Genomic DNA, 119,554 nt, shown 5'->3' on the forward strand with positions numbered 1-119,554 from the left:
GCCCAGTATGCTGCTGGAGATCAGTGGAGAAATAACTCCAGAAAGAGTGAAGGGATGAAGCCAAAGCAAAACAAATACACAGTTGTGGATGTGACTGGTGATAGAAGCAAGATCCGATGCTGTAAAGAGCAATATTGCATAGGAACCTGGAATGTTAGGTCCGTGAATCAAGGCAAACTGGAAGTGGTCAAACAGGAGATGGCAAGAGTGAACGTCGACATTCTAGGAATCAGTGAACTAAAATGGACTGGAATGGGTGAATTTAACTCAGATGACCATTATATCTACTACTGTGGGCAGGAATCCCTTAGAAGAAATGGAGTAGCCATCATGGTCAACAGAAGAGTCCGAAATGCAGTACTTGGATGCAATCTTAAAAACGACAGAATGATTTCTGTTTGTTTCCAAGGCAAACCATTCAATATTACAGCAATCCAAGCCTATGCTCCAACCAGTAATGCTGAAGAAGCCGAAGTTGAATGGTTCTATGAAGACTTACAAGACCTTTTAGAATTAGCAACCAAATGAGATGTCCTTTTCATTATAGGGGACTGAAATGCAAAAGTAGGAAGTCAAGAAACACCTGGAATAACAGGCAAATTTGGCCTTGGAGCACGGAATGAAGCAGGGCAAAGGCTAATAGAGTTTTGCCAAGAGAACACACTGGTCATAGCAAACACCCACTTCCAACAACACAAGAGAAGACTCTACACATGGACATCACCAGATGGTCAACACCGAAATCAGATTGATTATATTCTTTGCAGCCAAAGATGGAGAAGCACTATACAGTTAGCAAAAACAAGACCAGGAGCTGACTGTGGCTCAGATCATGAAGTCCTTATTGCCAAATTCAGACTGAAATTGAAGAAAGTAGGGAAAACCACTAGACCATTCAGATATGACCTAAATCAAATCCCTTATGATTATACAGTGGAAGTGAGGAATAGATTTAAGGGACTAGATCTGATAGATAGAGTGCCTGATGAACTCTGGATGGAGGTTTGTGACATTGTACAGGAGACAGGGACCAAGACCATCCCCATGGAAAAGAAATGCAAAAAAGCGAAATGGCTGTCTGAGGAGGTCTTACAAATAGCTGTGAAAAGAAGAGACGTGAAAAGCAAAGGAGAAAAGGAAAGATATAAGCATCTGAATGCAGAGTTCCAAAGAATAGCAAGGAGAGATAAGAAAGCCTTCCTCAGCGATCAATGAAAAGAAATAGAGGAAAACAACAGAATAGGAAAAACAAGAGATCTCTTCAAGAAAATTAGAGATATCAAGGGAACATTTCATGCAAAGATGGGCTCGATAAAGGACAGAAATGGTATGGACCTAACAGAAGTAGAAGATATTAAGAAGAGGTGGCAAGAATACACAGAAGAACTGTACAAAAAAGATCTTCACGACCAAGATAATCATGATGGCGTGATCACTCACCTGGAGCCAGACATCTTGGACTGTGAAGTCAAGTGGGCCTTAGAGAGCATCAACACAAACAAAGCTAGTGGAGGTGATGGAATTCCAACTGAGCTATTTCAAATCCTGAAAGACGATGCTGTGAAAGTGCTGCACTCAATATGCCAGCAAATGTGGAAAACTCAACAGTGGCCACAGGACTGGAAAAGGTCAGTCTTTATTCTAATCCCAAAGAAAGGGAATGCCAAAGAATGCTCAAACTACCGCACAATTGCACTCATCTCACACACTAGTAAAGTCATGCTCAAAATTCTCCAAGCCAGGCTTCAGAAATATGTGAACCATGAACTTCCAGATGTGCAAGCAGGTTTTAGAAAAGGCAGAGGCACCAGAGATCAAATTGCCAACATCCGCTGGATCATTGAAAAAGCAAGAGAGTTCCAGTAAACATCTATTTCTGCTTCATTGACTATGCCAAAGCCTTTGACTGTGTGGATCACAATAAACTGTGGAAAATTCTGAAAGAGATGGGAATACCAGACCACCTGACCTGCCTCTTGAGAAACCTGTATGCAGGTCAGGAAACAACAGTTATAACTGGACATGGAACAACAGACTGGTTCCAAATAGGAAAAGGAGTACATCCAGGTTGTATATTGTCACCCTGCTTATTTAACTTCTATGCAGAGTACATCATAAGGAACGCTGGGCTGGAAGAAGCACAAGCTGGAATCAAGATTGCCGGAAGAAATATCAATAACCTCAGATATGCAGAAGACACCACCCTTACGGCAGAAAGTGAAGAGGAACTAAAAAGCCTCTTGATGAAAGTGAAAGAGGAGAGTGAAAAAGTTGGCTTGGAACTCAACACTCAGAAAACAAAAATCATGGCATCTGGTCCCATCACTTCATGGGAAATAGATGAGGAAACAGTGGAAACAGTGTCAGACTTTATTTTTGGGGGCTCCAAAATCACTGTAGATGCTGATTGCAGCCATGAAATTAAAAGACACTTACTCCTTGGAAGGAAAGTTATGACCAACCTAGATAGCATGTTAAAAAGCAGAGACATTACTTTGCCAACCAAGGTCCGTCTAGTCAAGGCTATGGTTTTTCCTGTGGTCATGTATGGATGTGACAGTTGGACTGTGAAGAAAGCTTATCGCCGAAGAATGGATGCTTTTGAACTGTGGTGCTGGAGAAGACTCTTGAGAGTCCCTTGGACTGCAAGGAGATCCAACCAGTCCATTCTGGAGGAGATCAATCCTGGGTGTTCATTGGAAGGACTGATGCTAAAGCTGAAACTGCAATACTTTGGCCACCTCATGCGACAAGTTGACTCACTGGAAAAGACTCTGATGCTGGGAGGGATTGGGGGTGGGAGGAGATGGGGATGATAGAGAATGAGATGGCTGGATGGCATCACCGACTTGATGGACATGAGTTTGAGTGAACTCCAGGAGTTGATGATGGACAGGGAGACCTGGCGTTTTGTGATTTGTGGGGTCGCAGAGAGTCAGACACGACTGAGCGACTGAACTGAACTGTGTCTCTCCTACTCACCGAGTCAAACTTTACTGCTAGGTTCATCCTAATGGTATGCCCACATCACTCAGTTTTTTCTTATTGACTACATTGGTTCTGGCTTTCCTTCACTCCTATAATTCAGAAAGCTTTTAGCTGACTGCCTGTGAGAGAGCATATCATAAAGCCATGTCCAGTTGAGCTGGAAGAGACATAGTGATCATCTTGCTACTCAAAGTGTGGTCTGCAGATTAGCAACATTGCCTGCTAGAGGCTTTTTAGAAATGCAGGCTCTCAGGCCAGCCCTAGACCTACTAAACCAGAGTCCACATTAAATAAGATTCTCGGGTGATTCATATGCATATCAAAGTTTGAGAAGTGCTGATTTAAATCAACTACCTCATTTCACAATGAAGTCAAGTGACTTCTCTAAGGTCTCATGTCAAATTAGTAGCTGAATTGGATTGGATCTCCAGTCTTCTAATTACTAACACTGTACCACACTACCCTTAAATACTACTGATTCATTTTCATACTCAGTTCACCCAGTTTTCATTTCCATATAGGATGGTAGGCATAAAAATATTTCAGTATTTGGGTTACAAATTCACATCTGTTACCTACTGCTATGTATTATTTTGACAACATAGCTTCATTGTATTCTGCAGCTTTCTTATCTTTCATCCCTTGATGTAATTAATTCACCAGGACTTTCTCTGGTTCAAATAATGACATGAATAGAGGATCCTTCTCTTTAGGATCTTTTATTCACCTCTTCCTTTCTCTCCCCCTTTTAGGATTCCATCAGCTGAATTTGCAAACTAGTCTCTCTAACTGATAATATTTTATTTAAAATTCCTTTACCTATATTTATTTTTTATTTATATTTATCTTATTCCTGTACTTATATTTATTGTGTTTGACTCTTTGCAACCCCATGAACTGTAGCCTGCCACGCTCCTCTGTCCATGGAATTCTCCAGGCAAGAATACTGAAGTGTGTTGCCATTTCCTTCTCCAAGGGATCTTCCCCACCCAGGGATTGAACCTGGGTCTCCTGGACTGCAGGCAGATTCTTTACCTTCTGAGCCACCAGGAAAGTCCTAACATACCTATATTTATAAATAAAAATAATCTAAAGTTTTTGTTTGCATTTAGTTCTTGGTGAAGATCTGGAGATTAAAATTATGATTGCTTCATAAAATGAATTGGGAAGCTTGATCAATTATTTTAAAATCTGTGGATCTCCTAAATGAAGAATTTTGTGGGTCATACTCTGTGGTTCCTCTATATTTTGAACACTTTTTACAAGATCATCCTATTTGAAGGATCATAACTAACTAAAATAAAAAACAAAATAAATTTTTTTAGATGAAATATACCTCTGCGTTTACATCTTTCTGGTGTCTCTTGAGCAGACTGAGGATAGGATAGAAGAATGGAGAAGGGGAAATATGCCCTCAGATTTACCACTCCACTCCTCACTGTCTCCCACCCTGAAATATACGAGAAAATCTCATGTATCCACAATGCTGTTTATCTATCAATACCTCCACCCATGATGCTAAACATCCATTAGCATCCTTCCAACTTTTATCCTGTATCAAGCAGCTAAAGAAATGCAGCCTAAGAGTCCTAGGTTCCACCGCAGTACATTCTTAGTGTTCTTTTTTTTCCAATTCAGTGCCCTCTAAATAGAGAAGGAGCATTTGGACAGCTCACAGTCACACTCAGGCCATCTGACGAGGCGTATGTTAGCAGGCATGGGAGCATCTATGGGGCACTCTGAGGCCTTCCCTGATCTGGAAAGATGTGGTCATGATTCATGTTCCTACAGCAAATGACAAGAGGAAGAACAGAGCCTGCCACTTATTAGCAAGTGTCCCTGCTGTCCTTGTCCTCACAAGCTGTATTTCTCAGTTTAGAATCGCCTCGTAACCTCAGGACCAGCCTGCATTTAGAATGTCCTGGGTACCAAAAAAAACCCTATAATTTTATCGCTACCGCCCCTGCCCCTCAGTTTTCTTTGAGCAATCTTTGTGATTGGAAGAAGCTAGGGAATGTACAGGAAGCCTGAAGAATCTGAAAACTTAGTGCTCAAAGACAAATGTTTCCCTCTCTTGATTAATAGGTCAAGTAAGCAATTGCTTCTGTAATGTGGTTTGAAGACATTAATCAACAAAAGGTCTGCCTACCTCATACATTTTCCCCTCTCTGGCCTGAAATTCTGCTACTAATTTTGCTGATGGGAGGGAAATTAGTTTCCCTTTCTTGTTGCAGGGATGGAAAGAACACAGACAGTGCATCCAAATTCGAATCTCCCTCAGTTTGCCCAGGACTAACTTTGCTCTAAAATTTTCACAAATGTTCAGGTGTAGAGGGGTGTCCCAGGTGGGGATCGGGAGCTGTAGGGAGGAGGATGGTTGGAGAAGAGCAGAAGACACAGAGAGATAAACATTTCTAAACCAGAAGATACTCCTCCTAACTCAATATTTTTATAAAATCCAGGAAGAAAAAAGTTTCACAGTGCCTCTCAGCCTCCTCCAGCTCCAAGAATTTCCTCTCTTGACAAGGAATTTCCTCTCTTCCCACCCAGCAACTGAGTAGGAGAATACAGAGGTATAGAAAAAAAAAGAAAGAAAATTAGCAAGCAATGTTTCTGAGGTAACCTGTACATTTATTTATTTATTTCTGTATTATTTATGTATACATTAATTTTATGCAAGTAATTCCAGAACTGTAGGTTGTTTTTACTGTTTCCAGCATGTAGATCCATGGAGAAACCCTCCTATTATTCAAACACCAAAGCAGCGACAAAACAACTTGAGAATTACAATAGGATGTAAAATACAGGAACTTGACAAGGCAGTCCCAGGGGTATCTGCAGGCACAGTTGTCAGTTCATTCTTCATTCTGAATTGAAGCTACAGAGAGGCCCAGGACCCAGAAGACTCAACTCCTTAGAGAATATGTTTACTCATCCCTTCATTCATTCAACAAATACTAAGTAATCTGTAGTATACGTTAGAAATACTTACTAGGGGCTGGTCATGGCCATCCAGGTATTAAAACACTACTCTTTCCAGTCAAAAAACTGAAAATCACAATGTGATGTGGTGAGCAGTAGTGGTGGGCTTCCCAGTGGCTCAGTGGTAAAGAATCCACCCACCAGTGCAGGAGACCTGGGTTCTTTGATTCCTTTACAGGAAGATTTTCTGGAGGAGGAAATGGCAACCTGCGCCAGAAGGGGGCGACAGAGGATGAGATGGTTGCATAGCCTCCTGGACTAAATGGACATGAGTTTGAGCAAACTCTGAGATAGTGAAGGACAGGGAAGCCTGGTGTGCTGCAGTCCATGGGGTCGCAAAGAGTCAGACACAACTGAACAACTAAGTGCGCACACACACACACACGAACTGTAGTGGTAGAAATGACAGAGTCTTCAGATAGAGTAAAGAAATGGCATTCAACTTAGAGAAAATGGTGTGTGTTTGTGTGTGTGCACGCGTGTGTGTTGAGGAGTAACATGGCATGCATAGGGAACAAAAATAACTTTATCGTGAGGAGGACCCCATCAAATAAGCCCGGAGAAGCCAGCAAGGGTCGCTTATGAAGAACAGTGCATGCTGTATTAAGGAATGTGCACGTCATCCTGTAAATAAAAACTGGGGAACCACGGACAAAATTCAATCAAGGGCATGTTATAGTCAAACTTAATTATGAAGTCCAATTATCTGCCAGGTCTGGAAGATGAGTTGGAGGAGGTAAACAATGGCTGTAGGGAGAGCAGTTAGGAATCATTGCTGTGATTAGGAGAGAGGTGATAGGAGCCGAAAGTGGGGAAGTGGCTGGGGGATGGGACAGGAAGAGAACTCTATGGCAGGCAAAGCCAACCACATTTGAGGGAGATGGAATGAGAAGCGAAGAAAGGAAGATGTTCAGGACGGCCCTAAATTGTCCTACTTAAGTGACTAGTATAATAAATGGTGGGGCCACCAATCTAGCTAAATATCATAGGAGGAAGTTTGGTAAGAAAGATGATGACTTCAGCACAGTCATGTTAGGTTTGATGGGTCTAAGTCCTATCCCGGTATAGGCTTCCAGCAAGTCAATTCAACAGAAGGATCTGAAAGTCAGGTAAGAAGTCTGAGATTTAGGAATTATCAGCAGCAAGGTGATAGTGTAAACCATGAAAATGGATGCACTGACTCTGAGAACTATGCAAAATGAAAAGGGAGCTGAACTAGTGATGAAACCTTTAAGGAACACTGAAACAAAAAGGGCAAGAAGAGAGAGGAGTGTCCATCCACAGGAGATCTAGAGGAAACGCCATAAAGAACCAGAAGAGTGAGACTACATGAAAGCCCAAAAAGGGAAGAAATTCAAAAGCCTACATCAAATGCAGTAGAAATACAGCAAAACATAAGATCTTAAACATCTCATTGGGTATAGTAGTTAAGAAGCCACTGGTCATTTTCAGTTCAGTCACTCAGTCGTGTTCGACTCTTTGTGACCCCATGGACTGCAGCACACCAGGCTTCCCTGTACATCACCAACTCCCAGAGTTTACTCAAACTCATGTCCATTGAGTTGATGATGCCATCTAACCAACTCATCCTCTTTCGTCCCCTTCTCCTCCTGCCTTCAATCTTTCCCAGCATCAGGGTCTTTTCCAATGACTCAGTTCTTCGAATCAGGTGGCCAAAATGTTGGAGTTTCAGCTTCAGCATCAGTCCTTCCAATGAATATTAAGGACTGATTTCCTTTAGGATGGACTGGTTGGATTTCCTTGCTGTCCAAGAGACTCTCAAGAGTCTTCTCCAACACCACAGTTCAAAAGCATCAATTCTTCGGCACTCAGCTTTCTTTATAGTCCAACTCTCACATCCATACATGACTACTGGAAAAACCACAGCTTTAACTAGACAGACCTTTGTCAGCAAAGTAATGTCTCCGTTTTTTAATATGCTGTCTACGTTGGTCATAACTTTTCTTCCAAGGAGCAGGTGTCTTTTAATTTCATGGCAGCAGTCACCATCTGCAGTGATGTTGGAGCCCCCAAAAGTAAAGTCTCTCACTGTTTCCATTGTTTCCCCATCTATTTGCCATGAAGATGGAACCAGATGCCATGATCTTAGTTTTCTGAAAGCTGAGTTTTAAGTCAACCTTTTCACTCTCCTCTTTCATTTTCATCAAGAGGCTCTTTAGTTCTTCTTCACTTTCTGCCATAAGGGTGGTGTCATCTGCATATCTGAGGTTATTGATATTTCTCCCGGCAATCTTGATGCCAGCTTGTGCTTCCTCCAGCCCAGTGTTTCTCACAATGTACTCATGATGCAGGGTGACAATATACAGCCTTGACATACTCCTTTCCTGATTTGGAACCGATCTGTTGTTCCATGTCCAGTACTAACTGTTGCTTCTTGACCTGCATACAGATTTCTCAGGAGGCAGGTCCGGTGGCCTGGTATTCCCATCTCTTGAAAAATTTTCCACAGTTTGTTGTGATCCATACAGTCAAAGGCTTTAGCATAGTCAATAAAGCAGATGTTTTTCTGGAACTCTCTTGCTTTTTTGATAATCCAGTGGATGTTGGCAATTTAATCTCTGGTTCCTCTGCCTTTTCTAAATCCAGCTTGAACATCTGAAAGTTCACAGTTCACATACTGTTGAAGCCTGGCTTGGACATGACTTGGACTTTGCTAGTGTGTGAAATAAATGCAATTATGCGGTACTTTGAGCATTCTCTGGCATTGCCTTTCTTTGGAATTGGGATGAAAACTGACCTTTTCCAGTCCTGTGGCCACTGCTGAGTTTTCCAAATTTGCTGGCATATTGAGTGCAGCACTTTCATAGCATCATCTTTTAGGATTTGAAATAGTTCAATCATTTTAACTTGATCATTTTAGTGAAATGATGGAAGTTGAGAGATGTTTAAAAAAAAAAGGGAGGGGAGGGGACATGAAGAAGTAGAGATAAAATCCAGCCCACCCTAAAGAGTCTGCATGAGTAAGGAAGAAAAGAGGTTGTTGAGAGCAAGAAGATGTGGATTCAAGGGGAGCTTCTGATATCAGAAGTAACTTGAGCAAGTTGATAGAGAGAAGTAGAAGAGACAGGATGGAGGGTGATGAATGATGTGATGAAGTCCAAGAAAAGGCAGGAAGCAACAGGATCAAGAGCACAAGTGAAGGGATTAACCTTGAAATGTGAGGTGAGGGTCAGAAGAAGTGCAACTATTTTCCTGGGAGGTTGCAGCATGGAATATCGAAGGATGAGCAGCCTCTGTGAGTGGGGATTGCAGAGGAAGTTGAGATTTTGAGGAGAATCCAGGTGTCAGTTAAGACAAGAAAGTTGAGGACTTTTCTGAAACCTCTTTAGGGACATAGAAGAGTGTATATTAACAGCAGCTCAGCTCAGCTCAGCTCAGTCGCTCAGTCGTGTCCGACTCCCCGCGACCCCATGAATCACAGCACGCCAGGCCTCCCTGTCCAGCACCAACTCCCGGAGTTCACTCAAACTCATGTCCACAGAGTCGGTGATGCCATCCAGCCATCTCATTCTCTGTCGTCCCCTTCTCCTCCCGCCCCAACCTTTCCCAGCATCAGAGTCTTTTCCAGTGAGTCAACTCGTCGCATGAGGTGGCCAAAGTATTGCAGTTTCAGCTTTAGCATCAGTCCTTCCAATGAACAGCAGGAAGGGAGTTAAAACACACTCAGAGAATTCTCAGGTCCTTGGTAAGGGTAGAAAGTAGTCTGACTTAAATTTAGGGGACATGGCCACGAGTCTAAGAGTCCTCCATCTAATGAAGAAAGATTTCAATGTGACCATGACTTCTATTAACACATCCTATAAAACATTAACAGTATCATTACTAACGCAAGAAAACCTTCTCATGCCAGAGTAAATAAAAAATAAAGGCGTGAGCTTAGATCCTAGACAAGGTGGCTCTGAACAGGAATTTATGTTTCTGCTAAGCTGGTTTCTGCTCACTCACACTCTTTGTCTTTTTTCATTTACATTTCTGGGTTATTTTCCAATTATGGTCACTTATTTACCTGACAGATGATAGAAGGTCAGCTAAGGATGGAGTATGATTAGCATATAAACAAGATTTTAAAATAGCTGGAATAGAGAAGGACTTTAGAGCCTGCTAATCACTGGAGACTTGACCTCAAATGAAAGTGTACTTAGGCAATCCTCAGCCAGCCCTAAGAATGCCCTGCCTTGCCTCTGGTGACCTAGAGTGAATCACCATTCAAGTTAGCTATAAGCTGCCACTGTGTCTTTAATTTAGCTCTAGAATTCTAAAAAAAAAAAAAAATTTAGTCACAAATATACAGTACTTGAAGGAAAGGTTGAATGGTGTAAAACTGAAGACCTTAGACTCAGATGTGGGTATGAATGGCAGTTGTCAGGCCAAGCTTTATTTCCCTTAGCAAGTTACTAGAATGCTGAGTAAGAAAAGTCACGAATGAAGGGAAGTCATCTATGGGTCGAGTTCTTTATGTACATAACCAGAATATCCCCAACTCTATGAGTTTCCTGGCTCAGCTTCCCCCAGTATAACAGTCTGAGCTCATACCTAACCATACTAAGTTAGAGAAATCTAGTTATCTTTTTCAGAATTTCCCAGGTGGAGGCAAATGTTCTTCAGACTCCTGTTATCAGCTCATTTCTTAGCCTCTTTCACCATCCACTTCCCGAGATGCTGTCCTCTCTCCTTTTCCAGTGTTGAGTGGACATGGCCCCTTCTCCTTAGGCCTCCACACAGCACCGACAGAAAGCTTTTCCCGAAGATCTGTGTTCATGGAGGCAGTCACCAAACAGAAAGCAGACTGAAGTGGAATATCACACGTCAGGCCAGACAGCATCTCTTGCTAACCCTCCACGCATCTGGGATCTCAACTCCCCTTGTGAGCTTTCCCTCATCTTCTCTTTCCTCTGCATTCCAGGGCTGGGAAACAGACATGTTCTCTTACGTCATCACACAGGGTATTTCCAGATCCCCTTGGTGCTCTGCCTCACTCCCCTGTACATTGCCTTCAACAAACACAGAGGGCTCTTTATGTGAGCTTCTACCCTGGGTTCTACTCCCAAACAACATAAAGAATCATCAGAGCTTTGAAATAGCAATTTTTCTTGCACGAGCACCAGATCACACAACTGGTCTAAGATCACTGTTCCATAAGTAGAAAGGAAAGGAACAGAAAAACTATTCTCTCTCTGTCCTTGCAAATGCCTGGGTCCTGAAGTTCTGGGATTCTATTTTCCTGGGATACGTGTGTCACTTTAAATCCCCACAGCAGTGTTCTAAGATATGTATTATCATCCTCATTTCACAGATGAGGAAGTTTAAGCTGAGAGAATTGAAATGATTTGCCCAGGGTTACAAAGCTAGTAAGTAACAGAGTCACAATTACAACGCAGTGCCTGGACTGCTGCTTCCTCCAAATAGCTTGAGGCCACCATGCTGTGAGGAAGCCCAAGCAGCCACATGAAGAGAAGCATCAAGAAAGCAGCCATGTGAGTGAAGCCTTCAAAGTCTTTCCAGCCCATGTTGGATATCAGCTGACTACAGACAAGTGAATGACCCCAGCCAGTGTCACACTGGACAAAATTATCTGGCTAAAACCTATGCAAATTTCTTACCAAGCCTGTTTTTAAATCCAAAAAGTTAGAACCCTTCAGGAGGCTCCACTAAGCAAGGTAGGTCACCCAGAAACCAGACTGGGGACGAATTGGGAGATCGGGATTGACATATATACACTCCTATGTATAAAATAGATGACTAACGAGAACCTGCTGTATAGCACAGGAACTAACGCTGCTCAGTGCTCTGTGGTGATCTAAATGGGAAGGAGATCCAGAAAAACAAGGGATATATATACCTCATGCTGGGAAAGATTGAGGGCAGGAAGAAAAGGCGGGGACAAAGGATGAGATGGTTGGATGGCACCATCGACTCAACAGTCATGAGTTTGAGCAATCTATGGGAAACAGTGAAGGACAGGGAAGCCTGGCGTGCTGCAGTCCATGGGATCACAGAGTCAGACACGGCTGAGCGACTGAACAAAATAACTATATATAGATACACACACACACACGTATAGCTGATTCACTTTGCTATATAGCAGAAACTGACACAGCAGTGTAAAGCAGCTCTATTCCAAAATCAAAATAAGAAAAGAAAGAAACACGGCTTCCTTCTCACAAATTTCTCCTGAAGAGTCTGCCTGTGCAGTTGGCAAAGAATAACTTAGCCCTGTAGGACCAGAACACCCAAAGGTAGAGCAGATATTGCTGAGCACAGACCCAAATCAGTTTTTAGTTTCAGTAAAGAAATATAACTATATTTCTGTCTACCATTTCATTGCTGGTGTCTGTGTCTGTAAATGTGCAACCCTGGGCTTAGCGTCCTCCATGCAGACAAACCATTTCACTACTTACGTTCTATCTCTATAAATCTTATCTTCCCACCCCAGAGCCATTCTGGTATTTTGATCCTCCCTGTGCTCAAAGAACTAGTTTCTGGGCATTTGTAAAACACACATCCATGAAGCATCTCTTGTGTGCCAAGTGCTGTTCTAGGGCCAATGGATTCCATACAGAAAGGACAGACATGGGACTGCCTGCTCTGAAGGAATTTTGGCCAGGAAACCAGGCAAGAAATAAGAAAACAAATCAGTAAGATATAAAAATGAGGGCTTCATAGTAAGGATTATGAAGAAAAACCACATGAGATCCAGAGATGGAGCAGGACGAAGGGAGGTGGGGGGTGGTAGGGAGCAGTGTCTATTTTTAAAGACCACTCTGAAAAAGTGACTTTTGAGCAAAGACTTGAATGGATCAAGGGAGGGGACTGAATGCAGAAATGGAGGAAGACTGTTCCAGGAGGAACAGAAAGCACATGTAAAGGTCCTGAGGAAGAAAGAGGTTGGGGCTATTCAAGGTAGAGCAAAAAGGCACTGTGGCTGGAGGGGCGGGGGAGGGAGGCTGGGCAGGGCACCGGGGTCACGTGGTGGAGCCCTCACACCAAAGCGGAGAGAGTGGATGATCTTCTAGCAGGCTGTGGGAAGGTGCTGGGGAACTCTGAGCAGCACACTCTGGCCTGCTACGTGAGAAACAGACTCTAGAGGGGACCACATGGAAGCAGAGAGACGAGTTGAGAGACGACCACAACTGTCTGGAAGGCAGTAATAGTAGCTCGAACTTGAGTGGGAGGACGTGATAGGACATGGGATGTGATTTGAAGGTAGAGTGTCTCAATTACACACACATAATTATTATTCAGATCCAGTTCCTCAGCTCTGAGATTTGGAAGCATTTTCATTTTTTAAACTGATGATTAAAACTGCTGAGCTGGGTCCTCCATCAGTTCAGTTGCTCAGTCATGTCTGACTCTGTGAACCCACGGACTGCAGCATGCCAGGCTTCCCTGTCCATCAACAACTCCCAGAGTGTGCTCAAACTCATGTCCATTGAGTCAATGGTGCCACCCAACCATCTCATCCTCTGTCGTCCCCTTCTCCTCCCGCCTTCAATCTTCCCCAGAATCAGGGTCTTTTCCAATGAGTCAGTTCCTCACATCAGGTGGCCAAAGTATTGGAGTTTCAGCTTCAGCATCAGTCCTTCCAAAGAATATTAAGAACTGATTTCCTTTAGGATGAACTGGTTGGATCTCCTTGCTATCCAAGGGACTCTCAAGAGTCTTCTCCAACACCACAGTTCAAAAGCATCAATTATTCAGCGTTCAGCTTTTTTTATAGTCCAACTCTCACATCCATACATGACTACTGGGAAAACCATAGCTTTGACCAGACAGACCTTTGTCAGTAATGTCTCTGCTTTTGAATATGCTGTCTAGGTTGGTCATAGCTTTTCTTCCAAGGAGTAAGTGTCTTTTAATTTCAAGGCAGAAGTCACCATCTGCAGTGATTTTGGAGCCCAAAAACAAACTCTCTCACTGTTTCCACCATTTCCCCATCTATTTGCCATGAACTGATGGGACCAGATGTCATGATCTTAGTTTTCTGAATGTTGAGTTTTAAGCCAGCTTTTTCACTCTCCTCTTTCACTTTCATCAAGAGGCTCTTTAGTTCTTCTTCACTTTCTGCCATAGGGTGGTGTCCTCTGCATATCTGAGGTTATTCATATTTCTCCTGGCAATCTTGATTCCAGCTTGTGCTTCATCCAGCCCAGAATTTTGCATGATGTACTCTGCATATAAGTTAAATAAGCAGGGTGACAATATACAGCCTTGACGTACTCCTTTCCCGATCTGGAACCAGTCTGTTGTTCCATGTCCAGTTCTAATTGTTGCTTCTTGACCTGCATACAGATTTCTCAGGAGGCAGGTCAGGCGGTCTGGTATTCCCATCTCTTTAAGAATTTTCCACAGTTTGTTGTGATCCACATAGTCAAAGGCTTTAGCATAGTCATAAAGCAGAAGTAGATGTTTTTCTGGAACTCCCTTGTTTTTTTGATGATCCAACAGATGTTGGCAATTTGATCTCTGGTTCCTCTGCTTTTTCTAAATCCAGCTTGAACACCTGGAAGTTCATGGTTCACGTACTGTTGAAGCCTGGCTTGGAGAATTTTGAACATTACTTTGCTAGCGTGTGAGATGAGCACAATTGTGTGATAGTTTGAACTCCATCAGGGTACTCCATCAGTGCCGTGATGTAGGAGGGTTGTCACAGCTAATTGGACAGCTCTCAGGTGGGGAGATGAGTGGATTTAATAAAATTGGGTCCCAAAGGAAAGCTTCAGCATTGCCTGTTGGTTCTCTGTCTAGGCAGCCAGATCAAACAATAGTCACACAAATATCCACTGAGTTTGTCCTATTTGCCATCTTGAAGGAAATCTGAGTTTTGTGACATGTTCCTTGGAGAACAAAGTAATTACATTTTTTGAAGCCTGATCAATATTCCTTGGTAGGTAGAACTAGTTTCTGGGCAGAGAAGGATCAATTTGCATAAGGAACCCCAGGATCTTCTAAGAAGGAAGTAACCTGGACCCCTACATGTTTCCCTCAAGATTTATAATTAGGAGGAAAATTGGTAGCCCTCACCATGTTTCACTGGCAGGAGGAGATTCCAAAAGTCCCCAAAACAGGAAGGGCAAAGATGCCACGCTGGGGTCCCTGGCTCATCCCAGGAGCCTGAGGTTCATGGGGCTTGGCTAGTTCTGGGAGAACAGGGGCTGGGCACAAGTGAGTCCTCACACTGCAGTTCTAGGTCCCGGAACTTAGAGAGCTGTGACTTCAGAGCCCAAGCATGGGGTTCCTCAGTGAGATGGTAGTGATAAGAGTCTACACCTGTGAAGACATACCAGTACTATAAATGGTTGTTAACAGTGGCGCCACTCAGCAGTGAGAAAAACAAGCATCACAGGACCAATCAGACACCACCTCATCATCTCCCAGTGTTTGAAGGTATCTCTGGATCCCTTTGGACTGATGAGCCCCTGGTCTTCATGGACGGTGGGAGAGTAATGGGCCTTAAGATGAGTTCTTGCACGTCCTAAATATAAGGACAGATGAGGACCTAGTGATTAACTGAGGAAATCAAGAGAACCACATAATCAAGAATGGATACGTACATGGTATAGTGCGTGGTACACCATATATGTGGGAAGATAACTCCATATAAAGAGAGAATAGACTGCCTTACATCATAAAAATGTGGTACCAGCTACCTTTACTGGTCAAGAAATGGGTCATTTTATTTATCGTTTTGCTTATCTTTATATTTCCTACAATGAACATGCATCACGTTTTTTCCAAAAAAGAAAAAAAGTAAATTAAAGAAGAATATTCACATCCCTCACCAGATCTCTCACCCTGCCAGCAAGCGCCCCTGTGGGTGACCCCGGGAACCTACAACCACAGACAACTTCTGGGTGCTCTTGTAGCTCCTGTGATGGTCATAGGTGATGATTCCTAGGCCTGTGAGTGGCCAGGGCCTGCCAACCTCACAACGGGCATCCCAGCCGGCCTGACCTCTGAGTTGAAGTTTTTCCCCTGCCCAGGACAGGATAGTGGCGGGACCCACCTCCACGTCCTGTTATTGATCAGGACTCCCTCAACTGTTCAGGGGGCCCCATGAGGTGATCACTCAGGGATGTCAGGCGGGGATTCCCACACAAGTTCCCTGGCACCACACGTGTTCTTTAAAGAGAGAGTTTCACTTCAGGTACCAGGCATCACACCCACAGAGCAACAAATAGAACCTCTCCTGTGAATTTGCATGCCACAGCCTATCCTCCTGGGGTCACTTCACTGCCACAGACATTTATATATTACCTTCATGTGGTCAGAGCTCTGAGCTGCAGGCTGAGGGAGACAAAGATAAGAACCGTGACTCTGTGCTTCCAAAGAATCTCCAGCCCAGAGGGAGGCAGGAGACACAGAAGAGCCTCTGACCCAGGAAGAATGTCCTGTGAAAATAGAGACCCGCAGGTCAGCACGTGATTGACTTCCTCCCACAGCAGCCAAACCTATTTCTGGTGTCAGGTCCAGCTTCAACAGGTCTCAGATGCATCCCCTTGCACCCATTTCCATCACCTCTGCGATGGTTTTGCCCTGTCCAGCTCTCACCAAGACTCACACACCAGCCACAGACCATCTTTCAATGCAAATGCACTGCCAGGATTTTTCTAAAATCCCCTCTCTCCGTTAAAGTATTCAATAGCCTCCTATGACCTTCTGTATGAAGCCTTATCTCTTTAGCATTTTTCTTGCCTGGAGAATCCCAGGGACGGGGGAGCCTGGTGGGCTTCCATCTATGGGGTCACACAGAGTCGGACACGACTGAAGTGACTTAGCAGCAGCAGCAGCAGCAGCCTTTCCTAATATAACCTATCTTTCTTATCTTTTTCTCCCTGCCCTCTAGCCCCTAGCAACCCCCTACAGTCACCTCCCACCCTCTCCCCCACCCCAGCCCACACACACACATCCAGAACACTCCAACAAGACCAGACTTAGCAACATTCCTCAAATACAACACAGCCTAGAAGATCCTTTGCCTTGATCCCTGCTTGTCAAAAGTCTGTTTATTCTTCAAGGTGCAATTTAAATGTCTCCTTTTCTGCAGAATCTTCTTCAGACCTGAGTCAGAATTAATCCTACCTTGAACCATAATAGTAATTTGCTTATATCTTCTTAATTGCACATATCATATTATGCTTTGCCACTCTCCGCTTAACCTTGAGCTCCCAGAAAACAAACATTACATGTCATTCCCTTTGTATCCCCCACAATACAGGACCTAGCAGACACCAGACACTTGTTTGCTACTTACTGAATCAAGATGAAAATCATTCTTATACTTTTCAATACAAAAAAAAAAAAAAGTTAAGAAGTGTCATGGTTCAGGCATTGGTTTCACAGATCTCAGATGGTTTTCTTTCTGTTTAGTCACAGAGTTGTTTGGCTAAGTCTTTTGCAACCTCATGGACTGCAGCCTGCCAGGCTCCTCTGTCCATGGGATCTCCCAGGCAAGAATACTGGAGTGGGTTGGGATTTCCTTCTCCAGGGGATCTTCCCGACCCAGGGATCAAAACTGCGTCTCCTGCATTGCAGGCAGATTCTTTACCACCAAACCACCTGGGAAACCCACGTGTACACTTACACACACACTGCTGATTTCAGAGTTTCCCTAGAGAACCTCAACTAATACAGCAATCAACTCTGGACAGGCTGGAAAGCTAAGCAACTCTTGCTAGGACAGAAGGCCTGGCCCCAGTGGATATGGCATGTCGATTCGAGTATAATTTTTCATACAGCAACACTTTTTTCCAAGCCCTAATATTTCTTCCACATGGAGGGACAGCCACTAGTGTGACACTCCTGACCCTCGTTCCACCATGCCTCACTCACCTGGTTGGTGAGTTAAATGGAAAAACTACCTTCTTCGTTTTCTTCCCATTCCTCTCTGCCTTTTCATGCTCTAAGTCTTACCTGAAAACTTGTCCAGCTGCGACTATGGCAGAGTAGCTAAGTCTGCCCAACTCTGCGCTCAGTTGGGTCATTTAAGCTGCATCTTCCAACTTAGCCTCTCTCAGTAATAAAGAAAAATTTTTTTCTCCATTCTTACTGTTTTGTTTCCTGTTTAGAACCCTTAGCAGTGAAGAGGCCCCCGGGCAATACTCATATCTTGACTTAGCTTCTGAAGTGTCTACCCAAGGAACAGCCCACCCTGGGCCCTTGGATATCTCCTAAGGACCCTGGAGTGGCCTTGAGGTTGGGAGTCCAACCCCTCTTGGCACTTAAGAGGATCATTACACTTGCTTCTGCCTGTGGGAAGCTGTGAGAAGCAAATCAGAACATGTATGTGAAACTTTCTGTGAAGTCTATCCCAGTACTTAAATGCAAAGTAGAATTATTTCTGTAGCTGTAGTCATCCTGTTGATGTAAAATCCCAGGGGCCCACCATGCCAAGTTCCATTGTTTGCTGGCACCCTGAGGAGCTGTCTTACACGTGCTCTACCAACGTTTGGACCGCTGCCATGTGGCTCTGGTGAAGCACTTCCCATAGCATCCTCCACGATCCACCAGACATCAGCGCCCAATGGCAAGATATGGACGAGCACACTTCCCCTCCCCCTACATAGGGTAACCGGTTTCTCAGACTCCTGAAGCAGGATGCACCTGCCCAGGGTCTTGTGGCGTTTACAAGAACTCTGCATGTCTTCTTGCAGCCAGTTCCCTCTTCCCTAGGGTAGCCCTGTCCCAGGACTTGGACAGGTTTGCATGACAGAGGCTGGGTTCACTTCATCACTTCACTCCTTAGAAACCCAGTACCCTGTTACCAAACCAAGATGGCGGTGGTTGGTCCCAGCTTCCATGGGACAAGGAAACTTCCGGGAGGCTCCTGAGTCCCTGACTGGATCACTGGACCAATTTCCCAGAGATGCCCAGATATATCTGAATTCCAGGGGTGGATACAGTGCACCCTTTATGATAATTCGTGACTGGTGTGACCAGGCCTCAGGTCTCCCCACAGCAGTTATACAGGTGCCCTTGAGAGCACCCTCCTGATCTCATCCCTATTTCCTGGCCAACCCACCTTCAAACCCAGCCTCTGGGTTCCCTCCATTCCTTGCTGCTCCCTCCCCAATGCCCCTCCCTCCTCCTCCGTGTCTCCTTCACTTGTCCAAGCAGAAGGGGTGAGATAAGAAGGCTGAGACGTGGTGAAAGCACAAACAAGAATCGGCCTGGGGATATTTTCCCTCTGCTGCACAAGCAGATCATGTATTTTATATTTTGCCAGCCCTCAGAGAGAGAGTTGGAAGTTTTTACCCTGTGCTGCGTATGCTCACCTCCCTTGGGAAGCAGGCGACATTCCAGCACAGGGCGATCCCACACCCACGCTAAGTTCTGCAGCCTTAACTCCCAGGCGGTCTGGGATTTCTGTGGATGGGGCCAGAAGGGTGGAGAGCGTGCAACATGGATGGTGCACCTGCCCCTTTAAACTTGGTCAGAGAGAATGCTGCTTCCTAGACGGTAACAACAATACCATCTCAAGCTGAGCTGCTGGCTCCGCTTGGTGGAACATTCTTCCACACTAAACCTCATCGTGTCTGCCAGCCCTGAGCCAGCTGGTTTCCTTCTCTGCAGGTCATTCTCTAGGGAGGGTTGGTGGGCAGGGAGATTGGGCAGGAGAAGGGTGTTTAGAGCATGAAAAGGTTCAGGAAGGGTATTTTTTTCTCTTCCAAAACAGGACTGAGCCAGGAGAGCCAAGGGATTCCCCTTCGCAAGCCAGTGGTGTTGAGGACACAGGCAAGGGATGCTATAAATTTAGCACTGATTGTCCCGCATCTGGACCCTAAGAGGTCTCTGACGCCTTAACCTCAGCCCTGCTGCTGGAACACATGTGGCAAACGCTGTGATTGCAAGCTCCTAGGGAACACAGTTGGGGAGCAACTCACTCTGTGTGGGAGTGCAAGGGCTGAAACCAAGACACATATCTGGGGGACGCTGTCAAAGGATGACAAGAAGGCACCCAAGAACCTCCAAAGGGCCCCTAGGATGAGGGGCCTGTGCTGGTGTGAGGCTGGGATTTACATGTGTCCCCTAAATCCTTCCCACCTGTCTTCCTCACTTTGGCAAAAACAAAATATCAAGGAATAGAGAGGAATATTGGTCCACAGACTTGATTGTACAGGAAATGTCATGTGGATTTATGTACTTTGAACTTGACTCAGAGTCCTTTACCCTCCAGTCGAGTGGGAAATTCAACCCACTCATTCCTCATTCCCATATCTTAAGGCTATGTAAAGGACCCCAGGGATGTTTATGAGCTCAAAATATTGGTGAGGCGCCTCCAGCGCACACTGGTGACTGCACTGTACCTTCACGTGACCCCTTGAAAACGAACCTCCCTGTGACTTTCCTGCAGCTTTAGATGGGGACTGTGGGGGACTGCAAGCCATCCCCCTGGAGCCAGGGTCTTGCCCACCTAGGAGTGCCATCCCCTTCAAAACCTTGCCAGCCTCCCATGAGGGAGAGAAGCAGGGGTCCTCCCTCTTTGAGAGGCTCTCTGACCCCCCCATCCCTCCCTTAACAGAGAAAAGGAATCTCTCCCTCTCTCCTCTCTCACCTCTTTGCCCTTGAAGGTTCTAGTCTTCCCAGCTCCTCCCTCCAAAAAACCTGGATAGAATCTGCGTGAGGTGAAGGCAGTCACCTGAGGCTGCTAGCTGGCAGGGCAAATAATCCTCCAGATATAAGTTAAATGTTGGACAAGACAGTTGGGGATCCAGCTTCTGGGGAGCCTGTGCTCTATTTTATGTTGAAGACATAGAAACAGGCTTGAGAAGAGCAAGTAACCATGTGCAGAGCAGGAGTAAAAAGGATCCTTGCATGCAATGCCAGGGACCAGGAAGAAAATGTACCAAGGGGGGAGGAGGAAGAGGAAGAGTACTCTGGAGACTGAGAGGTCAGGGAAGTTTCTCCATGAGCGTGTCCTCCTGTGGGCTGAGGCCTGGAAGACAAGGAGTGCAGCACATGGAGAGTGATGGAAGAGCCTGCCAGGTGGGAAAACACCAAACACAAGACCCCAAGTTGGGTACAAGTTTGACTCTTAGGAATAACAAATAAAAAGCCAGTGGGACAGTTGAGCTGACTTCAGAGTTGGGGTTAGGGACTCAAATTCAGGGGAAGAAGGACTGTCAAGAGGAAAAGCTTTTGCAAAGGAGATAAGCAGGCTGGAGTCTAAGGAGGGAGGTGGTGATGAGGGAGCCTCCAAACAGGAAGAAGCATGACCATGGACTCTAGAAGCACTGATGATTGACCTTGAGCATTAAGCTTCCCTTTTCTGGGTTATAATTTTCTGGTGGCAGCATCAGGTTCTTGGGAAAATTCTATCAAATAGCTACAGCTTTCAATGAGCTGTTTTGGGGCAATCAAGTCCAGGCTGTGTTCTTGTTTTGGGGACTAGATCACAGGGAGCACTATAGATGTGGTTACAACAAGCCTAAGGTAATGAGCAGGGCAAACTGAAGTCAAACAGAGCTGGGAGAAGCCTGGATGACTTGAGGGATGTGTGGGGAACTCCTTGATGATTTTCAGAAATACTAGGGGAAGGGACAGAATTACTGAAACATGCAGGGTGGGGACTCAGACCATGACAGCTGATATTAACAGTGGTGATGGCTGATGGCCAGAAAATCTCTTAAAAGAGGAGAGCTGAACGGATGGATGAGATTTAGATCATACTTAGAAGAATTGATTTGGATCTCCAACACAAAATGCAAAACCTTCTCTCAAGAACTTCCTTGGTTAAATTATCTCAAAGCTGCGACAATTAAGTTTCTGGAAGCACTGACCAGAACAGCCATGCTCTTCCACTTGGCTATATTGCCTCTCCTTAGGCATCACCAGAAGGAGGGGCCTCACGTGGCCAAGCTTGCTTAGAAGACCTGACGAATCTCCCGATACAATGCCAAGAGTTAGATGGGAGAGCTAGGTGGGAGAACTCAGCTCACATAAAGGCCAGGAAAGGCCAGGCATAAGTAGGGGGATGAGCAGGATGACTTTCCAATAAGCCTGGTGCTGCTGCTTAGTAACTCAATTGTGTCCAACTCTTTGTGACCCCATGGACTATAGCCCACCAGGCTCCTCTGTCCCTGGGCATTCTCCAGGCAAGAATACTGGAGTGGGTAGTAATGCCCTCCTCCTAGGGATCTTTCCAAATCAGGGATCGAACCCAGTTCTCCCGCATTGCAGGCAGATTCTTTACCATCTGAGCCACCAGGGAACCCTTCCAATAAGTCTATTGTGATTTGATAAATTCATTCAATAGAATTGGGAGACATTGACAATTTCTGTCCTCATGGGGCTTATATTCTAGCTGGTGAAAACATAACAAATAATAAAAGCATAATAAATACGTCGGTCATATGGTATGGTGGAGAGAAAGAAATGATTTAGAAAGGAAATGTGGAAGAAGGGAAGGGAGATGGGGAGTACTGGGAAGAGGGCTTGTGGTGCTTTTAATACTGTGGTCAGAAGGCGGTGACATTAAATGGAACATGAAAGAGGTGAGGGAGGAGAAACTTTCAAGCAGAGCAAACAGCCAGTGCAAAGGACCTAACATGGGAGTGTGGCTGATGCCTTGCAGGAACAGCCAAGCCTGGCTGGGCCATGGAGAGGGAGTACAGAGTAGAGGGATGACCAGAGCCTGTCCTGTGGGGCCTTATAAGCCGCTGCTAGAACTCGGGACCCACCAACTGCAACAGAAACCGCGATAAGCTCCACGACAGAAGGGGCTACACATTTTCATCCCTGCCTCCCAACACCTGGCACATTACCTGCATCCAGCAAATACTTGTTGGATGAATCACTGCCTGTAAAACAAGCCCTTTATGATGTCCCAGTGGGTGGGCCAATACTGAGTCATCAACACAGCCCCCACTTCCTCCTACGCCTCCACGCCCCTCTCCAGGCCCGCAAGCACCCCTGATGCAATATCAGGCAGTATCACCACCACCCAAAGGTGCGGCCTCACCCACCCTGAAAGAAGACATCCTGCATCTCCAGAGACCACATTATCTGAAATTCTTAGAGGAAAGGGCTGGGAATGTAGGTTGCTGTGAGCAAATGAAACAAATCAGCCCCCAGTCAGCCTTTACCTCCAGGCCCTGCATCCCTGACTCTGCCTTTTATGGCAGCCACGCAGCCTGCCCCCTCCCCCTTCCTGCCCCCTCTCCCCCCTCCACCCCCAGAGTCCATTCACTGAGCACGGAAGATTTCCTCAGGAAGGAATTCCTGTGCACAGTCAATCAGAACACAAGGCACACTAGTCAGCAAGAGAGGTGGGTGAACTCGTTTTCTTTTCTGAGACAACGGTACCAGTCGGCATATCAGATTTTTTCCCAGAGCCTGAAGTGTCAGTCAACAACTGAACAAAAAATAAGGGGTGTCACAGCTCCTCCCCGGCTCCTCCCCTACCACACCACCTGAAAATCAGGGCCCCAAGGTCCTGTGAGAGACCAGGGGACGTCTCAGGCCAGCAGGCTCCTGTAGGACCTCTCCTCCAGAAGAGGAGAGTGACACCCCTGGGCTGCTCACCCCTGGGAACTAGATATAACTGAGCTGGGAAGCTTGTAATGAAGCTCTACAAACGCTCTGCAAAGGGCCCACCAGCACTGTCCTTTGACTCTCAGAGCAGTGGTAATCTCCTCCCTCCCCAGATGAACTCAAAGCCTCAGTCCCTTCTTCCTTCTCAGGCACCTGCCAGCCTCAGGAAACTAAGAAGGCCAGCACCTGCCAGCCCTGCAGGAAACCCCATCGTACCTGTGAACCCAGGATCAGGGAACAGACAATGTGAATGAATCTAAAGATGCTCTATTAACAGAAAGGTAACCTCTTCAGATTGGAGAAGGCAATGGCAACCCACTCCAGTACTCTTGCTTGGAAAATCCCATGGATGGAGGAGCCTGGTAGGCTGCAGTCCATGGGGTCGCTAAGAGTCAGACACGATTGAGTGACTTAACTTTGACTTTTCACTTTCATGCATTGGAGAAGGAAATGGCAACCCACTCCACTGTTCTTGCCTGGAGACTCCCAGGGATGGGGGAGCCTGGTGGGCTGCCATCTATGGGGTCGCACAGAGTCGGACATGACTTGAGTGACTTAGCAGCAGCAACCTCTTCAGATAGATGTTACTGAGAAGTCAAAGGGGTTACTATGCTTCTTAAAATATAGATCTATTTGGTTCAAACCCCCATTTTATATCCTACGGGGAAAAAGATCTCCTGCCTGCCTTGAGATTTCTGCAAATTGCAAGGGAACCTATACCCTTCTCTCACCTCTGGCTCCAATTTCCTGCCCTTACTGAATTCTCATTTTCTGCTCTCCATAATTCTGCACCTTTTCCTCCCAACCCTGTCCTCTCGCCCAAAAGCAATCATTTTTACAAGCATCAGATTTTAGCTGAATGTTTATTGATGGTTTGTAGGTCATGAGGAATGGGCTACATTCTCTCACCACACAGCAAATGACCTAACATCTGATACCAGCTGTCCCATTTCTTGAACATCCTCTAGGGATTTCTCACAGGCCATGCCTGAATGTGAATCGCCTTGGCTCCCTCTCTCCCTCGCTCCCCTAGGGATTCCCCCACTCCCGGCTCAGAGCACTGGCGTTCCCTCCCCTGCTTCACATCCAAAGCTAGTCTAGGTGTGTGCCATGGAAGCAAAACCACTGAACCCTTTTAGCAGGGCCAGCTTCAGAAGACACTTGCTTAAAATGGTGTTTTTGCTCTGTTTTGCCAATGAAATTATAATTCATTATAATTCATAAGGCATCAAAAGAAATTTCTTCCATTTCATTCTGCAAGCGCGCTCCATTATTTGTAGCATTTGTGGCCTGCTATTTTTTAGGCTAAGAGCTCACAGTTCCATTCATGGCTAAAGAAATAGACTTACTTACCTTGGATCTTGCACCCCTCCCCCTCCTTATTTCCACCCCTTCCCCCACCTAAACAGCATCAGCACTCTGTAAATTGTGTAAATAATGTTTTGACTTTACCAGTTGCCTTTGCCACCAAGTGGTCTAAATCAAAAGGCTTAACCTGGGGTCTAGGAACCCCTTAGGAAGCCAGGCAGAAGTTCAGAACATCCATGAATCCCTAAAACTATATGCAACTCTGCCTTTTTCTGAAGAGAGGGTTTATAACTTTAATAAGATATTCCCCCCAAAGGTTTTAGCCATTTATCAGGTAGCTAGAGAGCAGAGCTCTGTAGCAACAATGCAGCCCCAGGTGCTAAGGTAGCCTTAAACCAGGTCACTATTTAATTGGCAGTTTGGGAAAGAGAATAAACCATTATTTTTTTTTTAAAGTAACTTTTCCAAAATAGCTGCTACGAGAGTTGTAAAAAAAAATCAACAGGAGTTAAAAGCAGGGAAAATGAAAATACAAATTCTTATTTTTTACAGAGAATTTTTGTAAATGTGATTCAATAAGCTAGTGCCTAACAGCTAATGCCTTTTCAGAGACATTGATAAAGTGATTCTAAAATGCAGACACTTACTCCTGCATTTCACATTCTGAAGAGTCTGGTTTATAATCTTAAAATATTAACCATAAAAACAAAGATGAATCAGATACATAGATTTATTGTATTCACTGGAGAACAACTTAGCACAGATAAAACAACTGCAACAAATGAACCCAAAGTTAAGGATGGATGGAAGCCTAGAGCCAATTAAAGCAAAATGGGAAAGAGATTTAAGTCTGAAAATTGAAGATAAGGGTTGGCAATTATCCTACCATCTAACCAAACATACAACTGCTACGGTTCTGGATGACTTGATGTATTTTTAACTATCATATCAAGTGTTTGACTCTAGTTAGAAAAAAATGAAATTGACCGTAAAAAAAAAAAAAAAAAAAAATCATCTCTTCCCCCCATAATTCAGAAAGAGAAACATCATGTCTGCCCACATAGTGTCTCTACATGTAGACAGAGCTGTGCAGTGCCATTAAAATTATATCATAAATTATAGAGAAAGAATGCTCACCATCTCCTGATCTGTGTTTACCTCATATTAATTCTCAATTAAATGTGGAAATGTTTAGTTTTGCCTCATTTACATTGTTAATAGTCTTACACTAGATTACGAGGAAACAGATGAGAAAGATCTTTAGAATGTGGCAAATGGTTTAAAAGTCTTAGCTGAACTTGCCCTGTGGAAGACAATATAATACTTAAGCTCCAGGCAAGAGGGCCCCTGGCCTGGACTTAAGTGTTAGAAGGGCTCCTGTATCTCACAGTTCTTCCCAGGTAGCGCTAATGATAAAGAACCTTCCTGCCAGTGCAGGAGACGTAAGAGACATGGGTTCGATTCCTGGCTCGGGAAGGTCCCCTTGAGGAGGGCATGACAACCCACTCCAGTATCCGTGCCTGGAAAATCCTATGGACAGATAAGCCTGATGGGCTATGGTCCACAGGGTCACAAAGAGTTGGACACCACTGCAGCGACTTAGTATGCATGCACATATCTCACAGCAGACGTAAACACACCCACACAGATGATTATGTGAACAGCTCTGTCACTTGGCATCTGGTACTCAGAGTTGGTGCAGAGCGACCCACAATCCCAAAGATCCACTCTTGCTTCCAGCACCCCTCATGGCCCTAGAGAATACTTCACATCTTCTGCCCATGCCCTCAAAACAGGAGGCGGCTGGGTCTGGATGCCACGGATGTCTGTGGGTTTTGTCCTGCAGATATTGAACCACAGGGAGGATTCAAGCAACAGAAGCACTGAAGAGAAGAGACAAATTAGCTTGTCAAACTCTTCCTCTTGGCATAAACGCGATACTTCTTGCATACCAAATGATTGTTTCCTAGTAAGTGCCAGGTGTCTGTTTTCTTCTGTCTCTTTGTATTCTAATTTAAAGTTCCAGAAGTAATCACAAATGATCACAGTATTTGCAACAGATGCAGGTAGCAGCTGAGGAACATTATGCAATATTAAACAAACCGTATCACCCTTAAATTTGTGTATATGGTTGAAGCATGGTATCAGCATTTTTACTGGTAACTAGAAGAATACTGAATGCTAAACTGTAAATAGTTTTGTTTTCATACAAACACTTTAAAATATTTAATTAAAGTTCAAGAAAAATCATACTACATTTCAGGTTTATTTAAAATACAGTCAATACTTTTTCAAGGAAGATTGAGTAGACATATTTAGATATAGCTATTTCTTCCACTAAAACTCCTAGACATTATACATAAAAATAAAGATAAGAAGTCTCTGAAACAAAGAGAAGAAGGCAGACTGACAAGGGACTTCAGAACCCAAGGAATGGCAGAGTGATGAGTTCCTGGGTTTTCTTTTTGCCTCATGCATCCCAGACTTAAAGCTGAACAACCCAGCAGCCCAGAAATACTAACAGACAGATAAAACAAGCCCCAACGAAAGCCTTCTCTCTCTCGACAAAGAAATAGGACAACAGCAGACTAGCAGACAGAAACAACTATAGACAATACTTTTTAGACTATAACAACTCTACTCCAGCCAAACCCCATAAAAAACATGTGGCCCCATTCCCACCCATGCCAGCAAATTTCAAATGGGAGCCTAGACATCCCCGCGTGCATAAGATTGTAATTAGGTGCTTCAGCACCCTCAGTGGTATGAGGAAAGGTCATGTAGGGTGCCCAGATTTTCATCCTCACCACCAGTAATGAGCTCCCCCCAGGCCACGGTTCAGTGGAAAACACACTGACAGCTCAAACTTGCACCCCATGAAGTGATAACGAAGAGCCCCTGTCCCTCTATCCCCTCTCCGGTTCTGTCAGAGGCAGCCTACTGGAAAGTCAGGACTTTCACCAATGGCCAGTGGTAGCAAGGTCACTCTAACAGCAGAGTCAGTGGAGACCACATGGGGAACTGGAACTCTCACCTCCACCCCGAGCAACTCCCTTGGGGTCAGCTGTCAAGAGAAAACAAGTGAATAACTTGGATGTCTACTTCTATTTTGCAGTGATGGAGCAATGCCTCCCCTCTCCTGACAGAAAAAAATAAATGTGTGTGTGTGCTCAGTCACTCAATTGTGTCCCATTCTTTGTGACCCCATCGACTGTAGCCCGCCAGTCTCCTCTGTCCATGGGATTGTCCAGGCAAGAATACTGGAGTGGGTTGCCATTTCTTACTCCAGGGGATCTTCCCAACCCAGGGACTGAACCCTCCTCTCCTGCATTGGCAGGTGGATTCTTTACCACTGTGCCACCTGGGAAATCCACAACAAAATAAATAAATAAAAACAATTTCAATTAAAAATCATTTTTCATACCAACAACCAGAAAAATCTCAAACTGAATGGAAAAAGACAATTAATAGATGCCAACAGTGAGATAAAAAAGACATTAGAATAATCTGAAAAAGATTTTAGAGCAGCCATGTTAAAAGTGCTTCAATGAATAATCAAAAACATGCATGAAACAAAGAAAAACACATAGTCTCAGCAAAGAGGTAAAAAGTGTCAACAAAGAAATAAAATACATAAAGGAGAAACAAGTGGAAACTGTAGAACTAAAAAACAATAACCAAAATAAACACTCTGGATGGACTCAACAGTGAGCTGAAAGATAGAACAATAGACATGGCTCAATCTGAACAACAGGGAAAATAGATTGGAAAAAAAAGTAATGGTGGACTTCCCTTGGCAGAAGAATCCACCTACCAATACAGGGCACATGGGTTTGATCCCTGGTCTGGGAAGATTCCACATGCCTTGGAGCAACTAAGCCCATACACCACAACTATCGAAGCCCTAGAGCATCAGAGGTCACAGCAATGAAGCCTGCGTACCACAATGGAAAGTAGCCCCTGCTCACCATGACTAGAGAAAGCCAACAGTTCAGTTCAGTCGCTCAGTCGTGTCCGACTCTCCGCGACCCCATGAATCACAGCACGCCAGGCCTCCCTGTCCATCACCAACTCCTGGAGTTCACTCAAACTCATGTCCATCGAGTCGGTGATGCCATCCAGCCACCTCATTCTCTGTCGTCCCCGTCTCCTCCCGCCCCCAATCCCTCCCAGCATCAGAGTATTTTCCAGTGAGTCAACTCGTCACAAGAGGTGGCCAAAGTATTGGAGTTTCAGTTTTAGCATCAGTCCTTCCAATGAACACCCAGGATTGATCTCCTCTAGAATGGACTGGTTGGATCTCCTTGCAGTACAAGGGACTCTCAAGAGTCTTCTCCAGCACCACGGTTCAAAAGCATCAATTCTTCGGCGATCAGCTTTCTTCACAGTCCAACTCTCACATCCATACATGACCACGGGAAAAACCATTGCCTTGACTAGACGGACCTTTGTTGGCAAAGTAATGTCTCTGCTTTTTAATATGCTATCTAGGTTGGTCATAACTTTCCTTCCAAGGAGTAAGTGTCTTTTAATTTCATGGCTGCAATCAGCATCCGCAGTGCACAGCCACCAAAAGTAAAAAATAAAGTAAAAATAAATTAATTAAAAAAATTTTAATAAAAAATTAATGGTGACTCAGAGACTTGTGGGACCATAACAAGAGTTCTAATATTCACATCAAGGCAGTTGTAAAGGAGAAAGAAGGTGGAGCTGAAGAAATACTCAAAGAAATAACGGCTGAAAACCTCCCAAATTTGACAAGAGATATATACAGATTAAAGAAGCTTAGCAAACCCCAAACAGGTTATACACAAAGAAATCCATGCCCAGAAGTATCATAATCAGACTTCTGAAAATCAAGACAAAGAAAAAAAACTTGAAAAAGTCAGAGAAAGACACCTTACCTATAGGGGAAAAACAATTTGAATGACAGTCGATTTCTCATTAGAAACCAGAGAGGTCAGAAGGATTTTTTCTCAAGTAAAAATATTTTACAATATTTTTCAAGTGCTGAAAGAAAAGAGTTGTAAACCCAGAATCCTACCTAGCAAAAATCTTATCTAGGAATAAAGGAGAAATCAAGATATTCTCAAATGAAGGAAAACTAAGATGATTTGTCACCAGAAGACCTACCCTAAGAGACTAGCCAGAGGAAGTTTTCTAAACAGAAAAGGAAAAATAAAAGAAAAGAGGGGGAAAAATATGTAAGCAAAAATATAGGAACATACAGTAGGCTTTCGCTTCCTGAGTTTCTAAATTATTTTTGATGGTTGAAGCAAAAATGACAACACTGTCTGATATGATTCTAAGTATATGTAGAGGGAAATTTAAGACTATTATATAATAAATGGGGAAGTAATGGGATATAAGGGAGGTTAAGCTTCTATTATTTCACTCAAGCTGGTAAATTCATAATACCAATAGACTGTGATAAGATATATATATATATATGTAAATAAACTTTTATTATGTAATGTAATTCCCAGAACAACTATTTAAATAGCTATACAAAGAGATACACTCAAAAATACTATAAACCAAATGTAATTCTAAAGAATATTTAAGTAACCCACAGGAAGACAAGAAAAATAAAACGAAATGAAAAAAATGAGAAGAATAAGGGGAAAAGGAAATGGCATATTTCAGCCTCATCGATAATTACATTAAATGTGAAAGTGAAAGTCACTCAGCTGTGTTCAACTCTTCATGACCCCATGGACTATATTACAGTTCATGGAATTCTCCCAGGTCAGGATACTGGAGAGGGTAGCCTTTCCCTTCTCCAGAGGATCTTCCTAACCCAGGGATTGAACCCAGGTTTCCCACATTGCAGGTGATTCTTTACCAGCTGAGCCACAAAGAAGCCCATATTAAATGTATATGATCAAAATACATCGATTAAAAGACAGTATTGGGAAAGTGGGTTAAAAAACATGACCCAACGATAAACTGTCTATAAGAAATTCACTTTAAACATGACAGTAAAAGTAGGATAAATGTAAAAGGGTAGAAAGAGATATATAATGCAAACATTAATAAAAGGGAAGCAGGAATGACTATATTAATATTAGATAAAGTAGATTTCAAAGCAAGAAAATTACCAGACCCAGAGGGAGATGTTCTATAACAGGGGAAGGGTCAATCCACCAAGAAGACATAGCGATTCTAAATGTGTATGAACCAAACAATGGGGCTGCAAAATATGTGAAGACAAAACAGATAGAACTGAAAGAAGAAATAGACAAATCTACAATTACAGTTGGAGACTTCACACTGCCCTCAACAATTGTTAGAATAACCAGATGCAAAGTCATCAAAGATACAGAGGAATCCATCATCAACCAACAGTAATAATCAACATTTATAGGATATTCCACTTAACAACAGCAGAATACATGTTCCATTCAATTGCCCACAAAACATATCCCAGGGAACACCATAGCATGGGCCATAAAACATATCTCAACAAATGTAAACTAATTTAAATTATGCAGTATATGTTTTGGGAACTCAAACTGAAAATCAATAACAGAATGATAACAGGAATATCTCCAAACTCTTGGACATTTAAACAACACATTTCTAAATAATCCATGGTTAAAGAAGTCTGAAGGAAATTTTTTGAACATATCAGAATGGAAGAAAATAAAAATATAACATATCAAAATTTGTGAAACATGGGTAAAGCAGGATTGAGAGGTAAATTTATAACACTAAATGCATATGTTAGAAATGAGAAGTCTCAAGTAAATAATCCAAGCTCCCAAATAATCAAGAACCTAGAATATGAAAAGCAAACCCAAAGTAAAAAGAAATAGTAATGATACAAGCAGAAATCAATGAAACTGATAACATATAAAAATCAATGAAACAAAAAATAGAATCTTTGAAAAGACAAAATTGGCAATACTCTATCAAGATTGACAAAAAGGGGAAGAGAGAGAGAAAGAAGGACAGAGAGGACACGAATTACCAACATCAGGAATGAAACAGCGGGTATTGCTATAAACTCTGCAGATTTTAAGAGGAATACAAGTGAATACTACAGACAACCCTACAGACCTACATTTGACAAATGGATAATTAAAAATAAAAACAAAAACTTGAAAAATTTTGAAGTTCTCTTTGAAAAATTTTGAAATTTCACTTGCAAAATAAAAGCTACCACAATTCACCCAATATTAAATAGATCATTTAAATAACCACATAACTATTAAGGAAGTTGGATTTTTAACTTAAAAACTCCTAAAAGAGAAATCTCTAGGACCATATGGTTTCATTGGGGAATTCTATAAAATATTTAATGAAGAATTAACACCAATTCTATACAATCTCTTCCAGAAAATAGAAGAGGGAACTTTTTCCCACTCATTTTATGCAACTAGTATTACTTGATACCAAAACCAGACAAAAACAGTACCTAAAAAGAAAGCTACAGACCAATATGCCTTGTGAATTTAGACACAAAAATACTTAACAAAATATTAACAAGTAGAATTCACCAATATGAAAAAAGAATTATATACCATGACACAAGTGGAGTTTAGTACTTGAAAAGCAATTGTAATTCACTAGTCAACAAATCAAGTAAAGAAAATCACATGATTCTATTAACTGGTGCTGAAAAGCATTTTGACAAAATTCAGTATTCATTCATGAAACAAACTCTCAGAAAAATAGGAATAGAAGGAACTACCCCAATGTGATGAAAAGAATCTATAAAAACCTACAGCTAACATTATATTTAGTGGTGAAACTCTAAATGATCTTACCCTAAGATCTGAAACAAGGTAAGGATGTCTTCCCTCACCACTCTTACTCAACATAGGGCCAAAATTTTTAGCCAGTGCAATAATGCAAAGGAAATAAAAGGTATACAGATGAAAAAACATTAAAATATAAAACAAAATTTGTCCCTATTTCTAGATGACATGTATGTGAACCGAAAAACTCCAGATGTAAAAGCTGGGTTTAGAAAAGACAAAGAAACCAAAGATCAAATTACCAACACTTATTGGGTCATAGAGAAAGCAAGGGAATTCCAGAAAAAAATCTACTTATGCTTCATTGACTACACTAAAGCCTTTGACTGTGTGGATGACAATAAACTGGAAAATTCTTAAAGAGATGGGAATACCAGACCACCTTACCTGCCTCCTGTGAAATCTGTATGCTAGTCAAGAAGCAACCAGTTAGAACCAGACATGGAACAACAGACTGGTTCCAAACTGGAAAAGGAGTACGTCAAGGCTATATATTGTCACCCTGCTTATTTAACTTATATGGAGAGAGCATCATGACAAATGCCAAACTGGATGAATCACAAGCTGGAAACAAGACTGCTGGGAGAAACATCAATAACCTCAGATATGCAGATGACACCACCCTTAAGGCAGAAAGTGAAGAGGAATTAAAGAGCCTCTTGATGAAAGTGAAAGAGGAGAGTGAAAAAGCTGGCTTAAAACTCAGCATTCAAAAAACTAAGATCATGGCATCCCGTCCCATCACTTCATGACAAATAGATGGGGAAACAATGGAAACAGTGATAGATTTTATTTTCTTGGGCTCCAAAATCACTGCAGATGGTGACTGCAGCCATAAAATTAAAAGACGCTTGCTGCTTGGAAGGAAAGCTAAGACAAACTTACACAGTGTATTAAGAAGCAGACACATCACTTTGCCGACAAAAGTCTGTATAGTCAAAACTCCTAGAACAAATAAGTGAGTTTAGAAAGGTTACAGGATTTAAGATAAATATGCAAAAACCCATTGTTTTTATATAGACTAGCACTAAATGCATAGCCATCTTAATTAAAAATACAAAACTGTTTACAATCACACATAGAAAACAAATGGGTGCAAACCTAATGAAACATGTACAGGACTCGCATGCTGAAAACTACACAATGCTAATTAAGAAAATCAAAGAAGATCTAAATAAACAGATCATGTTTATGGATTAGGAGACTCAAACTAATAAAGATGTCAATTCTCCCCAAGTTGTTACACAGGTTTAACACAATTCCTGTCAGTATATGGGCAAAACTTTTTGCAGATATGAAGATTCTTCTAAAATTTATTTAGGAAGGTAAAAGAACTTGAATAGCTAAAGACACTTTTTTGGGGAGGTCTGGGAGTTGGTGATGGACAGGGAGGCCTGGCGTGCTGTGATTCTTAACCACTGGACCACCACAGAAGTCCCACTAAAACCATTTTGAAATAAAGGATTAAAGTAGAAGGAATCAATCTACTCTATTCCAAGACTTATGGTGTAGCTACATTTACTAAGACTATGACACCGGTGGAAAGAGGGACTCTCAGATCGATGGATAGGATAGAGAACCCAGATATAGGCCCACACAAATATGCCCAACTGATTTCTGACAAATATGCAAAAGCAATTCAACAGAGGAATTTTTCAATAAAGGATGCTGAAGTAATTGGTTTGTTATTGCTGTTGTTCAGTCACTCAGTTGTGTCCAACTCTTTGTGACCCCATGTACTGCAGCAAGCCAGACTTCCCTGTCCTTCACCATCTCATGCTCAAACTCATGTCCGTTGAGTCATTGATGCCATCCAACCATCTCCTCTGTCATCCCGTCTTCTCCTGCCTTCAGCCTTCCCCAGCATTGGGGTCTTTTCTAATGAGCTGGCTCTTTGCATCAGGTGCCCAAACTATTGGAGCTTCAGCTTCACTATCAGTCCTTCCAATGAATATTCAGGACTGGTTTCCTTTAGGATTGACTGGTTTGATCTCCCCACAGTCCAAGAGACTCTCAGGAGTCTTCTCCAACACCACAGCTCAAAAGCATCAATTCTTCACTGTTCAGCCTTCTTCATGGTCTCCATAGGCAAAAAAAAGAACTTTGACCTAAATTTTACACCTCAAATTTAACTCCAAATGGATCATAGACTTCAATGTAAAACACAAAACTATAAACTTTTAGAAAAATGGGAGAAAATCTTTAGAATCTAGTGCTAGGCAAAGAATTCTTAGACTTGACATCAAAAGCACCACTCAAAAAAGGAAAAAATGATAATTTCCAGGGATTAAGAAGTGAGCAGGAGAGAGAAATGTGTGGCTATAAAAGGGCAACATGAGGGATTCTTGTGGTGGCAGAAATGTTCTTGATCTTAGCTATCAATTTCAATACCCTGGTTGTGAAAAGTGCTCTAATTTTATGATAATATCACTGGAGAAACTGGGTAAAGGATATGTGGGGTCTCTGTATTATTTCTTATAACTATATGTGAATCCATAATTATCTGAAAATAAGAAATTTAAAAATTCTATTCATTTGCTACAATTTTTTCATTTTACTGTATAATTATAAATGTTTTAGAACATCTTTAGTAATACACATGAAAAATAATGTCAAATTTTCACTTTCTAATATTTCAGTTCAGTCTTTCAGTCATGTCTGATTCTTTACGACCTCATGAACTGCAGCACACCAGGCTTCCCTGTCCTTCATCAACTCCCAGAGCTTACTCAAACTCATGTCCATCAAGTTGGTGACGCCATCCAACCATCTCATCCTCTGTCATTGTCTTTTCCTCCTGTCTTCAATCTTTCCCAGCATCAGGGTCTTTTCTAATGACTCAGTTCTTCAAATCAGGTGGCCAAAGTATTGGAGTTTCAGCTTCAGCATCAGTCCTTCCAAAGAATATTCAGGACTGATTTCCTTTAGGATGGACTGGTTGGATCTCCTTGCAGTCCAAGGGACTCTCAAGAGTCTTCTCCAACTTTTGGTGCTCAGCTTTCTTTATAGTCCAACTCTCACATCCATACATGACTACTGGAAAAACCATAGCTTTGACTAGATGACCTTTGTCAGCAAAGTGATGTCTCTAACATTTACTTCCATTTATAACATTGATAAAAATATACTCAATGCCATTCTGATGATGTCATTCCCTTGTTTAAAAATATTTCCATGGCTTTCCAAAGGCCTATCATATAAAAACACTTTCAGTTCAGTTCAGTTCAGTCGCTCAGTCGTGTCCGACTCTCCGCGACCCCATGAATCACAGCACGCCAGGCCTCCCTGTCCATCACCAACTCCCGGAGTACACTCAAACTCATGTCCACAGAGTCGGTGATGCCATCCAGCCATCTCATTCTCCGTCGTCCCCTTCTCCTCCCGCCCCCAACCTTTCCCAGCATCAGAGTCTTTTCCAGTGAGTCAACTCGTCGCATGAGGTGGCCAAAGTATTGCAGTTTCAGCTTTAGCATCAGTCCCTCCAATGAACATCCAGGATCGATCTCCTTTAGAATGGACTGGTTGGATCTCCTTGCAGTATAAGGGACTCTCAAGAGTCTTCTCCAACACCACAGTTCAAAAGCATCGATTCTTCAGCGATCAGCTTTCTTCACAGTCCAACTCTCACATCCATACATGACCACGGGAAAAACCATTGCCTTGACTAGACGGACCTTGGTTGGCAAAGTAATGTCTCTGCTTTTTAATATACTATCAAGGTTGGTCATAACTTTCCTTCCAAGGAGCAAGCGTCTTTTAATTTCATGGCTGCAATCAGCATCTGCAGTGATTTTGGAGCCCCCCAAAATAAAGTCTGACACTGTTTCCACTGTTTTTCCATCTATTTCCCATGAAGTGATGGGACCAGATGCCATGATCTTTGTTTTCTGAATGTTGAGCTTCAAGCCAACCTTTTCACTCTCCTCTTTCACTTTCATCAAGAGGCTTTTGAGTTCCTCTTCACTTTCTGCCATAAGGGTAGTGTCATCTGCATATCTGAGGTTATTGATATTTCTCCCAGGTTGATAATTTAAAAAGACACATGTACCCCAGTGTTCACCGCGGCACTAGTACAATAGCCAGGACATGGAAGCAACCTAGATGTCTGTCGACAAAACAAATATTGTATATTAACGCACACATGTGGAATCTAGAAAAATGGTACAGGTGAACCTATTTGCAGGGCAGAATGGAGATGCAGATGTAGAGACTAGTCGAGCGGACATGGTTGGGGGGAAAGGGGGTGGGATAAACTGGGAAATTAGGACTGACATATATACACTACCATGTACAAAACAAATAGCTAGTGGGAACCAGTCATATAGCACAGGGAGTTCAGTTTGATACTCTGTGGTAACCTACAGGCATGAGATGGGGGAGTAGTGGAAGGGACTGTCTAAGAGGGAGGGGATATATGTACGTGCATTGTACAGCAGAAACTAACACAACATTGTAACGCCACTCTACCCCAATTTAAAAACTATGTTTGTGGAACAGCTGACTATCCAGCTCACGAGACTCCTGCTTTCTTGGGGCTTTTTGTCCTCCCTTTTTCTCATCCTTCCCCCCCACCCCCAAATAATTCATTCCTTATTCTCCTAAAGTCCCTCAGACTTTTGTTCACAGGACAGTGTGCATGCTTGCCGGAGAGTGCCTCAAGGTTGGGGATGGTACATTTTTCAGACACAATTTAGACACATGAGAGTTCAATGTTGATTGATAAACAAGGTGTTCAACCTACAGACTGAACAAATGAATGAATGAGCTTGGAATGCCTTGTAAGTTATACAACGTAGGTTACTTTATAACTTCACTCCAGGACCTTTTACCAAGAGAGAGAGAGAACAGAAAAATACACAAAACCCCTTAACTCAGGAGGAAGAGCCCCGTGTAGCAGCAGCACACACAGGGAAGAACGAATGCGTGGCTGGAATCATGAACATCACTGTACAGCTTTTATTAATAAGTTTGGGGTCAGGTCCTTTGAATTGCTCTTTAGGACCGATGGAAGAAGGGAGGGTGAGAAATCATTTCGTCATTTCCAGCTACTCAGAGAAGGATCCCAGTGTGAGTCCTATTTGTCACGAAGAGACACAAAGACACATTAAAGCATCAAACAGCACATTTCAGTTTTATGCACAGTCCCAGCCTTAAGGAATTTACAATCCACTTTCCATTGTAATCATTCCAAACACTTGCCTTTAAAGCAGTTTAATGTAGTAAGGAAATAATGCATGGGAAGGAGGAAGGGTTGCTGCTTCAGATAGGTCTGAGTTAAAGCTCGGCTTGACCCTTTGTTAATAAGTTATAGGAGTCTGTCACCTAATTTGTTTCCATGGCTGTAAAATGCAATATCAGACCACCTAGCCATGGAGCAGGTATGAGAATTAAGTAAGATAATATATGTAAATTGTGGATCACAATGCCTGGCACACAGTAGGCCAACAAATTATGACCATTTCTCTCCCCATCAAAGGCACCAAACTCTGGATTATGAATTTCAAAATACCTTCAGGTGAAATATTTTTTCTCATTTAAACTGCATTAGAAACAAGTTATAACACCAAGAGAATACCCAAGAAAAGTATGATACGTGTAAAAAATGTTATGCTAGAAACCCTGCAGGGCTCTCAGTCAATACTTTTTGACTGGCAAATGCATTGTCAGATCATAAAAATCACAGAGATGGAAAGAGATAACAGCATAAAAAGGTAATTTGGCATCAGCACAGGATAATGACTATACTTCGATAAGTATTTTATTTTATAAGCCACAGTAAAGGAAACTGGAAATCATTTAGGAAAAAAATCAGGTTTTCTTTTACAGCCACAAGTTTATATGAATACCAAGAGGCAGAGTACCCAAAATGCTGGCATCTCATTGGCAAAATTGCTAAACTGGAAGCAAAATTATTTCACGTATTTAGGGGTATGTGTGTGTATCCACAACTGTGGCTACCATCTTCTACATGACCCAGGTAGCAGGAGACCTAAAACTCCTACACACCCATGACTGAAGCACCGATTCAAACAAACACTTCCTGGCACATCATCATCTCAAACACATGGTTTATATAACAAATGTTTATTGAGCTTCGCTGCATTCCTGGTACCACGCTGGGCTCAGGGACATTAAGATGACGGATCCAGATTCCTGTCCTCAAGGGCAGAGGTAGGCACAGAAATAAATAATTACGACTGGAGAGTGACTGGCTATACTTGGGGTATATACAAAGACACACGGAGGCACAAAGAAAGCAGTGGTCCATTTAACCTGCAGGATTAAGGGACTATTTCTCGGAGGTAGTAACAACTGAGCTAGACCTTAAAAGATAATATGCTTTTCATGCCAACTGATGGTAAAGCCAAGCAGGGAAACCCCTGGATGAAGGTCCAAAGACTAAAGAGGCAAGTGAACTCAGGGAACTGCAACCAGTTGCCTAAGAATTGGGACTTTTATAAGTCTTACATAATGTGCATATACTACTATCTCACATGCATAGTATATACATATCTTCCTATCCTTATAAAATTGACAGCAAATAACTATTCCAATTTTGTTGATGCATGTACCATGAACTTACACTCCCTATGCCATGAATTCATCAGTCTGCCTAATATTTTTAAACTAAACTTGTGGAGGTTGTTAAATGGCCCTCAGTTACCAGTACCTTACTCCTCATAGGTTGCTGAATTTATATGAGACAGGCCACCCACAGTGATGAAGATCCATCCTGGAGGGATGCAAAGGAAGAGAGACCACAGGATCGAGGGACACAGCTTCCCAGCATGGGCATCTTAATGGCCCAACAAAATAACCCAACATCCTGGAGAAATCAACACTCTCGAATTGTCAAAAATATGCTAGAACTGTGAGTAGTACATGAATCAGTCCTGTACATTGTGAAAGCTAAGCCTTAGGTTATTTCGCAATATAAAAATAAAAAGTTTGCCATCAAGAAAAAAAAAATTTAAAGACAAGATGTGCCAATTTGTGGAGAGACTCTCAGCACCCTAGGGTTTTGAGCCATTACAGATCATCTTATTTAGGCTACAGAAAGAGCTGCTATGTCCACAGCAGGCATCACTAAGTGATCTCAGTATGTTTTCCCACTGAACCTGAGATAAGGGGAGGTTAAAGCATCCCTCGACTGTTAAAAATAGTGTTTTTAGGCACCATCAAAATGGCTCTATGCTTGCATTAAAATTGTCACTTCAAAATGTTATCTACCCAGTTTTGTGTTCCAGGTCTGCTATGGAAGGGTTATGTCTCCTTTTCAAAAGTCACATAATTTCTTTAAGCTCCAATCCCTCCCTTGCAAAATGAAGATATGGACCAAATAACCTCCAAAGACCCATTCTGACAGTTCACAATTCTGACTTCTCTTTGTACCACATCCAGTTATCCCACGCCACTATCTATACTAACAATCACTTGCCTTGGACAGCAGGAGTCTAACCCCTAGTCCCAAAGGCACGCAGGTGAATCCTTGACCCAAACAGCACAGTTCATTTGAAATGCCCCATGGGACCATCTGATCAGTGTTTTTGTCCCCCGTTTTGGGCAAATGTGCACTAGAAGTAAATCAGTAAGAAAATGATTGCTGTCCCTAGAGCAGTGACTTGAAAATCAATATTTGCCTTGTCCTCTGTGGTTTCATTTCCTGCCCGGAAACAGAGCTGGGTGCTGCAGATGAGGCCTAAGATGACAAACACTTCTGATATAGGTTCTGAGTTCAGCATGGCTTCCCTTGCTGACATCTTGCTAAATACTGGAGAAACTTCTCTTTGGTGGGATCAGGCAGAAAGCAAGCACAATTTGGATGGACTTCACTCTGCATTTCCTACTTCTGGATGAAATTAGGTGGAGTGCCACCTTCCAAAGGGCTTTCCAGCCTCAAGGAACCCTCAAAGTAGGTAGAGGAAGAGGAGGCACCCAAGGTGCCAGCAGCCAGTAGGCAACAGGTGTGAGAAATGCAGCTGCACTGGGCACCCTGCCAGGAGGACCACAGAGTTGCCCCAGGAAGAGCCTGCCCCTCAGCTCAGCAACACTGGGTACAGCCTTCTACTAGGGCAGTAGCTCCGTCTGCATATTTATAAGAGCACATACAGCATTTCAAAGCCTGAATTATAAAGCCAGAGACCTGGGTTCAACTTCCATCCCTGCCCTTTACCTCTTCTCCAAGCCTCAGCTTCCTCATCCCTAAAATGATGCTAATGGTAGAGTCCAATCATAAAGATCATTGTGAGCATTAAATAAAACAAGGTACAGAAAGCAGTAAGTAGTCACTAGTTTACAGTGCTGTGCTGAGTTCTACTTGTGTGCTTAGTCGCTCAGTCATGTCTGACTCTTTGCGACTCTTTGGACGATAGCCGCCAGGCTCCTCTGTCCACGGAATTTTTCAGGAAAGAATATTGGAGTTGGTTGTCATTTCTTCCTCCAGGGGATCTTCCTGACTCAGGGATCAAACCTGTGTCTCCTGTGTCTCCTGCATTGCCGGTGGAGTCTTTACCCTTTGAGCCATTGGGGAAGCTCCAGCTGTACTTGAGCCTGAGGCCAAAGGAAAAATCAGTACTACCGAGTCTGTCTTTTTTAAAATCTTGATATTTTATGTTTGGCATTAATTTTTCACATTTTAAATTTTTTTAAATATTGCATTAAATAATCATTTATCTGGACTATTGAGGGACTTATGGGAGGTATACCTTAACTCTTGCACACTCACCTAAGAACTCAGTAAACGTGGGTTATCATTTAACCACCATCACACGATGACTGCACATCACAATTTAGCACTTAATTACCTAATTTCTTGTGTTAGTCATTGCTCTAGGTGCTTATGTCCTGTTTCCCAACTAATTTGTGCACTTATTAAGGGCACAAATTATGACCCATGTCTTTTATTCCTAAAACTGCTGAGTCATAAGAGATTCAAGTAAGTGCATGTCCAGTGATTACTTATAGCCCAAGGTAGACAATTTCCATCTCCACTGTCCTCTAATTGTTTCATGTGTTTAAAGGTTTCTGTCTCACGATCCTTCAGGCCAGAGATGGCATCTGGCATTTATTCTACATGCCATGTCTGGTGCAAAGATGGGGGACAGAGAACTGGCAGAGACCTCTGAGTTCATCTGATCCCACCTGCTCACTTTACAAAGAAATTATTTGCTGCCCAAAGAAGTTAAATGGTGTAGCCAAGCCACTCGGTGATGGTGCTTGGGTGAAAACTCAGGTCTTCTAGACTGTTGCCACTCTGCTGCTGCTGCTGCTAAGTCACTTCAGTCGTTTCCGACTCTGTGTGACCCCATAGACGGAAGCCCACCAGGCTCCCCTGTCCCTGGGATTCTCCAGGCAAGAACACTGGAGTGGGTTGCCATTTCCTTCTCCAATGTGTGAAAGTGGAAAGTGAAAAGTGAAAGTGAAGTCGCTCAGTCGTGTCAGACCCTTAGCGACCCCACGGACTGCAGCCTACCAGGCTCCTCCATCCATGGGATTTTCTAGGCAAGAGTACTGGAGTGGCTCTAGTGCTCTGTTAATTTTCTTGTACCTCTCCATGCCCACTGTATCAAGCACATAATTCTACAAGTAGGAAAAATTCAATAAGTGATGTAGATGATTGATTTCTGGAGCTTGAATAATCTTCTTTGCTTAAACAGGGAGTAGGGAGGGAGTTATCGCCTGGAAAAATGTCTGTGAATTTATCAGCTATCCACGTCTCCTGGCTCAGTGTAGCAAGATGGTTATGAGAACACTGGATCTGGAGTTAGACAGATCTGTGTTCTGGGTTCACTACTTCCTAGCCATGTGACCTTGGATGAAATTAAGTTTCTTAACTGAATTTTCCTCATCCAAAATGTAAACTTAATAATGGTACTTACCACCTAGAATTGTGGGAAATTACACAAAACATGCAATGAGCACGACAGACTACCTAACACATAGTAAATGCTCAACAAACATTAGCAATTGTGACTATTCTAAAAGTAAAGCCCTAAGAGTTAGGTGGGCCATAAGGGGAGATGGATAGAGTCATATGTGCATGCACGCGTGCATACTCAGTTGTGTCTGACTCTTTGCAACCCCATGAACTGGAGCCCACCAGGCTCCTCTGTCCTTGGAATTCTTCAGGCAAGACACTCGAAAGTGAAAGTCGTTTGGTTTTGTCTGACTCTTTGTGACCCTATGGACTATATCCAGGCAGCCTCCTCTGTCCAGGGGATTCTCCAGCCAAGAATACTGGAGTGGTTTGCCATTCCCTTTTCCAGGGGATCTTCCCAACCCAGGATCGAACCTGGGTCTCCTAAATTGCAGGCAAATTCTTTACCTTCTGAACCACTACAAGAATTCCAGAGCGGATTGCTGTTTCCTTCTCCAGGGGATCCTCCCCATGTAGGAATCTAATCCATGTCTCCTACACTCCTGCATTGGCAGTGGGACTCTTTACCACTGAGCCACCTGAAGCCCTAGAGTTATATGGATGGTAATATACCCACATTTTTATATAATAATGGATAAAGACTGAGAATAGGGAGCTAAATGATCAATTAAGCACTTAGAATTATGCAAAAGACTAGAGATCTCTTCAAGAAAATTAGAGATACCAAGGGAACATTTCATGCAAAGATGGGCACAATAAAGGACAGAACTGGTATGGACCTAACAGAAGCAGAAGATATTAAGAAGAGGTGGAAAAAGACACAGAACTGTACAAAAAAGATCTTACTGTCCCAGATAACCATGAAGGTGTGATCACTCACCTAGAGCCAGACATCCCAGATTGTGAAGTCAAGTGGGCCTTAGGAAGCATCACTATGAATAAAGCTAGTGGAGGTGATGGAATTCCAGTTGAGCTATTTCAAATCCTAAAAGATGATGCTGTGAAAGTGTTGCACTCAATATACCAGCAAATATGGAAAACTCAGCAATGGCCATGGACTGGAAAAGATCAGTTTTCATTCCAACACCAAAGAAGGGCAATACCAAATAATGTTCAAACTACCACACAATTGCACTCATCTCACATGCTAGCAAAGTAATGCTCAAAATTCTCCAAGCCAGGCTTCAATAGTACATGAACCAAGAACTTCCTGATGTTCAAGCTGGTTTTAGAAAAGGCAGAGGAACCAGGATCAAATTGCCAACATCCGTTGGATCATAGAAAAAGCAAGAGAGTTCCAGAAAACATTTACTTCTGCTTCATTGACTATGCTAAAGCCTTTGACTGTGTGGATCACAACAAACTGTGGAAAACTCTGAAAGAGATGGGAATACCAGACACCTTACCTGCCTCCTGCCAAACTTGTAGGCAGGTCAAGAAGCAACAGTTAGAACCAGACATGGAACAACAGACTGGTTCCAAATTGGGAAAGGAGTATGTCAAGACTGTATATTGTCACCCTGCTTATTTAACATATGCAGAATACATTGTGTGAAATGCCAGGCTGGATGAAGCACAAGACGGAATCAACATTGCTGGGAGAAACATCAACAACTTCAGATATGCAGATGACACCACCCTTATGGCAGAAAGTGAAGAGGAACTAAAGAGCCTCTTGATAAAAGTGAAAGAGGAGGGTGAAAAAGCTGGCTTAAAAATCAACATTCAAAAAACGAAGATCATGGCATCTGGTCCCATCACTTCATGGCAAATAAATGGGTAAACAAAGGAAACAGTGATGGACTTTATTTTTGGGGACTCCAAAATCACTGCAAATGGTGACTGCAGCCATGAAATTAAAAGATGCTTGCTCCTCAGAAGAAAAGCTATGACCAACCTAGACAGCATATTCAAAAGCAGAGACATTACTTTGCTAACAAAGGTCCATCTGGTCAAAGCTATGGTTTTTCCATTAATCATGTATGAATGTGAGAGTTGGACCATGAAGGAGTCTGAGTGCTGAAGAATTGATGCTTTTGAACAATGGTATTGGAGAAGACTCTTAAGAGTCCCTTGGACTGCAAAGAGATCATACCAGTCAATCCTAAAAGAAATCAATCCTGAATATTCATTAGAAGGACTGATGTTGAAACTGAAACTCCAATACTTTGGCCACCTGATGTGAAGAACCAACTCATTAGAAAAGACCCTGATGCTGGGAAAGATTGAGGGCACAAGGAGAAGGAGACGACAGAAGACGAGATGGATGGATGGCATCACCAACTCAATGGACATGAATTTGAGCAAGCTCCAGGAGTTGGTGATGGACAAGGAAGCCTGGTGCACTGAAGTCCATGGGGTCTCAAAGAGTTTGACACAACTGAGCGAGTGAATAGCAACAACAATAATATACCCACATCTTTATATAATAGTGGATAAAGACTGGGAATAGGGAGCTAAATTATCCATTAAGCCTTTACAATTATACTATCTCTATCCCATGAAGCCTCATAAATAACTCTGATATCCAACCTATTCTGTGAGATCTCAGTTCCACATAACTGTGACAAGGACCCCACAAGTACATACACACCAGTAGCCTAGCTCCTGAAATCTCACAGATTTCCAAAAGCAACAGGAGACTGGCCCAGCAGACTGCATCCTGTCATAGAGTCAAGAGTGCCTAACTGTAATCCCACTTTTAGTTCCATTTCAAGAGAAAACAAACTATATTAGCAAGGACGCCCAATCGATAAGCTGAAGCCCAGACAAATATAATACGACACTCCAAGACTTGGAATGCTGCCAGCATAAGCCTGACACTATGAACAATGTATGGAGTAACCCAGGGAAACCAACTGCATAATTGAGTTCACACAACACCCTCATATACTTTTGTTCTCTTTTGCCCTCCACACAAAGCAGGACTCCGAAGCCAAATTCATATGACTCCACAGGAAGATGTGAGGTAGAGGTCTGTGTGAAAAGTTATCCTATTTTTTAGTACTTAGAACTTGGGGGAAAGAAACAGACTTAGATATCTCAAATTTCCAACCAAAGACTCCAATATTTTGCCTTTTTGGAGCATCTTTAAACAAAAATCCTGAAACCACTTCTGCTTGTCTGATATTAGCATCTCAGAGAAGCAGCCAAGAGTTTGTTGAAGCACTTTAAAAAAAGCACTTAAAGTTCAAATCCCTTCTGAATTTTGAAAAATGAGGGAAAACACAAATAAAATCATTTTTCATCCTATGTCAAACACTCTACTGGCAATCTGAAAGTTCTGTTAAAATTCAAGGTTTCCCAAAAATCAATGTGGTACCCTAAATTGGATCCAAAAACAAAAAAGAAAAAGAAAAATGGGGTGCGGGGAACATTAGTGGATCTATTGGTGAAATTCAAAGAGTCTATAGTTCAATTATCAATATTGAGTTGGCCAAAAAGTTTCTTTAGGTTTTTCCAAAAGCTGTTGCAGAAAAACTTGAATGAACTTTGTGGCCAACCCAATACCATACTAATGCTGATTTCTAAATGTACCACAGTTACATCAGATACCAGCACTAGGGAAAACTGAATAAAAGATACATAAGATCTCTGTATTTTCTTTGTAACTTGCCTATAAATCTAAAATTGTTCCAGAATTCATTCAAAAAATTATTTTTGAATTAGCAAAAAAACAGTAAGTCAAGATTTCTTTCCCAAAGAAACTTTGGTGAGTACGAGATATGGGGATTCCTATTCCCTCTCCCCAGTGAAAAGTATATTAAAAGGAAAAAAAACTCCAGTCTTTTACTAGAAATTAACCAAAGGTGGTGGCCAACTCTGTGTCTCCTCCAGGTAACATGTTGGAAGCAAGGGGAACTGGGAGCTCCAGAACGTGGGCTCTCCAGTCTGTCAAATGGAGATCATGACCCCTCTTTCAAGCATCCCATGGGGAATTAAGCACACAAAAGATGCAGAGCACTCTGCACATATCAGGAGCTGCGGGGAGTGGCATTTTCCTTTGCACCTTCTCAGGACATCCCTACTGGCAACTCCTGTCAGTCTCTAGGGGTGGAAGGATGGCTCCTCTATCTTGGTAGGAGGGCTCCCCATGTTCTTGGACTTGGAGAGCCTGCTGGATGGCTTGGCACCTGGAGAGTGAGCTGCAGTGTCTCAGCCCCACCTCTACAAGCACTTGTACTCTGCTGGGCTCCTGTTCAAACTCTCCGGATGCAGCTCTGTCCTTGCACTACTTTTTAAAGAACAGCCCATCCATCACTGTGGGGGGATACAGAGACAGAAAAACCTACCACTTTCTTAACTAGTTTACTTTTTCAGTAAGAGTGAGAAGGGAATAAATGAGTCATGAGCTAAAACTGGGGGGCTCAACCTTGCCCCATAGAGTGCCACTGTGCAAGCCACAGGTGGGTCATTTCTAGAGCAACCTTTGCTGCCCTTCGCTTGGCCCAACTTTTAATGTGTCTGCACTGACTCACTGTTTTTGCTTCAAGGAAACTCAAATTAACTAGACTTTGTCATTGTGCGACAGTGTAGAACCCATCCGTTCTTCCTGGTATTGTCTGGTCTTATAGATAGAGACTATTTGGTGAAAGTCCCGAGTTTTTACATCCTATGCCCATAGGTTGTGAATTTTCTTGAGTAATCTCCACTCCAAATATTCTGCCTTATGGATCCTAGAAAACATCCAAATGTCCCAGAAACTGAAGGCGTTTTAGGATGTCTTCTCTCCCTGGCAGCCTCATCTACCTAAAGGTAACCATATGTTCTGCCAGCCCATCAGCTTTCTTCAGAAGAGGTCGAGGGACTTTCCTGGTGGCCCAGTGATTAAGAATCTGCCTCCCAGTGCAAGGATCGCGGGTTTGAACCCTGGTTGGAGAACTAGGATCCCACATGTCATGGAGCAACTAAGCCTGTGTGGGGCAACTACTGAGCCAGAACACTCTGGGACCCACAAATAGAGTCTGCACGCTGCAACAGAAGATCCCACATGACACACGAAGATCTCATGCACCACAACCAAGGCCCCTCTTTTCATGTCCGACTCTTTGCAACCCATGGACTGTAGCCCGCCAGGCTCCTCTGTCCACGGGATTTCCCAAGCAAGAATACTGGAGTGGGTAGCCTTTCCCTTCTCCAGGGGATCTTCCCAACCCAGGGATCGAACCCGGGTCTCGCACATGGCAGGCAGACTGTTTACCACAGAGCCACCAGGAAGCCCTCACAACTAAGGCTGGAGGCAGCCAAATAAATGAATAAATATTTTTTAAAAAGAAGTGGCCAAGGTACCCATCGGATGTGTGGGTACCATCAAGGACAATTCTCATGCTTTTTGGCCACTCAATATCTGAATCCCCTTCGTTGGGTGCGGCCCTCTCCTTGTGAGGCAGAACTGTTCTCCCCTCTGTAGAGCCGGCGATGACAGGTATTTGCTGACTGGCCTTCTGTGCAACAGAAGGGCTAGCCTTGAACTAGACTCTACCAAATGAACCCAGTCCAGATATCAAATTGGAAAGTAGTCATACGAAAGAGCAGGAATCACACAGAATCCCATCTGGTGTGGGGACAGCTCATCCAGCTTACTGACATAGCAGTGGCAGCAGACCCAGAACAGTTTCCAGCGCTGTTAGTGTGGCAGGGGACAAGTGGCAGTGTCTGGGCTGAGAAGAAGCTGCCTTGGGTCTTCACCAGACCAGTTCTTCAACACAACTGGGCTGTTTCCCCTGGCCTAGGAGCCCCAGGGTCTGGCCCTCTGACCTTTCTGAAAATTCTATGAACCAGAGTCTACTTCACAGGTCAGCAACCTATAGTCACACAGGGCCCCAGGCTCAGCTTACTGACCCTGGGTTTAGTTAAATGGTCAGCTTCCCACCTTCTAATCCTTCAAGTTTTTCACCAAGAGGCCTCACATTTTCATTTGGCACTGAATCCTACAAATTATGTAGCTGAGCCTGCCATGAGCTGGCTAACAAGCTTAAGGCTTCTGTGTGCCACGGAGCCTTTTGGAGGTCTGATGAAGCCTATAAGATATATAAAGAATGTTTTGAAATGTACGCAATGAAATACATGGGAAGCCAGCTATATTAAAATATAGTTTAAATATTTTTTGTAAAACAAATATATGATAGCATAATAAGTATGACTTTCATTAGTACATTAAATAAATCTAATGTTAAGTATAATAACTGCTGTTGCCCAGAAGTAGTATGAGCATAAACAATATTCTGGAATGCCTGCAATAACTGACATGTGACTCGAACATACCTATGACTTCTAAAGGTGATAAAGTCACGGATATCTGATTTGTTGTCTATATTTATAATTGAGGGAAATGCTAAGTTCAGTGAGAGATTTTTTTAAAGTGAGGGCTTCCTGGTGGCTCAGTAGTAAAGAGACCCCTGCAATGTGGGAGACCTGGGTTTGATCCCTGAGTCGGGAAGATCTCCTGGAGAAGGGAATGGCAACCCACTCCAGTACTCTTGCCTGGGAAACCCCAGGGACAGAGGAGCCTGGGGGGCTACAGTCCATGGGGTCACAGAGTCGAACATGACTGAGCAACTAACCCTTTGACTTTTGATATAAGTCACAGACACCTTATTTTTTCATTAAAATTTAATTGTAAAGCTTAATTAATTAAAATTCAATATAAATAAATTCCTTTTCTGGTTCAGTCAGCCAAAGTTGTTGTTTTGTTGCTTACAAAGAGAAGCCTGTAGGATGCAGGGACCTGATGTGATCCAGGCCCCAGGGCGAGTGCTGAGCATGCTAGACTTCTCCACAGAAAACAAGCAAACACAACTGTCAGAGTGGCCCCAAGGGAGTCAAAGGCGTATCCAACATAGTTCAGCCTCAAGTGTTAGGATCTTAGGTGGGAAAGTGTTAATGATGACAGTCCAGGATGCTGGACTCTTAAAAGCCCTGGGCATGTTACAAGCTGGACATGTTACAAATCCTACGTGTGTGGTATAAACCAAGGTATCTAGAGGTCTGAGCACATGGAGATCCCTGCCAGGTGGGAAGGTCAACTACTAATAACTAATAACAGTTCTACCACCTGAGAAGGGAGATAAGATACATGACAGTATAAACACTGCTCCGAGGCCCACAGCAAGTTAACAGATCACTGAAGAATCCCCTTCCTCCATTTCCAAACCCTAATTCAGAATCCTTTCTTCTAGTCAATTGCTGTTGTTGTTGTTTAGTCACTAAGTTGTGTCAGACCTTTTGCGACCCCATGGACTGTAGCCCACCAGTCTCCTCTGCCCATGGGATTCTGCAGGCAAGATTGCCGGAGTGGGTTGCCATTTCCTTCTCCAGGGGATCTTCCTGACCCAGGGATCAAACCTAAGTCTTCTGCATTGGCAGCCAGATTCTTTACCACTGAGCCACCTGGAAAGTCCTCTAGTCAAATTACCTCTCAGATATTTCAACATGAGCTTGTTTTTTGCAGATCTCCTAGGAAATATGATCAAAACATACCACCCCAGGTACTATTCTCTTGTTGCCCTTCCACTCTTCCTTTTGCGGGGAGGGGACTCAAAAGCCCCTCAATACAAGGGAATATCTATCCTTTCAGCACATTTGAAAAAAAAACCCATTTATTTAGAAAATAGAAAACAATGCATTCTCAGATATCTTTAATTTTCCAAAGTTATTTTCTATCCATTGTTACACTTGATCTCGGGAAACATATCACTATCCCTGTTTTACAGATGAGGAAACCGAGGATCAGAGAGGCTGTGACTCGCTTAAGGTCACAGAGCAAGGAAGAACATTCAGGTTTCTTGCCTCTTAGCCCAGTGTCCTTTCCCCTGCCCATAACCCTCGTCTGTACAGATCACAACAGAAAGGGAGGAGGTCTCTGAAAGGGAAGTACAATCATGCAGATCATCCAAAAAAAAAAAACATCAAGACACCCACACCCCAAATTCTGGACAGCAGGTGTCAGTTAGGAAAAGAGAGGCTTGAAAAAGAAAACAGATCACCTCATCCTCTGACCCCAGACAGGCTCTGAGCCCCCAACACAGGACAGAATTCCCTTGGCCAGTGACCAGAACACAGAGGCCTTCCCATTCCTGCCTGGGATTTAGGCTCCTAACAACAGCAACAGCAGGAAAAGGGCTTCATGAACATGAAAATAAACAAACTTTCTATTTTTAGCTGGGCTGCAGCTGTGAGAGCTTCATTATTTGCTCTTTAGCTGCAGCATTCTGAGGGAGGAGAGGCGAGGGGGGAGGGGTGGGGAATGAGGACAACCAGGGACAGTCATGCTGGGAGCCAAATTTTCCACTGCTGAACCTAATTGCACACAGGCTGAAGAAACCCACGTCCAGCCTGGAAGTCTGTGGAGTCTGCAGGTGTGGAAAAACTGGAGAGCGACAACCAGGAAGCCAGCATATGACTGGGCTTTCTCCAGGCATATATAGAAATAAATCATCTTTTGCCTACATGGTTTTTAGAGCTACTAAAAACCATGTCACCGAGTGATCCCATCAGAGGAGTGGAAGATAAGCTAGCAAGAAGAGACCTTGCTGGGTTTCCCAGGTGGCTCAGTGGTAAAGAATCTGCCTGCCAATGCAGGAGATGCGGGTTTGATTCCTGGGTCAGGAAGATTCCCTGGAGAAAGAAACAGCAACCCACTCCAGTATTCTTGCCTGAGAAATCCCACAGATAGAGGAGCCTGGTGAGCTACAGTCCATGGGGACGCAAAAGTGTCAAACACGACTTAGTGACTAAACAAACAGAAACCTTTCTCCCCTTCACTTAGACTCTAGTGGGAACCTGTGTGAATCTCACAGAAACTTGGATCCAGCATCGTCCAGGTTTAAACACACTGGGGTCCAGAATTCCCAATGAACGCACAATGTTTTCTCCTGCCCAGCCCTCGCTGACAACAGCAATATCAGGAGCTTGAGAAAGAACAGTGCTAATGTTGAAGGTGGGGAGTAAAGGGAGCTGTGGGTCCTCTTCTCTGTTTGCCTGGCACAGGATTGGGTGTTATGAGGAGGGAGTTCCAAGCCGCCAGAGAGGAGAGACCTTTCCTTATAAATGTCACAGTGGCTTTAGGAAAAGTATGCACCTATGACTTCAGAAGCACCTCTTTAGCCATGCCGTACCTGAGCCCATGGCATCTTGAATTATGTTCTTTTCCCCTCTTGTCATAGCCCTTTTCTTTTTTTATATGTAATTTTATTTATTTCTTCTTGGCTGCACTGGGTCTTCGTGGCAGACTTTTCTCTAGTTGCAAAGAGCAGGGGCAACTCTGCAGTTGCAGTGCGTAGGCTTCTCATTGCGGTGGTTTGCCTTGTTGTGGAGCACAGGCCCTAGAGTGTGCAGGCTTCAGTAGTTGCAGTTCCCCGGTTCTAGAGCACAGGCTCAATAGTTGTGGCACATGGGTTTGGTTGCTCTGTGGCATGTAGGATCTTCCCAGATCAGGGATCAAACCTGCATTGACAGGTGGACTCTCCACCACTGAGCCACCAGGGAAGCCCCCTCCCCTCCCATAAAAGCATGGCTATCAAATAATAAGATGGTAAGAGGACACAGCAGGACTAAAATGTAAAAGAACTTAACCCCACCATCTCAAAAATAGTCAGTTTCTACCTACCAATAGCATTTATCATTTTACCCAACCCAGGGATATTATATTACTGAGCAAACCAAATTACAAGAAAAAAAGACAGTATCATAATCTATTTGACTGTGAATTTCGACAGCTAACAATGTAAGTCCTGGAATCTTGGGGCTGGAAGAGATCATATGGGCTACTGAACCCTCTCACCAACTATAACAATCCCTTCTACAGTATCTCTGCCAGGTTGTCACCCAGCCTCTGCTCCAATAATGGAGAGGTCTCCAAGGATCAAGACAACCAATTACTTCATTTTAAAGGCAGGAGTTAGAGTGCATAGAGGCCTCCCACCAGGCTGAAGTTGAGTCTCCCAGCCTTTCCATACTCTAATAAATCACAAAAGGTCACCAGATTAACTTTGAGAGCAGTCAGTTCATTGTTAAAAATCTGCAGTGACTCCAACAACTGATATACAAATTCTAATCTCCATCTAAAAAACTGGAAGAGTCTATATCAAAATGTAATATTGGTTATATTTGGTCACCAGGTTTATGGATGATACTTTGTTTTTCTCCTTCATACTTTTGAGTCTTTCCCTACTTTTCAGAGATAGATTAGGAAAGGATAATCAAATAAATAATGTTACTTACAAAAAAGCTCTACAGTGTGCATTCCTTCATGTTGTACCCAATTTAGCTCCCTTTCACTCTTTCTCCATCTTTAAATTCTTCAGCACTGCCTAGATTCTGGCCAACCTACCTCTATCATAAAGGTTTCCTTGACTGCTCCAGCCCTTACTGCCTTTAAATCCAAATTATAAAATTGAGCACTTTATTATAAGCAGTTTTCTACTATCTTTTAATTATATAACTGCTATAATTATATCAGTTATATAATATATATAATTATATCGGTTCTACATTAGATGCAAATTCCTTAAGGACCGTATCATGGTGCCTACCTAGCACAATGCAGAGCTTACTGTAGATTCTCCATCAATATTTGCTAGTGGATGGATGGATGGGTGAAATTCCATTGGGTGTATTTATTAGTGCAGTTGGTTAAAGCATAGTTTGAATAGTTAGAACATAGCCCTAATAAATAAGTTTTGAATGCCATCTAATCCTATACTTTTCAAACTAGGGTGCCCACAACCCTGGAGGAATATGGAAAAGTATGTCAAGTGTATAAGTCAAAAAATATTAAATAATGTCTTCCTGTTGTTGTTGTGTCCAACTCTTTGCTACTCCAAAGACGGCATCACGCCAGGCTTCTGTGTCCTTCACTATTTCCCAGAGTTCGCTCAAATTCACGTCCACAGAGTTGGTGATGTTGTCCAGCCATCTCATCCTCTGCTGCCCTCTTCTCTTTTGGCCTTCAATCTTTCCCAGCATCAGGGTCTCTTCCAATGAGTCAGCTCTTTGTATTAGGCAGCCAAAGTATTAGCGCTTCAGCTTCAGCATCAGTCATGTCTTCCTAGAGCAAAAATACTCCCCTTTGGAAGAATACTCATACTCTGGTGGGAAAGTATGAGAAGCACTTTTGTAGCCCATGTTTTTTTAAGTGCAGGAATTCCCTCTAAGGCTGATATTCAGATACTGTTTGAGTTCATCCATTTAGGCTTCGCTTCTAGATACTTTCAGATACCTGTTTGTTTATACCCCACCGAGAGATGTTCCTGAATGAAGGTATCATTCATCTTGCAGACAACAGGATAGAGACTGCTGGTCTAGGAGCCAGAACACCTTGGTTCTGGCCCAGTTATGCAGCCATTGTGGGCAACCAGCCTCTTGAAGCCCCAGCCTCTCATCTACTCTGCCCTCCTAACAATCGTTGAGTTAAATTAAATAATACATTTGAAATGTCTTTGTAAACTGAAATTTACATGCAAGCTTCAGGTATTATTGTTGTTGTCTTTATCATCCTAGAATCAGTTACTCTGACTGTGTCCCAGGAGACAGGTTTTCTTCCCAAATCTGTCCAGCTGAACTAAGGAGAGTAGCTGCAGAGCTCTGAATTGAGCGCTTTCTAGGTGGAAACCTGACTCGAGTGTAAGCTCCCCCAGACTAGACTCTCATTCATTTTTATATATCTCAGGTTTTGCACAGTATTGGGAGAGAATGAATGCTTAATGAATGCTGAATAAATGTGTTTCTATTATTTGGAATTTCTGCCTTCCATCATTTACTTGATCTCTGACAACATTAAAACTTTTCCAAACCTCAGCCTCCTTAACTATAGATAGGTAGAACAGTACCTCAGAGTACTGAAAATTTAAAAGCAATATACATCAGTTGCCTGGCTCATAGGGAGCAGTAAGTCAAAGGCAGTTAAAACAGAAGGAGAGGGTGAGTGTATTTCTGCAACTTAGCAGATGAAGGCTAAATTATTATTTTATGGTTTTTGTCAGCCCTTCCTTTTACCTGTTATGAAAGAGCCAGCCCAGGGAAAGGAAGTTTGTTTGCAGCAATGTTGTTCTGAGTCACTGAACTAGTTAAGGAAGCAAATTTCAAAGGCACAGTTACTTTGTGGGCCCTCGGGGCAAAAGGAATAAACAATTCTAGTCTTCACAGAAACTTCTTCCAAAATGAATATGCTTGGGAACGGGGAGCTGGGGTTTCCTAGGCATCTCTCTAACAAAGTGACAAGAGATGGTTTACCTCAGCCATGGAAATGCTGTGTAAAACCCCCACGATGGATTCACTCAATAAATTGACCAGTAATTGAGAGCAGGAGACAAGGGGAGCCACAGAGAAAGGCAAAGTGAGAGCTCTGTGGGGCTCTGCTTCCCTAAGACCCTGCCAGACAAATGGAATCCCAAGGCTCTTTGTTTATGTGAGCACTAAGCCAATGATGAATCCTGAGGAAGAACACTCCAGAGATGGCGCTGGGAAAACAGCATTCAAGACACCACCCGGAAGGCTGGGAGGCAGAAACTGAAAATGAAAACTGAGCCCCTGCATGCCCCAGAGGTATAAACAACCGGACTTCCAAGCCAGCACCACCCGCTTGCCAGCCTCACTGCTGGAAGCGGGGGCTCCTTCTCTAGAACTTACAGGAGCACTCGAGAAAGCACAGAGCACATGGAGCAGACAGACCCGGGTGTGAGGGGAGACCTGGGGATTGTCAGAGGAGACATTTAAGAGCTCCCTGAACCTTCCCCAGTGCCAAGGTTTAGAGCTACAGTCATGAAAGTAATATTTTCCCCCCTGGCATCCAAGATACAGCATTGAAGACACTCTGGATGCTGTGTGGAAAAGCGCTCCCCAGAAAAGTATATTGTCACTGCTTTTTTTAGAGGAGCTTTCATAATTAGAGTAATTTATGTCAGAATTAGACAGTTTAGGGAATGGAAATCTAATTGCAAGAGATAAATATAATAGCCGATATGAAAACAGGCTTTCAAAATCTGCTTAGAAATCCAAAGCCAAAATGAAAAAGCAATGCATTTTAAAAAAGGTTACAAGGGGTGGGCTGGAGTGAGGGGTTGGCGGAGGCGGGGCGAGGAAATACTTTCTCAGAATGGTTATAATTTAGCTGGAAAACTCGCTGTTTTTAGGATAACCTGCTAAAACTGAACATGCATGAGACTAAAAATAAAAGAAAGCATCTGCAGCACATACTTGGCTAAGGTAAAAAGAATGAAGTTTTGCTGCCTTTATGAGGCAAAGGCCACGGAGACTAGAATTGAGCATGCCCATGGGCTCAAATCCAGGCCAGGGCTCCTGTCCACAAAGACCCCATGTTCAGGGCCTGTTGGGCCACTCTGAACTCCCGACAACCACGGAGTCAATATCAGCTTCTTCCAGCACTCCTTTAGGGCTCTGTCATTCACAGGTCTGTTCCAAACCCCTCTGGAATCCATTTATGTTGCCAGCCTGTACCACCTCTGGGAGATAATCCACCCCATAAATTCATGACCTGCTGCATAGTGTAGTATTTCCGCCGACTTGTCCTGAACTTGCCTCCATCGTGGTTCCGCAGTGCTGCCGAGTTTCAGGATCTGGTGAACAAGTCTGTGCTCATCTGACCAGCACCATTTATAGGCTGACCATTTCCCCCAACAGCCTGCATCTTGTCAATTACCCTTCTGACTTCCAGTGGGTGCCTTAGGGAATCCAGGCTGCTGATCTGGTACTTTCTGTAGCCCAGGTATGCTTTGAGATCCTTGCCCAAGAGTCGCAGGCACAAATATAGCCCAGGTTAAGGTTAGAGTAAGATAATGTCCTCAGTTTAAAATTTTCCTTCCCTGAAAAATGGACTTCCCTTTTGGCTCAGTTGGTAAAGAATCTGTCTGCAGTGTGGGAGACCTGGGTTCACATCCCTGCGTGGGGAAGATCCCCTGGAGAAGCGAAAGGCTACCCACTCCAGTAAAATTCTGGCCTGGAGAATTCCATGGACTATATAGTCCATGGGGTGATAGTCAGACATGACTAAGCAACTTCACTTTCACTTTCCCTGAAGAACAGGCCCATTTGGGGCAGCACTGTCCTGGGTGCAAACACATTATACTTGACATGGCTTCTGGACTCAGAGAGTTTGCAATCTGAAAGGACAGTGTCTGCAGGCAGCACAAGGTGGGTAGTTTCAGGCCAGTAGTGCAAGTCAACCATCTGATCCAGGGCATCATCAAGAAAGACAGCAAGTGTGGCAGACCTGGCCTTCACAGCAGACTATGGTTCTGTGCTAAATACCACCCCCACCCCACCCCCACCGCCCTCCCACCTTGATTTTCACAACACTCTGAGAGAGGCAACAACTTTCATCCCCAACATACTGATGTGAAACCAGAGCTTAGCAGGTGCTAGAGTTAGCAGAGGGTAGTCACTCAAATCTCCAGTATCTGTTCACAAATCAGCTTAGTTTGGCTTCTTCTTTTTTTTAATTAGATGTTAAGGCTCTGTTCCACTCCATTTAGAGTCCACTTGAAGCTCAACATTCAGAAAACAAAGATCATGGCATCTGGTCCCATCACTTCATGGGAAATAGATGGAAAAACAGTGGAAACAGTGTCAGACTTTATTTTTGGGGGCTCCAAAATCACTGCAGATGCTGATTGCAGCCATGAAATTAAAAGACGCTTACTCCTTGGAAGGAAAGTTATGACCAACCTTGATAGTATATTAAAAAGCAGAGACATTACTTTGCCAACAAAGGTCCGTCTAGTCAAGGCTATGGTTTTTCCCGTGGTCATGTATGGATGTGAGAGTTGGACTGTGAAGAAAGCTGATTGCCGAAGAATTGATGCTTTTGAACTGTGGTGTTGGAGAAGACTCTTGAGAGTCCCTTGGACTGCAAGGGGATCCAACCAGTCCATTCTAAAGGAGATCAATCCTGGGTGTTCATTGGAAGGACTGATGCTAAAGCTGAAACTGCAATACTTTGGCCACCTCATGCGACGAGTTGACTCACTGGAAAAGACTCTGATGCTGGGAAAGTTTGGGGGCAGGAGGAGAAGGGGACGACTGAGAATGAGACGGCTGGATGGCATCACCGACTCTGTGGACATGAGTTTGAGTGAACTCCAGGAGTTGGTGATGGACAGGGAGGCCTGGTGTGCTGTGATTCATGGGGTCGCAAAGAGTCGGACACGACTGAGTGAGTGAACTGAACTGAACTGAACTGAACAGCACCGTGGTGGCTTGTGGCCATCCATGAGGTCATCAGACCTGGGATTTCACTGCCAAGAGAATAAAGGAGTAGGTGGTGCTCTAACCTGCTGTTTTGTAAGGACTGCATCATCCGCCCAGAGTGAGAACATCCTGGTCAGTCGCCCACTCCTTCACTTCTACCATAATTGCATCTTCCTCGTAATGCCAGTCCCTCCACAGACTTGGAAGCCTTGCAAAATACCGTGAGCAAATCTGCCTTCTTGCCTACTGCTTTCTCTGCCACAGAAGAGATGGCAGAGAAAGCAGTCTCACTTACCAAGATATTATAGAGACACAACTTACGGATTCGTGTAAGTGGCTTCAGTCGCATCCGAGTCTATGTGACCCTATGGGCCATAGCCCACCAGACTCCCCTGTCCATGGGATTCTCCAGGCAAGAACACTGGAGTGGATTGCCATGCCCTCCTCTAGGGGATCTTCCTGACACAGGGATTGAACCCACATCTCTTATGTCTCCTGCCCTGGCAGGTGGGTTCTTTACCACTAGCGCCACCTGAGAAGCCCTCCTTATGGTTAGGCCTGGGATTTTCCTTCCACCACTGATAGCCATGACTATAAAGCCCCAGGCCCAAGTCAATTGCCTCAGTTTCTCTTGTTTAGTTGCTTTCTGTCCTCTCCTCTAAAAGCAACCCTAAAAATGGTCATGTAGGCCAGAACAAAAGTATAACATTGTTCCAGCTTTCCAGGAAAGCATCTTCTGAACTCCTTTCTCAATAGACTTCATTCCAGGCCTGAATGTGACCCTTGCTCACATGTGGGATTCCTTCACAGAAGGGGCTTTCCTCCTCTACTTGATGATATAGCAGTAAAAGGATGACTGGAGGGACTGGAAACAGACTCAAATCTGGGTTCCACCACTTATGAGTTACCTGACTCTGCGGTAGTTACTGAACTACTCTGAACCTCAGATCCGTAAAATGAGGATGATACTACATCTCACAACTATGTTGTGAAAGGCTGAGTGATAGGTTATGTGCCAAGCTCCTGGCACACTGCCACATCCTTAGCATGAAAGGGAACCTCCATTCCGAAATCCTCAGGCCAGCACTCAAGGCCTCACTCCACCCCTGTCCCGACCCCATCCCTTGCTCAGGGCTCTGTTAGACTCTGGCTTTCAGCTCAAGAGTGTCAGAGGAACCAGTTCTATTAATACATAGGTAGACAGCTGTAGGCTCAGTGAGGTTACAGAGTGAGTTACCTTGGTTAGCACGTCTAATAAGGGAAGCTCCTCATCCAGACCCTTCTAAGCAATCTCTCCAGCCCAATCGCCCAATCTCTGCTGACCCTACCTGACCACCCATTAGCCCACCTGCTTCTGGAACCCAGCTTCCCCCTCTTCTTGTTCAAATCCAGACTGAGTTTTCTCCATCCGGGTTTCTGGCAAGGAGGTCTTATCTAATTTCCTTCCACTGGAGGAAAACTTTTCTTTCTCTCTCTTTCCTTAATGATCCTTGGCATTTCTGATGGGAGTGCTGGGTTTTCTCTTTGCTCTTTCAACTCAGAGCCATTTGGTTTCTCTGGCGCTCACAGAAACAGATCTCTTATTCCTCCATGGAAACAGCTGGCAGCACTAGTCGTTTTTAACACCCACCCGCAGAGGCCAAAGGACACCAGCACTCAAGCACAGGAGGTGGGAGGCAAGACACGGCTCAGCACCTGGCACCTGGGCACCTGGCAGAAAGAGTCAAAAGGGCAGCATCTCAGGTCCATGACATGGAAGGACCCTTGGACACTCCAGGGCCAGGCTTCCCACACACACAGCACCTGGGAAACACTGAGCTCCCTGCCCTGAGCATCAAAAACTTTGGGTCTGGAGTCCTTCCCACGTGGTGGGCAGCTCTTTCACTTCCTAGCTTCCCAGGTGCTGGATGCCTGACCCACTAGATCCAAATAAAGAGTGGATGCAGGGCAATACTGAGGAGGAGGGGGAGGCAACTCTGAAACCTCTGTGAAGGCATTCCCCCCTCCCTCTCTGCTTCTGACAGCTCCTGCTGGAGCACACCTTCAGCAAGCAGTGCAAAGACTTCTCCAAGGTGTTGCGTGCACCCCACCAAACACACGGGGCTGACCAGGGGAGCCCTGCACTGCCCTCCTTCCCGTGAAGGCTCTAGAGCCTTCACCCAATCTGCCCCATGGGCTCCCTCTCCAACACCTCCCACCCTCTCTCGAGAAGGCTGCTCCATTAGGAAGGGCTGGGCTGTTTTCACTTAAGCCCACTTTCCCTCCCAAAGAGGTCTCTGGGAACTTTGTTGCGTCCCTGAAAGCCACTGAGGGACTGGTTGGTTCCGCAGGCAGGCAGGGGAGCGGCTGTGTCCTGCAGGAGGCGTGTTCCGGGCCGGCCGGGGCACCGACACGTAAGGGCGGGGCGGGGACGGGGGTAGCCGGCGGGAAGCCGGGGCAGGAGGGCGCGTCTGGCCCGTGTGCGCCCAAGTCCAAGGGCACCCGTCCTCCGCGGGCCCGGGCCCGGGGTGGAGAGTGTGGGCCGAGCCCAAGACGCGCGAGGGACAGCGAGTCTGATTCAGGAAGTCGAGCCTCTGACATCAGGGGCAGGACAACCGAGTGGAGTGAAACCTCAAAAATGCGAAGCGTCCGCCCGCGGGAGGGCAGGGGACCCAGAGGGCGTCTTTCTCGCCACCGGCGGCAGGTACGCGCGGCGCGGGGCGGCCGCCGCTGACCCTCGCCTCCGGGCCAGGACCGCGCGGGACCCGCAGGGGCTTCCGAGGAGACACCCGGGGCCTCGGCCGCCTTCGCTGGGGCGGCACCCGGATCCCCGGGCGACGGCGCCTGCAGGAAGCCCTCCGGTGGGACTCAAAGGTGAGCCTCAAGAGTTTGTGTGGTTGTTGTCTGTGTGTGTTTAAATACTTTTTAAGGTGCCTTCCGTTGGCAAGGGGACTTCCCACTCCCTCTTGCCGCTAGAAGGATGAGTCCAACCCCTGAGATCAGTGAAATTTGAAGATCCTTTCCAAACAGCTTCTGGCCCCTCACTTCCAGGGTCCCCCCACCCGCTTTGCAAGGATTCTCATCAGCCTTACATCTGCTTCTGGGCTGAGTCCACATGGGTTCTTAGCCGCGTCTGGGGTGGAGTTCTCAGACTAGTTGACAACAGCTGCCGCCAGGAGCGGCTTGAAAGAGACAGAGGGACATTCAGTTGGCCACGGAAGAAGTCAAGACCTGAGACCCTCCTAAAACCATCCCAGGCTCAGAGGTTTCTAAATTATCCTAGGGGAAGCTGTATTTTCAAGGGGTCTAAGAATCTGGTCACAAGGAAAATACGGCCTGGAGCCAGGGCTGGAATGGGAGCCTTTCTGCTATTTCCTGAGCCTCAGGGGATTTGCTGTGACCCAGACTGCTACCTAACTTCTCTGCCTCTCTCAAGGGTCCCACTCCTACTCCCCTCCCCACCCTTGAAGGTAGAATGGAGGACACAATGAGACCCTAGTGTTTTGAAGAGCTTCACAGGAATACATTATGTAATAGAGTTAAATAAACTATAGACATTAGCTTGTGGGAACACCAGTCTTGCCCTACTGAAAGGGAAACTGAAGCAGATGAGCACAGCATTAATTTCTCAGAGAACAGTGGCAGTCTACTTGCTGCAAGAATTCTGTTGAATGAGGAAGGGTGGTACCCTTGAGTGTCTGAGAAGCACTTTTCTCCCAAAGCTGTTGCATTTAATTCACTCAGCTCAAGTGCGTAAGAACCCAAAGGTAATCAGAAGGGACCCTCATTCTGAAGTCCCCCTGGGTAATGGAAGAGCCTTGATTTATATAGAGCAGGACTTGAAGACAGCACTGATGCTAGGCTGTTCCTAACCTCGGTACAAATGGTTTCTAAGTTCTACCTAGAGAAGTCAGCAGGATGTGACCATCAACCTCCTGACCTGATGTGTCTACCTGTTGCCCAGTGCTGGGCTGGGGAGGCAGATGTATTGAAAAATCTGATCAAGTCTTTCATTTTATCTGAGATTCTGGTTCCCCATGCCCAGTCCAGATATAATTTTAGGAAAGAAATGCATTGAAAACCAAATGTTTCTCCAGCCTTCAAACTTTGTTAATATTTAACCTGTGGAACGGGCTTCCCTGGTGGCTCATGCATGTGTGTGTGCGCGCACTAACTTGCCTCAGTAGTATTTGACTCTCTGCAACCCCATGGACTGTAGCCCGCCAGGCTCCTGGAGTCGGTTGCCATTTCCTACTGCAGGGGATCTTCCTGACCCAGGTATTGAACCTGCATCTCTCATGCCTCCTGCATTAGCCGGTGGGTTCTTTACCACTAGCGCCACCTGGGAAGCCCCTCCCTGGTGGCTCAGTGGTAAAGAATGCGCTTGCCAATGCAGGAGACGTGGGTTCAATACCTGGGTCAGGAAGATCCCCTGGAGAAGGAAATGGCAACCCACCCCCGTCTTCTCACCTGGGAAATCCCATGGACAGGGGAGCCTGGCAGGCTATGGCATAGCCATAGAGAAGTCATCCCTGGGTTGGGAAGATCCTATGGCATAGCCATAGAGAAGTCATCCCTGGGTCGGGAAGATCCTATGGCATAGCCATAGGGGTCGAAAAAGAGTTGGGCATGACTTAGAGACTAAACAACAACAAACCTGTGGAATAGAGAAAGGATGTTTTCCACCCTATCCCCTGAATACTAACCCCAAGAGAATAATGAACATTCAACAAGCTGAGTTACTGATTTCATCAAAGAGAGATGTACATCCATCCCATCCATTCATTCAAAGTTACTGTACTCACTGTGTGTCAGGCCATATGCCAGGGCCTGGGAATCCAAAGATAATGGTACGGTTTTTGACATGCTGCTGCTGCTAAGTCGCTTCAGTCGTACCCAACTCTGTGCGACCCCATAGATGGCAGCCCATGAGGCTCCCCCATCCCTGGGATTCTCCAGGCAAGAACACTGTAGTGGGTTGCCATTGCCTTCTCCATCTGAGGACATGAAATCTAGTAAATGAGACAGAGAAACAAAATATAGTTAGCCCCAGTGGTACAGTGGATAAGAATCCGCCTGACAATGCAGGGAACATGGGTTCAATCTCTGGTCCAGGAAGATTCCATATGCCATAGGGCAGCTAAGCCTATGTGCCACAACCACTGAGCCTGTGCTCTAGGGCGCAAGAGCCCCAACAAGAGAAACCACCACAGCAAGAAGCTGGCACACTGCAACTAGACAGTACCCCCCCACTTGCTGTAACTAGGAAAGTCCTCACACAGCAACAAAGAGCCGGGGCAGCCAAAAATAATAAACAATAAAATTTTTAAAAAAGAATAGTATCCATCATCATAGCCATAGCTATGGAATACTAAAACAATGAAAGGGGGAGTGAATAACTCCCCCAGGGGTTACCTGCAGAAGTGATGGATGAGCAGGTGTTGAAAATGATTAGGCATTCCCAGGAAAAGGGTATTCCAGACAGAGGAAAGAGTATCTGCAAACTCAGCGGTAGGTTGGGGGAACTGCAGGTAATGCAGATTACACTACTATGCAAGGAATGATGAGCTCTTCCCTGTGGCAGTGGGAATTCGTTTTTTAAACAGGGAAAGAGTGTGGTCAGATCTGTGTTTGGAGAGAGAACTAATGGCCAGATGGAAGCCGGGTTGGAGAGATAAGGAACAGAGATAAGGAGAACCTCAGCTAAGAGAATGGCAGAGGGAACTGAGAAAAGGGGCAGGGACTTTTGGTGGTTTAGGAAGTGGAGTCAGAGGTATTTGGAGACCAAGTGAACGTGGCTAAGGAGAAATGAATGGAACAGAGGGTTATAAGGTGTTGAGCTGGGGACGGGAAGATGCATTGTGATGCTTGTAATGGAAACCACATGAACTGGAGGAGGAGTGGACTTGGGAAGCAGAGTTTGGGAGAAAACGATGAGCACCTCAGACACGTTCAAGTTGGATGTACTCAGGAGATGCCTGGGTGGAGATATGTGGGAGGCAGTGGATACACAGGTCTGGAACCCAAGGAGACGTGGAGGTGGCTCTGATACGACTATCTCAGATGCTGTGCAGAAAAGCAGTGTTGAAGGAAACTAAAGAGGACTACAGTGCACTGTCAGTGAGGTCGCTTGACCCTGAAGGGTCTTGGATTGGTCAGTCATGGCCTACAGATCTTATTTTCATGTCACACACTTACTTCCATATGACTCCACGAGACGCACATGGTTTCCCCCAGCTGTCTTGTGGGATGATACCTAAAATGTTGGTGAGAACCCTGGGTTAACGACACACAAGTGGCGAGGATGCATTTAACCAACAAGCAAATCCCCAGGAATCACTCCCTGACGTGAGAAGTGAATAGTTGAATTGTAAGATCTGCAGGAGTTCTCCGCAGAACTCATACCCCAAGTCAAAGCATGGCACCTGTGTGGGAGAATCCTACCTTCATTAAAACAAGAAGGACAACTTTCTCAGATTAATTCTAAACCTCTGTAGAGTGGTCCTTTAGGTCTGGCTGTCAATGCCCAGATCAGGATTTTATGTGACCTGGTACGGAGGAAAAAAACACCTTGAACTTCGAACTAGACAGATATGGGTTCAATTCTTTCCTTGACCACTTACTAGCTGCCCTTGCACAAGTCTTTGAATCTCTCAGCTTCATTTCCTTTACATTTAAAATGGGGATAATTATGTGTCACCAGGGCAATGGTTAGGATCAGAATGAAATTGAAAAAGAAAGTACATTTAATGTGCTATATAAATTGTACAGTTCTATAAAAATGTAAGGGGGTTTTATTAGTATTACTAATCTTTCCCCTTGAAATCACCAAATCAGATGGGCTGTGTAGGTGTAGGATTGGGCAGCATCGTAGGCCCAGACGTGCAGCTTTTTAACTGCATATAATATTTGAAGGCCATAATTACAGCAGTCTCCTTCTGTCAGAACAATGATGGGTATCTGCTTCTCTTTTTACTCCTTACCTAACGTGATCAAAGATCAAAGAAGTGAATGGTCTCCTAAAGCGAATTCAGGTTGTACACTGATCAAGAGCTCCTGGAAGCTCATAGGGCTAAAGCAGCCAGGATTCCACTTACTAAGCCACAGACCAACCCCATTTGCAGCTGAGGCCACCCAAAGGGGACCCTTTTTTTTTCTGTAATCCTCATCAGTGTGCTAGTTGAACCAGCAGTAGCCCTGAATCCAAGCATCTTTCAATGGCTTAGATGTCTCTTTGGTTTTCCTGTCTCCCAGCCAGAGAAGCCTGACATATTCCTAACCTAGTGAAGCTCAAGTTTTATGCCAACATTCAGTTCAGTTCAGTTCAGTCACTCAGTCGTGACTGACTCTTTGCGACCCCTTGAATCATTAGAACTTTCAAATAAACAGACTTCTGATAGGGGCTGGTTGTTGAATGAAGAAAAGGAAGTAACCACAGACTCAGAGACTTCAAATGGAAAAACACTTTAGAGATGAGCCAGCCCCTCCCCCTCACTTCACAGATGAGCAAACTAAGGTTCAGAGAGGGAAGTGTGTTCCCCCACACACTTAATGGGGGAACCAGCATCCAAGCCCTCGAACAGTGAACACTCCCTGGGGTTTCTATCACCTGGACCTTCTGTGCCTCACACACGGGGGCACAGGCAGGCACTCAGAGGCTGGCAGAGGGGAGAAGTGGAAAGATTGTACTTAAAGGCTGCATCCTACCCCCAGTGGCCCCTGGGGGTAACCAGAAGCAACCCCTCCTTTAAGGGGCTTCTCAGGCGGTGCTAGTGGGAAAGAACCCACCTGCCAATGGAGGTTAGACATAAGAGATGCAGGTTCAGTCCCTGGGTCAGGAAGATCCCCTGGAGGAGAGCACAGCTCCCCACTCCAGCATTCTTGCCTGGGTCTCACAGAGTTGGACACTACTGAAGCGACCTGGCATGCGTGTGCGCGTGCACACACACACACACACACGCCGCTCCTCTACGGCAGTCTCTCTACCACACCCAAGCCTTCTGTTCCATTGGTGTCAAGCCTCAAACTGTTCATCAGAATTCCCAGAGATTCCCTCAAGAAGGGATACCATACTGGGCGCCTTAATGAACTAAAATCTGGTTTGTTTGGTTTTGGTTTTTTTCTTAATCTTTTTTTTTTTTTTAATTAGAGGATAACTGCTTTGCAGTGTTGTGTTGGTTTCTGCCATACAACAATGCGAATCAGTCATAAGTCCATCCCCTCCTTCCTGAGCCTCTGTCCCACCCACCCCACCCCACCCTTCTTGGTCCCAGGTTGAGGTCCCTGTGTTACGTAGCAGTTTGTTGCGTCTGTTTTACACGTGACTCCAGTGTTCTTGCCTGGAGAATCCCAGGGACGGGGGAGCCTGGTGGGCTGCCATCTGTGGGGTCACACAGAGTCAGACACTACTGAAGCGACTTAGCAGCAGCAGTGCATATATGTCAGTGTTACTCTCAGTACATCCCACCCTCTTCTTCCCCCACTGTGTCCACAAGTCTGCTCTCTATGCCTGTACCTCTATTCTTGCCCTGCAAACAGGTTCATCAGTACCGTCTTTCTAGATTCCATATATATGCCTTAATGGACGATATTTGTTTTTCTCTTTCTGACTTACTTCACTCTGTATAACAGACTCTAAGTTCATCTGCCTCAATTCAACTGACTCACCTTCATTCCTTTTTATGGCTGAGTAATATTCCATTGATGCTGGGAGGGATTGGGGGCGGGAGGAGACAGGGACAACAGAGAATGAGATGGCTGGATGGCATCACCGACTCGACAGATGTGAGTTTGAGTGAACTCTGGGAGTTGGTGATGGACAGGGAGGCCTGGCGTGCTGTGATTCATGGGGTCGCAAAGAGTCGGACACAACTGAGCGACTGAACTGAACTGAATATTCCATTGTGTATATGTACCACAACTTCATTATCCCTTCCTCTGTTGATGAACATCTAGGTTGCTTCCATGTCCTGGCTATTGTATATAGGGCTACAATAAAACTGGGGTACATATGTCTTTTTGAATTATTAAAACCTATTTATTAGTGTTTCATGAAAGTTGTCGTGAAGACTATTTCCAGACCAGTGGGTCTGGAAATACACATGGGCATTTCATTTTGGGATCATCATTGCACGTCAGAATGATAGTCAACTCACTGTTCAGTGGAAAGGCTGTAAGTGACTCACAGGAACTCACGAGACTCATCACAGGCACGAAGAGACAAAACAGTGGCAGACAGACATCCTCCCTCCCTAAGCGCTGGAAGGAGAGTCTGCCGCACAGCTTTGGATAGACAGTCCCCAAGGCTACCGAGCAGCTCAGGTTTCTGACATGTCCCCCGCATCAGCCCGAGCCATCTGAACAGAGCACCACCTGGGGACGTGCGTGGGAGACCAGGCAAGGGTAGCTGAGCTCCCAAACCAACTCCACCCAAACACAAGATTCCTTTCTGAGGGTAACTCCCAAGGGACTGTGGCAGCGTCCGACCCGAATCCCGGCCCTGGGAAGAGGCTTCCTCCCACGCTTGTAAGCAAACTGCTCCATGGCATTTGTTGCTAAGAAATGAAAGGAAACCTAATCACAGCCATGTTTCTTGATCAGAACTGAAGATTTGTAAGTCATTGCAGATTCTCAACTGTCTTTCTCTTTTTAACAAAGAGCAAGCCTTGCTCTCAACTGTCTATAACTCGTTCCTCTTGGGATGTTTTTCAGTAGATTTTTATTCTTCTTAAATACAACCCTGATTTCAAGCTGGATAAGCTTAAGGAAAGCCCATCCACAACTTTCTTTAGTTTTCCAGGCAAGTTAGAAAAGACAGTTGGCAGGAGAGAGGGGAAAAATGTCATAGCAATAAAGATGTAAAATCGCTCATTCACGTCCAGTTCTTTGTGACCCCATGGACTATACAGTTCATGGAATTCTCCAGGCCAGAATACTGGAGTGGGGAGCCTTTTCCCTTCTCCAGGGAATCTTCCCAACCCAGGGATTGAACTCAGGTGTCCCACATTGCAGGCGGATTTTTTTACCAGCTGAGCCACCAGGGAACCCCTCAGCGATAAGGATCTGTTCTGTTCTGTTCAGTCGCTCAGTCGTGTCTGACTCTTTGCGACCCTGTGGACTGTAGCCTACCAGGCTTCTCCATCCATGGGATTCTCCAGGCAAGAATACTGGAGTGGGTTACCATTTCCTTCTCCACAGCAATAAGGATAGTTGGACGTAATAATATTAATGCTTTTAGTCTTCTATTGTCCTTTTCAGGACAAAAGTTGGGGGTACATAGGTTTAGAGATGGGTGTGGAGGCAAGGGTTTGGGGCGGAGAATTAGACAGGAGAAACTGGGACATTCAGTTAGCTTTAGTGTCATGGGAGCAGAAGGGCATGCAGTGCACATGCTGCGTCTTAACCTAAATGAGAGGTGACTGTGGCCACCTGAAATAAGGAAAGAGGAAAGCTGCACACGAGCCCGGAGCTGCTGAGATCCTGAGGCTGTGTCTTTTCAAAGTTTCTGATCCCAGGTCCCTCTGCAGCTCCACCAAAGGGACAAAGCACCAGCTTTCAAAAGCCCATCTGCTGTGAAGGCTCCGCAGCAGCCCAGGGCCCCAGGGAGCCTCTCAGGCACACTGGCCCAAACCCCTCACAGTGACTTTCCCAGCCATCAGGGATGGGGAGTAAACACACGTCCACACAACTTTTCTCGCTCACACAGATCTGCAGTGTGCACGCTAGGCTCTCCATAGCTATTGGTTGAATCGTGGTGCTAAGACTTTGAGGCACACAAAAGTGACAGCCGCTGCTCCCTCCCACCACCCCCACCAGGCTGCTCTACCAGCACATCAAGCATATCATGGTTGTTTATGTTCTGCTGGGGAGAAGCAGTGGGGCTGGCAGAGAACACACCACTGTCAGGGCCAGCCCTGTAGATGCACCCATCTGTCAGGCTTCTTTCTGATTCTCGACTGATGGCTCCCACCTTCCCCTCCCTCACTCCACCTTCCAGTCCTGACCTGAAACATCCCCTCCTGCCCAAGGCCCACAGTCTGCCGAGCAGCAGTTGCCAGCGCAGTGACGGCCATGGCCTAGATGAAAACCTCCAGACTCATTACGTGGGTGACCCACCCTATCCCATAATGAGACCTCCCAGGGAGAGGGGAGTACATGGGCACAGCGTACCACCCAGACGTGACCTGCTTGCTCAGAGTGCTCCTGGTTTCCAGAAGAGAAACTCAGACCCTTCCCTGCAGGATGTTTGGCCCAATGCCTTCTCTGGCTCAAGAGAAAAGCAATGATGTGCCTGGTGCCTTAGGATACTTGCTGCTTTCCAACTACTGTGTTCGTGCAGTTTTGCATGGAGATATTATTGACCCCTCTGAGGAAAGAGCTGATTTTTACTGTGTTTTCAGTGGATAGATGGCACAGGTTTCCACAGAGAGGTATGGAAAGAATATCTCATGCTCAGGTAAAAATACTGCATTTTCCCCACCCTGTCTGGGACACGAGGAAGGGACTTAGTCACAGGGCATGTGACACACGGGGAGAAGGTCTGATGCTCCTGACTGACATTTTCCAGGAATAAGTCTTCAGATGTTTTTAAAAAATAAATTATTCTTTCAAGAAGGAATACTTCAACCACTGAGGTATGTGGTCATTCAGTATTTGGTACTGAAGGGAATGAATACATACACACCAAAAAGATAATCAAATCAACAATGTTATACTTCTTAAACCTTAATAATGGAAACTATACCATTGTTTTCCATTTATCATCTATCAGCTTTCAAGAAATTTTGTATTATCTCCTCCCATTATTTTTATGGAAGTTAAATTCACATGACAGAAAATTAATCATTTTAATGTGAACAATTTGGTGGCATTTAGTACATTCACAAAAGGGATTGACTGAAAGTTTTAGTTGCTCAGTCGTGTTTGACTCTTGTGATTCCATGGACTGTAGCCCGGCAGGCTCCTCTGCCCATGGAATTTTCCTGGCAAGAATACTGGAGTGGGTAGCCATTTCCTTCTCCAGGGGATCTTCCTGACCCAGGGATTGAACCTGGGGCTCCTGAATTGCTGGAGGATTCTTTACCATCTGAGCTACAAGGGAAGCCCATAATACATTCACCATGTATTAATAGCATCACCACCTCTAGTTCCAAAATATTTTTGTCATTGAAAAATAAAGCCCCAGGCCCATTAAGCAGTTACCCCTTATTGCTCCCTTTTCTCAGCTCCTGGCAATCTGCATTTATGGATTTATCTATTCTGATATTTCTTATAAATGTATGCCCTTTTGTGTCTGGCTTCTTTCATTTAGCTTAATGTTTTCAAGGTTCATTCACGTTTTAGCCTTTACTAGTGCTTCGTGCCGGAGAAGGCAATGGCAAGCCACTCCAGTACTCTTGCCTGGAAAATCCCATGGATGGAGGAGCCTGGTAGGCTGCAGTCCATGGGGTCGCTAAGGGTCGGACACAACTGAGCAACTTCACTTTCACTTTTCACTTTCACACATTGGAGAAGGAAATGGCAACCCACTCCAATGTTCTTGCCTGGAGAATTCCAGGGATGGGGGAGCCTGGTGGGCTTCCGTCTATGGGGTCACACAGAGTCGGACACGACTGAAGTGACTTAGCAGCAGCAGCTGCGGTGCTTCATGCTCTTTGTGGCTGAATAATTATTCATTCTGTGTGTTTACTGTAATTTGTTTAACTGTTCATCTGTTGATAGACACTTGGGTTGTTTCTACCTTTTGGCTATTGTGAATAGTGCTGTTATGAACGTGTAAGTACAAGGATTTGGTTGAGTACCTATTTTCAATTGTTCTGGGTAGATACCTAGGAGTAGGATTTCTAGATCATAGGGTAACTTTATGTGTAACTTTTTGAGGAACCATCAAACTGTTTTCTCCAACATTTTAATCAGCAGATATAAATTCACTTCCTTTCTTGAGGATAAGAGGCATATGAAGTGGCATGCTTTCCCACACCTGGTCCCTTATTTATTGCCGTTGATGTTATGCTTTAAGGAAAAATATTAAACTCTGCTTTTTCTTGTCCTAGAGATGCAGAGTTATTTGGATGCTTGAGATAGAAAATATCTGGGGGACTTCCCTGGTGGTGCAGTGAATAAGAATCCACCTGCCAATGCAGGAGACATAGGTTCGATTCCGAGTCCAGGAAAATTCCACATGCCGCAGAGCTACTAAGCCTGTGCACCACAACTACTGAGCCCGTGCTCTAGCACCCATGAGCCGCAACTACTGAGCCACACACCACCACTGTAGAAGTCTGTACACTCTAGGGCCCATGAGCCACGACTACTGAGCCACACGCCACCACTGTAGAAGTCTGTACACTCTAGGGCCCATGAGCCGCGACTACTGAGCCACACGCCACCACTGTAGAAGTCTGTACACTCTAGGGCCCATGAGCCACGACTACTGAGCCACACGCCACCACTGTAGAAGTCTGTACACTCTAGGGCCCATGAGCCGCGACTACTGAGCCACACGCCACCACTGTAGAAGTCTGTACACTCTAGGGCCCATGAGCCGCGACTACTGAGCCACACGCCACAACTACTGAAGCCCATGCGCCTAGAGCCTGTGCTCTGCAACAAGAGAAACTGCTGCAGTGAGAAGCCTATGCGCCACAACTAGAGGGTAGCCCCCAACAAGAGAAAGCCCGCGTGCAGCAATGAAAACCCAGCACAGTCAAAAAATAAATGAATTATATAAAAAAAGAAAAGATTTGGGTCAACTACACATCCTTCCTGGTGCAGTTAAGTAGTAAGCAATATGTAACACCAGCCGCATTTCTGGAGGACTGTTTATGTGCCAGGCATTGCATTAAGAAAGTCATATCCTTGCTCTCACTTAAGCCTCATGTTCAACCATAATACCTATTTGACATAGAAGGAAAACTGAGGTCTCTACTAAGAGTTAAGTTCTCTTCCTCTGGCTCCAGAGTGTTATTGATAAGCCTCTCCTACAAAGAAACTGCAACTGCCACCAATGATGAATCTGAAGCTGTTCTGTTACGGTCCACTTTGGCAGATGGATAAAGACACAGTTATAATACAGTGTGACCAGTGCTATGACAGGTGTGACAACAGGGAGGAAGTACACTTTGCCCAGCTCTTAGGTGACAGACTTACCAAAGGAGACAAAGATCTAAGTTCCTCTTATTATTGCATTCATAAGTAAATGAGCTTTTGTGCCACTTGGTGAGGCTGGACTCCCCCCCATCCTCCTTTGGCACCACCAGTCCATCATTCCTTGTGCACAGTGTCTGGCACACAGTAGCTGCTCATTAAACACAGGTTAATAAACACATGCGCTTCTGCAGATGGAACTTCCAGGGCCTGTCACGCTGCTGCAGGACTGCAGTGCCTGAGACTCAACTCATTTGCTTTCTTGAAACAGCTGTGGGGGCTTCCCTGGTTGCTCAATGGTAAAGAATCCACCTGTCCATGCAGAAGACATGGGTTCCATCCCCAGTATGGAAAGATTCCACATTCTGCAGAGCAACACAATTGCTGAGCCTGTGCTCCGTGACATGAGAAGCCACCCCCACAAGAAGTCCCCACACCACAACCAGAGAGTAGCCCCGACTTGACACAACTAGAGAACAGGCTGGGCAGCAACAAAGACCCAGCACAGCCAAAAATAAATAATAAGCAGCTGTGGCCCAGGTATGAGGGAAAGGAGATGAGGAGAGGCCTAGTGCAGCTTTCTTTGTTCTCTCAGTCTGAAAACATGAGGAGCCAAGAGAAGGCGGGAGCAGGGTGGGCAGGGGGCAAGGCTGTGAAGACATCTCCCCTTGCCCAGGTGAGGGGTCTGTAGAGGTGCCTGGGATCCTGGAGCAGACATGGAATGAACTGCTAAACCACTTTCTGAAACTCTTTAAGTTCTCCGCTTCATCTCAGGGATGAGTTGTTGCATCAAGACTTCCAAACTCATGGCTAGCCCCTATCTGAGGCAGTTCACCTCGGCCTGCAGGGACAAGCCGCAGCAGCCTGGTGGAAAGATCTCGACTCCCCCCAGTGGATCATTCCTGCTCCTCTTTCCCAGGGGTTTTTGGTGAGATTTGGCCCCCACTTACCTTCCCTGGTTCACATTCAGCCCCTCTCTTACAAAAGGAGAGTTGTAAAAACTCTTGGGAGCCCTGCTGGCCTTGCTTTAGAAGGCAGAAGCTGTCCCACCCCGGCTCTGGTTGCATTTTATTTATTTATTTACGTTGGGCCGCGCTGGGTCTTCGTTGGTGTACGGGCTTTCTCTTGTTGTGGTGAGAACGGGCTGTTCTCATTGCAGTGCGCACACTTCTCATTGCTGTGGCTGTTCTCATTGCAGTGCGCAGACTTCTCATTGCTGTGGCTGTTCTTCATTGCAGTGCGCACACTTCTCATTGCCGTGGCTGTTCTCATTGCAGTGCGCACACTTCTCATTGCTGTGGCTGTTCTCATTGCAGTGCGCAGACTTCTCATTGCTGTGGCTTCTTTTGTTGTGGAGCCTGGGCTCCAGGTGCACAGGCTTCAGTGGTTGCAGCTCATAGGCTCTAGAGCACGGGCTCAGTAATTGTGCTGCATGGGCTTAGTTGCCCCGGACCAGATCTTCCCAGACTAGGGATTGATCCTGTGTCCCCTCCACTGGCAGGCAGATTTCTTAACCACTGGGCCACCAGGAAGTCCCTCTGGCTTCATTTTTTCTCATACACATTTCTTTAAAGTCTTTATGTGTGTCAAACACTGTCCTGGAGGCTGTGGGGGAATTTAAAAACCAAAACCAGGCACAGGTCCCACTGCAGGGACCTTCTGCCTTTTCCTAAGAAGCTGCCCAGCCCGGCCCCAATCATGCCTCCTCATCTAGAGGTGGAAGAAACAGCCTCCCACACCACCCCACACCACCCCCGGGAATTAGAGCCTGTCCTGGGATCTCTGCTTGCTTGCAGGTGCCACCATTTCTTTGCCCACCACCCAGGCTCTGGACTGTGCCACTCACGGCATCTCCAACACCTGCTTCACCCCTGCTTGGCTGGCTCTTCAGGCTCAACTTACCTAAGGTCTTCTTGTTCTGCACAGGCTCAACTTACCTAAGTCCTAAGGGCTGCTACTCTGGGTTCCTACCCCAACTGTGAAAGCAAGGTCTTCTTGTTCTGCACAGGCCCCAGTCCTGGTCCCCCTCACTGCTGTAGCCCTGCCCTGTTAGAGCACCTTGACCTGGCCCTGCAGAGGCCACTGCAAAGCTCGTGGAGATATGATGGTTCAGGTTCCCAGGGACAACTGTGGGCACCCTGATCTGGAGGAGGTAACATACAGCCTCACACAGACACTCTCAGCTCTCCCATCCCATAACCGTTCAGTTGGTTCATTAACCAATCGACAAGCATTTATTGAGCATCTACTATGTACCAACGCTGAACTAGGCATGGTGGATTCCTAGAGGAAAAAGCTCTCAAATAGGCTACATCAAATGGAAAAGTGGATATGAACAGCATCGGTACCACAAGAATACAATAGGAAGACTACATAAGTATCCACAGTATCTTACATGCATTGTCAAGGGGCTAGGTAGGAGAGAGGGACAGAAATGTTCAATTGTGATGATCTCTATGTAACCGTGATTCCAGAAAAAGTCCCCAGGTCACTAAACTCTCCTTTCTCTTGCCCTGTCTGCTGAGGGCTGTTCAGTACACATAAGTCAGAGTTTGCTTTATAGTTTTATAGGCCAGAGCATTCCTCATGGGCTCTGCCCAGGACACCCAAAGGCATCTTGCCACACTACACATGGGAGTCATCAATCACTGTGGTCCCTTCTGCATCCTTGAATTCCCCACTGCTGGATTAGAGCAGGGGTCACAAGCTCAACACCCATGGGGCCTGACAGATAAAATGAACATTTATGGAATGTGGGCCAGGCGCTGCTGTAACCACATGACAAAGATGATTCAACTCATCTGATTTCCATAACAATTCAATGGCAGAGGGTCTGTCCTATACTTTTATAGCTGAGGGACAGAGGGGTAGAGGGACTTTCCTAGGTCGGACAGCTAGTGAATGCAGGAGGGCAAGCAGTCTGACCCAAGCTGGTCCACCTGAGAGAGTAACGCAGGTAGTGTGGGAATCCCTACAGGACTCGCTGGAAGCTGTGTCTCAACTGACCTCGCTTCACTGATAACATCTACCTCACAGGCTTCCAGCTTGCAGCCTGTGATCTCAGGTTGCCCTTCTTACACAAAAAACTCATTTGGTTTCCACCAACCTTGGCCTAAATGTTAATAGTACTGTTACACGGGTAGGCTAACTGAGTGTGTGTGTGTGTGTGTGTGTGTGTGTGTGAGAGAGAGAGAGAAAGTTGTTGTTGTTTAACTGCTCAGTTATGTCTGACTCTTCAACCCCATGGGCTGTAGCCTGCCGGGCTCCTCTGTCCATGGGATTTCCCAGCAAGAATACTGGAGTGGGTTGCCATTTGGAGCAATCTCTTTGATCTTGGGACAGCTGGAACTGACTTTGGTTACCCTCATGGCCCCAGATTGGAATTTGGGATTATCAACACATTCAAGGATATACAAAGAAATAAAGCATGTTTGGAGTTGAGAGGGAAGGAGGCAGAAAACTGACTAGCCACTCAGATTTTCTCACGCAATAATCTGCTTTCATGGTTAAACATGAAAAACAACCCCTGGGCAGGTCCTTGGCCCAGTGCATCATCTTGTTACCCCTGCTCTGTTCTTGGACATTCAAGTCAGAATAAGGAAGGAGGTAAGGAGGGAGAGCAAGTCTCCCAGTAGCATCTCTTCTCCTCAGGTCACAGCCTTAGGAACCCTCACCTTGGGCCACGCTGTTGCCTGGAATGCCATGGATTAGAGCAGCTGGCTGGGAGAGTGAGCTGTTTGTTGCCATGGTAACAATGGCAGGTTCACACTCTCCAGATCTGGGCCCACTGCCTGGGCCACCTTGATTGGCTTCTTTCTCTGAGCCAGCTGTGCTTTCTTGAACAGGCTGGAATCCCTTCATTCTCATCCTCACGGCATTTAATCATCCCATTCTCCCGGCAGGTGCCATTTCAAATCCCACCCTCCTCGAAGCCTTGCCTAGATTCCCTCACTGGAATGAACAGCTTCCTTCGTGCTGCTCCATAACCATTTGCTTGCATTTCCCTTGGGACATTTAACTAGTCATGCTTCACTGTTCCCCTGTGCTCATCCATTTCCCAAGCAAAAAAATAAATCCCTTGATTCACAGTCTGTGTCTTTAGTTTGGAATCCCTTACCCAGGAGGTTGGCAGCAAGTTTCACATCTTGTTAGGCAACATTAGCTGGGAGAGCCTTAGAAAAAATAAGCTTCTTGTACGCACAGTAGGTTCTCAATGGATATGCATTGTATTGAACCGTGTGCCGTAGAGAGGGAAAAGGGCAGTTCCTTGGCCTCCTTGGACTCAATTGTGTCGACTACCCAGGCTCAGGGAAGGAAGAAAAAAGCCAGCCAAAGGAGTTCCTCTTTCAGAGGAAAAAAAGCAAGGAGAACTTTTTGCAGTAATACCAGTGAGATACCGAGACACTGAACGCAACACACACTTTCGCTACTCAGTTGACTTGGCGTCTGAGAATTACCAAATGGAATGTTAGCAATTCCTGACAGCAAAATGTGTCAGGAACACAGCCAACCGGGGCTTTCCAAAAGCATGGCAATAGCCTCACTCTCGTGTGATATAATTATAATATTCAGTATGGCACCCCGTGAGGCAAAGGCCCATATCCATTTGAGGCCAGCGATCTTTGGAAGTCAGGTCTCACTGCTGTCATTTCTGTTTCTTGGCACTGACAGCCTCACTGGAGATCCAAAAGTAGCCAGTCACCAAAAGAGGCCTGCAGAGTGTGCCTGCAGTCTGGAATGTCCCCGGCTATCTGGCATCTGAGCACATTCTGAGCCCAGGCTGAATGAATTCTCCAAACCCAGAATACTGAAATTCTAGTTGGTAGGTTGTTTTTTTTTTTCTCTTCCTGAGTATCTTCTGTGTGGCCACAATGCTGGGTGTGAACCCAGAAACCAGCGTGGCAGAGTGGAATGAGCCCTGGATATTTAGGGGCAGAAGAACTGCCACATCTGCCATGATTGGCTGTGAGACCTTAGACAACTCATTGAATTTCAGTGAACCTCAGTTTCCACATCTATAAATATGGTCATTCACTAATTCAACAAATATTTTCCAAGAACAAAACAGGTGCAAATATTTTCCAAGAACATGTCCCATCAAATATTTTTCCAAGAACAGAACAGGTGGGAGTACATTCTGTCTAGAAAGGAAACAAGATGATTAAACAAACAGTGACTCTAAGTGGGTTGTGGGCTGTGGTGACAGTACAGGGACAGTGATGAGGTACAGGACAGGGGTTCTCATGAGGTCGTGGAAGGTTTCCCAAAGGGGGGTGCTATTTCAGCCGAGACTAAATTCATAGAGACCAGGAGATTGGGAGTACTGGTTGAGGTGGGATTGGGGGAGAGTTGGGGGGATTTGAGATAAAGAAGCTTTCGTGAGGCCCCAAAGCAGGAAGGACCACATATCTCAGGGAGTCTGAGAAATGGAAGGTCTTATAAACTGGAAGAGTGACTGGTTGCCATTGTTGGTTCCTCTCCTTTTGGGAGTTAATACAGTAAGGAGAGTATCACACTGGGAAATGGAAAAACTAGAACCTGGTCTGCCCTTGGCCACTGACCAGCTTTTCAATTTTAAACAAATTTTGAACACCCATTTCTGTTCTTTAGTTTATTCATCTGTGAAATAGGGCAAGAAATCCCTTCCCTTCTCACATTACAGTGGATTTAATGAAGAAATGTTTGCAGAAGAGAAGCTGTTAAAAAATTAAAATGAGTTATAAGTGCAGGGTCTTTGCTAGGACTTTCCCCAGTCATAAATAAATTCAAACCCATTCAGGCATCAGTTTTAAGACTGGAGAAGTGATTGCACCACGGTTTTCCCCCCACCCCTCTGCCTCCCTTCCCAAGGGATCAGGAAATAAATCACAGTTTCTTTCTGATTGGTTTGGTGATATTTCATTTCAGTTCATAATCGGATTTTGTCTAAGGGAGAAAGTACGCTATTAATAAAAGTTTTTTTTTTAATTGTAATATTTGTGATTACCAAGCCTGGCTGGTTGGGGCACACTGCCCATGAGCCCAGGGTGGCCCTTAATCCTGCTCTGGCCAAGACATACTTTGAATTACCAGAGGAATCAGGTAAGAGAATGAAACATTGACACGGCTACATCTCTCCTGCTCACCAACATTCAGGACTTTCCTGTTACACCAAACCTACGCTGAGCCTTCCAAGCCCCCTGAAATCTCACCCACCTTCCTCAGGAGGTTTCTTCACTGCCTTCCAGTCCCAAACTCTGTATGTGCTGGCCTCTGTACCCCAGCTCTTGCTTTCCCATCCTATCCAGCTCAGCCTAGCTTCCCTTCTCTCACTCGAATGTCCAACCCTCGATGTGTTTACACCTAGTACAGGGACCCTACACAACCTTCATCTCCTCCAGGTTGCCTCTTCCTTAAAACCTAAGCCAACAACCATCACTCTCCTTTCTAACTGTGCATGCATTTTGGCACTTTCTGATATTTATCTTAGACTTTAATTGCTTGTATTATTTTTGAAAATTAAACTGTGAAACGCATTATCAGTTTATAAAGACTCTCATATATATATAACTTGACTTTCATAACAACACTGGATGGTGAGTGGAGTCAATGGAGTTATTATCTTCCCATCTGAGAGATGGGGAACCTGAGACTTGGGATTCAGGGACCTGCACTGTCGCCTGGCAGGACTTACATGTTCTAGTTTCATTCAGAAACTCTAACTCTGCTCATTGTTATGTGGCAGCCTGGATGGGAGGGTAGTTTTGGAGAGAATAGATACATGTGTATGTATGTCTGAGTCACTGTGCTATTCACCTGAAACTATCACAAGTGTTAATTGCCTATACCCCAATACAAAATAAAGCATTGTTTTTTTTTTTAAAAAAGAAATCCTAGGCTGGGAACCAGATCATACACTTCTCTTTCCCCCCTCAGCACCATGTTGATCACACAGCAGATACGTAACTAACATTTCTTGGAATGAAATCCATATGCAGAAAATTAATTGGAATGGCATATTTCATTGATGCAAATCATCACTATCAGTACTATTAGCCTCCTCATGGATAAAGAACAGAATGCTTGCTGAATTATTTTTATTTTAGTGACCCAATAAACAACTTCAGGGAGGCTCTCGAATGTTCTATACAAACCTCCCCTGCCCCTGGTGGTCAGTCAGAGGGCAGTCACCCCTGCAGTGTCTGCTCCTTCTGCTTACACCAAGCAGCCTGGCCCCACTGACTCTTGCCTCCTGTGAAGGATGGAATGTGCTTATCAGAACCTGCCTGGCAGGGTGGACATGCTTGACCAGGCCTTGGAAATCTGGGGTCATTTGGGCACACGGAGGACCCGGGCTACCTAGCACCATGGCACCGCACGGGGAAAGAGGAGCCTCGCTGGCCGGGGTGGGGTTGGGGTGGGGGCCACCCATCCATCCATTTGTGGCTGGAGGCAGGAAGACCTCCCAGCGTGGCAGCCAGTTTTCCAAGAACTTCAGGCCGCTGTGACTACCTGGCAGAACTGAGGGGTGACAGCTGCTGCCCTGCCTCTACATCGGCCTGGAGTAACACCAGTCGTGACTCCTAAGAACTTGTGCAGCTCCTGACAGCCTAGGTGCACATTCACACGCCCTGCTGCTCTGACACAAGGACCCAGGCAGGTGCCCACTTCCAGTCGGTGGTTGATTTTGTAAAGTGCCTACGTACAGTCAGGCCTTCAGAACTGTACCAGCAGCCTGCCTCTCTCCCAGCCCCATGCCCGGTGCCCATCTACAGAGGTGAACCGTGCTATCACTCTTTTGTGTCTCTTCTCAGATTTCCCCCATTTGGGAGATAAAGAAATCGAGGCCCCAAGCAACTGAATGAGCTTCCTGAGGACACACGTTAAGTCACAGGTAAGAATTTGAACTGACTTCTCCTACCACCATGAACTTCTCCTATGTTCCCAAGTATCTTTTAGCCAAGAATTCAGCTTATATGAAAATCTACAATAGTATAAACAAATAAAACCATATATTATTCAAAGCCAGGCCTAGGGGTCTAGAGCCTCATAGACTGTCCACTGAGGAGCAGAGCAGGGCACTCGCTTCAAGGGCACTCGCAGGCCCTTCTCTGGCTCCAAGCCAACTACCATCTCTGGGACCCTCCCCTGCCTTCCAGCTAGCAGGAGAAGGACTACACATCCTGACCGTTTTGCCCTATCAAAATGTTCCCACCCAATGTCCTATTTCTTCAAGATACTGATACTTTGAGGGTTGGTCTGGTAAAATATATATACATACATACATTGGGCTGATAAAATATACATACATACATAGGGCTGCTAAGGAAAGATAAAGCTTAAGGCTGGTGTAGAGCCTGCTGGAAGAGAAGGTCAGAGTTTCCTGGCCTCTCCCACCATCTCCCCCACCTACCATTGGCCCCATGTGCTTTCCAGAGTGTCTTCCGTAATACTTTGAGGTCTCCAGGTAAGGATGCAGCAGAGGTGGCAGATAGGGAAGACAGGGTAGGGCTGAGGGAAGAGTGTGTGTGTGTGTACTCTTTAGTATCTGTGAGGAACTCCCCTCCCCCCACAACCCCCAGCTTAAGCAGTTTCTTCCATCCATACTCCCAAATCACTCATGGGCAATGCCTGCAGCCTCCTTTTGGAAGCTCATTTCAAGGGTGGAGAAGAAAAGATATTGATATTGGGGGGGCAAAAGCAGGCGAACTGAGGGTTTCAGGGATAAAGCAAAGCCAGTGGCAGTTCCAGAATTCCTCTAGAATAGGACTTAGGGGTAGCAATCTATTTGCACAGAAGTACCTAAAACTGCATTTGATAAGACTGCGCAAATGTCACCTATATCAAAGAAAGCGGGTACTGAGGCAAAAAAGGGGGTGTTACTTGCCTGGGTGGGTGCTCCATCAATGTTTTAGCACATTCATATATATCTTCTACGTTCACCAACAGTTACTTATCAAAACGGTAAAAATACATCTATATCCACACGATGCTGGGGACACAGATGTAAATGCATACAGACAGGAAGTGAAGATTCATCCACCAGTAACATCGACTCCCCTGCACTGCCCGCCCTCTGTGGCCCAAAGTCTGACAACCTGAGCTGTTTCCACACTGTGCATTCCACAGGGGTGAGTTATGACTGGAATGAGAATATTTCTGCTCACTCCCTCTATGACTTGGCCTTTACATTTTAAGCCTTTATATTACAGTAAGGTAGCTTTCAGCTTTTAATTGCCCTGAACTTTTGTTAACATTAAATGAAGGGAAGAAATGGAAAGGAAAATAAAATTGTATCTGTATTGCTTCTGAGTTGCATAATTGTATATTTTTGCCACTCCATTAGTTTTCAACTATTCCAGCCTATAAACCTCTCCCCTGCCACCACTGAGGAAAATAAATAAGTCAGTCATTCAGCTATTGCTGCAAAGTTTGCCAAACTCTGAGTTCTCTAATATTAAAGAGAGTGATGCAACTTTAAATTCAGAGTCTATTTTTTAATTACCACCTGTGGGAGACCCTGAATCACACAAGTGCTTGGCTGTCTTCTTGCTTTTTCTAAAAACATACCTTCCCTCTAAGCAGATATGACGTTAAACATGAGTTATTGGGGTCAGCCACAGACTGTGTCCCCTTTATTTGGGGACCAGAGAAGGCACTGCCCCTCCCCAACCGCTTTTAACTCCAAGATGACCTCAGAGCCTCAGCTCACACTTTCCAAAAATAAAACTGTACTTCGGCACTTTACCACACCCACCAAAACTGGCTCCAAAATTTTTTACCAAATAGTTTGGAAGAGTGAAAATAAGAACAGTATAACCCAGGTATGTCACTGTAACCATGGCTACAGGTTTTATTAGCACTAATACCAGGATGTGGTCAGATTGGATATATACAGACGGCAAACACAAGCCTGAGTGGTGTCAGAGTGTGTGCCCATAAATTCTCCAAATTGGAAATGTGGCCCTTAATGACTATGATTCATAAAGGACCTGGGGCAGGCGGAGGTGAGGATGGAAGGAGGGTGAGCGGTTGAGGGAGGAGATTTCGGGTGGAGGGCTGCATCCAAAAGAGAAGTCAGGGTTCTAATGTTAGCTGTAATACAGCTTTTGAATACACTCCTCTAACATGCTAAGGGTCGGACACGACTGAGCGACTTCACTTTCACTTTTCACTTTCACACATTGGAGAAGGAAATGGCAACCCACTCCAGTGTTCTTGCCTGGAGAATCCCAGGGACGGGGGAACCTGGTGGGCTTCCGTCTATGGGGTCACACAGAGTCGGACACGACTGAAGTGACTTAGCAGCAGCAGCAGCAGCAACATGCCCCTACCTTGCATTTACACTGCAGTTTTCTCAGTGTTCTTTGACGTACCTTTCTGTTGTTCACAAGTCTTGACAGATATCTGAGATGGCTAGTAGCTGCAGATCTCAGATGAAAAAGGGGCTCAGAAAGCTTAACTGATTTGCCCAAGGTCAGAAGCTTGGAGGACAAGTGAACCCAGAACTAGAACTGGTTCCTCTTAATATTCTGTCCACTGCACCCCTCTGCCAGCCTTTTATATTCTGCTTGGGACATTTGGATATGTATTCATTCCTCTTGCAAACATCCCTCATCCTTATCATTTGTTTAATTAGCCAGAAACCAAGATCAGTCCATCAAACTGGAGGTGACAGCTGGAAAGTAAGGCTTGCCTTTCACTCTCATCTCTTTTTCAAGCCCCCTGCCTGGCTTCCAGCTACACAGATGACATCAAAGGATAGGCAGTGTAGTCCCTATTCCAGAGGGAGTGTGTGGTCCTAGGGTTACAAAGTTTAATATGCCTCCAGGGACCAGGTAGGTGTCAGGACTGGGTGAAGCCGGCAGGGTGGGGACTCGGGTACAGGTTAGGGGAACATCGGTCCTTCTAATGCTCCAGCAGACATGGGAGGTTAGTGTAGCCCAATTTTAGGACTCACTAAAGAATGAGAATTGTATATGAAATCAGAGGAGGATAAAATAAAATAGAAGTGCCCATGCTAAAGCTGAAACTCCAATACTTTGGCCACCTCATGCGAAGAGTTGACTCACTGGAAAAGACTAATGCTGGGAAGGATTGGGGGCAGGAGGAGAAGGGGACGACAGAGAATGAGATGGCTGGATGGCATCACCGACTCGACGGATGTGAGTTTGAGTGAACTCCAGGAGTTGGTGATGGACAGGGAGGCCTGGCGTGCTGTGATTCATGGGGTTGCAAAGAGTCAGACACGACTGAGCGACTGAACTGAACTGAACTGAAGGGTTGGGTATGGCTCCTGGCTGTCAGTGAGCACTCTAAGGAGTTTCATGCCTTTAGGTCCCCAGTGCCCACTGTCATGTGTTACATATTGCACTTCCCTTATATTTCTGGTCCTACTAAAATGTGAGCCCCTGAGGGTCACAGGAGGTGTCTTAGTTCATCAAGGGTGTCCACAGAGTGTGGCACACATGCCAGGCTTTCAAATGCTTGACAGGTGAATGACTGGTGAATACCCCTTCATCCTAGAAGTCAGGGTCCAGAGACTGAACTCCTCAGCATCTGGAGAATGGCAGCTCTAGAGCATAACGTTTACAGCAGGGTCTTCTTCACTTTAGTAGCTCTGTTGTTGTTCAGTTGCTCGGTCATGTCCAGCTCTTTGTGACCCCATGAACTACAAGTTTTGTCTGTTCACAGGAAAAGTGATCAAACAGCACACCAGACTTCCCTGTCCTTCACCATCTCCTGGAGTTTGCTCAGACTCAAGTCCATTGAGTCCGTGATGCCATCCAACCATCTCATCCTCTGTTGCCCCCTTGCCCTCTCACCCTCAGTTTTTCCCAGCATCAGGGTCTTTTCCAGTGAGTCAGCTTTTCCCATCAGGTGGCCAAAGTACTGGAACTTCAGCTTCAGCATCAGTCCTTCCAATGAATATTCAGGGTTGATTACCTTTAGGGTTGACTGGTTTGATCTCCTTGAAGTCCAAGGGACTCTCAAGAGTCTACTCCAGCACCACAGTTCAAAAGCATCAATTCTTCAGCGATCAGCCTTCTTTCTGGCTCTCACATCCATACATGACTACATGTCGTCTGGCTAACATGGAGTGGTTGGGGGGCATGTCCCTGCTAGTCAGGGCCTGACAAAACATGCTCCACTGGAGAAGGGTATGGCAAACTACTTTAGTATTATTGCCTTAAGAACCCCATGAGCACAGTGAAAAGTAGCTCCATGGCCTTGGGCAAATTCCTTAGTCTCTGATAGCCTCAGTTTCCTTATCTGTATAATGGGGATTTAAAAGACTCACCTCCTGCATTCTTGAATGAGGTCATGTCTGTTGAGCCTTGATTACACACACAGAGTTGGGCAATTAGTACGAACACAACCAATGGTGGCTTTTGGATTCGACAGATCATTCCCTGTTCCTGTGAAAGGTGATAAGACATTATGCCAACCCTCTGTTTTTGAGGCTTTGGCCTCTGAGGTCTCTGTGATAAAGGAGGATAGTCAAAAGAAAACGAGTGAGCATTCTAGCTGAAATGAAGAGGAGAAAGTTGATAGTGATGGACAAGACAAGGTACCACTAAGAAACTAGATCCTGGATGTCAGGAGGGCTGGAAGAGGGGCGGCAGCTGAGAATGAACGGAAATAAAATTAATGAGAGAGCAGGGGAAAGGCAAATGAGTCTGCCTTGATTCCTAGGATCAGCTGACACACTTCTTAAACCAGTAAAAGTGATCAAACTCTGCAAAAACTCTATGAATTCTGTAATGAATGGCTGTTTTTAACCTTTCACACAATGAGTAGTATAATAAATAGAGTGCTATACGGTTTTCAAGGCAATTTTAAGGCACCCACTCTGTGAAATGTACTTAGGCAACATGCTTTACACACATTATCTTTATACATATCATTCCTTCAATCACTCATTCATTCATCATTCAACAAATACTGCCAGCCCACTTTCTGCCAGGCACTCTGTGGGGTATAAGGAATAGAACAATGCAGTACAGTGGAAAAAACACATTGTCTTCTGAGAAATGTGCTAATAGCTAATATCTGTGTTTACAGAAGAGAAAACTAAACTCAGTGCTTAAGTGGATGTTGCCCAGACTCCAAGCCGGTGTTAGTGAAGGAGGCATAAGTCCTGACTGCGTTGTTTTCTAGTTGAGGAGAAGAAAACTCAAGTTTCCTTGATGATCTAGGGACACAAATATGAGGAAGTTTATAACTTGCTAACAGGCTGGGGATATTGTATTCAATCACATTTAGCACTGATGGAATTTTCACAGTATCAGAGAGACACGGTTTTTAGTGTTTATTCCTAGGAGTGACTGAAAATGACTAATTATTGTCAGAGACTATGACATGCATCCTTGGGAGACAATGTAATTAGGGAAGGGAAGAGAGAAAGGGAAGGAAGAGAGAGGGAGAAAGCGTAAAGGAGAATAAAGTGGCTAGAGATTTTAGGCCATCCATAACAGAAAGTCAAAGAAAGCCCAGATGAAAACTCTTTTAAACTCTTTTCATTGTCCTTAAATTATTCTCTAATTATTTTCCTCGCATCATCTTTGAGTCTAGAGAAGGTGTCTTTTTCCTCTGCTGTATTTCCTAGCATAGCTTAATTAATACTTGATTGATTGAAAGATCGACTCATTTGAACCTGGAGTGAAATGGAGCTTTTTAATTTTCTTTTCTGCTGAACCTGAAATAGAGCATATAGTAATTAGGGAAGTATCCCTTGTTATCAGAAAGTCACAGCCACGATGAGCAATTTGTAACAGAGCAAAAGGAAGGTAGATGATTATTTGGGACCTGATAAAGCATACTCCCCACTCCCTACTGCTTTCAGTGATATGGGAGTTTCTTGATCATTATTTCCTCCTTGAAAGAGTTTCTAGGCTAGGGATCTGTCTGAACAGTGGGCTAAATGGTAGGTTGCTGCTGCTGCTAAGTCGCTTCAGTAGTGTCCGACTCTGTGCGACCCCACAGACGGCAGCCCGCCAGGCTCTCCCATCCCTGGGATTCTCCAGGCAAGAATACTAGAGTGGGTTGCCATTTCCTTCTCCAATGCATGAAAGTGAAAAGTGAAAGTGAAGTCATTCAGTCGTGTCCAACTCTTAGCGACCCCATGAACTGCAGCCCACCAGAATCCTCCGTCCATGGGATTTTCCAGGCAAGAGTACTGGAGTGGGGTGCCATTGCCTTCTTCAAAGTCTGACCACAGATGTGACTGATGGCCTCTTTTCTATGCTTTTCATTACCCCGGCTCTCTCCCCCCAAACCTGGATTGACTAATTTACATTTTTTTCAAGATCTTTTGAGTTAATCAACATTTCATTCATTCATTCAGGGACATGTTCAACTCTGGGCATCTAAACAGAATAAAACAGGCAAGGATCCAGTTCTCACTGAACTCATTTAGCAGAGCAGGCAGGCAGTCCATAAATGCATACACCACAGTGACAAGAGCACTGCATGCGAACGAGAAATTTCAGAGTAGGAAGAACCACCGGGGCTGTAAGACAGCATGGTGTGGCAGAGATTCACTGGGGGCTTGGCTTCTCGGATGACTTGGTAAAGCAAGGCTTCCTGCTGAGCTAACATCTGAGGTTACAGTAAGAAGAAATGCCTTTGTGTGGAGCTCTGCATGTTATGAAGTGGCCCATCACGCCAAAATCTCAGAGAAAATGTACTGAAGGGATTAACAAGTTCCTGCAGGGTGGACAACTCTGAAGTAGGTGTGTCCAGGGCATGGTGAGTGAGGAGGGGAGTACAAGCCAAGATCAGAGACGGAGGCAGGGCCAGCTGATGGAGGTATGTCTGGCGTACGGCACGGAGTTGAGATTTGACTCCACAGGCATTGGGAAGCCGTGGTGGGTGGGGGCAACGTGATCTGGCTCATGTGGGGAGAAAAGGCCATAAACAGGGAAGAGTGGAACTGGAGAGAATGGTTAGGAAGCTGAGCAGTGATCCAGGTGAGGGGTGATGGTGACCTAGCCACGACATAGAGAAAAGTGACCACATGTGGGATATATTTTAGAGAGAGAGGCCATGGGAGTGCTGAGGGGCGGGAGTGCTGTGAAGTCAGGGCGTACGTGAGTCTCCTGGGGCTACTGTGATGAAGCACCACAGGCTGGGCGCTTTAAACAACCCAAGTGGGTTGCCTCACGGTTCTGGGGGCTAAAAACCTGAGATCAAGGTGTTGCGAGGGTTGGGTCCTTCTGAAAGCCATGAAGAGGGTATCTGTTCCAGGCACCTCTCCTTGGCTTGTCAATGGCCATCTTCTCTCAGCATTCCTTCATGCTGTCTTCCCTCTGTGCAAGTCCACCTTTATGTCCAATTTCCCCTTTTCATAAGGAAACCAGTCATATTGGATTATAGACCCACTTTACTCCAGTATGACTCATCTTAACTAATTTATTGATACATCTCCAAAAATGCTGTGTCCAATTAAGGTCATATTTTGAGATAGTGGTTAGCTCTTCAACATAGACATATACTATATATGTGTGTGTGTGTATAATTCGTTGTGATGTTCTGTCTTTTAATTTTTTAAAGAAAACAAATAATTACAATATAGTCAGACAAGGGCTGTGATGGTAGGTTATTGGCTCCAGGAGAGCTCAGAAGAGAAAGAAATGGGTTTGGGGAGGTTTTCGGGCAGACTCACAGTTACAGAAGACCTCCCAGTGGAGTCTGGAAGGACAAGGAGTTCCCCTGTGAATGCACCGAGGGGAGAGGTAAGAAGCCACTCCAGGCAGGTGGAACAGAGCATGTGGCAGTGCGAGAGCAGGACGCATGGGAGAACCTGAGGGAATGTGGCAATGGAGATGGTGGGGGAGACAAGGCTGGGATGGGAGCAGGAACCACCAGCTCACAAGTGTTTTGTTCCCCTTGCTAAGAAGTCAGGATGATCGTTCAAGTGACGAAGAGCCAAAGGAGGGCTGAGCGGAGGAGCATGACCCCATTCTAATTTTAGGAGATGAACTGAAGAAGGAAAAACTGGGGACCAGTCTGAGGGCTCAGATAAATGCAATGACAAGGGGGGTGAAGGGGAGGGCGCCTCTGCTCCTCCACCTTCTGCCTTCTATGCTCATGCCACCAGGACCCCCTGGTCACCTTTGGTGCTCCCAGGCTCCAACTCCCTCCTAGACTGTGCCAAGCTCTTCCCCATGTCCGGGCCTTCACCCTGCTGTTCCCACCTGTGCACAGGTAGACCCTTGTCATCCCTCAGACCTCAGCTCAAAGTCACCTCCTCGGAGGCCGTGCTGACTGTGTCCTTTACAGCACCAATAGCATCTCTTGGTTTCCATATTTGTGTACCTGTTTACTGTCCACCTTCTCCCTGCGGAAAACAAGTTGCTTTACCAAACCTGCATCATTCCTGACTACATCCACACGCAGTGCCTAGGGCAGCGTTGGCATGCACTAGAAGTTCATGGAATGCAGAAGGAAGAAGGAGAGACGGGGGAGCAACAGAAAGACAGTCTGGTTTTGGGGGGAGGACAGAGGCTCATGTCACACTCTGCCCAGGGATATGAGATCCCCAGAGATGTATCCCCATCCTCATATTCTGTATTTTAATTCTAAATTGGTTGCTTTGAAAAAGAATGATGAATGGAATGAAGTTAAGAGCCCCCTTAGTAGAGGAAAGCTAGAGGAAGGAGGAAAAAACTGCCTTTTAAAGGAGAGCTAAAGAATGGTGGTACCCAGGCAAGTAGAGATTGGGTAGGGAGCTCACACACTCCCCCATGAAAGGGTAGCTTTCAAATAATAACACAGTAAGAGGACATAACAGGACTTCCCCGGTGGCTTGGTGGTAAAGAATCCACCTGCCAATGCAGGAGATGTGGGTTTGATCTCTGGGTCAGGAAGATCCCCTAAAGAAGGAAATGGCAACCCACTCCAGTATTCTTGCCTGGAGAATCCCAGGGACAGAGAAGCTTGGTGGGCTATAGTCCCTGACATCCCAAAGGAGTCAAACACAACTTAATGACTAAACAACAACAATAGCAACAAAGAATCAAAATCATGGCTCCAGAACCATCCCAAACTCTAAAAAGGCAAACAAAATGAGCATCAGCTGAGGAGTCGGGTGTTTCTTCGGCTGGTCTGTTCATTTGGGGTCAGATAATAAGGGCACATGTGTGTTGCCAGGTGTGGTACCAAGAGGTTTTACATTTACTGACTCACTTGTTTTCACAACAGCCTATTATTATCAGCCTCATTTTACTATGAAGAAAGTAAGCCCCAGAGAGAGAAGCTGAGTGACCTGCCCAATGGGATAGACAGTGAGTCAGGATTCGAACCAAGGCTATTTGGTTCCGTAATCTGCACTCTGGAGCACTTAGCTAAACCCCTCTTGGGTGGAAGCTGCACTACAAGAGACCTGTTAAATGGATCACATATTTGTTATAATCATTACCAATGCTAGCTTTTTGTCACCTGTATGAGTCAGGATGGGTTAATTGCTTTGTCAAATAATTCTTAAATCTCAGTGGCTTCCCCCCACAAAGGTTTCTTTCTCTTCCACTGTTCGCTGTAGTCAGCAAGGTGCTCTGCCAGCAGCCATTCAGGAACATTTCCCACCTCTGCTGTCCCTGGGGCCCTGGAGTCCTTCCCTGGCCCCTGTGCACTGGCCAGCCAGTGAGCAAGCAGAGAGAGACCGTGAAGGACCTCAAGAGAAATTTCAGGACCCAGGTCCACACTCTCTTGTCCAGAACTCAGTCACACATCCCCAGAGGTGTCGGGGGCTGAGAGGCAGAGGCTGTCCTGAGCCCAGGATGAGGACATGGTGTACATCTTCAACTGCTGTCTCAGTCTTACCTGTAAGGACTTCTATACGGGACACCTGACTGGGGTGGGGGTCATGCTGGGAGTCAGAAGACATTGGTTCTGGTCCTGATCTCACCAACTGTCAACTGTCTGACCTCCAGCAAGACACAGCCTCTTCTGGTCCAGATTCCTCATCACTAAAGTGAAGGAACTCAACCACATGACCCATCTCTGGATTCTTCCAACTCAGGATGTCTGTCTGACAAAGCATCACTTCATTATCTTTAATAACCATAGTGCCTTAATCATTTCTGTATTGATGACCTATTTGTGCTTTTGTTCAAAATTGCAACCATAATTATAACATTGATTCTGAAGGAAAATACTATCAATTTTCCTCTGATACTCCATATCCAGTTCCACACCATATACGCATACTCTGCAGGGCGGAGGAAGAGGCTCCAACCTGGACTAGTTACTTAAAGCAATTAATTAAATTGGGGGAAATACAGATCTCTATTTCATCATGCCTTGAGCCAGGTTTAAGTCATAAAGTCACATTCCACTAGCAGATTATTTTCTGTGATCTGACACTTTTTGTACAAAACAGTACTTACATCTATTAGAGGGCATCTGAGCATGCCAGGTTAGCAAGGTGAGGACCGTGAAGAAAATATATACCCAGAGCGGCAGAGTTAATAACTGCTGACTGAGGTTCCAGCCGTGCCCTCGCTGCCAGAGAGCCTTGGTTTCTGAAGTGTGTGATGTTGTCATAACCAAAAGGATTCTATAAGGACTGTAGGGTGGATCTGAGAGCTGGGCAAGGTTTGGGCAGGCAGGGTACAGAGCCCTGGGGCTGAATAAGATACTTTATACCCCCAGGAGAGATGGTGGGAGCCTTAGAGCCTGTTGGATGGGATTCCTATTTTAGAAAAGAAAAAAAAATATATATATATATATAGCATAGTTAGACACCAGAGGGGAGACCAGGGATAGAAGACGAGGAGCAGAGCAGAGCCCAGAGACAGTCCTCATGTCCCTCGGCCTAACAGTTCCGCTACTGCCGTCGGCTGAAGATCGCCCAAGTCAGGCCACGTGTCCCACCCGCCATCACCGCCCTCAGCCTCATCCGGGTGCCATTTTCCCTAATCAGTTGCAATCATCTCCTCCTGCTCCCATTCTCGGCAGTCTGTTCTCTCACCGCACTGACAGTGTTCTTTATAAAACACGGGTCAAGCCTAGTCCCTCCTTGCTTGAAACTCCATGGCCCTTCCGCACACACCAGCCACTGACATGACTTAGCCAGCCCAGTGGGCACAGGGCCACCTGCCTCCAGGGCTTCCTGTCACCCCCATCACCCTCCACACACACTGCTGCCACATCCAGCCACACAGTCCTTTCAGGTCCTTTTCAGGAAAAGCAATGGGTCCCATTGTTCATCTGCAAAAACAAAGCACAGTGAACACATTGTTTCCTGTGTTTCCAGACTTTGGGGAGGGGGGACACTTTATTGAGAGTTAACAATTGAACTCACTGATTGAAATTTAGAGGCACTTCATCTGAAAAGGTATTGGAGAGTTGAAGATAAACACACCACATGTGTTACTCGAAAGTGCTTTAGATAAGTCTAGTCTAAGTTTTGAGACTTAGACACCTTGACCACATGATTGCTGTGGTTTTCTTGTCATTCAGACCTTAGCAAAGCCATCCTTGCCCAGCGCCTGCCCCAGCCTCCCTCATGGGCATCACTCATTTTCTCAGCATCCCAGACTTCTCCTTTGTAGCCTTTCTATGTTACACTTGCACAGTCTTCGGGCTTCTTTGCTTCCCACACTGGACTTTGAGCATGAGAGAGACAAGAGCTGATCCTGCCTATTTCCTGGATACCCAAGACTCAACCCAGTTCCTGGCAAGTAGTAGGTGCTACCTAAGTAGTCACAGAAGGGATGAGCAGATGCCGTCCTGATTTACATTTCCTTTGCATCTCTTTCCCTTAATCCCCTCCAGGCCCACAGGCTTACTCCTTCCCCAGTGCTTCTCTCATGCCCTTAACACAGAACTTGACCACAGGACTCATCACATTGTGCTTCTGCTATTTCTGTCTCTCCTCCTTACAAGACAGGAAGGAGCTCAGGGTCTGAGTGCACAGGGTCAGACACAGTGGGTGTTCCGTGAATGTCTATTGCATTAAACTATGACCTCAAAAATCACTAAGGATGGTGACTACAGCCAGGAAATTAAAAGACGCTTGCTCCTTGGAAGAAAAGCTGTGACCAACCTAGACAGCATATTCAAAAGCAGACATCACTTTACCAACAAAAGTCGGTCTAGTCAAAGCTATGGTTTTTCCAGTAGTCATGTATGGATGTGAGAGTTGGACTATAAAGAAAACGCCGAAGAATTGATATTTTTGAATTGTGGTGTTGGAGAAGACTCTTGAGAGTCCCTTGGACTGCAAGGAGATCCAACCAGTCCATCCTAAAGGATATCAACCCTGAATGTTCATTGGAAGGACTGATGCTGAAGCTGAAACTCCAATACTTTGGCCACCTCATGCGACGAGTTGATTTACTGGAAAAGACCCTGATGCTGGGAAAGATTGAGGGCAAGAGGAGAAGGCAGCACCAGAGGATGAGATGGTTGGATGGCATCACTGACTCAATGGACATGAGCAAACTCAGGGAGTGAGTGAAGGACAGGGAAGCCTGGCGTGCTGCAGTCCATGGGATCGCAGAGTCAGACATGACTTGGCGAATGAACAACAGCAATGACCTCCAGGAAAGCAGCTCTGACCCAGATGCCCTGACTCCATAAGAGCAAGAAGTGACACCCAAAGAGGCTGCCCGCAGCAGGCCTCAGTGCTGCCGCATATGAAGATGAACCTCTTCCCCACCTCTCCTCGCCCGTGATCCACCCATTCTCTCATTCAGCACATGGCTCCTGAGCGTATAGGAAAGGGTCATCACCTCAGCCTGCTCATTCAGCAGTTTTTGAACCTGATAACTGTCCAGAAACACTTGGGTTGTTTGTTATAAACATAAATTTCTGGGCGTTTCCTAGACCTACTGAATCAAAGTCTCCAGGAATGTAATTCAGGCAGTTGAGTCTTTAACCCCCTTGGTGACTCTCGGGCAGCCAGCGTGGCCAGAATCAGAGACCAGAGAGGAGACTAGGGCTGCCATCCTGAGATCCTACCATAACCTGAGATCCATGGGTGAGGAGATAATGCAAGCACAGTGATCACTGCAACACAAGGTATGGGCTCAATGGAACAAGGGAGGAAACGCCCAAGGCAAGGTCTCTGTCCCTTTGCCCCCAAGTTACAAGGAGATGGCCCCCACACATACTCAGGAGTGTACAGCTGCAGCAGAGGAATCTTTTAAGGTTCTGAGAGAGACCTGACCCTCCTGCTTCACCCTACCTGTTATAAGAAGGCCAAAGATTTAAACCATGTGAAAAGCACTCTGGAGGTCTCAGGGATTTCAGTTGGGTGCCATTATGATCCTTATCATTAACATTTCTAGAAAGCATTTGCTACCCAACAGACACTATTCTCCAACTTTACATATATTATTTCACCTAATAGAAATAACAAGAGGCTGGTGCAAAGGAGAATGCCCTGCCCCTTTCTTGGGGAGTTCCAGAAGAAACAGCAGTCTGCAGGCCAGCCTTGGACATGACTCTGGAGCAGCTCTTGGATGTCAGGGATGGAGCAGTCATCCTGTGGCAAGAGCTATCCCTGTATATTTCCAGGGGTTCCGAAGTCTGGAGAGAGGCTGGGGCCTGCAGGGGACTAGGTGCTCTTCCCAGGCCTCATTTTATGAGCTCAACAGTCCTCCAGACACTATCAGATGTTCCCCAAAGACCATTCTCCATTCCTGTTGCTGAAGGCCAGAGTCTAGAATTACAGCCACAGAACTGCAGCCCAGCCCCAAGTAGGGAGGGCTTTTCATTTGCACGGAATAGGGGTCCACGGTTCTTTGGCCCTGAAGATTGGGCTAGAGGTGAGAGATGGGGAAGAAAAGCTCAAGGCCAGAATTAGTCCACTGTTACCTGGAGTTCACTCACTACTTTGTAGATTATGTTTCATAGCGTTGTAGAGTTTACAAAATGCATTAAACACATTGAGCTCTTAATCTTCACAACTTCATTACAAGGAAAGCTTATTAACTGCATTTTGTAGCTAGCACTTGGTAACTGGCCAAGGTCACAAGAGTTAACCCAGGACTCAAACCCCCAGGTCTTCTGGCTCCGGGATCTCTGTTCTCCATCAATATGTAACATGCAGGCAGACAGAAGCTTGTGGGCAGAATAAATGAATGACTCTCTCCCAGCTAAAGACTCAGGAGGATATAGAGATGAATACTACTTGGTTTCAGAAAAACCGAAAGGAACTTCTCCCCTCTTCTCTCTCCTCACATCCACCCCCACAACCACAATCAAGGTTGGTTAGCACCTATTGTCGGTTTTACAAGAAGAGATGAATTATTTTTCAGTGTCAGCAACACTTGAGAGCTGACAAAAGGATGGGGTCTCCCAGAGGGCATTTCTAGGCCGAAGTGTGGCTCCTTTTGCAAAAACATTCCACAGAAGCTCTGACTTTTTTAATTCATATCACAAAGGATATATTTGATTGTTTCCTGGAAATGCTAATAATGCAAAGCTCATAAATACTAATGAAATGCTATAGATTAGCAGAGCTCAGCAAGTAACCTGGGGGGCAGGGGTTGCCTAGAAGAGAATTCTTAGATTAAAAAATATAAAGAATACCTTTTAATCGAATTTTCCCCAGACAGGGTTCCCAAGTGTTAATGAATATTCTCTTTGGCCATATGGAGAGTAGACTCAAATAAGTACCTTTAGGAATCCAGAAGCTCATTATTGACTTAGCTTTTGCTTGAAAAGAAATCTGTTTATTCACACGGCTATTTTAGGTGCCATGGGATGGATGAGTTTGAGCCAAAGTTGGGAGGGGTGGGAGGGTCTATAATGTTGAAATAAAGACATAATTCAAAAGCATGCTTTTATTTCATCCAGCTAAGCAACCTAAGCTGGAGTTTGCTTCTTCTTCTTGTCTATTGACATGATCCCTTGATGATAGTAAGTCCCATGAAATGTACAAGGCTCCGTAATATCAAAAACTATATCTTTGTCATTCATTCCTGAATCCTTAATACCACACACAGTTTGTGGTACATATCAGGTGCTCAATAAATGTTTGCTAAGTGGCTGAAGTGCTCTCCTAAAACATCTCCCAGAGCTTTCCAGACCCTCTGATCTTCCCCTAAAGGGCAGCTCTGATCACAACATCTTCCTATTATGTGCTCATCCGTGTCTGACTCTTTGTGACCCCAAGGGCTGTAGTCCGCCAGGGCTGGGATTCTGCTGTAGCCTGCCAGGGCTTTTTGACCATGGGATTCTTGAGGCAAGAACACTGGAGTTAGTTGCCATTTCCTTCTCTAGGGGTTCTTCCCAACCCAGGGATCGAACGGGTATCTCTTGCATCTCCTAAAATTGGCAGGAGGTTTCTTTACCACTGGCGTCCCCTGGGAAGCCCATTATAGAGCCCCTCCCCGCAAAGAAACACACCCTGTGAAGGTCCTCTCTAACCTGGCCACAGCCTACAGTCCTTCACTCTCCCACCCTGAGCTCCAGGCTTATCAGAAGGTCCCTGTTCTCCTGCTGATGTTCTAGAAGTTTCTCTGCCTGGGATCTTTGACATCTTTTTCCATGTCTCTCAAGAGCCTACTTGTCTCTCAAGATCAAGTGGCTCTACTTTCATAAATACTGCCCTACTGTTCTCCAGGAGCTCCACGACCTTCTCTCTCTGGCTGAACCCAAAGTGGGCCCGGATTCACATATGCTCCCCACAAAGACCAGCACAACCCCAGCACAGGAAAGCTTGTCAGTAATAGTGGTCTGCTGCTGTCTAATTTGAATCACAGAAATGCAGTGCAAGGAGCCTTTGGTTCTCAAAACCGTATGTGTAGGAAGGATCAGCTTAGAGAAAAGCACCCAAAGTCTTCTTACAACAGAACAGAAAAATCCCTCTGGGTCAAAAAAAAAAGGACCATACAAGGCTGAGGTCAAAGCAAAGATTATGGCAAAGGGAGGAGAGTCCAGAGGAGAGTGAGGGTGTGAGAAGGAACAGGCGGGGAGCTGGCCCTGCTGAGGGGTCATGGTGTGTGGGCAGGTCCATGGCACATGATGTTTCAGACACTGGAGGGGCTCAGGCAAAGCCTCCAGTGAGGACACATAACTTCTCGGGATGCTCGGCTTTGTTGCATGTGGAGTTTAAGTTCAGATGCCAGTATGCTTTCTATAAACCTCCCCTTGGGCAGGACTGGATTTTTATTGTATGTATCTTCATGCATTTGTGAGATATCTGACAATGGGAAATAAATTTCTTTGTAGTCTCTTTCTACAGCAGACCAGGATAAATGTTTCAGTCGATCTGGGGGATGGCAGAGGATTCTATAAACCCTGGGCTACTTGCCAAAAATGGGTTAATTCCACATGAAGAAATCAGAGGCCCAGAGCCACACTATGAATGGCTCAGCCCTTGGGGATCTGGAGCCAAGTTTCCCAGAATCCTCAGGGCCAACTCTGCTCCTCACACATACACACCGTGTGACCTGTGCCTGCATCTCTTTGGCTGTAGGATGGGAGGAATAACTGTACCTACTGCATAAGTTTCTGATAAGGTCCAAGTGAGTCAACAGGCACAAGGTGCTTAGAACAGTGCCTGGCATGTAATAAGTGCCATCTTTTAAAAAATAATTTTATTTATTTAATATGTATTTATTTACTCGGCTGTGTCAGGTCTTATTGCGTCATGTGGGATCTTTCATTGTGGTGTGTGGACTCCAGAGTACGTGGACTCCGAAGCGCATGGGTTTAGTTGCCCTGCAGCATATGGTATCTTAAGGTTCCCAGATCAGGGCTCAAACCCATGTCCCCTGCACTGCAAGATGGATTCTTAACCACCAGACTATCAGGGGAGTTCCATGAGTGCCACCATATAGCATGATGTCAGGCTCCTTGGGCCCAATGGCACAGAAGCAGGTGCCAATTTATACGGCTGCATAAACTGTATAAATAATGTTATGAGGAGTGGGGCCACATGCCTGCAGACCAGGATAGAGATCCTGGGTGGGGCTTGGATGGACACATGGGCACTGGGTACCTGGACACCAAGAATGTGTGTTATCCAAGGAATGAGACCTCCAATCACAACTGCTGGGACACCGTTTGTAACACACCACCCAGATGTATAACACATGCACTTATGCTCCAGTGCAGGACAACCCAATGAAGCCTGAATTTCAGAATGACTGTGGACCTATGTCCCCCTAAGGCGTCCCTCCACTCACAATGCATCATCCCTGCTCACTAAAAAGATATAATTCACATGAAGGTGGCTTAGAAAAATATCAAGTAAAATATAAAGTAATGTTACTATCCTTAGTTTTTCTGCTTGCCCGGCAGCCTTGGGAGAGTGCTGGACCCATTGTTCAGAGTTCTGGGTGTTCATCACAGCTTTGTGTGTGATGAGAAACACACATTTGCTTGTATGTCACCTCGCAGACAGGTCACCTCACCACTCTGGGCCTCAGATTCTGCATCTTTAAGTGAGACAGCTGGTCAGGATGATTTCTAAGCTCTCCAGCCTGAAAATCAATGACTTTTCGATCTTTGGCTCCTGAACAATGTTTAATGCCAAGAGGTCTCTTAAATTCCTTTGACTCATGCCTGTCCTCCGAGTCTTGTTTAGACCCAAGAACCTGTGGATTCCAGAACTGAAGGCGCCTCTAAGATCTTACACTTGGGAACTGAGGCCTGAGATACATGTGGAGAGTTGGAGAAGGTACCATAGGAAGAGGGATCATTCTGGACAAACAACCAGAACTGCCCAGCTGCAAGCTTAGGCTCAGGATAGGAGGAGAGAGGCAGCCAGGGACCCCCTCCCAGTTTCCAGGCACCATCACTGATCAGCCTGCAAAACTCTTTTCACTGAAGAGAGGGGACAGGCAGGGAAGGAGACTTGGGAATATTTGGTTGGGGGACAGGGAGAAGAGACAAGGGTAATGAGGGAGAGAAAGGTAGAAACAGAAAGACCTGGTTTCTCACCCACAGCACGATGAGTCCTTGCCAGGTCTGAAAGTGGAATGTAAGGAGGGAGGAGACACGGGGCCAGGAAGAAAGAATGAATGGACCGTGAGAAAAGCAGGAGTGAAACAGGATGAGGACCTCTTAGCCTGGGGAGGTCCAGGAAACCCACGACAGCCAGCGAGACCTGGACAGTCTGTCTTGTGCTTAAGCTTTCATTAGTGTTAAAAATGACAAGTTGTGTTCATGGAAGGTCAGATATGGAGCTGTCCTCTGGGGAGTATGTGTTCATCATGTATCAGGTAGGCCGAAATGAAGAAAGGTAGAGAACTACTCCTGTAGAGGGTCCGGAGAGCCAACCCCCTAACCAGAACACTGTGGGATGCACACACTTATTTATCTAACCATCTTGGAGCTCTGCCTACGTGCCAGGTCTGACATCTTATTAACTGTCATATTCTAAGCCCCATATAGTGTCTACATAGCAAGAATTAGTTAATACATAACTGACTAAATGCATGCATTTATCTTGTTTACTGAGTCTCAATACAATTTCAGTGAACTCTGGAACTCTTTGATTTCTTCCCATTTCCTGAGCCTAAAATCAATGATGTTATTAAAAATTATAGACTGTCCCCACTGCGTCTCTCTTAAATGACCTGCTGTTCTCTCTTTAGGTGCTATCTGTGGTCTGCCCAAACCCAGAGCTGGAAGAGGACTAAGTTCCAAGTGGGCAAGCCTGCATCCTCTCACGTCCCGCCCTTGCAGGTGACCTAAGGGGCTCCTCTGGCCCAGTCTAGCCAGGTACCATGGAGAAAATCAGCATGTTCTTCAGTGCCATCTGGGACATCATCTCCACCAAACACCAGGAGGGCCTCTTCAACAGCATCTGTCTAGGCATCCTCCTGGGGTTGCCCCTCCTGGTGATCATCACCTTCCTCTTCATCTGCTGCCACTGCTGCTGGAACCGGCCAGGTGAAAATGGCCGACAGCCAGAGCAAAACAAGGGGAAGAAGAAGAAGAAAAAGAAGAAGAAGGTTGAAGAAGACCTCTGGATCTCTGCCCAGCCCAAGCTTCTCCAGATGGAAAAGAGGCCATCCCTGCCTGTCTAGCTAGGCAGGGGGCAGAGGTGTCCTGCCTTGGGAGCTCAGCTGCCTTCCAACCACACCCAACATGTGGAGCAAAAATCCCTGCAGTGATGCGCTCATGTTCACAGAGGAACTACCCAACCAAGGAGCAAACCTCAGACTGAGTGTCCCCTGGGGCAGGCTTTCCCGGGGAGCACGTGGACAAGTCTTGGGTGCTTTCTCAGCATCTATGTGTCCAATAGCAATGCTCTTTGCTGCAGACTCAGTCATGCCTTCCACCCATCTCTGGCACATTCCGTATGCAAAAGCACAAGGAACATTTATCCATACTTCTTGATATTATCTCCCAAATGCACACATGCACGACACCACAGGTACCCAGGCAAGTATATTCTGTTCATCAAATGGTCACTGAATGTCTACTTTGCGCAAGGCCCTAAACGAGGCAATTCATTGTCTGTTCTTGGAAAAACATCTCATAGGAAGGCCTGGCAGATCCAGGCCCACATGTACAATTATATAACAAGAGAAGCCTACGTGCTGTCAATGCCCTACACCACTCAGGTTAGAGATAAATGTTCTCCTGTTCCTGTCCCTACATAACCTTTTACTGGAAATATTCATATCTGGATATTCCAGCCATCTGGTATACCCCCATTCCCATATATTGATACAAACACACCAAGTTCCTGTGCTTCTGGCCTCTTACTTAGGAGGAAAAGTTGAAAAATCAAAATTCGTTGTCTTACCACTCATCACCACTGATGGGTGTTTAATGGCATCCAAGACTTCTCTTTGAGATGCTACCCCCAGCAAGCCTCCCTTCTCCAAGCAAGAACAAATGGTTTCTGGCCATCTTCATGGCCAGGTTTATGCCGTCCACTTCAGTGGACTGCCATTGTGTACCTGTGCAATGTATGTTTCACAGATGGAAACGGGATGCTACCCCTGAGCTAGGGATCTCTTATGAACCCAAAAGTTTTCAGTGGGAAAGGAATTAAGACAATCACTGGTACAGTCTCACAGAAGGCACACTGGAAACAATTATATAAGGTTATCATGGAGGCATGGCATGTTGCAGACGGGATGCAGAAGTTACAGAGTATAAATGGAAGTAGGATGAAGCTATATAGAGATTTATTAATATTTATCTTGAAGCTCAGGCTAGTGCCTTGCACACAGTCGGTACTCACAACTGTCTGTGGATGCTGTCAGATATGTGATGCTGTTAAGGGTAAACTTGTAATACCTCACCAAGTCCCCAAGTGACCTTCTCTTCCAAGTGAGCCCATTAATTGCTGCAACAGGTGGAAGCTGGGTATTGAATTCTGAAGAAGGAGGATGCATGCAGGGCCAAGGTTTGGGTTGACAAGTGTGACCTGAGATCCATAAGGACATGTAAGCTGGGTCTGCCGTTAGTTGAACAGATCATCTCCCCACATTCTGGGCTGAGTATGGGAGGCTGAATTAATCCACTCACAGGGTGAACTGGGTGATATGGTGATTGTCTTATGACCACAGCACAAAGATGGATAATTTCCCACATGGGAGCAGGTTGTGCTCTCAAAGTTTATTTGCACATCTGCAGGGTAGCTCTCTTGAAATATTTTCCAACTGAAGCTGTTCTAAATGATGGTGAAATTGCAATTTCATTAATAATATAGCTAAGCTATGATATTTATAGAAGCAAAAGCTAAATTCTCTAACATTGTTTCATGGAAAATGTCCTCTGTTTGCTCACTTGGGGCAGCTGGTAGTCACCTGCCTTTCAGGTAAAGTCCAGGTCTAGTCCTGTGGAGGCAAGGTGCCTGCTGGCAACTGCTGCACCGAGATCTTCTAACAGAACACCCTGTGAAGCATATTGCAGGCCTGCTTTTATTTTAAAACCAGCCCTGTTCCCCCTTCTTGCCCTAAGTGGGCCTAAATACCCCAGGCACTCAGGCCCCTCAGGCATAAACCTCTTGGACCAGAGAAAGAAGCACCCTCTGATGCTCTGTCCCCTTGTCCTGGAACATCTGGCCATCCCCTTCACCTCCTGGAATGACTTCTCATCTCCCCACACCTCCCACTGCCCAGCAGGCTGAGTTGCTTATTCGGTCTCCAACTCTCAGCCCTCCTCAAATGGACGACTTGGGGGAGACGTAGAGGCTGACGGCTGAGGCCGGTGACAGATACAATCTAGGAGAGCTGATCTCCGGGATCACGGAACCACACAAGTACCAAAGTTGCCATGGCAACCAGCTGCTAGTCTGAATTAAGACAGCAGCCTGTCGTCATCACGACAAGGCCTCTATCTCCAGGTGCAGTGCCCCACCATCTTCTATCTGAATGTATCTGCTCCACCTCCAGGTGCGAACACCCAGAAACACACTTCTCGGTTGCTTCCATAACCCAGGTTTGGAGAACCAAATGCTTTAAAGAGGCTTCTCTTTTATCCCATCCAGCCTCCTCAACATCCTTCACTGGAATACCCAGAACAGTGTCCAGTGAGTGAGAGACCCTCAGGCTTTGCTGAAGAAGTGTGTGTGTCAAAGAAGCAAAGAGCAATTATTGGAGTCCACGGCCTTTTCTTCCCACTTCATTGTCACCCTCCTCTCCCCCGTTTTCTTCTCCCATTCCCCTCTGTCTGTCTCTGGGCACCACCCGGCTCCATCCCTCTCCATCTTCACCCCTTCCCACCCTCTGTCCCAGAACTACCACTGGCAGCCAGGGGTCCCTTAGGACTGGAACCTGCCTGGCCCGTCTTGTGGGATCAAAAGGGATGGCAAAGAAGGGCCTCCTAAACCAGCACAGGCTTGGGAAGGAGCCCCCAGGCCCTGGACTTCTGAACTATCAGAAGAGGTCTTTCTCCCAACTGCTCAATGAATTCGCTTTGGGTTTTTTGGGGGGGTGGCGGGAGGAGGGGAAAATATAGAGAAAGGGCAGTCACCTTTTCAAGAAGAATATAAATGGTCCATGTTGTAGAGCATTTGTCAGTATTTTTTTTTCTGGAAAATTTAAATGCACCAAGAGAAGATTTTATTTAAATAAAATACTTTGAAACTAAAAAGCCATGTGTAACCTCCTTACTTATGGAAATCAGTTAGTTATTTTCTTGACATTAGAGGCTACCCTCTCCCAGAGCTCACCCAGAATGATGGATGGGGCGATTCCCTCTGAGATGCCAAAGGCCCAGCCATCCCCAGGTACTATCTTCCCCCTAACAGCAGAGTCAGAGGTCTGAGGACCAGGGGTGAACCCACACCCCACCACCTGCAGAGCAGACACCTCGGAGACTAGGCACCCTCAGAAATGCCAGATGCAGCAAAACACACTCATGCTCCTAGGCAACACATCGGTCAGGTAAATCAATGTCCTCTTAAAGGAAAAGGGGGAAAATAGCAAACACTAAGTAAAAAACCCAAGTAAGATGCTAGGCACTGAGAAAGGGGATCAGAGGGCAGACAGACTGAAACTACAATCACAGACAACTAGCCAATCGGATCACACGGACCACAGCCTTGTCTGACTCAGTGAAACTAAACCATGCTGCGTGGGGCCATCCAAGATGGCCGGATCATGGTGGAGAGGTCTGACAGAATGTGGTCCACTGGAGATGGGAATGGCAAACCACTTCAGTATTCTTGCCTTGAGAACCACATGAACAGTATGAAAAGGCAAAAAGATAGGACAATGAAAGATGAATTCCCCAGGTCTGTAGGTGCCCAATATGCTACTGGAGATCAGTGGAGAAATAACTCCAGAAAGAGTGAAGAGATGGAGCCAAAGCAAAAACAACTGTAAGGGCAATATTGCATAGGAACCTGGAATGTTAGGTCCATGAATCAAGGCAAACTGGAAGTGGTCAAACAGGAGATGACAAGAGTGAACATAGACATTCTAGGCATCAGTGAACTAAGATGGACTGGAATGGGTGAATTTAACTCAGATGACCATTATATCTACTACTGTGGACAGGAATCCCTTAGAAGAAATGGAGTAGCCATCATGGTCAACAAAAGAGTCCGAAATGCAGCACTTGGATGCAATCTCAAAAACGACAGAATGATTTCTGTTTGTTTCCAAGGCAAACCATTCAATATCACAGTAATCCCAAGTCTATGCTCCGACCAATAACACTGAAGAAGCTGAAGTTGAACAGTTCCATGAAGACCCACAAGACCTTCTAGAAGTAACGCCCAAAAAAGATGTACTTTTCATTATAGGAGACTGGAATGCAAAAGTAGGAAGTCAAGAAACACCTGGAGTAACAGGCAAATTTGGCCTTGGAGCATGAAATGAAGCAGGGCAAAGGCTAATAGAGTTTTGCCAAGAGAACGCACTGGTCATACCAAACACCCTCTTCCAACAACACAAGAGAAGACTCTACACATGGACATCACCAGATGGTCAACACCAAAATCAGATTGATTATATTCTTTGCAGCCAAAGATGGAGAAGCTCTATACAGTTAGCAAAAACAAGATTGGAAGCTGACTGTGGCTCACATCATCAACTCCTTATTGCCAAATTCAGACTTAAATTGAAGAAAGTGGAGAAAACCAGTAGACCATTCAGGTATGACCTAAATCAACTCCCTTATGATTATACAGTGGAAGTGAGAAATAGATTTAAGGGACTAGATCTGATAGAGTGCCTGATGAACTATGGATGGAGGTACGTGACATTGTACAGGAGACAGGAATCAAAACCATTCCCAAGAAATAGAAATGCAAAAAAGCAAAATGGCTGTCTGAGGAGGCCTTACAAATAGCTGTGAAAAGAAGAGAAGTGAAAAGCAAAGGAGAAAAGGAAAGATATACCCATTTGAATGCAGATTTCCAAAGAATAGCAATGAGAGATAAGAAAGCCTTCCCTAGCAATCAATGCAAAGAAATAGAGGAAAACAATAGAATGGGAAAGAATAGAAATCTCTTCAAGAAAATTAGAGATACCAAGGGAACATTTCATGCAAAGGTGGGCACAACAAAGGACAGAAATAGCAGAGACCTAACAGAAGCAGAAGATATTAAGAAGAGGTGGCAAGAATACACAGAAGAACTATACAAAAAAGATCTTCACAATCAAGATAGTCATGATGGTGTGATCACTCACCTAGAGCCAGACATCCTGGAATGTGAAGTCAGGTGGGCCTTAGGAAGCATCACTACAAACAAAGCTAGTGGAGATGATGGAATTCCAGTTGAGCTATTTCAAATCTTGAAAGATGATGCTGTGAAAGTGCTGCACTCAACATGCCAGCAAATTTGGAAAACTCACCAGTGGCCACAGGACTAGAAAAGGTCAGTTTGCTTTCCAATCCCAAAGAAAGGCAATGCCAAAGAATGCTCAAACTACCACACAATTGCACTCATCTCACATGCTAGCAAAGTCATGTTTAAAATTCTCCAAGCCAGGCTTCAGCAATATATGAACCGTGAACTTCCAGATGTTCTAGCAGGTTTTAGAAAAGGCAGAGGAACCAGAGATCAAATTGCCAACATCCCCTGGATCCTTGAAAAAGCAAGAGAGTTCCAGAAAAACATCTATTTCTGCTTCATTGACTATGCCAAAGCCTTTGACTGTGTGGATCACAATAAACTGTGGAAAATTCTGAAAGAGATGGGAATCCCAGACTACCTGACCTGCCTCTTGGGAAACCTGTATGCAGGTCAGGAAGCAACAGTTAGAACTGGACATGGAACAACAGACTGGTTCCAAATAGGAAAAGGAGTAGGTCAAGGCTGTATATTGTCACCCTGGTTATTTAACTTATATGCAGAACACATCGTGAGAAACTCTGGGCTGGAAGAACCACAAGCTGGAATCAAGATTGCTGGGAGAAATATCAATAACCTCAGATATGCAGATGAGCCACCCTTATGGCAAAGAAAAACACCAATACAGTATACGAATGCATATATATGGAATTTAGAAAGATGGAAATGATAACCCTGTATACGAGACAGCAAAAGAGACACAGATATATAGAACAGTCTTTGGGACTCTGTGGGAGAGGGTGAGGGTGGGATGATTTGGGAGAATGGCATTGAAACATGTATATTATCATATGTGAAACGAATCACCAGTTCAGGGTCAATGCATGATACAGGATGCTCGGTGCAGGTGTGCAGGGATGACCCAGAGGGAGGATAAGGAGAGGAGGGAGGTGGGACAGGGGTTCAGAAAGGGGAATTCATATACACCTGGGGCGGATTCATGTCAATGTATGGCAAAACCAACCAATATAATATTGTAAAATAATTAGCCTCCAATAAAAAAAAAATTTTTAAAAAAAAGAAAATGAAGAAGAACTAAAGAGCCTCTTGATGAAAGTGAAAAAGGAGAGTGAAGAAGTTGGCTTAAAGCTCAACATTCAGAACACTAAGATCATGGCATCCGGTCCCATCACTTCATGGGAAATAGATGGGGAAACAGTGGAAACAGTGTCAGACTATTTTTCTGGGCTCCAGAATCACTGCAGATGGTGATTGCAGCCATGAAATTTAAAGACGCTTACTCCTTGGAAGGAAAGTTATGACCAACCTAGATAGCATATTGAAAAGCAGAGACATTACTTTGCCAACCAAGGTCCGCCTAGTCAAGGCTATGGTTTTTCCAATGGTCATGTATGGATGTGAGAGTTGGACTATAAAGAAAGCTGAGCACCAAAGAACTGACGCTTTTGAACTGTGGTGTTGGAGAAGACTCTTGAGAGTACCTTGGACTGCAAGGAGATCCAACCAGTCCATCCTAAAGGAGATCTGTCCTGGGTGTTCATTGGAAGGACTGATGTTGAAGCTGAAACTCCAATACTTTGGCCACCTCATGCAAAGAGCTGACTCATTTGGAAAGACCCTGATGCTTGGAAAGATTGAGGGCAGGAGGAGAAGGGGACAACAGAGGATGAGATGGTTGGATGGCATCACCGACTCGATGGACATGGGTTTGGATAGACTCCGGGAGTTGGTGATGGACAGGGAGGCCTGGATTGCTGCAGTTTATGGGGTCGCAAAGATTCGGACATGACTGAGTGACTGAACTGAACTGAAGTAAAAATAGAGTCTTGAGTTAAATCTGGTGCTGGGAAGAGGAGAGATCCAAAGTCTATACAGTAGCAGCAAGAGAGGTAGGTAGGTAGGTATCCATAGATAGATAGATAAATAGATCATAGTAGGTAGACTTTATACATATATATACAGACATTTGTATGAGTGAATAAATATTTATCTTTTTTTCAAGTTGGCCATAGCCTTGCATTGGTTAAGAAATGTAATGAGGATTTCCCTGGCAGTACAGTGGATAAGAATCTGCCTGCCAATGCAGGGAACACAGGTTCGATCCCTGGTCCAAGAAGATTCCACATGCCAAGGAGCAACTAAGACGTGCACCACAACTACTAAAGCCTGTGTGCCCCGACTACTGAGCCCGTGTACTACAACTACTGAAGCCCACATGCCTAGAGCCCATGCTCTGCAACGAGAGAAGCCACCACAATGAGAAGACTGTGCACCGCGGCTAGAGAGCCCTTGCTCTGAGTAACTAGAGAAAGCTGGCATGCAGCTCCGAAGACCCAGTGCAACAAAAAACTAACACATAAGATGAGATTAACATTTTAAAAACTGTAATGAGTTAAATGTTCCTGATTCTTCCCTTGATGATGTTAAGCCGTCATTAGAGCAAAACCCATTTAGAGCAGTGCTGTCCAACAGAACTAGGAATGATGGAAATGTCCACTCCCTGCCCAATATAGTACCATTAGCGGTATACAGCTATTTAAACTAATTAAATAAAGCTAAAGGTCCAGTAGCTGACTTACATCAGCCACATTTCAGTTGCTCAACAGCTGCCCACAGCTAGTGGCCACCATCCTGGAGAAAGTGGGCCTAAAAGCTTGTAGGGGGAGCAGTCAGACACACTGGCAACACACCATGCTAACTGCATTTCAAGGGCCAGGGCGGACCTGCCCTTCATCTTCCCCAAGGCAGGCTGATATCCCTATGAAAAGTGAAAGTGTTAGTCACTCAGTCATATCCAACTCTTTGTGGCCCCATGGACTATAGCCTGCCAGGCTCCTCTGTCCATGGGACTTTGGTGGTGTTGTTCAGTCGCTCAGTCGTGTCCAACTCTTTGTGATTTTAAAATCATGGGATTTTACAGGCAAGAATACTGGAGTGGGGAGCCATTCCCTTCTCTCGGGGATCTTCCCGACCCAGGGATCAAACCCAGGTCTCCCATGTTGCAGGTAGATTCTTTACCATCTGAGCCACCAGGAAAGATATTCCTCTAGTTGCAGGCTATTCCTGGGTTTCCGTCCCCATCACACATATTCTACGACCAACTGAGGACAGAGCCCTTTCACTCAGCTCTCTGTCCTTTGCTCCAGGACTTTCAAAACTTTCCACCCTCATGGAGGGAATGTTGCCCAGACCACATCTTGGGGAGGGGAGCTGCTGCACACCTGGGTGGATGCCAGAGCTCAGTCCCATCAGCTCCACCTGTCCAGGCTCAGCCCTGACGTTTGGGATATGAATGGACAAGTGCACAACGTTGTGAGCAATCTCAACTCACCAGAATGCTCTCCACTGGCCCCTTGCCCTCTGCCCTTAGTACAATTCCTAAATTCAAAGTCATGGGATTACAAAACTGAAAAGAAGAATGCCTTTATCACCACTTGCAGTCTCTGCCAGAGGTTCAAAGGGATGTTTTGAAATACCTGTGACATTTCATTCAGGAATGGCCATGTATGCAGCTAACTATTAATAACTCCCTCTGGAGGCTATTTGTTCCCTTTACATTTTTGACTCTAGTATGTGCCAAGCACACCGGTGGCCACAATATAAAGGCATTTGGAGGGGCTCACAGCCTGGCTGTGGGAACAGACAAGAAAAGAGACCATTCTAGTACAGTTGGTCACTGCTTTCTAAGAGGGAAGTTTCAAAGCTCGTGTCAAGTCAGGTTGGGGGCAGGGGTCACCCTGAATCTGTCACCTGGAAGAGAGCTAGCTGCAGAGGAGGAAACAGGAAAAAGAGGGCACTGCTTTTATCACCTAAGACCTGAAGGTTTAGCCTGGCGAGGACCACCGTAAGTGTGGGAGGCGAGGACTGGGTTGTCCCGATGCCGAGGCTAACTCCAGATCCCACAATTGTCTAATGTACATGCAAGACTTAACCTCTGAGTAGAATTAATACCAGTCAGTATCTGTATCAGAGGGATGAGAGGATTAAATGAGATAATGCATATAAATCATTTAGCACAGAGCTAGGCTTATGGTAAGTGCTCAATAAACGTTCCTTATTATTAAGGACAGAAGGAAGATCACGAGACTTGTGTCCTAGAAGTCAAAGGAAAAGAGACGTTCAAGAAGAAAGCCAGAGTCCGTGGAATCAAAAGGTGCAGACAGGTCAAAGGAGAGAGGGATTGAAAATAATGGACATTTTCTGTTCCTGTTGGTGTAGGAAGTTCCCTCATTTCACCACACGCTGCACTGCTTACAGTACTATCAATGCTCCTCGAATTAAGTGAAAGTGAATCGCTCAGTCATGTGCGACTCTTTGCAACCCCATGGAGAGTGTAGCCTACCAGGCTCCTCTGTCCATGGGATTTTCCAGGCCAGAATACTGGAGTGGGTTGCATTTCCTTCTCCAGATCTTCCCGACCCAGGGATTGAACCCGGGTCTCCCGCATTATAGGCAGACACTTTACCATCTGAACCACCAGGGAAGTCCCCCTTGAATTAAGGGCTCCCAATTTATAGGATGTGTCCAGTGAACTTCTTAAGTACCTATCCTTTCTCGCATCAAGCCCCTCTGCCCACAGCTAAGCCACCCTAGGGTGACAGCGCCCCTGGCGGCCAGATCAGGAGAGAGTTTGTGTCAATGTGTTTCACCTTAAAACAGTGCTTCTCTTAGAACATCAATCCAGCTATGTCTCTGATCCTCAGATGAAATATGCTAAAGATTCACTGGGTTTCATGGGACAATCACGATGCCACACTCATTTGCTAGATAAGGGATTTTCACAGTCTTAATTGCTGTTACAAACTTATTTCTGTGAAGTCTTCCAGACTTTACATCACTGCCTAGGAAAGCTCCCCTAACCACTCGAGTCTTCCCCATCACAACAAGATCAGACTATACTCTTCCTACATCCCCAGCTCTCCATTCCATTCTCATCTATATTAGAGTTAGCCTTCATGAGGCCAGAATTGTAACGTATTCACCATGTATCTCCAATACCTAGCATGAAGCCTTAGTGCATACTAGACGCTACATAAATGCACTGATTAAGGGAAAAAAGGAAAAGAATCACTTGGTGTTTTGTTTTTTTTTTTTTTTTACAAGTGCAGATCCCCACTTCCTCTTTGCCCTTCCACTGGATTTATTATATCTTGGATAAGACCAGACAACCTGCTCTTCTAACAAGCACACTAGGTAGATGACAGTGGTCTCTGAACCATACCTTGAGAAATATTATCTAGATATTCAGAAACCAAAAGCATCCTATAGTCAAACAAGTTTTCAAAGTGCTACATACCATGTCTTTCCCCCTCTTTCTTGGAATCGGCAAGTATCATATCAAAAGCTCTAATGGGTACTGGAATAAAGAAATGGGTGTGACTCTGCGGAACTCAAAGTTTTCTCAAGCTTATTTGACCATGCAACCTCATCTTTTAGCACATCTGGAGGAGCAAGGGTTCAAAGGAACACCATTTGGGAAACGCTGCTCTGTACATACCATGCTTCATCTTCTGGTCTTCTAACACCTCAATTCATATCATCCCCAGGGAAACCTTCTGTGAAATGTAGACAGATTCTCCTTTCCTTTTACTTAACCTTTCTTTCTCACTCTGCCCTTTCTCTTTCTTCCATCTGTGAGCAAGCCGTAATAATCCTATTGGTGCCTATACATAGCAAATATACCTTAGTGTTGTCTAGACATACACCTTTATAAAAGAACCCGCCTGCCAATGCAGAAGACAAAAGAGGTGCGAGTTCGATCCTGGGTCAGGAAGATGGAAATGGCAACCCACTCCAGCATTCTTGCCTGGAGAATCCCATGAACAGAGGAGCCTGACACACTACAGTTCATGGGGTTGCAAATAGTTGGACACGACTGAAGCAGCTCGGCACACACCTTTATCGGGAAACAAAAAAGATCCCAAAACTTTGAGTGAAATTACGGAGAAGACCGAAGATGCAAGGCCTCTATCCTACCAGAGTGCTTTCTCCCTCATAAAGGCACTTCCATTACCTCATTTGACTTCATTCCCATTTTATAAAAGATGAAAGTGAGACTCAGAGAAAGTGAGCAACTTGCCCAAATCTAGATTGGAAACCAAAACCCTCAGACTCCTGCCCTAGGGCCCCTAGGGCACACTGATCTGGGCTTCTCAGAGACTGTTAACTAACAACAGCACTCCCTATAGGTCAAAAACTGCAATAGAGACTCCAAAAAGGGCTCTGCCCACAAGTCTTTAGACACTCTGTGTTGGAGAAGGAAATGGCAACCCACTCCAGTGTTCTTGCCTGGAGAATCCCAGGGATGGGGGAGCCTGGTGGGCTTCCGTATATGGGGTCACACAGAGTCGGACACGACTGAAGTGACTTAGCAGCAGCAGCAGCAAGGTCTCCTTCAGGTGGTCCACCCTGCAGTGTGAGCCCTGAGAGTTCTTTTTTTTTTTTTTGTCATCCAAGTGCCTGACTTAAGCTTGGATTGCAGAAGCACCCACTTCAAAGACCGCTACGCAGGATAAACACACTGCAAACACACACAACTACACAAAGACCTGGGCCGCCTCCCCCCACTGTGGCACCTTTGTTTTAGACATCCTGGGTGATTTCAGTAATTGACTATTTGGGCCACTTGATTTTTTTTTTCTTTTCCTGCACTTTAAATTCACCAGGAAAGACTGATCCCTCAAAATCCTAGGCCCCCACCATGGTCCCTAATAAAAGCAGAACCCTAAGCTCACTCTCTCTTGAGCTGTTTTCTCTCTCCCCACATCCTCACTAGGCAGCCCCAGATATGTAGTGTAATTGCCAGGGCTTGTAAGAAATAAACCTTTATTTTTTCAAAGTTTCCTAATAGTTATTGCTGAAGGGTGTCTTAAGATAAGAATCACAAAAGCCAGTCCAACCAAAACATTGGTTATTGATAGGCTGAGACCAGCACAGAACATATAGCCAGCCTCATTGGCTTCCTTATCCTTCTCTCATCAAACCTAATTTTCTTCACTTGCCAAAATAAGTAATTATTTCATTCCATTTTTTTTTCCTTTTTAAATTGCAATACTACAATACCTTTGTTTTCTACTTCAGTCATTAAAAGTGCACTGCAATCTGTATTATAGAATGAACAGGCTTTTCTGGGCTAACCTGAGAACCTAACTCCTTTGTATACCACTGGAATCACATCTCAACCCATTTCCTGGTAGAAACTAGCACAAGGCCTATTGGGAAGTGGATTCAGCTGCACTTTGCTGCTGCTGCTAAGTCACTTCAGTCCTGTCCGACTCTGTGCGACCCCACAGATGGCAGCCCACCAGGCTCCCTGTCCCTGGGACTCTCCAGGCAAGAACACTGGAGTGGGTTGCCATTTCCTTCTCCAATGCATGAAAGTGAAAAGTGAAAGTGAAGTCACTCAGTCGTGTCTGACTCAGCGACCCCATGGACTGCAGCCCACCAGGCTCCTCCATCCATGGGATTTTCCAGGCAAGAGTACTGGAGTGGCTTTCCATTGCCTTTTCCGCAGCTGTGCTTTCAGGCAGTTCAGTTCAGTTCAGTTCAGTCACTCATGAACTCTTTGTGTCTGACTCCTTGCGACCCCATGAATCACAGCACGCCAGGCCTCCCTGTCCATCACCAACCCCGGGAGTTCACTCAAACTCACATCCATCGAGTCAGTGATGCCATCCAGCCATCTCATTCTCTGTTGTCCCCGTCTCCTCCCGCCCCCAATCCCTCCCAGCATCAAAGTCTTTTCCAGTGAGTCAACTCGTCGCATGAGGTGGCCAAAGTATTGGAGTGTCAGTTTTAGCATCAGTCCTTCCAATGAACACCCAGGATTGATCTCCTTTAGAATGGACTGGTTGGATCTCCTTGCAGTCCAAGGGACTCTCAAGAGTCTTCTCCAGCACCACAGTTCAAAAGCATCAATTCTTTGGCGATCAGCTTTCTTCACAGTCCAACTCTCACATCCATACATGACCACGGGAAAAACCATAGCCTTGACTAGACGGACCTTGGCTGGCAAAGTAATGTCTCTGCTTTTTAATTTGTGGAGTTCTCTTTATTGTGGAGTTTCCTTGCTATGGGTGAGATTGGACGGGTGGCTTGTCAAGGTTCCCTGGTTAGGGAAGCTTGTGTCAGTGTTCTGATGGGTGGAGCTGGATTTCTTCTCTGGAGTGCAATGAAGTGACTAGTAATGAGTTATGAGATGTCAATAGGTTTGGAGTGACTTTGGACAACCTGTATGGTCACTTCCAAGGTGATTCCCTCTGTTTTAGCTTCTGTTTGCTGGTCTCTTCAGTGTCTAATTTCCGCCCTGACACTAGAGGGTGGTGGTGGACACTTTTTAAAGCTCACTTGTTCAGTCCTGTTCTGGGAAGGGAGGAACACTGCAGAGAAATATCTCTGGTGTCTGTGGGGAGTGCTCGCAGTGTCCCGGCCACACTGGGTTTGCCCCCGCTCACGACGTGTGTGCTGTCCCAGTCTACACTGCACAGGCTCTAAGTTGCTCTGCCGATAACTATCTGAGGCCAGCGCTGGGTTGCATGCACGTCCCAGGTCTAAGCCACTCAGGTTCAGGTACTCGGGTACTCCACAAAGGTGCAGACTTGGTTGGGCCTGCGTTTTGTGCCTTCCCCAGACAGAGCAGCTCAAGTGACCAGGTGACTGGCGAGCACAATCGCTGCAACTTATCACCTCCCCGGTCCTTCCCGCTCGGTTTTCTGTGTATACAACCGGCGCACCTTCTCAGGAGGATGTTAACCAGCCAGAAACCCAAAAAGTCTTGGTTAACACTGAAGCCTGCCTACAGATTGGTATCGGATGCCTCTCTGGGACCGCGATTGCCCCCCTCTGGCTCTGACTGCCCTCCCCTGCCTGTCTCGGCAGGGGATGGGCCGTCCACAGCCGGCTAGCTCTGCTCAGTCTTTTGTTCTGTGAGCGGGGCTGGCAGAGTCTTAAGTTAGGGCTTTTTGCCTTTTCGCGGGGTACTACCCCACAGTCTGCTCTGCTATCTCCAGTCAGCTCTCCCAGACGGCTCTCAGGCATTCAGGCCCGGTCCTCTCTCTAAGCAGTTCAGCCGGCTCCTCCCTGCCCAGGCCCCGCTTGTTAATGGCGGATGCGGGCGTCTGCTCTGCTTCTCCGCTGGGAGTTACCTTTGGACTCGTAAGCTGTGAGCTTTAATTATTTATTTCTTTTTCTCCCGGTTGTGTTGTCCTCTGAGATTCTGAGGCTCGCCACAGACTCGCCTGTGAGAGTTTCAGAAACTTCTTTTTTTTTTTTATGCCTCCCTTCCCAGGACGGAGGTCCGTCCTTACTTCTTTTGTCTCTCTTTTTATCGTTTATGTTTTTTCCCACCTTCTTTTGAAGACAATGGGCTGCTTTTCTGGGTGCTTGATGTCCTCTGCCAGCATTCAGAAGTTGTTTTATGGACTTTACTCAGTGTTCAAATGTTCTTTTGATGAATTTTTGGGGGAGAAAGTGGTCTCAACATCCTATTCCTCCACCATCTTGTTTCAGCCTCGTCTCTGCTTTTTAATATGCTATCTAGGTTGGTCATAACTTTCCTTCCAAGGAGTAAGCGCCTTTTAATTTCATGGCTGCAATCACCATCTGCAGTGATTTTGGAGCCCAAAAAAATAAAGTCTGACACTGTTTCCCCATCTATTTCCCATGAAGTGATGGGACCAGATGCCATGATTTTTGTTTTCTGAATGTTGAGCTTCAAGCCAACTTTTTCACTCTCCTCTTTCACTTTCATCAAGAGGCTTTTTAGTTCCTCTTCACTTTCTGTCATAAGGGTGGTGTCATCTGCATAGCTGAGGTTATTGATATTTCTCCTGGCAATCTTGATTCCAGCTTGTGCTTCTTCCAGCCCAGCGTTCCTCATGGTGTACTCTGCATATAAGTTAAATAAGCAGGGTGACAATATACAACCTGGACGTACTCCTTTTCCTATTTGGAACCAGTCTGTTGTTCCATGTCCAGTTCTAACTGTTGCTTCCTGACCTGCACAGAGGTTTCTCAAGAGGCAGGTCAGGTGGTCTGGTATTCCCATCTCTTTCAGAATTTTCCACAGTTTATTGTGATCCATACAGTCAAAGCTTTGGCATAGTCAATGAAGCAGAACTGCCTTCCAGGGGCGCCCCCCATCTCCTTGCCAGACCACCAGCCCAGTAGGCCAGGTTGGGGGAGACAGTCCCCAGCTCACCAGGCAATCTCTTCAAAAGGGCTCCAGGGGCTTCTAACATGCAACTGGGGCTGAAAACAGCAGATAAGATGAAAAAGGGGATGGCAGTGGATTACAGTTTCTCAATTACCTGTTTTGCACGGCAACACTGCCTGTGCGACCACCAAGCGATGCTGGATGGTGAGTCGTACCCCACAGGCTGACTCTCCAGATGAATTTACCCGGGAAGGAAGAAACGCTAGGACCCCCAGAACTTCCTTCGCTGTAGGCGAGGAAAGGAGCTTTGAGGCGAGAGGTTCCCGGTAGGACCACACTGCCATCTGCTGGCCCGGCCGGGAACAGCGCGCCCCTGAGCCGGGCCGCGGGCTCCAAATGTATTGATTGATTCGCACTCTTTATTGACAGAAACGCCCTCCCAATCCTCTCCGCTGCCCCAGTGAAGGGCTTAAGGGTATGACTTGGAAATATTTTTAGCGGAAGACTTTCTCCTGTAAATGGCTACGTTTCGCCGAGAGCATTTCATTATTTATACTTGCTTTTCCACTGCCATTCTGTACCCCTACCCGGGACACCTCCACCCTGTCCACAGCCTCCCTCCCACAGCCTACCTCTCCTCACACAACACTCCTGGTCTTTTCCTTTAGGGCATCCCTTTGATCATAATACCTTGGGTCATTTTTTTTTTTTCTCCCTAGTTCCTTCAGCATTTTCTGGCTTTAATGATCCTAGAATTCCTGAGAATTCCAAGTTAAAAAGCAGAATTTTTTTTTTTTTTTGGTCACACGGCTTGTGGAATCGATCAAGGATTGAACCCAGGTCCCGCCAGGAAATTCCCCAAAGCAGAACTCTGGACATCGAGTGACAAACATAAACGTTGGGACCCTCTTCCCAGAGGAAGCTACTGTCAAGAACAACCAGTTTTAAACTCTCTGTTCCCCACCATTTCTGCCTCAGGCCAAGGAAGTCAGTGCCTGCATGCTTAGTCACTTCAGTCATATCCAACTCTTTGCGACCCCTTGGACTATAACCCACCAGGCTCCTCTGTCCATGGGGATCCTCCAGGCAAGAATACTGGAGTGGGTTGCCACGCCCTTTCCCAGGGGATCTTCTCAACCCAGGGATTGAAACTGCATCTCTTATGTCTCCTGCATTGTAGGCGGATTTTCTACCACTGAGCCCCCTGGGAAGCCCATACCCATTGCCTATTGCAATAACCCTTCACTGTCAATGAATCTCTACTTACTTCCACGCCTTCTTCCATTCTTTATGCTGCCACCAGACTGATGCTTCCAAAATATAAGTCTCACTACAAGTGTCACTCCAAGCTTTAAACACCCTTAGTGTTCTCCACTGCCCCTCCCAAACCTTTTCATCTTAGCTGTGGTTCTCAGCCCCAGTTGCATGTCAGAAGCCCCTGAAGCTTTAGAAAGCACAGCTGCACAGGACTCAGCTGAGACCCATTGAAGCGGCATCTCTAGAGGTGAAGTAGGGTCTGGTTACGTGACAGCTCCAGCTGATTCTGATGATCAGTGACAGCTGGGACCATGGTGCCAGCTGAGACCACCGTGCTCACATGGCTGAGATGAGTTCCTGCCTGTCTCTCCAGCATGGCTCCCCATCAACCTCTCCTCACCTCACCAAGAAACCATCTTCCTCCCTGAAACACACCACACTCCGCCTGTTCTCATTTTTGCCATCAGGCCATGAAATTAAAAGGCGCTTACTCCTTGGAAGGAAACTTATGACCAACCTAGATAGCATATTAAAAAGCAGAGACATTACTTTGCCAACCAAGGTCCGTCTAGTCAAGGCTATGGTTTTTCCCGTGGTCATGTATGGATGTGAGAGTTGGACTGTGAAGAAAGCTGATCGCCGAAGAATTGATGCTTTTGAACTGTGGTGCTGGAGAAGACTCTTGAGAGTCCCTTGGACTGCAAGGAGATCCAACCAGTCCATTCTAAAGGAAATCAATCCTGGGTGTTCATTGGAAGGACTGATGCTAAGGCTGAAACTGCAATCCTTTGGCCACCTCATGTGACAAGTTGACTCACTAGAAAAGACTCTGATGCTGGGAGGAATTGGGGGCAGAAGGAGACGGGGACGACAGAGAATGAGATGGCTGGATGGCATCACCGACTCGATGGACGTGAGTTTGAGTGAACTCTGGGGGTTGGTGATGGACAGGGAGGCCTGGCGTGCTGTGATTCATGGGGTTGCAAAGAGTTGGTCACGACTGAGCGACTGAACTGAACCTCATCCCAAGGTGCCCTGCCTGCCCCCAGCCTGTCGCCTGTCCCTGGTGAATCCAGATTTGTTCTTCCAGATGTGATGCTGACACCATACCCGCAACACTTTCTGGGGCACCCCGCTCTGCTCACAGCACTCTCTCCATCGCAGTGCCCACTGTGCGTCCCCACAGCCGTCTCCACCACATTGCGGGCAGGGGACGCACATTGTGTTCTGCTTATCACTCAGGGCTTTGCTAGCCTCTCGCATGGAACCGCTTAAGAGACTTTATCAACTGTCTGTGACACTCTGTCCTCACTTTAACCTGAGAGCGTGGCTGTGCCACATGTCCCTTCTGTTACAGCTTTTTTTGTTGCTGTTCTTCAGTCGCTCAGTCGTGTCCAACTCTTTGTGACCCCATGGACTGCAGCGTGCCAGGCTCCCTGTCCTGCATTATCTCCCTGAGTTTGCTCAAACTCATGTCCCCTGAGTCGATGATGCCATCCAACCATTCATCCTCTGTCACCCCCTTCTGCTTTCCATTTTGACCAGCATCAGGGTCTTTTCCAGTGAGTCAGCTCTTCGCATCAAGTGGCCAAAGTATTATAGTTTCAGCTTCAGCATCAGTCCTTCCAATGAATATTCAGGGTTGATTTCCTTTAGGATTATTTTATTTGGTTTGGACAGGGAGGTCTGGCGTGCTGTGATTCATGGGGTCGCAAAGAGTCGGACACGACTGAGCTGAACTGAACCAGTAGGAGTTGTCCCTGAAGCTTCGAAATGCTGATGGCTCATAATCTGACTCTAAGAAAAGTGTCTGACCCTCGGAAATGCAGGTCTACCCAGAAATCTATTCTGGGGCCTATATGCAGCTGCCAGAGCAGGAGCTCCCAGAGTTGGTCACGTTAAAATGAGGTTAGGCACAGAGGTTTAGTCTGGAATGTTCTCCTCAGTCAGACAAACATCCATTGAAAATGAGCTCCCTGCCCCTACCCCCACTGATTTCCTTCTCTGCCCCAGTGGAATCCTTGAGGGGTCAACTAAGGTTTTCTCTGCCCTGTCCTTTCAGGGCAGCAAGAACCCTACAGGTGAAATAATGCAAGAAACCACTCCAATTTCCCACAAGTTCTCTGGCTACCATGTCAGATGCCTCCTGAACAAACAGCCCATCCACAAGTGGCCCCCTTCACCAGAGCTCCTAAGACAGCAGTCACCCACCCGTCAGCAGCCCCAGCCCAGACCTGCCACCAGGCACTCCACCCCCACTCTGAATCATCCTGGGGTTTCATCCACTTTGCAAAGGTGGCTTTCCTTTTCTAAAAAGGCTGTGCCCACTGGGGTGCACGCAAGGCTCCTGCGTCAACGAGGTGGAGACTCTACCCACAAACAGGAGATGAGAGGCCTCGGGACTGAGAGGCTGGACAAAGGGACCTTTAAACCCGACAAGGAAATTAGCTCCTGCTCTGGCCCTAAGGAAGCTGAATCAAAACTAAAGACGTCTAGCCGGTCTCTATAAATATGTGCTCCTCAGAGAGGCTTGTGGAGTCCCCCAATCTCCACCTCCATCTCTTGATCCTACCCTAATTTTCTTTCATGGCACTTAGCACTTCTGGGAATTGTATGGATATCTGTTGTTTATTAATTATCAGCCTCCACCAATAGAATATCAGCACAAGGACAGGAATCTTGCATTCGGTTCACTTCTAGAGTAGCAGGACTTACAGCAGACCAGCGTGTAATAATAGGGCTTAATCAGTATTTGTTGAATAAGTGAAGGAATGAATGCATGACAGCACACACACTCCAGGAGGGCAAGAACTGGCTCGCTCACCTCTGTGAGCTCACCTCACACTGCCTGGTAAGCAGGCAGAGCCTTAAAGTCTCCTTGAATCAATGAACAAGGTGCAAGCTTGTTTTTAAACTAGCAGCCCCAACACCTACACAGCACTTCATCCAGACTGCCCTTTATCAGACTGAGCAGTTACCAGGGCATTGCTCAGTGCGTGTGTAAAAGGAGCCAGGGGGATGCTGAAAATTTTAAAGGTTGACAAACACTATTCCAAAAGTATGGCTTGGCATTTGACCAGAGGTTAAAGCCTGGAGAACCCGAGGTAATAAAGGACTCCCAGTCCCGAAGGAGGATCGCAGCTTGTAGGGCATTTGTCCTCCTCCTCGCTCACTTCTCCTGGTTCCAAACACCATTATTTACCATCACAACAGTAAGAGGTCACGGCCAACCAAATTCCATTATAATGCTCAAGTTGAACCTCTGCTTGCACTGAGGTTAAATTTAGAATTCAAGTGCACTTATGTGGGGAAAATAACACACAGCAGATTTTTTTAAATCAGTGGTTTATTTATTTTTCTTGGATAGGAATTTGACTTTTTTCAATGGCTACTGACTTTGCTACAGAAAAACCTTCCAGAGTGATAGGAAAATAAGACAAAAGGATCTGACCTTGCCAAGTGTCCATTCAGACAATAAGCATCTGGTACTGAGCACTTTCAGAAAACCCAGGGGTCCAACAGAATAGGCGGGAGGGGAGAGTAGGGGAGGCTGAGGACTTGATGTTATGAAGGAGTGACAAAGAAAAGTCTTTGGGAGGACCCAATTACCAAGAGAGTCAAACTATTCAAGGTTGAAATAAGTGAGAATTTATTCACAACATATGCGGATCTACAAAAGTGATTATGCAGATGGCTGGTAGGGGGCACTTCAAAATAGCAGTAATGTGGAAATTGGGGTTTCCAGCATGCCGGATACCAGTCAGATCTTAGCAAAATTCGACTCTTTGTCTCTTCTAGTTCCCTTGAATAACATCAGCAATTTTTTAAAAAGGGGAAGATTTATGCCTTTTCCCCCCCAAATCCAGTGGTAATGGAAGGTAAGTTTCAGGCTCCTATCAGCCCCTTGTCATCAAAGAGAAACCCCTCTTTGGCGCTTCTTTTTAGACAGAAGATTTGTATTAGTAGAACTATGTGAATATACATATATATACACACGCACACACCAATTTTGAGATTTCCAATTAGTGAAGTACTAGATGATTCTTCACTTTTTTCTCCCCTAACCCCATATATTTGTTACTGAAGATAGAGCAGAAAACCTTGCAGCTTCAGTGCTGTCTCTCCCATACACACCGTGCAGCTACTTTTGTATGGATTTTCAGGTCCCCAGGATACGTGGG

General features: G+C 45.4%; 1 protein-coding gene across 2 annotated transcripts; it reads left to right on the forward strand.

Moving 5' to 3' along the window:
* Positions 1-60,073: 60,073 nt before the first annotated feature.
* Positions 60,074-101,793, forward strand: KIAA0040 (KIAA0040 ortholog). 2 transcript variants are annotated; one of them, XM_088845317.1, is made up of 4 exons: positions 60,074-60,525; positions 79,590-79,669; positions 80,725-80,906; positions 98,334-101,793. In XM_088845317.1, the coding sequence occupies exon 4, from the start codon at positions 98,466-98,468 to the stop codon at positions 98,766-98,768; it is 303 nt and encodes a 100-aa protein (XP_088701443.1). In that variant the 5' UTR covers positions 60,074-60,525; positions 79,590-79,669; positions 80,725-80,906; positions 98,334-98,465; the 3' UTR covers positions 98,769-101,793. The 2 variants fall into 2 exon arrangements, with proteins under 2 accessions (XP_088701443.1, XP_088701442.1); XM_088845316.1 differs by lacking the exon at positions 80,725-80,906.
* The last annotated feature ends 17,761 nt before the right edge of the window (positions 101,794-119,554 follow it).

Source organism: Moschus berezovskii, chromosome 17, assembly GCF_049115385.1.
Source record: "Moschus berezovskii isolate FMDL1 chromosome 17, NW_MosBer_1.0, whole genome shotgun sequence".
Taxonomy (NCBI): domain Eukaryota; kingdom Metazoa; phylum Chordata; class Mammalia; order Artiodactyla; family Moschidae; genus Moschus; species Moschus berezovskii.

What these genes read in the sequence shown, in the direction of transcription:
- KIAA0040 (XM_088845317.1), top strand. Translation starts at nt 98,466, where the DNA reads ATGGAGAAAATCAGCATGTTCTTCAGTGCCATCTGGGACATCATCTCC.